At 37.4% G+C, this 130,153-nt stretch overlaps 5 protein-coding genes and 2 long non-coding RNA genes across 12 annotated transcripts; 4 read left to right on the top strand and 3 right to left on the bottom strand.

Annotated features, from left to right (window-relative positions):
• Window positions 1–12,131: 12,131 nt before the first annotated feature.
• LOC575044 (P protein) lies at window positions 12,132–51,733 on the top strand. Of its 4 annotated transcripts, none has more exons than XM_030980593.1 (20): window positions 12,137–12,558; window positions 24,708–24,900; window positions 28,394–28,528; window positions 31,484–31,541; window positions 32,729–32,801; window positions 33,359–33,605; window positions 34,486–34,645; window positions 35,415–35,552; window positions 36,241–36,422; window positions 36,976–37,114; window positions 38,957–38,980; window positions 42,134–42,266; window positions 42,948–43,092; window positions 43,529–43,586; window positions 45,456–45,564; window positions 46,783–46,910; window positions 47,506–47,565; window positions 48,466–48,570; window positions 49,326–49,513; window positions 50,175–51,733. In XM_030980593.1, exons 2-20 carry the CDS (start codon window positions 24,737–24,739, stop codon window positions 50,257–50,259), a joined length of 2,331 nt encoding a protein of 776 aa, XP_030836453.1. In that variant the 5' UTR covers window positions 12,137–12,558; window positions 24,708–24,736; the 3' UTR covers window positions 50,260–51,733. The 4 variants fall into 4 exon arrangements, with proteins under 4 accessions (XP_030836455.1, XP_030836456.1, XP_030836453.1 ...); XM_030980594.1 differs by having other exon boundaries at window positions 24,705–24,900; XM_030980595.1 differs by lacking the exon at window positions 38,957–38,980 and having other exon boundaries at window positions 12,132–12,558.
• A 4,440-nt stretch (window positions 51,734–56,173) lies between these two features.
• On the top strand, window positions 56,174–57,925 carry LOC115922208. Its single transcript, XR_004063360.1, has 2 exons — window positions 56,174–57,218; window positions 57,863–57,925. It is a non-coding gene; the product is annotated as an uncharacterized LOC115922208 (long non-coding RNA).
• Window positions 57,926–60,765: 2,840 nt separating this feature from the next.
• Window positions 60,766–65,320, bottom strand: LOC115922207 (solute carrier family 52, riboflavin transporter, member 3-like). Of its 2 annotated transcripts, none has more exons than XM_030980592.1 (3): window positions 65,020–65,320; window positions 61,817–63,442; window positions 60,766–61,122 (listed from the first exon to the last, which is right to left on the bottom strand). In XM_030980592.1, the coding sequence occupies exons 2-3, from the start codon at window positions 63,200–63,202 to the stop codon at window positions 60,865–60,867; spliced, it is 1,644 nt and encodes a 547-aa protein (XP_030836452.1). In that variant the 5' UTR covers window positions 63,203–63,442; window positions 65,020–65,320; the 3' UTR covers window positions 60,766–60,864. The 2 variants fall into 2 exon arrangements, with proteins under 2 accessions (XP_030836452.1, XP_030836451.1); XM_030980591.1 differs by having other exon boundaries at window positions 65,024–65,320.
• A 9,522-nt stretch (window positions 65,321–74,842) lies between these two features.
• Window positions 74,843–92,836, top strand: LOC585351 (tudor domain-containing protein 3). The gene is made up of 13 exons (XM_030980590.1): window positions 74,843–74,908; window positions 75,707–75,791; window positions 76,349–76,414; window positions 76,858–77,018; window positions 78,446–78,587; window positions 78,827–78,950; window positions 79,639–79,811; window positions 80,430–80,558; window positions 81,544–81,820; window positions 82,426–82,551; window positions 88,655–89,700; window positions 90,503–90,628; window positions 91,114–92,836. Exons 1-13 carry the CDS (start codon window positions 74,877–74,879, stop codon window positions 91,453–91,455), a joined length of 2,829 nt encoding a protein of 942 aa, XP_030836450.1. The 5' UTR covers window positions 74,843–74,876; the 3' UTR covers window positions 91,456–92,836.
• Window positions 92,837–97,225: 4,389 nt separating this feature from the next.
• LOC585301 (glucosamine-6-phosphate isomerase 2) lies at window positions 97,226–103,226 on the bottom strand. 2 transcript variants are annotated; one of them, XM_785134.5, is made up of 6 exons: window positions 102,990–103,226; window positions 101,629–101,804; window positions 100,453–100,554; window positions 99,538–99,720; window positions 98,749–98,933; window positions 97,226–98,216 (listed from the first exon to the last, which is right to left on the bottom strand). In XM_785134.5, the coding sequence occupies exons 2-6, from the start codon at window positions 101,750–101,752 to the stop codon at window positions 97,965–97,967; spliced, it is 846 nt and encodes a 281-aa protein (XP_790227.2). In that variant the 5' UTR covers window positions 101,753–101,804; window positions 102,990–103,226; the 3' UTR covers window positions 97,226–97,964. The 2 variants fall into 2 exon arrangements, with proteins under 2 accessions (XP_790227.2, XP_011684112.1); XM_011685810.2 differs by having other exon boundaries at window positions 103,113–103,226.
• Window positions 103,227–103,480: 254 nt separating this feature from the next.
• Window positions 103,481–124,793, top strand: LOC105447583 (ribosomal RNA-processing protein 8-like). The gene is made up of 7 exons (XM_030980588.1): window positions 103,481–103,660; window positions 112,399–113,348; window positions 114,016–114,145; window positions 119,848–119,954; window positions 121,037–121,133; window positions 123,511–123,685; window positions 124,273–124,793. Exons 1-6 carry the CDS (start codon window positions 103,562–103,564, stop codon window positions 123,622–123,624), a joined length of 1,497 nt encoding a protein of 498 aa, XP_030836448.1. The 5' UTR covers window positions 103,481–103,561; the 3' UTR covers window positions 123,625–123,685; window positions 124,273–124,793.
• LOC115922206 lies at window positions 115,286–118,742 on the bottom strand. Its single transcript, XR_004063359.1, has 3 exons — window positions 118,149–118,742; window positions 117,342–117,583; window positions 115,286–116,657 (listed from the first exon to the last, which is right to left on the bottom strand). It is a non-coding gene; the product is annotated as an uncharacterized LOC115922206 (long non-coding RNA).
• Window positions 124,794–130,153: the final 5,360 nt, after the last annotated feature.

The raw sequence follows: 130,153 nt of genomic DNA, 5'->3' as shown, positions 1-130,153 counted from the left end.
AGAATATTGAACTTGATAGTATATTAGTCTAAAATTATCTTAGAAAGTGCAATTTGAAATGCTCCCTTACTGTATACATTTCTTATTGAATGATAAGAAATTTGACTTGGATACACCTGTACAATTTTTGAAAAAATTGTTTCAAATTTCAGGTGCATAAATCCTAAGCTTTTGGTGCAACATATGTCTTTAGTCATATATTAATGTTTCACTGTAATGTCAAAAGTTCATAATTATTATTTCATTTTTTTTCTTCAACTTAAACTAAGTCAATTTCTCTGAATGATTCCATCTCTGACATTCTTTAAATGTTTCACCTCCCCTTTAATCAAGATATTTGGGGTACAATATTTGCAAGGGTGACAATCGCTGCAGACTTTCTTAAGTCACAATCTAGGGTTTAATAGGATAAGTAGTGCAATTGGGTTACGGGTCAGGTTTGAGGTTAGAAATTTCCTATTATTAGGGTTAGCTATAGAGTGGTGAAGTGTGACGTCATAAAAAAATATTTTTTGGAATTTCTCAATTTTGTTTTCATTTTCCGAAAGAGCATAAAAAATAATGTCCATATGTCGAAAACCAATTGAATGGGTTAAGTATTGGCTGAGATATGACCATCTGAATAAATAGATTTCCTTTGGGAGCCCATGCAGTGTTATATTGCTCTGGTTTATAACATTACAGCCAGAGCAATATAACACTTGAGTTCCTGTAGGAAATCTATTTATTCAGATGGTTATATCTCAGCCAATACTTAACCTATTCAATTGGTTTTTTGACATTTGGACATTATTTTTGATGCTCTTTGGGGAAATGAAGAAAAATTGAGAAATTCCAAAAAATAGATTTTTATGATGTCACAGCTTTGGTACTCTATAGTGGTTGGACCAGGGTTGAAGTTAGGAGCTTGGTAAGTGTGGGCAACTACTCTTGAGCATAAGACCAAGAACAGTTGTTAAAAATACAACTTTTTAATAACTGACATTAACAACTGCCCATACATTTATTATATTTTTTGTATTCGGGGTGAATCATTTTGTGACACAATATCTGATCTACTTAACTGTGCAATATTTGTCGAACCAATTGATAATGCATGTTCGATCGCTGGACAAAGCATGGTCAATCATGCTCTCTCTATTCACATGTTTTGTTCAATGAGCCATGGACATTCAACATGCTTTCCTCCGTACACTGTCCATTTGTCACTTGTGTAAACTGTTTTTAGACAGCCTCAAAGTGTGTAATGTCATGCATAACCAGACAATTTTAAGTGTACAAAATTTTCTTGCACTTTAGCGGGTCGTCAGGATTTTGCAAAAGTTGTGTACTGGGAAATAACTACATCAGAACGATACATATACTACAACACAAAAAATTAGAAATTTAAAAAAATTGCCATCATGAATAGTTGGCAACAATTTTTAATATTACAGTACAGTGTTTACCTGCCAGTAGGTCTGATGATGTATGATTAAAGTTACTAGAGACTGTAAAGGAAGACAAAAATAGGTTTATTAGAAGAGATTTGGTGGAAAGTTCATGATAATGCAATAATTCTTACATGACATGTACTGCTTTTGTATTAATTAGCCACCTTGATTTACCCCTGCCTTATTATTAAAGTCCATCTAAACTTGCTGTTTGATTAATGTGACAGCTAGCTGCCATCCAATTATTTGGTTTTTGTATATGTAGTGTATAGCCTGTTGTAGAGGATAACTCTGATAATATACAGGTATATTAATTAGTCTTGTTATTGAATATACAGAAAATGTTACCAAATTACTGCCCTTGTCTCAACCACTTCTGCTTGTAAATGCTTGCAAAACTTGTGATATTTCCTTATTCGTGTAGTGTGAAATGATCGAGTTTGATGGTTTGTTTTACCTGACTGCTGGGAATGCATATGTATGCTTCTATGACTCGACTTGGTAATGTGGATTATGCTTTACCAAAAGACACTAGCGCTTTGACTCGGTTTTGAACCTTCCGGTTCCAAGACCACTGCTCTACCACTGAGCCATCATGCCTCATCAAAGAAATGCTGCCTGTATGGTAGATTTGAATACATACTCCCAAACACTTTTCTAACTCTATTATAGTAAACTCTAAGGAAAGAAGAAAACAAAAAGTGATGTTTGATGGAGTGAAGAATATACTGCAAAAGTTAAAGACGTTTTTTTTTCCTACTTTCCAGAGAATATAACATTTACACTTGATCAGATTTATCAAAGTGGTTACATTTCTCGGAAAATTACAAATAGTTGAGTGTATCTCGTATTATTTGTACAATGCAAATATTTTTGTTATAGCACATTCCAGAATAGTTGCACATGATATCTTCAGTGTATCTCATAGTAAAAGATATGCAGTTACAATATAGCTTTAATTTATTCAGTATGATATGGTTCCTAATACACATCTAAATTTATATAGATCTTGCTTACACAAATTGCAGCAGCAGTATCTAAAGGAGTTGATGTGTAATTGCATTTAAGAATTATGATTAGTTGAGAGCTGAATCTAGTGATGGTAAATATTTATTGCATTTTATAAGAAAGGGATATTTTTCATTTCATCATTCATTGAAAGGTGCCGTGGTCGAGTGGTTAAGTCGCTGGACTGTCGATCACAAGGTCCGTGGTTCGAGACTTGCTGCGGCACTAATGTCCTTTGACAAGACACTGATCTACATTTGCCACACTAAACCCAGGTGATGTAAATGGGTACTAGCTGGCAGGAATTAATTCTTTAAAATGCTAGAGCGCCGCAATGGCAGCACAGCTAAAGCCGGGGTAAAAATCTCCAAGTTTGGAAGCGCTTTGTGATTCTAATAAGCGCTATGATAAAAACCGAGTATTATTATTATTATTATGGCAATCATGTAAGTGTTACTTTTTCGATAGTGATTTTGCAATTTTTTGTCAAATACTTTTACAATTGGTGTACATGTTTGTGCTTTTAGTTTCATTTGAACTTCATTTTTGTAAGGCTTCAGGATTTAAAGGATTTTTCTTTCATTTAAAAAAAATGAATCATGAGAAAACCAAAACCATTTTTTAATTTTTTCCAAGAATAAAAAATGCAACTATTCCATCTCTGTAACACTTTCCTTTAGTTTGAATCTCTCTTTTTATACAAATTTGTTTTACTTTTAAAATTAAGGAGAATAACATTTACTTTCTCAATTATTGACACCTTAGTGACCTTACATATGTTTTTTATTTTGGACATGGGGATAGTACAAATAGTGCAGATTTGTTTACAATTTTCTAACATTTTTTTTTTTTTTTTTTTTTTTAAGATTTCTTTCAATATCTCGCCAGCCTGCTTCTCTTTTTTCGCTTTCTTTTAGAGTAGTTTGCTATTAGGTTTGGATTTCCCTTTTGAGCACAAGGGCTTATTCGGCACATGGAGAGGCTATGGTCCTCAAAAGAGCTATAGAAGAACAATACGATTATTGTTATTTGGTGTAAAAAAATACATGGTATCATTTTTTTAAGAAAACGTTTTAAAGAGAAAAACATACGCATTTTTGTTGCTGGTTCTGTTAATCAGTTATTTTGAAGACTGGTTTTAAATTTAGATTTTGTTATATGACTGTCAAGAGCCCCGGTAAACAAACAACTTAATTGACTAGAGAAAAAGAAAGAAAAACAAAAACAAAAAACTGATGATCAACATCAATGAGGAATTTGAATAGAAAGTGATTTCTCTGTAAAATATAGGTGTTGATTTATGTGCAGACTTTGTTTTATAAGTGCAGTATATAGAAACATATCCTTCATGAATTGATTAATTTGTGCTTTAAAAAAACCCATATAGTATTTTTTACAAAACTTTGAACGAAGGTCCTTGTCTTTATTGTCAACTGGTTATGATTCATCAGAGATTGAAGAGGGAGGAAGTTAAGAGCATGGACCTAACATAGAGGGAGGAAGAGAGAGGTGGGAGAGGGGGGCGGGAATTTCGTAAAGGAGAGGAGAGCTAGGTGAGATAGGGGAGTGTAGATAAGAGAGAGGGGGGGAGGGGAGAATGAGAGGAGAGAGAAAGGGGATAAGAGGAGAGATAGCGAAGTATAGATGAGAAAGGGAAGGAGAGAGAAAGGGGAATGTAGATGAAAGATATATAGAGAGGAGGGGGATCGAGAGTCGAGGAGAGCTAGGTAAAGGCCGGAGGAGAATTATATGGAGAGAAAAGGGAGGAGAGGAGAGATATATTATAGGAGATATAGATACTATCTATTAGATAGAGAGGGGGGAGGGGGCGGAGAGGAGAGAGAAAGGATAATATAGTCGAGTGAATTCAAATGAATTGAACCAGCCCCAAAAATTGTTTACAATTGAAACTTCTCTCTAACATTCAACATCAACAAATATACTAATTCCTAGATCCTAGTTACCATTCTCGCCACCTTAGTGACCTATACATGTTTTTTACTATGGACATCGGGAAAGTACAAATAGTGCTGATTTGTTTGACATTAATATGGATGTTATAAATTTATTAAAGGGGAAGAACACCTGGTATTAAGCTGTTTATATATATATATATGATTTGATGCAACTCATATGATGCATATTTCCCGCATGAGTGATTAAAAACAATTTGAAGAAAGGGTACCAAAAAGTCATTTGGTGTCATCACCGTCTTTCAAAGCTTATAATTGCAAACTATCCTATTATATTGAAAATATCAAGAGCTTGGATGTTGCCAAATTGGAGCTGGATTAATTTCCCTATGCTGCAATCTGTTATGTAAGCTAGCTCTCAGAATCGATGGGTCTATGTAAAAAAATAAAAATATATAATCCTCATCGAATAAATGATCAAATTTGTGATACATTCATTTTAATACAGTGTGTAAAGTAAGATGGCTAAAAAGTGTTCTGTTATAAGGAAATCCAATCTTTGTATCAATTTCATTTGTATGAAAGCGGAAAAATAAGAGAAACAGGATGGCGAAAGTTTGAATAAATCGGACCAATGGTAAGAAAGTTTTGAGTGTTTGAAATCTGCATTTTGGTTACTGGATTGTGACTTAGTCGCAGATAACTCTCCCACCTGCCGTGCACCTAAATATCTTACATTTCTGTTTTTCTCTTAAGCACCTTCTCCTTGGGGCACCACTCAAAATAAATTGTGGATAGCATAATATTATTATTAAAAGTTTTCTAAAATAGAAAAGACACTCCTGAGTCTTAGATGTAAAAAAAAAAATACAGATTCAGCCTATTTGAAGTGCCAACACATTGAGTGATTACGATTTTCTAAAACTCATAATTTTCTTATTTTTATCTGATTACTTTCAATATCTTGCCAGTCTGCTTCTCTAATTTTTCTGCTTTCTTTTTTAGAGTAGTTTGCTATTAGGTTTGGATTTCCCTTTTGAGCACAAGGGCTTATTTGGCACATTGAGAGGCTATGATCCTATAAAGAGCTATAGAAGAACAATTAGAACAATTATTGCTATTTGGTGTTTAAAAAATACATGGTATCATTTTTTTAAAGAAAACGTTTTAAAGAGCAAAACATACGCATTTGTGTTGCTGGTTCTGTTCATTGGTTCATTTTGAAGACTGGTTTTAAATTCAGATAGCTGATTTATTAATGTAATTGGAGAAAAATCCCAATATTTTTCACCCAATTTTGTTATTTATGACTGTCAAGAGACCTGTCTTTTTGCCCCGATAAGCAAACAACTAAATTGGCTAGAGATCTACTTTTCAAAGAGAGAAAGAAAGAAGATTTTTTTTTTAAAAAACCCTGATGATCAACATCAATGAGGATTTTCTGTAAAATATAGGTGTTTTATAAGTTCAGTAAATAGAAACATAAATCCTTCATGAATTGATTAATTTGTGCTTTAAAAAAAGACAATATAGTATTTTTGACAAAACTTTGAACAAAGGTCCTTGTCTTTATTGTCAACTGGTAATGATTCATCAGAGATTGAAGAGGGAGGAAGTTAAGAGCATGGACCTAACATAGAGGGAGGAAGGGAGAGAGGGGAGAGGGGGCGGGAATTTCGTAAAGGAGAGGAGAGCTAGGTGAGATAGGGGAGTGTAGATACAGGCGCGGATCCAGGATTTTCCAATAGAGGGGGCCGGAAATTCGAAATTCGCGCAGACCGTTATTTAAACTTACCAATAATGACAAGGTCATTATTAGAAGCACTGTACTTTAATAGTGTACTGGTACCTACAAACGGGCACAATTTTTTTGGAAAGGGGACATGCTCACGTCACATCTCTTGTCCGATATCAACATTCCCCGTTTTCAAGTTATGCTCGCGCGCAATTTTTTTGACATTTCCATCAGTGGGGGCTGAAGCCTCTTTCCCCAATATCTATTTCCTGGTTTAATAGTTTGGCGAGCGAGCGAAGGGAGTGAGCGGAAATTTGAGCTTATGTATGTTGTGAAAGTGTTTATTGTCACCAAAATATACGAGATAAGATATAACAAATGCATATTGGTAATTTTTAAATTTTCGGGGAAAGAGAGGCTGCAACCCCATCCCGCATTAACTGCAGGTGTTTTGAAATCAAAACAGACTCCCCAAAAAATTATTAACCAAAATGCACGAATCCAGTTTCAAAAATCAAAAAAATGTCAGCTTCAGAGGGGGGCACATCACCCCTCAGACTCCCTCTAAAAGTATTAACCGAATCGCACGAATCCAGTTGTAAAAAATTCAGCTTCAGAGCTAGAGAGGACACCCCCCCACACACACACACACACCCTGTGCGCGCAAGCGCGAAATTAACGCTGGCGCTAATGCATAAGCAGGGGCGGCGGAGCTATTTCCAAAGTGGAAAGCACCAACAAAAAAGGGCGCCTACAAAGCGAAATCTCAAAGCGAAAATATACATTTTTTTAGACATTGGTATATACCCTTTCATTGTGATTCCATTATCAGGGACGATTTCAATATTTGTTTTTCTTTATATATTATACAAGATATTGCTTAAGCATCACACTTTCGGCTGGGTGTGATTGTCTGAATATTCATTTGCGAGCGAGCAAAGCGAGCGAGAAAAAATGTAAGATCTGTGAGGTCGCAGAGTGAAAAATTAGCGAGCGAGCGAGCTTTAGGGAAAGTACTCTTAGTCGCTTTAAATAAGGTGCAAGACTAATGATGAGCAGGTACCCCCCGTGGCTACGTGCCTGATGATGAGAGGTTAAGGGGGCACTTATCGAAGTGGATAAAGACACTTATTAGAAAAGAAAAGGAGCATGTGTCAAGGTACAAAGAGTAATTATCAAAGGTTCAAACGGGGCACTTCTTACACCTGAAAGGAGGCACTCACCAGAAATGAGATAGGGCACTTATGAGTATGGGAAATGGGCATTTGTCGACTGAAAAGGGGCATCCATCAGAAATTGGTTTATCAGAGGTGAAAAGGGGCATTTATGAAAAGGGGATAGGTCCCTTATTGGAAAGGAAAAGGGGCACGATTAAAAATAAAAGGGCAGTTAGCAAAGGTGAAAATAGGCACCTATCATAGATGAAAAGAGTACTTATCAGGAGGGAAAGGGGTACTTTTCAAAGTAAAACGAGCATCTCTCAGATTTGAATAGGGGCAATTATCGGAGATGAAGAGCGCACTGAAGTGAAAAGAATTAACTTCTCATATATGAAAATGGTCATTTATCAGAGATGAAAGGGACACTTTTTATTTATGAAGGGCCTCATTTTTCTAAATAGCCCTTATCAGATAGGAAAGGGGGCACATGTATTGTGTTGATGAAATGTGCGCTTATCCGAGTTAAAAAGGGGAAGGGGCACTTCTTTACAGAGTAAAAGTGGCCCTTTGGGGGTACTTGAAAAAGTGGGGAACTTTGCCCCCTACCCCTGCCACCCGCCCCATCATCTGAAAATCCAAAATGATGTTGTAGGGGCCGGGCGCGGCTTTATCATGAGTGCTTTTATGTGAACCTCTTTTTTATAAATATATTATGCTGGATTCCGACCCAGATTGCACACTCTAAAATGATAGTATGATCATCCCCAATACGCTTGCAGTTCACGTATGCACCCCTTCCTCCTAATCCATCGTTGCCGTCACTGCGTATTTTTTATTTACACGCTAGCGAGGGAAATTTCTCGATTAATTCCAATGAAACCGCTTAAAATTCCAATGAAACCGCTCGCGAAGTGTCTAGCCTGGTTCGGAGAGCTCGCTAGTGCTATACGCTAGTGTGAATTTACATCCAGGAGAAAGTTTGCTTAACTTTTTCTTGAAAGACTTGAACGGTTATGGAAACTGTTTGTGTTTCCTATCTCCAAATATCAATATTATTCTGCATCAAATAGAAAACATTGATTTCTCAGCTGTGATATGTAAAGGCACGAACTTACGTTAATACATACACATATTTTTTTGTAACCAAGAAGGTGCACCATGGTAATACATTTTAACAAACACATCAACATGTTACCTAGACAACTCATCACCATAGCCATTGTAAAACCGTATATTAATGATACATGTAAAATATAGATTGAAGCAATTCTCGTCGATTGGCTGTTCTGCATCAAATAGAAAACATTGATTTCTACTGTGATATGTAAAGGCACGAAGTTACGTTAATACATACACATATTTTTTGTAACCAAGAAGGTGCACCATGGTAATGCATTTTAACAAACACATCAACTTGTTACCTAGACAACTCATCACCATAGCCATTGTAAAACCATATATTAATGATACATGTAAAGTATAGATTGAAGCAATTCTCGTCAATTGGCTGGATCCTGAGTGTGATTTATATAATGGATTTTGAGTAACATTTGCATATACCTGTAGTTGAAGAATAGTTACAGTGTATAACATCAATTAAGTTGGAACAATTGGAAGGAAGTAACGAGGAATATTAAAGCAAGGGAGACTGGGAGATGAGAAAAGCAGGAAGTTAGAAATTGAGAGATTACTCGCGAGATAGCCTTGCATTAATAAATCCTTTATATAATGTTGTCTTGAGAGAAAGTAGACGATTTTTTTTTTAAATTGGAGATTAGTGCAAGTATTAGATATATTGGAAATGGAATTAATGAGAAAGTTATTTTTTTTTATCAAGATCAATACATGGGGGGGGGGGGGCACCATCAAAATAGGGCACTTTCTGGAATATAAGGTGCACCTACAAAGGGAAACATCAAAATGTAAATCTACCATATTAAGACATGGACGTACGCGTAACGCATGTCACACACAGAAAAATGAGAAGAAAAGAAAGAATAATGTTTTAAAAAAAGAAGAAGATAGAGGAACCTTAACTTTCCGACTTAGTTGGCTCGACATGAAGATTGTGCTTAAGTAGTCTGCGGACGAAAGTACAACAATACGAAAAACGTTATATAAAATTGTCTTTAAGAGAGAAAGAGAGGTTATTTCTAAAATGAAATGAAAGGGGCTATGTGACACTCAAGGAAGAAATTACAATTTCTATCGCTCATGACGACTATTTGGAATTTCCTTAAAAAAATTAAAGTTCAAGAACTTCCTAGGGCTCCGCCCCATGCAAGACTCTCGGCAACAGCAAATTATTTACACAATTTCTTGCTGTCTGCTGCCTCGAGATCACTGGAGCGAAGAAAGGTAACATATAGCAAGAATCCCTATATATTAAGTGAAGGATTTATCCCTTTTATTATTAAAGACTCCCGGCAAAGGCTCTCCCCCTGCAAAATTGGAGAGAGTTTCATGTAGTTTAAGCTTCTAACAACCACTCCCGTGGACCATTTATTATTTACACAAAGGTAAAAGTGTGTAGCAAGAATCCCTATTCAGTGAAGGATTCATCCTTTTTATGCAGATGCTTCTTCTACCGTTCTTGACCAGAAGTGCGTTTCAAACTCAATGAAGTGGGCATCATCCCATTGAATGTTGTGTCCAGTGTTACGGGTTTGTTTTGCTACTTGCTGCCTAATCTGAGGGCTCTGTTGTGCTCTTTAAAAAGAGGACACAATAGGGGCAGCGCAATTTAAATATCAAGGGATGTATTAGAATTTATTTCTAAAATGAAATGAAAGGGCTATTTGACTTTCAAGAGCGATAAAAACTCTAATCCATCCCTTGAAATTTAAATTGCACTGCCCCCATTCAGTGTGCTATTTTCAAAGAGCACAAAAAGGCTTCAGATTGAAGATTCCATCTCATAAAATTGTCTATAAGAGAGAAAGAGATCCTTATTTCTGAAATGAAAGGGCTATTTGACTTCAAGAGCGATAAAAACTCTAATCCATCCCTTGAAATTTAAATTGCACTGCCCCCATTCAGTGTGCCATTTTCAAAGACCACAAAAAGGCTTCAGATTGAAGATTCCATCTTATAAAATTGTCTATAAGAGAGAAAGAGAGTTTATTTCGAGAGAAAAAATGAAATGAAAGGGCTATTTGACAAGAACCCTTTCATTTCATTTTAGAAATAACCTCTCTTCTTCTCTTATAGACAATTTTCTCTCTTGAAAGTCAAATAGCCCTTTCATTTCATTTTAGAAATAACCTCTTTTTCTCTCCTAAAGACAATTTCTCTCTTGAAAAGGCTCTGCCAGGCCCCTCAAGCTCTGCCATGTTGTATGGATCCATTATAAAGCAAAATAAGCCCACTCAATAATTAATATATATTAAAACGTCATGTGCAGCGATTCATCCAAATAAGAAATCCACGTAAGAGGCATTTTGAAAGTTTTAAGAAAATTCCTTCAAATTCCAGGATATTGGGTGTTATTTTTCAGGAAACTCTATTTAAACGAGTGGAAGCACTGGCGGTTCTGTTTTTTTTTAACTGTAACAATTCTCCTTGGATCAGATATAGACTAAAAACAAGCCTCATTATCTTAAGTATACAAGAGTCATTTCGGACCTTACAGCTTTCATAGAAATCGCTTCTGGACCGTCAAAGAAAAAGTTTGAGAACCCCTGGTCTACGCATTATACACATCAGGACCAACTTGACAACTAGACAAAAATTTGAGGGGGGGGTTCGACCCCCCCCCCCCCCCCCCCCTGCGTACGCGCCTGCATGTGCATCCCTTCCTCGTTATTCCCTTATCCATCGTTACCGTCACAACCATTTGAGTAGGGCCGGCCCCCTCTTCAATAACGGCTCCCAAGCCATCAAGAATGACCCCAGAATTTATAGATTACCATTCTGCCGTTCTTTGGAGGGGCCGGGCGCGGCCTTTTCAGAAGTGTTTCTACACCAACCTTTTCATGCACTACGGCTTAACATAAACAAGCATGCTAAGGTTTTTTTGAAAAGAAGCATAATTCCGACTCAGTTTCGCATAACCTAAAAATAAGAATACGACCAGTCATCCCTCCCCCCTCCCCTCAATGTATCCGCCTTCACGCACCCCCCCCCTTCCCCTTGTCTTTCCCTTATTCGTCGTTAATGTCACTAATTTTTAGTGCCATTTCGTTGTCTTTCTTTCTCCCCGGCTCCTCTCTTCTTTTTCTTTCCTTTTTTTTTTTAAAACTCTCTCTCTTTTCTTTTTTTTTTTTTTTTCTTCCTCTTTTTTCGTTCTCAATTTTTTGCGCCGCCAATAGGGGGGCCGCGGCCGTAGATAAGAGAGAGAGAGGGGAGGGGAGAATAAGGGAGAGGAGAGAGAGAGTGGGAATATTAAACAGGAGAGATAGGGGAGTATAGAAGATGAGAGAGGGGAGGAGAGATAAAGGGAAATGTAGGTGAAAGGGAGAGATAGGGGAGAGGCCGGCCGGAGGAGAACTGGAGAGAAAAGGGAGGAAGGAGAGATACATGGGAGTGTAGATAGAGAGAGAGGAGAGAGAAAGGATAGTATAGTGGATAATATAATAATCTTGATAGCAATAATCTTGATGGAAGATGAGAGGGGGTGGGGCCGGAAAAGATTTTTGTTTTTTGTTGTTTTTTGTTTTTAGTTGCCATTGTTGGAAATAAAGGCTACTAAAAAGTACTATACTCGTTATGAGCTAGGATTGTAATATCAGTCTTTTTGACGAAAATGAATTCTAGTGAATTGAGCGAGCCCCAAAATTATTTCCAATTGAAACTTCTCTCGAACATTCAACAGCAACAAAATCTATCATTCCTAGATCCTAGTTACCATTCTCGCCCTGTAAGTGGTACTACCATTCACCCCACAGGCACAGCCTTAATTCGGGCTGTCCTATTTAAAATCTCTCCTCTCCCGTTTCGTTCTCAGAACAGGTGATGCATGGACGCAATAATCTTGTGAATTATTTCCATTTCATATACATATATTTTTATTCCAAAATGATTGTGGATAATCAGATTACAAAGGGTAACCTGCTTAATCTGGAAAAGATATACTGTTCATGTGTATAAACAGACACTCTTTTAAACAGACTACCATACATATGTAAACAAATAATGACGTGCACTCAAGATCCGGCATAGTAGTCGAAGTAATGCGTGCAGTTTTACATGTAGGATCGAATCCAGGAAATCTAATTGAGGTCGAGCCAGTCAGCTGAGCTGAGTAATATGTTGGATATAGATAACGTCTATCGGTGAACAGCTACCAGAATCTACATTGTTGCATTTTCGTAAGTTTTTGATTGTTATTTTTTGCTTGAAATTGCTTGTCATTGTTTGTATAAGCTGTACGCTGTGTACTGGTTTTCCAAGACAGCCAATTCGTCGTGGTGGTAGTACGGTCGATGGAGCTCACAAGCTGTGCAGCTGTGCCATGGACCTCGGCGGTGCAGTGCGGTGCCTTGAGCTGGCTTGATTGCGCAAGATATTATGAACCATCTCTAGGGGTCTATATGTGGAGCGTTTTTTAGAGTGAGGGGGGATTAGCATGCAAACAAAAAATATAGTATTTGTCATTATATATCTGATTTTATCCTCTATTACCAGAAAAGATAAATGAGGCTAGATTAAAAATTTACTAAAAAAACAAATTGTTTGAAAAGTAAAAATCTAAAAGAGTGGTAGACCAAAAATTCCTGTCTCTTTCGTTTTTGCCTCTGATATGGGTAGGGTCGGGCAGGTCGGCTCCTAAAGAGAGGAGCCGACCCGAGAGGAGCCGACCTTACCCAAATCAGAGGCTAACGAACGAAAGAGACAGGAATTTTCGGTCTACCACTCTTTTAGATTTTTACTTTTCAATTTTGTTTTCGGAGTGAAATTTTTAATTTAGCCTAATTTATGATACAAACAACCAATTGCATGAGAACATGTGTTACTAATGACATCTAAGAATATTTACAAAATTGGTGAAACTCGAGGTTGTTTTGGCGATGATTGAATCAAAATTTGCAAGTAAGAGAAATTAGGCGGATCCGGGCTAACTTGGACCAGGGGACAACTCGGCCCAGCTGGCGTTATCACAGTTTTTCCTTCATAATCATTTTTGCCTTCGGCGTAGACTAGAAGGGATGAGATTGACGGCAGCGAGAGTTTAACACGGCTTGCAAGATTTTCAACATGGATGTCGATTTTGACCCATAATTTCCTTAAAAGGGACCATTAAACGGATTATTTCAATCAAGTTAGTAAGTGGAACCGATGTATTATAGCCTAGGCCTAATGTAAAATTGGATATGCACGAGGTAAAATGACATTTTGGGGGATTTTGTGGGCATAACAATACGGCCGTGGCAAGTTTGTTCATGTTTGTGGGAAGGGCCTAACGGCTAAAATCTAGCCGTGATATCTTCAACATAGGCTGGCATAGGCGATCGTTCAGTCTCTATAACCGGAGGTCTAGTGGAGCCAGACGTAGTCTCAGTGGAACAACCGACGGTATAGAGACTGAAGCTTTCGGTCTACGATTAACCACACTTTGCTTATTGAAATAACCAAAAATTATGATACTGTATTACATATCCAATACCATGACCATGACATTTCTTTTCTATGTCATTTTAACACAACGTGTTACACACGCCCACTATCGGTAACAAATCTACAATGTGACACGTCATTCATGCGCACTCTCATACGTGTTAACTCACATGAATCTATACCGTTCAATTAACCATGTTACTAATGTAAATTAAATTGGCTAAATTTCATCTTATATTTATACTTTGAGCAAACTCACTTCTTTTGCAGGAACTCTGGTTTAACAGGAAAACATTCCTCGTAACAGGCATGTTGCATCTTAAGCCAATGTCTGATGGCAAAGAGAAATACATAAGGGTTGTACACTGACAACTGTACCCGTACGTTGTTATTCTGACACACACTAAATACACGCTAACATTAATGGTGGTGTCCTCAAAAATACAAAGAAAACATTAAGTATGGTATCTTACAAGTACATCTCAATGAAGCGAACTTATATTAAACATGGTACTTGTAAGTGATGATAATGCATGAAAAAAGTATAGTTTATGTTCATTCAATGAAACACTAACCCTAACCCTAAACCTAACCCTAAACCTAAACATGCAAAAAATGACCGTTTTTGTACCTGGGCCGAGTTGTCCCCTGGTCCGAGTTAGCCCGACATTTAGGCATACATGTAACTCTTGTCAAATTGAAAGAAGACCTCGATTTTAATTTTACTTTTTAGGGGATAGTTGAGTTTTGCTGCAGAGGGCACTACACAAAATAATTTTGTTGTGAGATGATGAAAAATGGAGTGTCAAATTCAAGAGATTTCTAGCTGGTAAGCTCTTCCTAAAACAGTTTAGGAAGATCAGAGACATCTCTGTAGTTGCCGGATAAAGTTATGACTGTCTTGTCATTGGTTTAACAGGTCCCGGCTTACTAGAGTGCACCGAACAGATGTGTCGAATACGAGTTAATACATATTACTTAGCCAATTAAAATACCGACTTAAGTCTCTCAAAATTTGATGGCAAAATTTCACTTAAAATAAATTGTATCATAATGCGAAAGAGAATGTCACATTTCTGCAACGATTTTCAAAACAAATGTGTTTGAAGTCAATTATTGATGAAAGAATACAAAATGTAGGTTTTCTGCGTACAACAGAATACCCAAATTATTATTTTTTTTTTGGGGGGGGGCATCTTTGCAGAAGTGTGTCTTAGATAACATTATCTTCTTGCACATTATGCTACAATTTTAAGTGAAATTTTGCCATCAAACCTTTGGCAAATTTGGGACTATCAGCAGTTTTAAGCTGTGCACTGAATCAAATACAGCCCCTGATCAAACTTCCCCCTTTCATTTCTTTTTCATCAAGTAAACAGAAACCATAATTAGTTTCCACTAGAAGTGTGTAATGAGGTTTATTATCTACAATGTTACAACCGAAACTACCTACTCTCAAGAACATGTGCATGATTTCTTTGTAAAATCAGGAAGTCATTTATATTAAATGGACTAGCTTATCAAATCTGTAGTGATCTCTATGGCCCTGTTCATATCTGCCACTTAACCTTAATACTTAAAAGATAGCTGCAACTTTTGCTGCTACTCTATTCAGTTTGGTTACCAATAGTGGTAGATGTACCACTATTGGTACTATTGTGTTTGCATCCTGCAAGATTATGTGCGGTATCTGCAGAGTATTCTGTGTTTTATAATGGCTTTTGCAGTCAAGCGTAACTTTTGAGTCTGAGGGCCTGACCACTATACTTGATGACCATCATTTCTGGGGATACTTGCTGATTGATACAAATACTAATGATTGCTTATAAGTACGAGAACAGGGGCGTACAGCGGAACACCACAATATTGCAACTTTTTGCAAGTTATTATCGTGATATAGCCACCCTCATATGAACGACGAACGATGACCAAGAAAATCCTTCCCTATAAATGCATCACCGGGTTTAACAGGGTTTAATGAGTTCTGCTAAACGTTTGTGTAGATTGTAACTCTAGTAATTATAACACACAAAGATCAGGCTCTGTACGAGGTCAAGTGTTTAAAGCTGTTGCTTATTAACTTGTATGTTATCTGATTACGAAACTTATGTACACAAACTGATGTGACTATATAGGCATATCATCATCAGATCGAGTTTGCCAAACAATAACCCGCTATTTTAACTATTCCGATCACAAATTAACCAGTTAATTTGTGTCTTCATCAGCCCGCTGATGCAAGTTGCAGGATATTTGGTCGAGAAAATATCCTGAGAAATCTTGGTCTTGTTTTCAAAATATCCCACTATTTAGGAAGTAGCAAACTACATGTAATTCAGGCGCGGATCCAGGATTTTCCAATAGGGGGGGCCGAAAATTCGAAATTCGCGCAGACCGTTATTTAAACTTACCAATACTGACAAGGTCATATTAGAAGCACTGTACTTTAATAGTGTACTGGTACCTACAAGCAGGCACAATTATTTTGGAAAGGGGACATGCTCACGTCACATCTCTTGTCCGATATCAACATTCCCCGTTTTCAAGTTGTGCTCGCGCGCAATTTTTTTGACATTTCCATCAGTGGGGGCTGAAGCCTCTTGCCCCAATATTTATTTCCTGTTTTAATAATTTGGCGAGTGAGCGGAAATTTGAGCTTATGTATGTTGTGAAAAGTGTTAATTGTCACCAAAATATACGAGATAAGATATAACAAATGCATATTGGTAATTTTTAAATTTTTGGGGAAAGAGAGGCTGCAACCCCATCCCGCATTAACTGCAGGTGTTTTGAAATCAAATCAGACTCCCCAAAAAAGTATTAACCAAAACGCATGAATCCTGTTTCAAAAATTCAAAAAATGTCAGCTTCAGAGGGGGGCACATCACCCCTCAGACTCCCTCTAAAAGTATTAACCGAATCGCACGAATCCAGGTAAAAAAAAAAAAAATCAGCTTCAGAGCTAGAGAGGAACCCCCCCCCCCACACACACACACACAGACAGACACCCCCTGTGCGCGCAAGCGTGAAATTAACGCTGGCGCTAATGCGTAAGCAGGGGCGGCGGAGCTATTTCCAAAGTGGAAAGCACCAACAAAAAAGGGCACCTACAAAGCGAAATCTCAAAGCAAAAATATACATTTTTTTAGACATTGGTATACCCTTTCATTGTGATTCCATTATCAGGGACGATTTTAATATTTGTTTTTCTTTATATATTATACAAGATATTGCTTAAGCATCACACTTTCGGCTGGGTGTGATTGTCTGAATATTCATTTGCGAGCGAGAAAAAATGTAAGATCTGTGAGGTTGCAGAGTGAAAAATTACATCTTATAAAGAGGAAAAAACCAAATCATGATGGGGTTATAAGCATCACGGAAGACTGAAAAAACATTTGTTTTAAAGTGACATATCATTTATAAATGCGAGCGAGCGAGCGACCTTTAGGGGAAATTACTCTTAGTCGCTTTAAATTAGGTGCAAGACTAATGATGAGCAGGTTAGGGGCACATGCCCCCCCCCCATACCTACGTGCGAAAGGGATAAAGACACTTATTAGAAAAGAAAAGGAGCATGTGTCAAGGTACAAAGAGTAATTATCAAAGATTCAAACGGGGCACTTCTTACACCTAAAAGAAGGCACTCACCAGAAATGAGATAGGGCACTTATGGGTATGGGAAATGGGCATTTGTTGACGGAAAAGGGGCATCCATCAGAAATTGATTTATCAGAGGTGAAAAGGGGCATTTATGAAAAGGGGATAGGTCCCTTATTAGAAAGGAAAAGGGGCACGATTCAAAATAAAAGGGCAGTTAGCAAAGGTGAAAATGGGCACCCATCATAGATGAAAAGAGTACATGTACTTATCAGGAGGGGAAGGGGTACTTTTCAAAGTAAAACGAGCATCTCTCAGATTTGAATAGGGGCAATTATCGGAGGTGAAGAGCGCACTGAAGTGAAAAGAATTAACTTCTCATATATGAAAATGGTCATTTACCAGAGATGAAAAGGGACACTTTTTATTTATTAAGGGCCTCATTTTTCTAAATAGCCCTTATCAGATAGGAAAGGGGGCACATGTGTTGATGAAATGTGCGCTTATCCGAGTTAAAAAGGGGAAGGGGCACTTCTTTACAAAGTAAAAGTGGCCCTTTGGTGGGGGGGGGGGGTACTTGAAGAGTGGGGCGAACTTTGCCCCTACCCCTGCCACCCGGCCCATCATCTGAAAATACAAAATGATGTTGTAGGGACCGGGCGCGGCTTTATCATGAGTGCTTTTATGTGAACTTCTTTTTTATAAATATATTATGCTGGATTCCGACCCAGATTGCACACTCTAAAATGATAGTATGATCATCCCAATACGCTTGTAGTTCACGTATGCACCCCTTCCTCCTAATCCGTCGTTACCGTCACTGCCATTTACGTATGGCCGGCTGGCGTATTTTTTATTTATACGCTAGCGAAGGGAATTTCTCGATTAATTCCAATGAAACTACTTAAAATTCCAATGAAACCGCTCGCAAAGAGTCTAGCCTAGATCGGAGAGCTCGCTAGTGCTATACGCTAGTGTGAAATTACATCCAGGAGAAAGTTTGCTTAACTTTTGCTTGAAACACTTGAACGGTTATGGAAACTGTTTGTGTTTCTAATCTCCAAATATTAATATTATTCTGCATCAAATATAAAACATTGATTTCTACTGTGATATGTAAAGACACGAACTTACGTTAATACATACACATACTTTGTTTTGTAACCAAGAAGGTGCACCATGGTAATACATTTTAACAAACACATCAACATGTTACCTAGACAACTCATCACCATAGCCATTGTAAAACCATATATTAATGATACATGTAAAATATAGATTGAAGCAATTCTCGTCAGTTGGCTGTATCCTGAGTGTGATTTATATAGGTAATGGATTTTGAGTAACATTTGCATCTACCTGTAGTTGAAGAATAGATACAACATCAATTAAGTTGGAGTTCAATTGGAAGGAAGTAACGAGGAATCTTGAAGCAAGGGAGACTGGGAGATGAGGAATGCAGACAGTTAGAAATTGAGAGATTACTCGCGAGATAGCCTTGCATTAATGAATTCTTTATATAATGTTGTCTTGAGAGAAAGTAGACGATTTTTTTTTTTAATTGGAGATTAGTGCAAGTATTAGATATATTGGAAATAGAATTAATGAGAAAGTTGTTTTTTCAAGATCAATACATGGGGGGGGGGGGGGGGGCACCATCAAAATAGGGCACTTTCTGGAATATGAGGTGCACCTACAAAGGGAAACATCAAAATGTAAATCTACCATATTGAGACATTGATAGACGTACACGTAACGCATGTCACACACAAAATAAATGAGAAGAAAAGAAAGAATAATGTTTTTAAAAAAGAAGATAAAGGAAAAGGAGAGAGACAGAGAGAGGGAGAGAAAGAAAGAAAGAAAGAAAAAAGGAAGAAAAAAGGAAGAACATGAACACTTAGGCCTACATATTACATTTCCGACTGAGTTGGCTCGACATGTGCTTAAGTAGTCTGCGGACGAAAGTACAACAATACGAAAACAGAAGTTATATGAAATTGTCTTTAAGAGAGAAAGAGAGGTTAAATTCTAAAATGAAATGAAAGGGGTTATGTGACTCTCAAGGAGGACGACTATTTGGAATTTCCTAAAAAATTTTAAAGTTCAAGAACTTCCTGGGGCTCTGCCCCATGCAAGACTCCCGGCAACAGCAAATTATTTACACAATTTCTTGCTGTCTGCTGCCTCGAGATCACTGGAGCGAAGAAAGGTAACATAGCAAGAATCCCTATTCAGTGAAGGATTCATCCTTTTTATGCAGATGCTTCTTCTACCATTCTTGACCAGAAGTGCGTTTCAACTTCAAATGATATGGGCATCATCCCATTGAATGTTATGTCCAGTGTTACGGGTTTGTTTTGCTACTTGCTGCCTAATCTGAGGGCTCTGTTGTGCTCTTTAAAAAGAGGACACAATAGGGGCAGCACAATTTAAATATCAAGGAATGTATTAGAGTTTATTTCTAAAATTCAATGAAAGGGCTATTTGACTTTCAAGAGCAATAAAAACTCTAATCCATCCCTTGGAATTTAAATTGCACTGCCCCATTCAGTGTGCCATTTTCAAAGAGCACAAAAAGGCTTCAGATTGAAGATTCCATCTCATAAAATTGTCTTTAAGAGAGAAAGAGAGTTTATTTCGAGAGAAAAAATGAAATGAAAGGGCTATTTGACAAGAAGCCTTTCATTTCATTTTAGAAATAACCTCTCTTTCTCTCTTATAGACAATTTTCTCTCTTGAAAGTCAATAACCCTTTCCTTTCATTTTAGAAATAACCTCTTTTTTTTCTCCTAAAGACAATTTTTCTCTTGAAAAGGCTCTGCCAGGCCCCTCAAGCTCTGCCATGTTGTATGGATCCATTAGAAAGCAAAATAAGCCCACTCAATAATTAATATATATTAAAACGTCATAGCGATTCATCCAAATAAGAAATCCATGTAAGAGGCATTTTGAAAGTTTTAAGAAAATTTCTTCTAATTCCAGGATATTGGATGTTATTTTTCAGGAAACTCTATTTAAACGAGTGGAAGCACTGGCGGTTCTGTTTTTTTTAAACTGTAACAATTCTCCTTGGATCAGATATAGACTAAAACAGCAAATTATTTACACAATTTCTTGCTGTCTGCTGCCTCGAGATCACTGGAGCGAAGAAAGGTAACATAGCAAGAATCCCTATTCAGTGAAGGATTCATCCTTTTTATGCAGATGCTTCTTCTACCATTCTTGACCAGAAGTGCGTTTCAACTTCAAATGATATGGGCATCATCCCATTGAATGTTATGTCCAGTGTTACGGGTTTGTTTTGCTACTTGCTGCCTAATCTGAGGGCTCTGTTGTGCTCTTTAAAAAGAGGACACAATAGGGGCAGCACAATTTAAATATCAAGGAATGTATTAGAGTTTATTTCTAAAATGAAATGAAAGGGCTATTTGACTTTCAAGAGCGATTAAGATTAAGAAAATTTCTTCTAATTCCAGGATATTGGATGTTATTTTTCAGGAAACTCTATTTAAACGAGTGGAAGCACTGGCGGTTCTGTTTTTTTTAAACTGTAACAATTCTCCTTGGATCAGATATAGACTAAAAACAAGCCTCATTATCTTCAGTATACAAGTGTCATTTCGGACCTTACAGCTTTCATAGAAATCGCTTCTGGACCGTCAAAGAAAAAGTTTGAGAACCCCTGGTCTACCCATTATACACATTAGGACCAACTTGACAACTTGACAAAAATTTGAGGGGGGTTCGACCCCCCCCCCCCTGCGTACGCGCCTGCATGTGCATCCCTTCCTCCTTATTCCCTTATCCATCGTTACCGTCACTACCATTTTAGTAGGGCCGGCCCCCTCCTTTTAACGACTCCCAAGCCATCAAGAATGACCCCATAATTTATAGATTACCATTCTGCCGTTCTTTGGAGGGGCCGGGCGCGGCCTTTTTGGAAGTGTTTCTACACTAACCTTTTCATGCACTACGGCTTAACATAAACAAGCATGCTAAGATTTTTTTGAAAAGAAGCATAATTTCGACTCAGTCTCGCATAACCTAAAAATAAGAATACGGCCAGTCACCCCTCCCCCCTCCCCTCAATGCATCCGCCTTTACGCACCCCCCCCTTCCCCTTGTCTTTCCCTTATTCGTCGTTACTGTCACTAATTTTTAGTACCATTTCGTTGTCTTTCTTCCTCCCCGGCTCCTCTCTTCTTTTTCTTTCCTCTTTTTTGAACTCTCTCTCTTTTCTTTACTTTTTTGTTCTCTTTTCTTTTATCTTCCCCTTTTTTCCCCCCTTTTTTTTTTTTTTTTTTTTTTTTTTTCTTCCTCTTTTTTCCTTTTCAATTTTTTGCGCCGCCAATAGGGGGGGCCGCGGCCGTTTCGGCCCACCCCTGGATCCGCCACTGTAATTTGCACCCGTCCAAGCTAGTTTGTGATGAGCGCATCGATCTTGTGAGGATGCAATTTTGAGCTTCGGGATAATATCTGAAAATAGTCTGAAAATAGCAAGTTATTTGGCAAACTCGAGCTGATGAAACCAGGTCTTTAGACATCTACATGTACATGTAGTTAACAATAGTTAACAGGCACATACATGTACCCTTGTCAGTGTAGGTCTGTAACATAGTGTTTGAACTACAGGTGTAGTGTGAAAAAGACTTTTCTGTTTTGGGGAGCCCCTTTGGATTTGGTGTTGTATGAGTAGGATTTTTTTCTTCTTCTTCACAATGATACCTACAGGTGTATATCATTGTTTTTGACCAAAGCTCTTTTTCTATTTACCAGAGTACCTTTTTTTATATATTTTTTTTTAATTGGGTACTCAAGGATAACATAAATACAATCATGTACAGGAATGTGAAATGACATCAAAAAACATCATGTAGTCCCCTACAACCAGAGCACCTTTGGACCTTTCAATAGCTTCAATATCGCTCATTGCCTTTCATGTGTATTTTTTTCATTTGTTGGTCTTAACATGAAGAACATGCATATACTGTACATGCAAGTAGACTGCATTGTCGAATGTCAACTACATAGGCCATATACTCTTACTTGATGCCTTTAGTTCCTGGCAAATTGATTCTAAAGGCTTTATAGCATTGTGGGCAAGCTGATACAGTCTGTGCCTGCAGGCTAAATAAACTGCAATATAATGATATAAAAAAAGAAATAAACTTTGTCCTGCTTACAGCAGATTAATGATCTCTTATATTTCTGGATGATATTGATATTTAGAGATAAATTTTGCTTTACTTTTTGATAAGAGGTGAACTATTGATATGTGTGTTTACTTTATTTTGTATTTCTTCTTAGTAGCAGGTTTGTTTGTTTTTGATTTTGAGTTTTGAGTTATGATTTCATGTATCTGATTAACTAGACGGATTCATTATTGAACTACGGGTATACAGTATGTTATGAGGATAAGGATTTGTTTACAACATGCGTTCATTTTCATGACATGAACAAAGTTAAAAGATAAAGATCGTGCCAATCAGTGAATCCTACTTGTACTACTAACCTTTGAAGAAACTCAGCACACTGGAATACTTCATGGAGGGAGGTCAACCTTTGAACATTCTTTGAAGTAGGTTACATTCTCTGCATGGAATTTTTTGCTTGATGTCTTAATTTTCAAGTATACATGTACATGTATATATTTTGCATCAATGGATACATTCATTGCAGTAGATTTTGAGTTTTACTTTTGGAAACATTTGAGTATCTGATTTTGGAAGGAAAGAGCTTGTCCTATGACTAGCTGTGATTTTTGACTTGACAACTAAAACTGGGGATTTGAAGTTGCACAGAAGAGCGCAAGAGTTGCAAACTTGAAATGAACACTTAATCTTAATGACCCACTTGTTTCTTTTGTCCAGAATTAACTAGGGATATAATCATAATATTTACAGCTATTGCATTAGTATAAGGAATACATTTATATACAGCACATTACTGGAGTACTTATTCGCATTACAATTTTAATTTTATTGGTACCCCTATCGATTGGATTTCAAGCCTGCTCACAAATGTGCACCATCTCCACTCCATTAGGAGTATTCCTAGTCCTACCATTTTACACCCGGATATGTACTGCAAACATGTATGCGCAAGGTTACAATCCTTGTAATATCAATAACGGTAATATTTGGGTAGAGGTGTTGTGGTATAGTAGATAAGTCATCAGACTGAATATCACAAGGTTTGGGGTTCAAGTCCCTGCCATGATGGGTACGTGTAGGTGGCAGAAATTAATTCCATAAAGTGCTAGAGCATCATACATGTAATAGCAACCAATCTAAAGCCAGGGAAATAAAAATGGACAGCCAGGAGTGTCCAGTGTGACAGACATGAGTGCTATTCACAAACCCAATATTACTATCATTATGATTATTCTACTTGTTTATATTCCACATACTAAGAATCTTGCTCTACGATTGGTCAAAAGTAAATCACGTGATGAAAGATAGATCGCCCATTATTGATGACTTGACCTTTGAGCTACTGACCTCTTGAAGCACTTTGTGCTGAAACTGAATTTGGTGAAATTCCAAAATTAATCTTGTGTGCAGCAAAAATAGAAACTTGGAAAGGATTGTATTTGGATTGACTTGCACTTCTTTTCTGTCAAAACATTAGAGAGCTTTCACTTTAAGAGGACCATTCATGATAAATTGCACGAGGGGGAGTGGGTGGGTGCTGGCCTGGGAAGTATTTTAGGGTTGTAACCAATCACGTGAGACCGGTCAGATGTAGTGAATCATGTTCTGTGGTATACATAAAACATCTGTTTTTTGTGAATACAAGATCACACACTTTCTTTCACGGATTCAAACCGTTCGACTAATAACCTAGCTCTGATACTCTCTGAATTTGGCTATTACTCTAACCTGTTTTGATCATTCTTTTGTAATTACTAGTAAGTACTAAATAATCTCAATCTGTATTTGCATCTATTAGAACTTCATATTGACTAGTTGTATAACTTTAAGGAGTATTTAATAATTCATTGTATTTGTTGTTTCATTTTGAAATTTTATATTTCAGAGTGTACATGTATAATTAATGCATTTTCAATGATTGCTTCATAACCTACAGTATTTCAATATTTATGTTTTTTATTTTTATTCATGTTTTTTTTTATTATTTACATGTACTTGTATATTGGAAATAATCCAATTTAGTAGATTATTTTCAATCCAAATTGAAAATTGAAAAATAATCTGAAATTGTGGATTACTTTCAATAAATGAATTTAAATTTGACTTTGAATTTATACTCTAACCGACTTCTTCTGCTTCATCAGCAGAACTCTGTCACGAGAGATACACAAGCACAATGGAAGATGTTAGTGAAGAGAAGGGACTGTTAGAAGGGGAGGAGAGCAAGCGTAACCATGGCACCTTACCTGCGAATGGACACTCCATACATCACAACCATACGATGTACCAAGAAATGGATACCGCAATAGATAACGATGATAACAACGATACATGTAACAGGTAAGCAACCATCTTGAGGCTTGGTAAATTGATTTGCAGCCATTCAAAGGGCAAGTTTCTCAAACCATCAATACCGTAATTAACGGTGTATTAACCGCACCTTTTTGCCGCCGAAAAAAATTCATAGTCGGGGGTGCAGTTTATACACGGTACACAAAAAAAAAAAAAAAATTAAGTTTCGATTTACCACCTGGCGCTATGCATGGCAATGTATCCCAGCTCAGTAATCGGTGTGTTGACTCACCACTCGGAAACTAGAACAACACTCATATTTGTCTGTCATCTTGGTTTGAAAGTAATCTTTCTGATAGATTTCAATATGTAGTTGATAAAAATAATTCCTCCAATTTTTCTTCTATTATACGGCGTACCACAAGGTTCTATCCTAGGTCCTCTACTGTTAAGTCGACAAAAAAAAAGTCGGCAAAAAAAAAAGAGGGGTGCGGTTAATACACGAGGGCGGTTTATACAACGTTAATTACGGTAGACTGAATTTCCTGGACATCCCTTTTATTGAAATGGATATTACTGCAGAGTCTCACATTTTTCTATGGGATGTCCAAGAACTTAACCTTTTGATTGTTTCAAAAGATTGGACCCAGATCTCGGATAAGGTGGGGTACAGGGGCCCTAATAATGTGCTCCAGAGCACCTTGAAAAAGTCGTTTGGAGCCCCGAATATATGTACATTTAATGATGATAGATCTAGATGTCTTTGTGTATAAAATGCGATGAATTGTATTAAATAACATAATATAATAATAATAATAATAATTGTAACTTTATAATGCGCAGTTTCTATATGTATATACTCAACTGCGCATGACATAAAACTTGGATATTATTACCCCGGCTTTAGCTGTGCTGCCATTATAGCGCTCTAGCATTTCAAGGAATAAATTCCTACCGGGTACCCATTTACTTCACCTGGGTGGAGTGTGGCAAATGTAGATCAATATCTTGCCAAAGGACATTAGTGCGGCGGCGGGACTCGAACCGCGGACCTTGTGATCGACAGTCCGGCGACGTATCCACTCGACCACAACACCTCTACACATATAAGCCTTCTTGTTGCACATAATATGTGGTTGTATTTGTTTTTTTAAAGTTTGTGATATCCTTAATTAACATAATGATAATTTCATGGATTTCCATAAAGTTGGTTTTGTAACATACTGAACATTGGATGACATTGACTAGCTCTCAATGTACCGGTACTTTTCAAAAATAGATCGTTATCTTTCCACCTTTAGGAACTGAAAAATAAAAACAATTTACAACCTTGTTAAATCCTTGAACTGGTTAGATAAAGTGATAAAGCATGTGTCTATTGTGATTGGGAACAAAGAGGCAACAAACTGTATCAATTTGACCTCAACACACAGTAGCTGCACTTAGAATTTTGCAAGCAAAAATCATTACTTTTTCTCACATTCCAGTATTTTGTTGGAATTTGCTATTAAAGCAACTACCAGCAGACATGACGAAAAACCGAAACCAAAAAACCCACCTCTTGGGGTGTGGTGTTTTAAATGCCAGCAGAAATTTCACAGATTTTTGCAGTGTACTCTCAAAAAATAGGTGAATGATGATGATTTTTGGCATGTGACTCTCTTCACTACCATGTGATCTCATTCAGAACAATAAAGTCACGCATGTGCACTTGATGGGCTGATAGTGGCCCCCGCTGTTTTTAATATGTACCGGTATTCCTAAATTGTTGTAAATGTTTATAATTGATTTTTAATGTTTTGTTGGAAACATGATTAAAGTGAAATTGAAAACTGATATGTTGAAGTTTATGTAAAAGGAAAAGTTTATTAACCTCAATACAGCGACTGCATGACAATCTGCACGACAGCAGCTGTTTTTAATAAGTATTCCTAATTTGTTGTAAATGTTTATAATTGATTTTTAATGTTTTGTTGGAAACATGATTAAAGTGAAATTGAAAACTGATATGTTGAAGTGTATGTAAAAGGAAAAGTTTATTAACCTCAATACAGCCACTGCATGACAATCTGCACGTCAGCAGCTGTTTTTAATAAGTATTCCTAATTTGTTGTAAATGTTTATAATTAATTTTTAATGTTTTGTTGGAAACATGATTAAAGTGAAATTGAAAACTGATATGTTGAAGTGTATGTAAAAGGAAAAGGTTATTAACCTCAATACAGCGACTGCATGATAATCTGCACGTCAGCAGCCTTTTTTTTTTTGCAATAATTTGAAGACAAGGCAGGCTACATGTACACTATACGATAGTAATAAAAATGTATGTAGGTGGGTTTCCAATATTTTTAGGGTATAATTGAGAATTTGAGATACATTTAGTTTGTCCCTCGAACATGTACATGTACATTGTATGAAACAATAATGATGAAGTATAATAGAAATGGAAGTTTTCACCATGTAAATTAGACTTACAAGTGTACATGTAGGTTGGTAAGAGATTCTTCTTCTTCAAAACTTTGCTGCCCTTATGTAAATGCTATCAGAGCATAGATTTTATATATCAATAGTATTTATATTTGGAATTTCTGGGGGGGGGGATTTCTGTCTCTTTAATTTTGTTATTTTATATGCAAAATACTACATATTCTCTACAAAATGTAAAAATGTTAGATTATCTTTTGAATTATCCAAGAAACAGTTGAAATATCATTATGACCTTGAAAGAATTAATTTATTCAAAACAAGACAAATTTGTTTTATTACTTGATAAATGGAGAGATGTACAATTGAATTGAAACATGTTATAACACTCACTATGAACATGGCAGACAAAGAAAGCGGACAAAATATACAGTTCCTCAGGTAGACAAAGGAACATCCCTTCACTGCTATTATGTAAAAATGTGTAGAACAGGTGAATATGCCTGTGACACCTGTTCCACACATTTTTACATAATAGCAGTGAAGGGATGTTCCTTTGTGTACCTGAGGAACTGTATATTTTGTCCGCTTTCATTGTCCGTCATGTTCATAGTGACCATTATGTTAGGTAATATTTGTATTACTGTGTCATACATATTGCCATTACATCACTTTTTTTTATTGTGTACTTTAGATATTTTGCTTAGAGATTTCTGAATTTTTATTTGAAGAAAAATAAATAAATACATAATCCCCTTTTTAAAGAATTGCCATAATGACATAATGAACTTGATACATGACCATTGTTAAGTTGGGTATAAAACGTACACAAAGGGATTGAATTTCACAATGAGGCTATGGTCCGTTTCTGTTAAGGTTTCTGTAAAAATCCATTTTCAATTAAAATTGTGCACATGCCTGTGTACATATACCGTAAAACACATTATCGTTCTTTTTCTCATTGCAAGTGCATTTACATCCAATGTTACAAAAAAACTTTTACAATAATATTATTTGTGGGGGCTCATTCATCGTGTACTATTGATGATTGCTGTATTAGTAATTACAGTAATAAATGAATTATTCAATAACAAATAGGTATTTGGAATATTTCTAGATTTGAGACATCACAAAGAACATCCTTCTCCTGGGATAAGATGCTTCTGGATGACTTAGCGTACGGAGATGGACAGACGCCGCCTGGTAAATTCAAAAGAGCGTTTGCAAGATGCAAGCCTTCTGATCAAACAAAGTTAGTATCTGTGGTTGTGATCTATTCTGTGAAAGTCATATCATGATAATCAATAACATTAAGTAATAATGATGGTGATGATGATAGTGATAGTTATAATAATAATGATGATGATAATGATGAATAGATAATCAATAACATTACTTAATAATGATGGTGATGATGATAGTGATAGTTATAATGATAATGATGATGATAATGATGAAAAGATAATCAATAACATTAAGTAATAATGATGGTGATGATGATAGTGATAGTTATAATAATAATTACAATTTTGTTTATATCACATACTTTATTTATTGAAAATAACAACTGAAATCATGTAAAAAAAGTAACATTCAAGCGTAGACTACTGCCTGAATACATGGGACAGTACAGAAGAAGAAAAGAAGGAGGAGGAGGAGAAGAAGAAGAAGGAGGAGGAGGAGGAGGAGGAGAAGGAGAAGAAGAAGACGACTTTTTTGACTTTTGAAAGTAAAACTTTATTTACAATACATATAATAATTAAAACAGATAAAAAAAATAACAGTGATGCACTTAATATAATAAGTGTTTGTGAATCATATACCAATAATCAACAACAAGTAGTACGTAATACATGAGAAAGTAACCATTAAACAATTCATAAAAAAACAATAATTTCGACGGTAGAAATTGAGAAAAAACATAAATTGTACTAAACACTGATTACAAATGATTACACATCCATAGAGTGTTTCAAAACGATTAAATTATGGGATTTCATAACTTCCAACTATGAGCTTCTTCTCAAGACAAACTTATCACAAACAACAATTAAATCAACCATGTGAGATCAATATCATCTGAAAGAAAGAGTACATTATTGTACGACCATATCTTATGAAATAACACCAAATTGTTTTGTAATTTGTGAAATTCATAATCAAGAATGACTCTGTTCTTGATTCTAAGTTTCCAAAAAGGAAGTGGATCAAGAAAACTACTACATTTATTAAGTCATGAACTATTTTTATTCCAATTACATAAACTATAATTTGTGAAAACATAGCATACTCACGTCCATATAAGCCAAGGGGTCCTTATTTTGGTCTTAATGCATTTACTTGCTAAAATAATGGGTTTTAGATTACTTCAAGAGTTCAAAGTTTAAAAATCACAGGGTCATAAAATAGTCATAAATCATGTACAAGATATCTTGGTTATACTGAAAGAACTTTAGAACCATTGAACAGATTTTTATTTATCAAACTGGGCTCATTTAGTTGTACAAAATGTAAAACTCTTATAGCCTTTGACTTGATGGATATTATGATGCTGAGGAATAATATAAGCACAATCACATTCATCTCAATTTTTTCAAAATTCACAAACTCTCATTTACTTTTGTTGTGTTGACCTTAATAACAAATGATGGTAGATAATATTCAACGTGCAATGCCCTGAGATGTCATGTGAGGGAGTTCCTGTTTTGTTTGGCCCACTCTCAATATATCGACAAAACATTGAGTGATATCACATTTTTTTATAGAAAACAGATACATGTACTCACAAGGTGTGAGGTGTGAGGGAGTTCCTGTTTTGTTTGGCCCACTCTCAATATATCGACAAAACATTGAGTGATATGACATTTTTTTATAGAAAACAGATACTCACAAGGTGTTTGTTGACCTTATCACATGAGGTTTCGGTAGCTTAACTACATTGGAATTACTTCCTGTCAGGTTTATTTTCTTTCAGCTGTCATTATTTCCTTTGAACTTTGAAAACAAAAATGAAAGATAAAGTTAGAGAGAAAGCGGATTATACAGTCTTGTGGTGATTTGGGTACCAGCCATACACTTGCACCGTCAAGTGAGCATTTCCTGTCACACGTGTACTGAATGAATTTTTGATTTACATGCACCTGCCAAAATTGGCAAGCAAGACAACTTCTCCTTTTGACAAAGAAAAACTATGTCAAAATACAAGGAGCTCTTATTTTCTTGTGTCCACGTAAAACATGACAACAATGGCCTTACATTACACTTTTACAATTGTGGCAAATATCATGGGAGGAAAGAGATTATATATGATTATCTGTTTCAGCTATTATGATGGACTATGAAGTATGAAATCAATTCTAGGAATGTTGATAATTTCATACCAGACGATTCAGAAGCAAAAGTCACATTGTCATAACAAGAAATAATATATGGGTATGAATATTGGGTCAATTTTAGAGTTTTCCAGTGTTAATGCAATTCAGATCAAAGAAAAAAAACAAAACAAATACCGGAAAATGACCATTTAGTTTATACTGTGGAAACAGCATACTTATCTTACTACTGAAGAGAAGGTGTCTTATCAGTGGAATGCTTCCTAGTCTTGTGTTTGCTGTGGTGTTGTATTTGATGTTTAGTAGATATATACTGATACTTAAGAAAAACAATTGTTTGTGCCACAAGATTTATAAGAATCCTTTTATTTCCCAAGTAGACTTCTATTGGCTCAGACCCTTCTATGCGAATTCAAGATTTCAATTCATACTTTGCTTTCCACAAATGTAAATCGTAAAATATGTTTGGGTGTCAAGTAATTGGTTATAATATTCATATGACTATTAACCTTGACTAGATTAAAGTTCCTTTTAACAAAATATGTATACAAAACATGGTGTATATCTATTTGTTATCTCTATGTAAAATGAATTTCGTTTTTTTTTTAAATATATCATATCAAATCTTTCTGTTTGCATTGACATTACATGTACCGGTAGGTTGGTTGTGGAACCTTGTTATAACATCATTAGGTCCTACTAATAATGTGTGCCATGAACATTGGGTTTCAAGGGGATCTGGCACCTTACAAATGTTGTCCTATTATTGTTGTTGTTATTTATTTTTATTTTTATTATTATCGTTATTATTATTATTATTTTTTCCTCCATATTATTAATATTCTTTTTTTTTCTTTCTTATTTTATCTTTACAGGCTCTATCTAAGATATACCAAAATTGCAGTTGTATTTCTGGCAATGTTTGTCTGCACAGTAAGTTCTGCAAGTTATTTTATTTCATTAATTTAAGATATTGTACACTATATAGCTTTGGTTAAAATATATCCCTGAAAAATAAAGACTTGCTGACATGATTTGAATGGTTTCTTGGAGTAGTGTAGTACTTTGTCCACCATAGATTATGGCCATCCAAGAGTATAACAAAAGATTATTTAATGTCTTACATGAAGAGGCAAGAGATTGTTCAATGTCTTATGTGAAGAGGCAAGACATTGTTCAATGTTTGATGTGAAGAGACGAGAGACTATTTGATGTCTAATGGGAGAGATTGTTCAATGTTTTTATGTGAAGAATCAAGCTCAGATAGATTATTCAATGTCTTATGAGAAGAGACAAGCGGTTATTCAATGTATTATGAGAAGAGGCGAGAGATTATTCAAATACTTATGAGAGGGGACAATTCAATGTTTTATGTGAAGAGGCAAGAGGTTATTCAATGTCTTATGTGAAGAGGCAAGAGATTATTCAATGTCTTATGTGAAGAGATTATTCAATGTCTTATGTGAAGAGGCAAGAGATTATTCAATGTCTTATGTGAAGAGGCAAATGCGTGGCCATCCCTGAACTAAAGCGGGAATATCTTGCCTATTATTAAGCATACTTGATGCCCCCCCCCCCTGATAATAGTGGCTAACAATGAGGGCACCCTTCCATGTTCAGCTCTCTGAATCGGTGTAAGACAATGATCAGTGCAGTATAGGGCTAAATTTTTGTCCATGTACACCAGATGGTAAAATAGTATCTGATATTGTTAGGAATGGCAATGTATAAGGTTTTTTTTGGGGGGGGGGGCACTGGGGCTCCCCCCCCCCTTTTCCTGTAAAAAAAATAGGAGGAAAGGAGGACAAAAGGACAAATCATGGGCCGATGAAATCCTGGATCTGTTTGAGATTTTTGAAAGGATTTAAACTCAATTTATTTTATTGAGACTTTTTAAAAAACAGAAGCCATACATGTAACTGTAAACTTCTTGAAATTTTTAAACTCTTCATGTACTTACACATTTCCATTATTAGTTTAGCTTGAAGGAAATCCCCACTTGTATTATGTAAAATGATGTCTGAAAAAAGATACCTGAAAAATCTTTCAGAAACTGCTCATTACGATAATAATTAGTTGAATTTCATGATTATTTTATTTTTCTTCTCATTTTGTTTCAGGTATTCTTCACTCTAAAAGATGAAGTGAATCCTTCGCCTGAAATCTTCTCTATCACACAGGACAATCCTTATTGTATCCTTCCTCATATTCTTTAATCCTATTCAAATAGGGTATTTTTTATTGAAAATTATTCAAATTTCTAGTAATTGTATTTTTATATATTTTATAAAAGTCATATTATATCTTATAAAAGTCATATCTGAAATATATGGACAAAAATCTGTTCAAGATTTAAAATTTTTCAATTATAACAACAGTGTATTTCGTTACCGTACATTGAATTACATGTAGATCATACTCTTGACACTTGCTGGGAATGACACTGCCGTTTGCATATAATATATATTATAAATCTTCTGTTAAGAGCCAAAAAGGTGTTAAATCTACATTGTTATAAAAAAGTTAATGCCCTTCTGGCTCACAACAGACAATTATTCATTGAGTGCTAAACATTGTGACATACATGTAAATGTCAATGTAGTAATGGCAAAAGCCATCTTGAATCCAAACAACTTCTGGTACCAGTTTTTTTAACAAAATGTACTGAAAACTCCCATTGTCTGTAAAATCGCCTCACAAGAAATTCTATTCAGTGCTTTTTTTTTCCTTAATCCTAACCGCTGTACCAGTATCAGAAATTAGAGATCTTGGCAGTAACGACATTATTATAGTCACCTTCAAGGGCCCTATCGTTGAGTTGGGCAGCCTCAACTCAACAGAGAATATCACCGTCAGACTGGTTGGCAGGGACCTTTCTCTAGAGGGCGTCATCTGCTATGAGTATTCAGAAGTTTATAACATCATTCGAGAATATCCCCTATCGAAAAGCATCTTCTGGGAAGAAATGGAGAAGAAATTTACTGATGTCAAAGAAGGGTAATTAAGCTGATATACTAGGAATACATAAAACCTTATTTACAATAGCGTTGTATATTTCCTCTCTCCTTCATCCCTCTTCAACTACACGTACAGAGGGGTGTTTCACAAAACTTGTCATCAGTGAAATCCTTGCTTCTGATTGGTTATCAGCAGATTCGTCACTGATTTATGTCATTTGTCATCGAAAAAAGGCTTTGTGAAACAAAACCCTGGTCTCCATTCCTCCATTTCCACAAGGCTTAAAGCACCCAGAACAAAAATGAGCTGGGATTACAGAGCATTCACTGCTGCTGCACCCTGACTTTGGAACTCCATTCCCCACTCAATCCAAATCTCTCTCTCTCTCTCTCTCTTGATTGTCTATCCTGTAAACTCTGCACTGTTTTGTGAGCATCATGGATGAGTTGATGTATAAAACACTTTATTTTATTCAGTACTTCCACTGAAATGTTCATAATATTCATGACAATCTCACTCCAGACAAAACTGTGCACGGTCCTCTCACATCATCATCCCTCAAGACGATCTAATCTACCACTCGAGATGAGATCCAATCACTGCTGCACTGACTTCCAGTTAAAGACACATAGAAGTCAGCTCTCATGGGGAATTCCACACAGTTCGGGTGTTTACCCAATAACGGGTGTTGTCACTCACCAGGGTTAGCCTTCAGTTTTATGACCATTAGACCTTATGTAGTGCTTTGCTTTTCTCTCACTCAAAGACTTTCCAAGGGACTAAGGGGTAATTCTTGATTGGCCTACGGGTTTGTAACTGTACAGTTTGGCGCCTAACAATTAAGTCTCATGTTATTATTTTTACTGCATCATATATTATTTAATTGACAACTGTTGTTTTATCAATTTTCATCTCTTAGATGTGATGATAATACCAGTTATGAGGTGAGTTTTGAGAGCAACATTGATGAGTTGGTGACCCTCGAGACCGAACATACCATCTTACCCTCGTCATCAAAGAATGAGGTCATTTGGGCAGCTATTATCTTAGTGGCTGTTTATATCCTGATCGGTTTTGAGGTATGTGCTAGTATACAAAACATTTCATGTTTGTGAGAGCTTCAGTGAATATGTAATATTAAATTTAATATCAAATAAAGTAATTACATGGAACTTTTGCAGAGTAAGAAAGATGAAAGGCAAATACTGATAAGTGGGCATTGAACAAAAAATGTATTTTTTAGATGTTTTATGCTGGTGTCTAGTGATCCTGCATTCTTTAACAAAATGTAATCAATTGTTTTATTCTCTGGAGTAGTTAGCTACAAATGCCTGCTTACTAGCAATGGCCTATGTCTTTGGAATATGAATTATTGTTGTGGTGTTGGATCTTAGTTCAAAATTGGAGTGTTTAAAGACATATTGTTGACAGTTTCCATGTGCAGTATGTCATAAATCACTTACACTGGCCTTGGTTGAAATACCATTAAAATGGGTGCTGAAGACTCCCACACTATGAAGTTGGATGGTACACAAAGAAATAGTCCCCAGTCTCTTGGAACTCTTCAGATGAGGGAAATTTACGATGATGAGCCTTTCTTATAGGGCAGTTGGTGGAGGATGCAGTACATGACATTAGACTTGTCGGTTATGAGGGTGAAGGTAAATCCTGGTAATTGATAACCTCTGTTACCGGGTGAATCCCGAATGGTGTCAAATTCACCATGATAATCCATGTTTATGTGTCTATTGCACGAATAAGACATGTAAGGTATGGGGGAGAAAGATTGTTTAGAGACTAGGAAAGTGTAGCAGTCTGGTTTAATATTCTTTGTTGTTTTGTTGACAGTTAATACACAGGACCACTGCTGCCATGTTAGGATCTTTTGCCACGCTAGCCGTGTTGACCAGCTACAACCAACGTCCACCTCTAGAGGAAGTGATGGCCTGGTTGGACTATGATGTTCTTGCTCTACTCTGGGGAATGGTGAGTAGGGGATGCTCCCATGTTTGCTCCGTTGACAATTGCTTCTGGGGGGAGTTTCACAAAGATGCTAAGTTAAACTTAACACTAAGTTGGACTTATAAAATTATGGAAAGCTGTTAGTATCTTTAAAATATTTTGTAAAATTTATATTAAAACGCATAAAATGTTGATTCAAATCATTCATATTTTCTATTATCAAGGAGATTTCATGTTCTTGATGTGGAATTTATGAAAAGTCTAAAATACTTGAATTTCTGCTTTTGAATAAATTTCATTTTAAAGCTACAAATGGCTCTCCATAATTTGTAAGTCCAACTTAGAGTTAAGTTCTACTTAGGATCTTTGTGAAACACCCCCCTGGTCTTATTTCATCGATGATATGTGGTTACGGTTGTAAGGGGTGTTAGGTTAGGTGAAGGGTTCTGGCTTCTTTATTGCAACTTTGTATAAACAGGGTTGAAGCCTTAACAAAACCCTCAGATCAATGAATTTAAAAGATTTCTCTCTGGATATTGATAGAAGTAGTAGTACTATATTATTATTATTATTATTATTGTTGCTGTTTTTGTTATTATTATTATTATAATTATTATTATTATTATTATTATTATTATTATTATTATTATTATTATTATTATTATTATTGTTGTTTTTGTTATTATTAGTATTATTCATTTGCTCTTTGCAGATGACCATAGTAGCCATCTTTTCTGAGACGGGCTTCTTTGACTATTGTGCTCTGCTCTCCTACAAGTGGGCTAAAGGCAAGATCTGGACACTGGTCACCATTCTTTGTCTCTTCTCTGGGATCGTATCTGCCTTCCTGGACAACGTCACAACCATTCTACTCATGACTCCTGTCACTATCAGGTATTTGATTGGTCTGTTGCATATCACCTGGGGTTGTTTCACAAAGATCCTAAGTCAAACTTAAAAGTTGGACTTGAACATTATGGAGAGCCATTTGTAGACTTAAAATAAAATATATTCAAAAGCAAAAATTCAAGTATTTAGACTTTTCATAAATTTCACATCAAGAACATAAAATATCCTTGATAATAGAAAATATGAATGATTTGAATCAACATTTTATGCCTTTTGAAATAACTTTTACAAAATATTTTTCATAATTGTTAAGTCAAACTTAGAGTTAAGTTCGACTGAGGATCTTTGTGAAACACCCCCCCCCCCCCGATCTACACTTATATTCATTTATATTTTCTTCTCTAGCTGTGAAATTTTTGTGGGTTCTGGTGACAATTGCTCTAGTCAACATCTTCCTACTACTGCTACCTCAACCTCGGCCTGTGGCCTTGATGAAATATTGCGTTAGTCGGGAAATTCTGAATTTGAAGGTTGATATATTTTGTTATATTGAACTCAGGAGCATTCATTATTTGTTCTCTTTTTGTTTTTCTTCCAGCCTTTGTGAGGTACTCAACATTGATCCTAGACACGTATTGATAGCCGAGGTAATTTTCTCGAACATCGGAGGGACGGCCACGGCCATCGGAGATCCTCCGAATGTCATCATTGTTGCCAACTCTGACATCGAAGCAGCAGTGAGTATTGTCTCTAAATGCCACCAATTGGCATCCTATTACAAACTTTTTTTTGTTTTCTTCATTTGCAAGACATTTTCAAAATAAATACCATTCTGTTTCTGCATTTTGAACTCAATAAGACCTTTAAATTGCAAAAGAATACATTAAAGCTAATCTTCAGTGCTGGTATGGGCATTGAATGTCAAGAGAACATGACTATAATTTATTCTGGATTGCTAATCCTGCAGTAGATTGATTGTTTGTACCTGTAAATTAAAAACGACCTAACAAAATCTTGCTGGAAATCATCTTCAATTTTAAAAAAATAAAAAAATCCCCTCATTTACACATACTTACCTTGATTTCCTTATCTTTCTATGCTCATTACTCGGCCCCTATACATTTTCTACCAAAATTGTTTGGCACATGTCATTTATTTGTAATCTTGAACATTCAATTTTGATGGATTCTGTGAGAATTTATTCTCTATCATTACCAGAACTCAAGCTTATCTTTAATATAGGCTTATCAACCTCACTTATTATAATATTATTAACCATGAAAACTTTGAACATTGTAAGATTGTTATATTGCAGGATGTCAAGAAAACATAAAATATGGGATTTTTTTTTCTTCATCTTTTTATTCATATTCAGTTAGAGATTTTACAACAATTTTTTTCTTCAATCCTTTATGTAAACATGTAATAAATTCTAACACTCTTCATGAAAAATATTATCATTATTTCATGATTGTCTTCCTTCATGTTTATCTAGCTTTTTGTTGCTTTTTGTGTATCATCTTCAAGTGTAACATTCTGTTCAATTTGTTGAGTAGAATTCTTTGGAATGATATTACAATAGAACCTGTTTTGATGAACACTATGATGGCAAAGTCCTGTTTTAGCAAGGGCATTTTCAGGTTCCATTTCCTTGTACACTATTGTTTTAAAGCCCTGGGCCCCATCGCACAAAACTTAACATTGATGGTAACTTTGCCATCAATGGTAACTACCATGCAAAGCTTGATTTTGATTGGCTGTTGAGCCCTGTTACCATGGCAGATACCATTGATGGCAAAGTTACCATCAATGGTAAGTGTTATGCAATGGGCCCAGGTATACCAAGGTTTCATTATTAGGTCATTTTTGTTTGTCTAAAGGAGTGTGGTAAGACACGGCTCCCCTTTATTACATTAAAGTTATGAACTCTCACCTTATGTTATCATTTTGTGCATGTTGAGCTCAACAGTTGAAAATTACTCATTCATATTTTATCATGACATTTTTGTCTGTGTGCATCATTGATTCGATTCAAAATTCAATTCAATTAAAATGGTTTAATTCATTTAAAAACTTTCGCGGCCAGAGAGCCAAATTGCAATTTCTTTTTACAATTTATATACATCAGTGACAAAGTAAAATTACATGTAATACATATGCGTAATAACATTATGGTATTAAAATTCCAATTTGTTTTGTATACCGGCATATAATATATATAATATATAATTGTGCTTCTACAACACCTGCTCCTGCTAGTATTGCTCAGCGATTCAGTACATTAATCAAACTCCTAATCCCAACCCCGGACAAGAAACCTACTCCGCACCCAACCTCAACACTAAGCAAATTCAACCCCACATCCCAGATAAAAAAAAAGCCTTGAGCAACATGGTAATTAATACCAAGGTCCCTTTCATAACAATATCAATTTGATGAAGTTTCACCTTGTGGTATAATATATGTTGCATGTTAAGCACGACATAATGCAATGACAGTTTTAGAAATAGTTTTACTCATCCATATTTATTCATTCATGACATCTTTGTGTACATCACTGAATTAATTCAATTTGACAGGAAAAGAGGTATCCTTATATATTGGTGAGTATATGATGAACATTTTTATTTCCCCAAGTGAATGCTCTACTAGCGTTGGTTGTTTCCTTTTTGTGCTATAGATTGGTGTTGCTTTGTTCTTAATTAATTGTGTTTATCCACTAATCTAGTATTGCATGTTGGTGATATGGTGATAACGGTGTAACCTCGGTGCTAATGGTCTAACCTTGGCGCTAACAGTCTAACCTTGGCGCTAACGGTCTAACCTTGGCGCTAACGGTCTAAACTTGGCGTTAACGGTCTAACCTAGTTGTTAATGGTCTAACCTTGGTGTTAACAGTCTATTACCTTGTTGTGAACGGTGTAACCTTGGTGTTAACGGTCTAACCTTGGTGTTAACGGTCTATTAGCTTGGTGTGAACGGTACAACCTTGGTGTTAACGGTCTAACCTTGGTGTTAACGGTCTATTACCTTGGTGTGAACGGTGTATCCTTGGTGTGAACGGTACAACCTTGGTGTTAACGGTCTAACCTTGGTGTTAATGGTTGAGACTTCTGGGTATACATACTTTTATTCCTGCTATTGGTACTGACAGAGGATTACATTAAAATTACATAAAAATATGATTTAGATACATCAGGAGATATATAAAATCCCCCCTCCCCCCCCCCCCCACAAAAAAAAATGAAATAAATAAAATAAAAGATCACAATCACAACAAAGGTGGGAGACTTTAATAGTTAAGGGTTTCTCCCTTAGCAAAAGCCGCATGGCAGTTAACTAAAAGTCATCTTTTGTGTGTGTTCTACTCTACTCACAAGCTGATTTTTCTAGTGTAATTACGTTCTGTAGACTTGTGATACCTCTTAACAAGAGTGGTACTTCAATGCCATATTTTACTGCTGTATATTAAACAGCATGGGACCTTTAAGATACAGAAACGGAAGATATTTTCTTTGATTGCTTCCTGTAAATGTTTCCTCTCTCTTAGTGCTGGATTAATGTTAAGCCATGTGCTAGTCAGTTATCCACCATAACAGTGCTCTTAGCATTTTAAACCACCAAAAAATGTAACTGAATAATTTTTATTTTACTATGAAAAAAAGTGTATATGATAAGAGCTCACGATCAATTGGGCAAAAAGAATTTCCATTTTCGGTTTAACTTAATAAAATTTGGAGTGGACTTTAAAGAATTATTATTATTATTATTATAAATTTTGAAGTAAGATATTATTAAAAAGTATTTGTATCAAGATAAAAGATATTAATAAAAACATGTTTTGTGAAATCTTAGTCGTGAAACTTGTTTGTAAATGTTGGTGGCACTGTAATGGTCAAGGTATATGGTAACAGGAAGAGGTGTAATTTTAGTTTTATTCTTGTTGTCTACCTATCTGTCTGTCTATATTATTAATATTATTGTCATTTTTCTCGTTTGCATGAAAATCCCTCCATATCTAGCCTTCATGTTTTACATGCTTTACATCCATTTATTCCCTTTTTCCATTCATTTGCCCCTTTGAAAGCTGCCAGTGACCAGCTCTTAAAATGCTGCATGGAGAACATGGAACATCGTGCGTTGACTGGAAACTGAGATTGATGTGTTTTTCTAGGAAAACTAATACCTTCAAGTGTACCTATTACCTTAAAAATACTTGGTGTATAGCAAGAGTGTTTAACATCAGCCTCAAGAAAACTTTACCCACCATTCTATATGCCATAAAAGGATAGTAAGGGGTTTGAAGAAAATAGAGAATAGCTTAAAACTTGGCGCACACGGAACCCGAGTCAGGTTTTGTTTCTGCACGGGACTTAATCTATCTAAGTGTGTGCAGATGCGTTGAGTAGTCTACGTATCAAAAGTCACTGTTTTGTTTACTGCATGAGTGTGTCTTTTAACCCCAAATCAACTTATTACAAGGCTTGGATTGCTCTTTAATTGTTTTCAGATTTATTATATTTTATCAGAGCAATGAATGTAGCATGAAAAGAAAATTGTTATTGTTGCCAATTTGAAAAGCAGCATGTGAGCAGTTTAGCCCGGCCTTAAAAAAATCCTGTCCTGATCTGGTGAAAGGTATGGGCATAAGGCCTAAAATAAAATCTTGTTGTATTGCCCTTTGGGAACCAAAACATGGGTCGGTCGGCCAGAATTTTTAATTTTTTTAAAACTTTTTTTTTGTTGCCCTCTTTTGGCTGATATTTCTCAGTTTTTAATGCTTTAATACATGTGTTTCAACGTCATCATTCCATCGATATCTTTTCGATCACCTCATAATTATCCATGGTTTGCACGAGTGAGAATTTTTTAATAGATTGATTTTATTCATTTATATCCCATTCAAACAAACAAAATACCTTTTTTTTTAAAATTCATTAATAAAAATAAAAAATAAAAAAAGGTTAAAAAAAATAATAACTATTTCAAAATACCGACCATAGATTTTCAGATTTTTGGGTTGGTTGCAAAGGGCAATACAACAAGTTTTTATTTTAGGCCTAATGTAGGCCCTGTATTGGTGAAGTCTACACTCAATGATTAACCCAAGATTATGTGACATGAAATGTAATGCTTTTTGCATTGTTAGAATGAGTTCAATACTCAGAAGTTTTGTTCAAGTGCCTCATGCTTGCACTTTTGCCTTTGGCATTAACTGGACTGGGATTTGAACTTAGAACCTACGTGTTTGGTGTCAGGGCATGATTAAGAAACACCCTCTAGACTACCATAAGTTTCTTACCTCATGTTCTCTTTTTGTGTTTTATGTATATTGTATAATGTTAAGTAACAAATATATTTCATATTTGTTATTATAAAAGAAGGGTCAACCTTTATATAAGGATTATGTTTCCTTTCAGGTTGCAACCTATTCAGTTTATTTTATGTCCTTGTCCAATATGTTCTTAATGTGTATTTTATGTTATAAAGCTGATTGTTATGTGAAATGTTGTCTTTTTAAAGACCGTCTGTCCTAGTGTGGACAGGAGGGATGAGACCTCCCAGGGTGGTGACTGACAGGTGGTTATCTCATCAAATCAGCTGTCAATTGACATAAGAAAAAGAGGATCATGGGATACCAACAGGCACCGATTAGGCATTGTGTTCTATATAGAGGGAGCAAGTAGTACAGTGGGCCTTTAAGTGAATGAAATGAAATTGAATTTAATTTAAATTTCTGTGTATTTCCTCCGCAGGGCATAGGCTTTGCAAATTTTACACTTCATATGTGTTTGGGGATAGTCTTCTGTATGATCGCAGGGTATGGAGCCCTAAGGCTGCTCTATAGAGGCATCAATCTCCATTCTATGGAGCCGAAAGCTATCAGAGGTAAGCAGGTTTAAAGAGAAGGTTGAGTTCTGGGAAAACGTGAAAAATACTTTGTGAGCGTTTTTATTGTTATTATGCAAGTGTAGAAGAACATCAGATTAAAAATGTTCCCTGGAAAGCATGGCTCTTCAAATGCTTTCACATTCTAAATATGGCACGTAACAACATAAAAATCGGGACAGATTTTTATGCCACATGTTTGTGTAGCCTCATATACATCTTTCTGTGTACAGTGCTTGTAACTTAATTACCGAGACTGGGCAAATTTCTTATCATCATTTTGATGATTCCGGAACCTTGCAGTGTACACACCAATGTGCTAGATGATCAACTTTTTCTGATCAATTCCACAACATTTCTTTTTCAATGCAATTGCATGACCAGAACTCAACTTTATCTTTAACGTGAAATTGCTCCTGAATTTTGTGCATATATCCATTGTCTAGCCTTGTATGGTTGAAGGCATTCATCTTCTCTTCATTTTTTTAAATACAAACACTTGTTGCTGTGCACCCAATATTCTAAATATTGGGCCTACCCCCAGGGGCTGAATATCTGTCAGGTTTCAACACACTTTTAATGTGGGTCAAAATCTGTAGGAAATCTCAAATAAACTGATTTGACTGTAAGGTGTAGGGCTACCTGTACACATTTGTTTAATTTCCCATCTTTTCTGAATAGAATTGAAGCATGAGATTGAGATATGGCGTCGGGCAGCAGTACGGATCATGGTAGCGTCCAAGGAAGAGAATACAGTCAAAGCTTTACTGCTCCAGAAAGTCTCCCAACTTGAAACACAACTCAGAAACCAAATTTATGAACAGAGGTAAGGACGAAACGGATTAATGATAATAGAAAGAAGGAAAAAAATACTATTCCTTTCTTGTATAGCACATATCACATATTACAATGATATAATGTCTCTATGTACTTCTTAAGGACTGTGGATATTATTATCCCAGCTTTAGCTCTGTCTTTAGCGCATTTCATTGCGTCTAAATTTTTGCATGCCCCAGAGAAACACATGTTTTGATTTTTTTTTAAATTTGCACAGGGAAAAGAAAAAATTGTGCACGGTCACGTGGTGTCATTTTACCAATTACCTACATTCTAAAACCTATTTTATTACATCAGATGATTAAACACCAATGTCACCTTTGTCTCATCTCGGCCAGAAATTAGAATTACCTTTAATTAACTGGTTTCTGTTGAACTATTGTATTTGTTAAAGTCTTTTCCATCTTTGGTTTCAAATTTTACAGACATACTGCTAATGAAGATGTCAACTGGAGGGAAAAACTGCAAGATTTAGAACAAAGGGTAAATAAAATTTCAACTCTTATGCATTGGTAATAATAGTAATAAATGTTTCTTATACAGTGCTTAACCATTTACAACCCGTTCAACCAAAGCATTTACAGTATTATCATTACCTTGATTCAAGTACTATTCCACACGTTCCAGTGCACATTCTCCACTCCCAGGGAATATTCTAACTAGTCACATTTTTATGGGCATGCAATTAGTGCTAATCCTTTCGCATTGTTCTTTTCAGGTCTGCCAATAGATAAACTAATTTACCAAATATATCAATTAGTAGGTGGTTTCCCGGCAAAATTTTTATCATCATGTATTAGTCAAAACATATTCTTTCACATGATTGGTAAATGGTAATAAGAGCTTCCATTTAATTTTTTGAAATTGGGGTGTTTCTCAAAAAATGTAAATTCTGTAGATTTGTGACCACGATTTGTACCTCCATTGGGAAACCAATGTCAGTAAGTGATGAGAAAAAATAGTGGCATGAACGGCCTGCCATAGTTAAGTTCAACTTAAAGATGAAATTCAAAGAAAATCACAAATATGTCAACTAATGTATTACTAGAAACTGCCATCGCACAGGTTTTAGGTCAACTACATATCGGGTGATTTATAAAAATTTAAATGCAACCACCTCCATAGCAGCGGGGATATACGAGAGATTCGCCAGGAAAATACAGATGTTTTAATGACGTCACTATATGGACCAATACTGCCCAAGCAGAGGACATCCCATAAAGAATGAACATAATTGCAATGCTATTATTTGTCAAATTATAATGAGTTGAGTGTATATAAATGTCATGGCATGTCAAACCTTTCAAAAGGGGATATGACCCGATTCTGATACCTAAAATCTTTTGCTTGTAAATAAACAGGATAGGGATTAATTCACAATCAAAGAAACCAGACTTTTAAATTGAAAAACCACCGGAATGATATTAAGGACGGCATTCGTTCCCTCTTTAAACACCGAACATACCGCGGTGTGTGCAGCTGAATATACAATGGCGACAGATTCCTTTATTTTTGTATCGCTGCATTTGTCATCAAAATAAAACCATGCGTGTGGTTTAGAGTGAGGCAATAGATTATACATTTAGCCTGACGGTAGTGAAGTAAGAGAAAGAACTCGAGAGAAGATGAAAACACAGGCACTGAAAATGTGTGAGATGTCATGGGACATCGTCTGCTTGTGCAAATCATGTCCATACTGTGATCTCACACATCTCAGTAGCGTTCGGAGAGCTCTGTAGATGCTATGCCGGGGCTGTATTCAAGCATTTTGTAATTTATAATAATCATTACTTCGAATGTTTCCAGGCATTAAATTTTGATAACCTTGTCAAATCAAAGTTTCAACTTTGCAATAATGAAATAAAAGTTAGTTTTTAATATCAATGAATATCTACTTTAAAGTCGATTTTAATCTTTGTGAAACACTCCCCTTGGTGTTCAAACCCACATTTGCATTCCCAGTGAGGTGAATAAACAACTCAACTATGACACCTCTTAGGGGATTAACCTACATCGTATGTAGGATAGGAATGGAATAATTAGCTGCCCTTCTTCAAAATGGCATCACTGGTATCCTACGCCTATTTCTGCATATTACTGAAAGTCATGTATTTGGGGAAAAGATATGTATACAGAAACTTTATCGGAAAGTTTAATTGTTACCAATTTGAATGCATTTACAATTATTGTAGTACTATGTACGCTGTAATACACTGTATTTACCGGTACTTTACTTATTTTTTTATAGTTTGCTTGTAAAGTACCTTATAGAGAAGCCTATGAATACTATTCACTTTATAAACACTGCATGATTGTTATTATTTCAACTTATTAACTTCTTTTTGTCCGCAGTACCGCATCACAGATCATGTCTTATTGGCGAAATGCAGCTTCGTATTGCTAGTCACAATACTCTTATTCTTCATTCATTCAGTAGTAGACACCATTTACTTAGATCTTGGTAAGTTTATTTGATCATTATAGTTATGAGGATATGATTTTTACTGAGCAAATTATAATTCATGTTATTACAGTGACAACTTGGAGAGCATTGAAGCTATTCAAACCAAATTTAGATGAATATGTATGAGCATGCAAGGATGAAGCGATTAGATTTGGGGTGGAAGAGGTCAAAGGTTAAATACAAGGGTCAAGATAGAAATACCAGAAATTAACTTGTTACTGTGATAACTTGAAAAGCATTTATTTAAAGCAATCCAAACCAGACACAAATGAAGTATATTTATGAGCATGCAAGGATGAAGTGATTAGATTTAGAGTGGAAAAGGTCAAATTTCAAAGGTCACAGGGTCATAAGAGTGTCCAAATAATACAAGAAAATACAACCTTATGCAATAACTTGAAATAAATGAATCAATTCAAACCAAGCTTTAATATATGAAGTATATATGAGGATGCAGGAATGAACTAATTAGATTTTGGGTGAAATAGGTCAAAGATCACAGGTCATAACCCCCAGAAAATCCCAGATAATATGTTATTACTGTGATAATGGAACAAAAAAATTAACTCAATGTCAATCAAACTGGGCTCAATTATTTAAAACCACTAAAGAAATTAAATGACAAGAATGTAGGTCCGTAAGGTCAGATTTTAAAAGTCACAGGATAATTGATCAATGAATTTACATTTTGGCGAAGGCGTATTAAAGACGCAACCTTAGTCATCAATAATGTGGCTTCTGACTTATGATATTGCCATTTTTTAGGGCTTGTGTGTTTGTTTATAATATTGACTTTCTGTATTTCACTGCACGCAATTTAGTTAAACCCAATGCCAGGACTAAAGTTATTTTAAACAAACAAAAGATTTAGTCCTCATTTACTCCGCAACTTGGGATGGAGCTTAAATCCAGTGTTTTGTTTCAACTTTAGTTGAAAATGGACCATTTTATTTTCAAAAGGGTTTTATAAGTGTTAGTGTTAATACACCTGTAAATCCTCTGTATTTACTCTCGTGTTTATTAATTCAGTCAGTTTCAAAACAAGATGCAGTAAATCATGAAGGTCATTAGATATTGATAGTATAAAAAGCTATGATTGTAATATTATTATTATTAGTATGATATTATGATATATGATATGATATATATCCAGATGTTATGAAGAGAATTGTAAAGTACATTTTCTTATTTGTCAAAAACTTTTTTTTTCTTCAGGTTGGATATCTGTTATTGGAGCAGTAGCTATCCTTCTTTTAGCGGATGTGCATGATATTGAGAATGTTATGCATCGTGTGGAATGGGCTACCTTGCTCTTTTTTGCAGCTCTTTTTGTTCTCATGGAGGTGGGTGTTAATATTTTTAATGGGGGAGAGGAGGATGAGGGGAAGAGGAAGGGGACAAAAAGGAAGGGGGAGGGGGAGGAAGATGTTGTTGATATTGAGAATGTCATGCATCGTGTGGAATGGGCTACCTTGCTCTTTTTGTTCTCATGGAGGTGGCTCTTAAAGTTTGTTAATGGGGGGGGGGGGGGGCAAAAAGGAAGGGAGGGAGGAGGGTGTGGGAGAGATGTGCTTGTTATTGAGAATGTTATGCATCATGTGGAATGGGCTTCCTTGCTCTTCTTTGAAGCTCTGTTTGTTTTGGTGGAAGTGGGTATCAAGAAATGTTGTAATGGAGGAGGAAGTGGAGGAGGAGGAGGAGGAGGAGGAGGAGGAGGAGGAGGAGGAGGAGGAGGAGGAGGAGGAGGAGGAGGGGGGGGGGATGGAGGGGGCAAGGAGGAGGATGTGCATGATATTGAGAATGTTTTGCAACTCTCTTTGTTTTGGTAGAGCTAGGTCTTCATTTTGATGAAGGTGGGTTCCAACAATTGTTTTTAAAAGGAGGAAAAATTTACTAGTATCATCATCATTATTATGTCACGTTGTTTTGATTATACAGGGTTTAACAGAGCTTGGTCTGATTGAGTACATTGGTAACTTTGTGGCTGGTATCATAGAGGTAAGTGTGTCCTGCTTTCCCTGCATATAAAGGCATCATTTAACAATGTTAAATCTGAGATGCATGGCCCTACGTGTTATCAGTGTCTGTGATATGGTGTAATATTAAGGCCTTAAAAAAATTGCGCTTCAAAATGACCGAGAAGTGCCTCAAAAAGTAAAAATCTTTGATTGACTGGTTTTTCCATACTCGTTTTCCCCAACTGTAGTGTTATGAAAATCGTTAGAAAACAGTCAGAACAACGCAAAACTTGGTTTTGATTTCCAATCATAAATATCTTGATAATCAGACAGGGGTTCCTGACTGACCTAAAGGTTTATAATTATCATTGCAGCATGAGCTAAATCCAGGGATTTGTTTCAGAATCTGAGACAAAGCTACCATATCAATGTCAATGTTTTAAAAAATCCTTTTTTTAAACTTTTTTTTTAAAAGAGTGAACAAATCCAAACAAAGGGGTCACGTTTTCACTATTTTTGCAAACCTGGGAATACGGTGTACAAATTTTTGCAAAAGTAAGGTACTTTTTGTCATTGTGTACTCAATAAGACTAAATACGGTTATTTTGTACCTGTTTTGAGCCAGAAATGGGTCATACTTTGTGGAAATGTTCTTGAAAGTATGCAAATAAGGGGGACATTTTTTACTCTGCTACGTTTCAAAGTCAAAATGGTTTGTTTGTTTTTTCCTGACTGCTAATAAAGCATGTGTATGCTTGTAAGTAAGTAACCAGATGGCTTTAAGTCCTCTTGTAATGAGATTTAATGGCTTATCAAAGGGGCACTAGTGCATGGACTTGGTATTTAACCTGGGACCTTCCAGTTACAGGACCACTGCTCTACCACTGGGCCATAGCGTCTCTCAGAGAAAACCAAAATTCTTGTTTGTTTTTAACCCTAGGATGTGCCTCCAGAAGCGAGACTGGCTGTAGCTCTTATTCTCATACTATGGGTGTCAGCCTTAGCTTCATCTTTCATCGACAACATCCCATTTACAACGGCCATGGTGAGTAGATACCTCCTCCTCACTTGTGTCTCTTCTTTACTGCAGCAATCGTTTTTAAAGTGTAAATGACTGGTAAAGGCTGATATGACTTGGTAAATCACAGCAAAAACATTTGCGATGTATTAAATTTATTTGACCGATATGAGAAAATTTGCACTGCATGCTCATCATAAATGCATGAGACAGGACTTGTCCTCCAACAATACCATTGCCATATTGAAATTCAGAAGAATGAATTTGGGATGATTTATAGTCTTAGTTATAATCTTTTATTATTCAAATGGGATTTACTGTAATGAAAATTATTCTTCATACTTTTACAGTTCTGAGTAAAAGCTTTGAACACTTCTGAAGCTACATGTAGATTTTCTAGAACTTTGAGATCATTGTGCTTTTGACAGTCAAAAGAACTGATTACAACCAACTGATTTTATTCATTAAGGCAAGAAGTCAAGAATGCAAAGGGCTGTTCTGGTACCTTTGCATTGTTTTATGAAATATGTTGTTTAGAAATGAAATGTGATGTTATTTTGAACTTGATTGTACACTGTCATGTAATTCAGCTGAGGCTGCGAAATGATAATAATAAAACAAACTAAACTGATCAAAAAAAGAGGGGGCCAGTTTTCACAAATCCCTTGTAACAACACATGCTTCAATGGTACCAGATTCAGGACGGGTCAAGAAACTGGCTCTTGAAACTAAAAATCCTTTTGGAAGATTTTAACATCTTTTTATATTTCCATATTTATCAGATCCCTATTATCCTTGACCTTGCGGAGCGAGAGGAGTTAGGGCTCCCTCTACAGCCCTTAGTGTGGGCGTTGGCCTTTGGGGCATGCCTAGGAGGCAACGGAACGCTCATCGGTGCCTCAGCTAATGTAGTGTGTGCTGGGATAGCCGATCAGCATGGTTATGGCTTTACTTTCTATGACTTCTTTAAGTGAGTTTCATTATAAATAACATCTTTTACCATTGTCAGCTTTTTATATGCCTCCGCTACAAAGTAGCAGGAGGCATTATTTATAAAGTACAGTCCATACCAGAGAGATAGCATTACCTGGAGGGGCAAATAAGTATATTTTTACGCTTCAACATCAAAGTAAACATCAAAGTAAACATCAAAGTAAACATCAAAGTAAAGTAAGTAAACGTATACATTCAAGACTAAGATTGTTTTTAGAATACTACCCCAAAACTTCTGACATGACTGATGATGATAGATCACTGCTCATATAATCTACTTCAAGTTCATGAGATGTTTCAGCTTTAATTTTGTTTTATCTCTTCATGAACCAATAATCAGTCTTTTGTAATTTTATTTGTTATGACAATTACCATCGTTTACCATCGTTTACCATCGTTTACTATCTTTAAAGAAATATGTATAATATTTGCGTATCTTAAATCAAAGTTCCCCACTACTGTCCTCCCATTTGGAATTTTTTGCACTAATTAATTTGATATTTATAATAATCGGTAATTCATTTATATTTGTGGTAATTCTACTTATGTAAATTGTAGATCTTTTTTTTTTCTGTAAAACATCACAATCCGGCTGTGAACATACATGTTTCAATAAATCTTGAATCTTTCTTTTCTAGGGTCGGATTTCCCATGATGCTTTGCACCACCTTTGTTGCCATGATCTACCTCTTGATCTGCCATGTGGCGTTTGAGTGGCACTAGCCTTCCTTCGATCAACACACCTGTAGATGGTATGCTTTGGCCTGATGCTGCAGTTCATTTTTACACGACTACCAAGGAAGCATGTACAGTGAAACCTGTGGGTAAAGACCACTCAAAGGAGACAAATAAATGTCTTTACAGGCAGATGGACTTTATGTACAGGTTCCTTTATTATAAGTTTCAATGAGAACAGATTTTAAGAGAAACTAGGAATGTGGTCTGTATATAGATTAGACACTAGCGCTCTGACTTTGTTTCGAACACCTGACATCCTGATCATGAAACCACTGCTCTTCGACTGCCTTCTGGGATATTAATGTATCTACTTATTTTTTTTGTGTTTAAAGGTACCCTTCATTATTGTAAGCATTGAGTGTTTCATCAAGGAGACCCAGTGGTGTTGCTTCATATTCAAAGGTGTAGCACACGATCGTTAAGCTTAGTTGAAAATGACTGGAAGTCCAGAAAGTTTTAATTAGACAATGACTCATTGAAAGAGACATCTTTCCGTTATAGAAATTATCAGAAACTCAAGACAGAAAGAATATTGTGGATTCTTTAAAAACTTTTCTGTAAATGGAATTCTCTGTTAGAAAAATTACAAAATAAAAAGTCAAATGCATTTTCTGTTCTTCTTTTCTTATTTTTGTACTCGTATAGTCTAGATGTGTTAGGAATAAATGGTATTTGGATTTATCACTTTTGTATTGTTATGTATTATGTTTATAGCCATTTTGCATTTAAGCAATGAAAGAATTATTTGTCAAAAGCAAGAGCTACAAATTAAATGAAATATTTGCAAATAAGATTTATATATTCATACTTATAAACTGATATGTTGTGTTGTGCAAGTACTTGACCTAAAGCAAGACAATGCTATTTTGTGTGCTTAAGGCTTTGATTTTCTATTATACAATATAGTGCCTTAAATCAAAGGGAAAATATTGATGAATTTGTCTGTTTGTTTGAAGTAAATGTTGTGTCATCAGCTGTTAATCTCGGTCACAGAGTTATTATGATTATTATTAGATAAAGACAGTCATGCTGATGTATATGTAGCTTTCCATGACACTCTTGATTACTGACATATGAAAACAGAAATCATGTGCTCTGTTTGTGTATCTTTTTTTTCTTCATTTGAATATGATTGTTTCATGGCATGTAGATCTATTTTTGCCTACATTTGTAGTTGAATGTTTATAGATATTCTGAAATGGTATTACTAGTGGAGTGCATACAATTTACATCGCCTGGTAAAACATGTTCCCCAATGGAAATTTCTTTAGATTAAAGAGGGGCATGTGTGTGTGATTGTGGGTGATTTTTTTTCTCTGTTGGTGTGTGCATGTGTGTGTGTATATATCATATGTTTAATTAGGTTTTCATAGACTTGGATCAATAAGACTATATTATTTACATCTGAGGACTGTCCTCTAATGTCACTATTAAATCAATGTGAGTTATTGCCAATTCAGTACTGAAATTTGCAACTCTTTGATGCTGCGTACATGTGCATTCAATTTAGCAAGTTTTACTGCCATAATAATAATAATGATAATAATAATGAAAATGGTGATGATGATTATAGTTATACTAATGATATCAATAATACTTATATAATGAAACCTGTCTATAAAGACCACCCAAGAGAGACAAGAAAGGTGGTCTTAATAGGCAGGTGGTTTTTATGTACAGGTTCCTTTAATACATGTTTCAATGAGAAACCATTCTCTAGGGAAACAGAAAAAGAGGTCTTTGTAGACAGGTGGTCACTAAAGCAGGTTTGACTGTACTACTTCTACTAATGATAGTAACGACAATAATGATAATAGTAATATTTATAATACTACAATAATAGTTTCATGTAAATAATGCTTTCTATGTAGAGCTATATTCTATTTTAAATAAAACAAACTTGAACACAATCATGTTATAGATACAAATGTATGCATTTAAACTATTTTGGATCATCATAAAGGGAAAATATATCATATGTATTGCTGCCAATTAGAGGTATACATAATGTGATTTATGCTCATGAATTTTTTTTTCTTACAGATGCCTTTTTGTCTTTTGTTCTTCACGTATGTACAGTGTATTTTTATGATTTTTAAAGTCTATGTACAGAACTATCACACAGCGTTGAGAATTTCCAATAATTGCAATAATATTGAAAGAATTCCAAAAATCCCATTGAAATTGATCAGCTGATATTACTTTTATATTATATTAAGATATACATGTATATTCTGATGCTTTATATTTTGCTAATTGAAAAAGAATATTTCTGTATGTTTTTCATTATATATTTTGTATATTGGAAATAATTTTGTGTAAGTAATGATGAAATGGCATAAAAATATGTGCATTTAAATTCGATTCTGATTTATTCAATGTATTCTGAATATGATATAGATGTAATGTCAAACCAATGAAGAATATAACAAAGGAATGAATACAAAACTTATGATTGGATCTGTTTGAAACTGTTCCTCTTTGTTTTATGAATTACAGATAGATTAATATTGTACAGTTGGACATTAGTTTCAGAGGTAGAGTTGAGTTTAGGTCATGTGATTGCATTGTGAAAGCCTGTGTGAAAGAAGCTCTAAAAGCGATTGGAAAAGGGTGATTATGTAGCACATGCAGTATAGGTGTATATTGGTCTGTAATCCTGTGACCTTCCGAAACCATCAAAATGATAAGAAAGTGACTCGGCCTTGATAAAAGTGCACTGTACACAGAAATACAAGGAATTGAGACTACATAGACATGTAGAGTGAAAGTGCAGTCCATACATTTCAGACGTGTCTTATATTTCAAACATGACAAGAAGAGCCAATTAATATTTGAAGAGCAATCCCGCTTCAGATCAACCGACAAAGTTGATCTGTTCTTCCTCGGGGTCCCAAAATAACTACAATAAATTGATTAATTAATTAATCAATGTACATAATTGACTAACATCATAACAACAACTATATATTCCCAGAAAACTACACCACCCACCCTTCCTATCCCCTGGCTTAATTCAATTTCAGCTGTATTGAAGGGTCTATTATCAGAAATTAAAATATACTTATAGTTCATAGCTCTTTTTATTTCTTCTTTCACAAACATTTGTACATAGGATTTAAAGAAAAAATGTAACAGAAACAGTAGAGTATCAATATAACAAACATAATTTGAAGTGCAATATTACTATTCAACATACAACTCTTGTCATTAACAAAAGAAATTCTATTACTTATATGTTAGCTCATGTTCTGTACATGAAAGAAAGAGGAGACCTTGAAACTGGGCTTGTCAGAGCAAGGTCCCCAAAAGGAATATAATACCTGAATCTTTTATGTAGATGACGTTGACTTGCTCAGAAATTTGTCGCCCTCTAGTGGCAGCTGATTTTTGGTTCGATGGAGCAAGCTGAGTTTGTTTGTTACCGAATGTTTTGATTTGTCAAAAGTCGTATTCTGAGGGATATTCAGTTCACAAAAGGGCACAGAGGTCAGTATATTTATATATATGATGTTTGCTTGCAATTAAGTGCTGTTATGTAAAGGATTATGAAGATTAATTTGGATATAAAGCCAAGTCTGGCTGTATGTAGCGATACGTTCATGTACACGTGTAATGTGTGACTGTGTAGGAATTTACGTAGAACGGTAAAACCATTTATGAAATATTGCATAAGGTGAAGAGAAATGACTGATATATTATGACTGTATGAGACAGGTTTCATTTATCATAGTTATGAAAGTACTTGTATTAGGGTAATTTAGGACAAAGATAAATGAAGTTTACAAGGAAGGGTCTGGAAGGATCTACACTTTCTACTTACATAGAAAGGCATATGTGGGGCAATGAAAGGTCATTGTTCTTTTGTTATTGGAGTTGATTCAATTTAGTTAGGCTGTCAAGTTACAAGGAGCCATAGAAGCCTTATGAATTGTATGACATAATGATTATAACGATTGGCAAGGGTTTATAGCCAAGATTATTTTGCGTAGATGATTCTGTGATCGATCGAAACTGTAATCGATATAAATGCTCATTTCCTTATTTGGTAACGTATTGAAGCATTGCAGTTGTGGTTAGATTCATTTGCATATTTACTTATTATGCTTGCAATTTTTGTCTTTGTCATACAGTTTTCACGGAGTTACATGGATGGATACGGAGACGTAAAATAAAGATTGACAACTCCCGTAAAAGCTTGTGTCTGACTGAATTTATTGGGTTTTCGTGATCGACAACAGTTACAGTGAAAACTCTTCCACAGTGAATCCCTACCAGAAGATTCCTTGTTTCTGCCGAGACTGGGAAGCTACAGAGACACCTGTTAATCATGACTGAAGAACAACCTGCTCCGCAGAAGCGACAGTCAGTCCCCACAGAAAGGAGCATCGAATACCAGCTCGATCTGAAGACTAAGAACTTCAGAAGCAGTGTGACCTCCTGGCGACGTAAGGCCAACAAGCTAAGAGCTGCACTAATAGATGATGTTGGTTTTTCTGATGTCAAGGCTCTTCGAGATGGGTTACAAGTACTGATGGACACTGTCATCAATGGGCAGGAGAACCTCGCAGAGTTACGATTGTCCTCCGAGATAGCTGATGATAGTGAGGACAAATTAGAGGAAGTTGAGAAAGAACACAGTTCAATCATGAAAAGCACTCTTGACAGGATGATTGTTCTAAAGGAAGATGAAAAGAGCGATGATGCATCTTTGAGGCAAGCAGTCACTTTCGATGAACCATCACCTGTTGATCCACCATCACCTGTTGATCCACCATCACCTGTTGATCCACCTGTTCATGAGACTTCACCCATTGACCCTTTGAGTCTCTTTGCAGAACAGTTGAGAGCCTCACGATTGCCTCTACCTGAACCGACTTCATTTGATGGCAATCCCCTCTTGTATCCAGGTTGGAAACACGCCTTCGACGTTTTAATTGATCGCAGTGGCATCACGCCTACGGACAGGTTCTTCTACCTTGAAAAGTACCTGAAGGGTCAACCCCTAGAGCTAGTAAAGGGATATGCTCTGATCGACAACGAAACAGCATATCATGATGCCAGAAAGGCTTTGGAAGAACGGTACGGAAATTCCTTTGTCATAGCTAAAGCCTTTCGAGACAAGATGGAGAGATGGCCTCGAATAGCCACAAAGGATGCACCTGGTTTGAGGAAGTTCTCTGATTTCCTACGGCAGTGTGTTACAGCAATGGACAAAATTCAGAACCTTCATCATCTGAATGACGACTGTGAAATTCGTAAGATCCTGACCAAGTTACCTGAATGGTTAGTTGTACGCTGGTCCAGGAAGGCCTATCACTGGGCAGACAGCTATGGCGGCTTTCCCCCTTTCAAGCTCTTTGCTGGTTTCATCGAGGAGGAGTCAAAGATTGCTTGTTGTCCCATCACCTCTGTTTATGGATTGAGGGAATCAAGATACGAGAGAGGAAAGGCAGCAGTATCAGAAGTCAGAACATTAGCAACTGATGCTACTAGCAGTAGGAATCAGAAAGGAATGGGTGATAGAAAGACTGTATCCTGCTTGGTCTGCAAGAAGCCACACTCCTTGGAAGAGTGCCATACCTTTTCAGCATGGGAGATGGCAGAGAAGAAGAAATTTATCGTTGAAAAGGGCTTGTGCTATGGGTGTCTAAAGGTTGGTCATCGATCAAACGAGTGCAAGAAGAGAAGCACTTGTAAGGAGTGTAAAAGGAGACACCCAACAGCACTCCATGTTAAAGACTGGGTGAGGGTTAACGCTCAACCTTCAAATCAAGATACAACCCAAGATGAAGTGAGGTCATCAAGCTCACACATTGCAAGGAAAAGTAATGGACAAGAAACACTCAAAAGCTCGATGATTGTTCCTGTATGGTTGTCACATAAGGACAGTGTAGGAAAGACTAAGACTAATTTATGCATGATATTGTTTTTTGTCTGGTTTGAATTACGGTAACTGGAAATTTTTTATTTCAGTTTAGGCTTGACAAGAAGTCTGAAAGTAAAGACTAGAAATGTATTGCTTTGAAGAAAACCTAAGTATGATTCTGATTTCAGAATCAATTTGTAAGCAAGGTTGGGCAATTCAACCATTAATTATTTGTCATGGTTTAGAGTTGTAAATTCTTCTGCGCACTGAAGGAGTAGAATTTCTGGATAGTTTGCATTCAGTAAGTTTGTCATACCCGTTCAAGTCAACGGCAAATTATTTATGCAGGTTGATGCTCATTTTGAGTATTTCAATTTGATTTGAAAGGAGTACCGGTATAGTGTCCAGAAATCAGAAGAATTCCAGTTTTTTTTTTTTTGGCCTATGAAATTGACAATTGGTCAATAAGTTGTTTTTGTCATTTTCAATTTTCACTTGTGTGTATAAGGAAGTCATAGTTTTTTCATGACAACAGGGCAATCAGTGAATTTACACCAGTTCGGATTTCTAAGAATTTTTAAACGTGCTTGTGCTCATTTAAAACGGTTTGATAGGAATGTAATACTTACATGTACATGTTATTTCTTGATAATTGGTAACATAGATTACATTCCATCTGATATTTCAGACCAGTGGTCAGAACCTTGTTATTTTTACTAAAATGTGAAAAATTACTTGTTGAATGATATTCCACGTATTAATTTGCATACTTAAGCTTGATGTAATATCATGCATGTATATAATGTGAAGTACGTACTGTACAACTTTTTGATCTCTGTGGAGTTATCGGTTAATAACTGGCAAAGAAATACCTATAGAGGGTAAATTAGTTTCAGTTTTTCAACTGATTTAAAGGAGCCATGTAGATGACGTTGACTTGCTCAGAAATTTGTCGCCCTCTAGTGGCAGCTGATTTTTGGTTCGATGGAGCAAGCTGAGTTTGTTTGTTACCGAATGTTTTGATTTGTCAAAAGTCGTATTCTGAGGGATATTCAGTTCACAAAAGGGCACAGAGGTCAGTATATTTATATATATGATGTTTGCTTGCAATTAAGTGCTGTTATGTAAAGGATTATGAAGATTAATTTGGATATAAAGCCAAGTCTGGCTGTATGTAGCGATACGTTCATGTACACGTGTAATGTGTGACTGTGTAGGAATTTACGTAGAACGGTAAAACCATTTATGAAATATTGCATAAGGTGAAGAGAAATGACTGATATATTATGACTGTATGAGACAGGTTTCATTTATCATAGTTATGAAAGTACTTGTATTAGGGTAATTTAGGACAAAGATAAATGAAGTTTACAAGGAAGGGTCTGGAAGGATCTACACTTTCTACTTACATAGAAAGGCATATGTGGGGCAATGAAAGGTCATTGTTCTTTTGTTATTGGAGTTGATTCAATTTAGTTAGGCTGTCAAGTTACAAGGAGCCATAGAAGCCTTATGAATTGTATGACATAATGATTATAACGATTGGCAAGGGTTTATAGCCAAGATTATTTTGCGTAGATGATTCTGTGATCGATCGAAACTGTAATCGATATAAATGCTCATTTCCTTATTTGGTAACGTATTGAAGCATTGCAGTTGTGGTTAGATTCATTTGCATATTTACTTATTATGCTTGCAATTTTTGTCTTTGTCATACAGTTTTCACGGAGTTACATGGATGGATACGGAGACGTAAAATAAAGATTGACAACTCCCGTAAAAGCTTGTGTCTGACTGAATTTATTGGGTTTTCGTGATCGACAACAGTTACATTTTAATTACTTTGAAGAAAAGAGAAGAAAAAACGAAACTAGCTTATAAGACTAGAAATAATTACACATGGGAAATATTTACAAAAGAGATAGATTGATATATATATATGAAAATGGGGAGATATATACAAAAGGATGGAGAGCGATAGCGCAAAACGGAATATAAAAACAACAACAAAGAAAAGGTTGTGAAAGAAGAAAGTTATATTTAGGGGAAGAAATAGAAGAGAGAGAGAGAGAAAAGAAGAAAAAAAAAGCACAATAGAGCAAAATAGAGCAAAATAGAACAAAGCGAGTTTGTTATAGATGAAGAAATGTTGGCAAGGTAAGCCAGCCTGGAAAAGAGGGGGGGGGGGGGGGGGGGGAGGAGACAATGAAGCAAGACAATGAAGTCATTACATACTATCATATGCGATGACATAGTTTTTAAATTAAATATTTTCAGCATATTTACTCAATGTAATTTCAGTTTGTGTTTAAAGACAGAGACACTAACAGAACGAGTTACATCAATAGGAAGTGAGTTCCATAATACACATTACAGTTACACTTTTAGGCTACATAGGTGAACATAGATTTTGTCTGGTGGCGTAGGAGAGAATTTCAATATCTTTTTTTTACAAACATTGGAATGAAAGCCTTTTTTTCTCCTGCATTTTTTTCTTCTTCTTAATGAATTCCTCCTTTTGGCGCAAAACTGTGCGAGTGCACAAAATTACTGGGAAACAGTAACACTGTCAGAGATAGTCTTTAGATAAGAGACACGAAAGATGAAATATGGAAATAAAGTGTAAATAGATCGTGTGGTTTAAGTGCAGATTGGCTCGGCCAATGTCAGAATCAGGGATAACAGTTGTCTTCCCTAGAATTATGAAATAAGTGCAGCAGACAATGAATTAGGTGTCACGGTGAGGAGCCTCTCCTGGAAGGGACTTCGCGGTGAAGTAGAGATCGAGGGCATTCTCTAATCATGTGCGTTACTGGACTGTCTCTTGCGAGTATCCACAGAAGCAACTTTTTAAAAAGGCGGTTGTTTGCAGGCGCGGATGCAGGGCGGTCGAGCCCCCCCCCCCCCCCCCCCCCAAAAAAAAAAAAAAAAATTGTGACCAGAAATTTACCTTTTACAAAAAGGGGCTCACTACCCCCCCCCCCCCCCCCCCCAACCACCACTAAGCGAAATATCTACCGGCACGATTTTCAAATTTCAACACACTAAGTTTCAGATTCAGATTCAGATTAATTGTATTGGTCCATTGATTTGGAAATTCAGTTGTTGGCATTACATAAAGCACATGAACAATATACAATAGAAAATAATATACACAAATAGATATTACACGCGGTAGCAAATGTACAATGACATATTCATATGGAAACACGGATATAAATCGTTTTTACATAGTGGAATAATATAAGAAAATAGAATAAATAAATGGACTTACAACACTATTGAAAATGTACGATTGCGTAGAATTCGAAAATAGTATTGTTATTATATTGTAGTATTATTATTACGTTATTATCATCATTATTATTATTGTTACTATTATTATTATTATCATCATCATTATCAACAGTATATATTACATGTATCATTCTTTGTCACGGTTATATAGCTGAATTCTTTCTTTTTTTTCCTTCATAAATTAAACAGTATATAAGTAAACTTGGAATAACATATGATATCATAGGGTATTATTTATTTCTTTGCTCGTGATACTGGTACATTTGCTTGAAAAGGAAAGAAAAGGGTACAATGCAATTGATGATTAGTGAAGTGGCAAGATACAGGCTTATTCAAATTGACTGGAGTTGTTCATTGTATTTACGAATTGATTTCAAATTTGGACCTCCCCCCTAAGAAATCCTGGATCCGCGCCCCGCCCCCCCCCCCCCCGACCCCACTCCGAGGTCGGAATGACCGCATGCGTGTTACCAAAAGGTCCGGTAAAGGGGTACTTTTCACGCACCAAAGTCTGGCTCGTACATACACAAAATTGACTTTACACACCGGACTTAGAGGGTGTTTTCAAGAGGAGGGAACACGCATATGCGTACCCTAAATAACACTGAGTGGAGTGGGGGGGGGGCGGGATCCGCGCCTGGTTGTTTGTTGGATATATACGCCGGGGTAGATGCCACATAAAAAGTTGGGGATCGAGAGTGATTGCATGTCGTTGGAGGGGTAAGTGGGCAATTGATGGTAAGATGGGCACAGGTTGCATACATATATATTAGTTGATATATAAATATCCCAATGTAAATGTATCAATCTGTTTTTTTTTAATGCATTATTTCTTTAAGCTGCTTACAGAAATCGTAAATCTTTCGCTTATCAGTGAAAATCGATCATAATCATATATGGTACATGTATATCATAAACAATTGTAGCAACTTTGATGTACATTTTAATTTAAAAAATGAGTTGTTTACTACAATTAAAATTCGGAAGATCGTCATGATGGCATTTGCAGATTTAGCGGTTACGTAACCCGTCCACACATTCGCCTCTTTCTTAAAATATAAGGTTCAACCTTATTTGGTTTTTGTGCCCCCTTTTTAAAGTGATTCGGTAACATTGTTGGAGGTTCATGAAAAAACTGCGTAATATTTTTGTATGAAATCCCATAGGAAAGTGAAAAGTATGCCGCAGACCTGCCGCAGACCTGCCGCAGACTTTTAGTCTGCGGCAAAGAGTATGCCGAAGTATGCGGCAGGATGAAACTTTGCTGCAGACTTGCCGCATACTAGTATGCCACAGGAACAGTCTGCGGCAGATCTGCGGCAGGATGAAACTTTGCTCCAGACTTGGAGTGCCCCAACCTTTCTTTAAACAAATCCTGGAACCGCCCCTGATCCTAGCTGACGTCGGCTAGCTGTCTGATCATTTTAATACGATGGGTCTGTTATATTTAGTTCAACACATGTGACTTGATTGGCACATGCCTGGCTTGGATCGAAGCTCTTAAAGATGTCGAGTACGTTTACGAGCGGGAACATGACCGCGGCGCCGACCATGGTGCCGATGGTTGTACAGCCTCCGAAGCACATCATGGACATGCGGGACCCACTGTCGGAGCGGAGAATCAAGCCGATGGTCGCCCGGCAATAGGAGAAGAAGAGCCCCTGGCCGATCCACGCTAGAACCTGTGTGATAATCAGAATAACAATGTTATATTGTAATATTAAGAATAATACTTCAAGATGATCGCTAAGTCTTTCGAGAAATCAACTTAAGTGCAATTTCCTCCCATAGAATTATTTAGCTTGAAATACATGTTCGCACGATCGCACATTCAAAATATGACGAAAAGGGCTATTGAAATCTTTGATTGATAATGCCTTTATTGAATTTTCGAAAGACTTTGCGCGATTGGGTGATAAAAAATGATAAAAAATAACAAACTGAGAAAGCTAGAAATATAATAGGAATGATAAAGAGATAGTAAGAGTAGTAATAGTTGGACAGAAGGCAAAGTGGATGGTTATATGAAAATTAATCTCTCCATATACAATGTGGGACGTATCTGCTGGGTCTGTTGGAGCATTTTATTCATTTGGGTCTAGGTTTGGGAATAATAAGTACACATTTGGGAATAATAAGTACACATTTGGCAGTAATTGAGGGAAGATAATGAGACGATGTATATTATATATATTGTATAGCTCTTATTGAACATTGAACAGAAATTAATTGCTACAAACTTAAAAACCCACCTTTTTGGAGAGTAATTTTTTTCAGAAAGCTTTTTGGCACATTCGGGCGGCTACCGGAAAAAAAAGTCAGAAAAAAGTTTCAGGACCTCTATCTATACCCCTGATGTAGTCAAATGCAACTTACAATTAAGGTTTGCCCGAAGGTCTGTTCTTGCAGCGGAGGGGTTGGGCTGAGGGATGCTGTCACGATACAATAGCCGCCGGCAGTTACACCACAGAGCGATGTCAGGAGGACAACTGGGTAGCTCGTTGTTGGACGAATCATCACAAGGAAAAACCCAATAGGGACACTGATTTCCGCAAAGGTCGTAGCAAGAAGATAGATGTGTGACCCGTATGCTGCTGACGAGTAGCCCTGGATAGACGGTAGGACACCATAGGTGAGGGCGCTGATCAGGGTCAGAGTCGTGAAGAGAAATGCATGTCCTGCTGAGAAACTGCTTTTGGATGGACGAGAGTTGCCCTTCACGTCTTCTTTCTCAATAGAAATGTCGCTAGCTACAATGTTTGCCATTTTACTGTTATCATTTTGATCTTTTTCAGTTCCCATACATGTTTCCTCATTAAATTTTAAGTTGTCTTCGCAGTTTGAATGTACCGTTGCTTTTCGTTTATCTTGAGTTTTGTTTTCTTCAAAAGTGTTGTAACTTGATAACAAAGGTGTTATCTCGTCGTTATCTCGACGACGCGTGCAACAGTTACAGCAACTACACCACGATTCATACACATTACCTGGCGTTTCATCCGAATTTTCGTATTGCTCAGCTTCGTCATATTGGCCCCGAAAAAATGGAATACTTCGCAGGAGGCAAAATGATGTTGTACTGAGCGTCAACACAACAAATATAAAGATAAAATAACTCTGTGGAGGGAAAAGGGCATCTCCATTCCTCTCAATGGCCCATACGGTGCAGTTTTGACAAATTGTGACGTTGGTGTTTGGGTCCTTGGTGATGTTGATGAATGTATGATTTGCAACGCATTCATCTTCGCCACCAGTGCCTTGAATGAGCACCACAAAACTTGGAATCACGGAGCTAAGTCCTTCCCCTATGAAATACCAGTTCAGGTACTTTGATTTGAGACTGGAGATGAAAGGCATAAATGTCAGGTTGGACGTGCTGTCGACGAGAGCCATGAAAAACGCTAGAATAAGGAACGCGATGCTATGCTCATCCCCGGACCAGAAAGAAAAAGAGTCCCAGAAGAATATCAAGAGGAAACTAGCTGTGGCACCCACGGCTAGAGTCGCGTAGATAGTCGGGATTTCTAGATGATAGTTCTTTGGAGCGAGGCACTGGCATGTGACGAAAATAAGTGGTCCGATTGCAGCTGCCTGCGTGGCGATGATAAGGTAAGAGCCGATTCTGTATCCTTCGGGGATGCCTAAGTTGGTAAGAAGTGGCAGTTCTACCCAGAGCCCACCAAGTGAGACCCATGTGCTGGTCCCAAAGGTAACTACCAGCAGGGCCGTCAAAGCATCACAGAGGACAGACTTGGAGCAAAACATCTTCTTGTACTGTTTTACAAAGTTGCGTATTTGAAGGAAATGATTTTAATGTAGTTGAACTTTCCCAATCAGCATAATCAAAAACTGATCCGTAGCTTTCGATCTAACATGAAGTTATGCCTCTCCGAAACTATTAGTACAAACAGCCACATAAAGTACGGGATTTATCCGTTGTCCTCTTCATGATTATGACATATAACTGGCATCATTAAGTTCTCAGATTATATCATCACCAAGAATCTATGTGCAAGAAGGAGAGAGAGTGGGAGAAACAATTTAAAACAGAATCGGTTTCTATATTGATGATTTTCTGCTATACAATGTCATGTACTAGATGCTTGAATGTCTGATGTCTTACTTTCGATTACACAAACACAAGTGTTGTAGTCAGTGGCGTGCTAGTACAAGTGATTGAGGGAGTGTTTGGCTTCATGTTGAGACGGGGTGTCACCTGTCTCATCCGGTGACATGTGAATTTACAGGTCCAGCGATTAGAGATAGGGGGCATGATCAGTGATCGTTATATGTTAATGTCTTCTCGTCTTTTTTCCATCTAAATTTCATTTACATTTCATTTTCTCGATTCATTCTTTCACTCCATCCCAACTTATACATGCTGTAGGCATTACTTTGGCGCAAGTCGATTTTTGCACTCTCGCAAACAATGCCTCCTGTTCATCCAAGCGTGAACACAAACCACACGAAAAAGATACCAAATGATCTGGGATAAAACACTCTTTCATAAGATGTATAATAATTTACTGTTTATAGATGATTTTTAAAATAATTCACAATTTTCTAGGTGCAAACTTTTTTTTTGACTCACACGGTATAGCTACGCCACTGTTACTGTTAGTAATGAGCTCATTAATGGGGATTCTGCATCAATTAATATTCTTTATATAGATATCGAAACCGAGAGTTTGGCTTCTTTTATGATAAGCCCTCAGGCAGATTACACATAATTTGATTCGTTATCGGTTAATGATATGTTTATGTTAAAACTCAAGGGCCCATATTCTACTTAACTCTAAACCCAATACTATAGATTCAGGCTGTTGTTCAGAATTGGGTTTTGATAAAGGAAGTATAGTCTGATGTAAGTTTTCCGTTTGATAGAATAAAGGGATAATCCTTGGGAGCATTGGGAACCTCAAGGAACATTTATAACACATTCGGGTAATGCCGTTTAATGATACAATCAAACGAGCAAAAGAACAAACACAGTGTGTCAACCCTCGTTGAAAGTAGAGAAGTCTATACATGTACATGTACAATTGTATACTACCAACATATCACAACCATGAGCATTCTTGAGAATAAATATATAGTATAAAATCGCGAGCCTTTCAATCAGGGACTGTACATAACAAATTTGAGACTATAGCATGTTCTAATAGAGAGAGGTGCTCCTAAAATGCACCTTATATAGGCCTAGGTATGCGGTTGCTTAACGAAATGGTGTAGCACATATAGCACGAGGAAGTGATGCGTCTATAGAACGCAAAACGCATAATTTTTAAAAAATTCATGGTTAATGTCATTAAAGTAGAACCATGTTATTACGACATAGATCTAATAACCATATATTCAATCTTGTGTAGACTTACTACACACACAAACATGATTGTCATCAAGATCACCAATGTCATCAATGATCACCAAAACTATAAAGCCTGTTGCGTTCCAGATGCGTCTTTTTGTGACACGACATTATAGCTAAGTAGGCCTAAACCACAAAAGTAATCGAAAAAAAAACCAACATCATAGAGTATAAAATAAGATTTATATGGGAAATAAATATGAGAATCACATACATACCGTTTTTTGCTCCAGATGTTTCTCAAATGACATAAAACACTACAGCAGTTTATGTGTGGGCGTGTGCGTGTGTATCTCTCTCTCTCTCTCTCTCTCTCTCTCTCTCTCTGTCTCTATCGTGTCCTATTTCTCCCACGCACAACGTGTATATGCAAAACTGACGACAGCACCGACATACACTATGAATATTACGGTCAAAGAAAGCGGGCAAAATATACAGTTCCTCAGGTAGACAAAGGAACATTCCTTCACTGCTATTATGTAAACAGGTGAATATGCATGTGGCACCTGCTCTACACATTTTTACACAATAGCAGTGAAGGGATGTTTCTCAGTTGTCCACCTGAGGAACTGTATATTTTGTCCGCTTTCTTTGTCAGTCATGTTTGTTGTCCTCGTCTTCTATAGAACTTCTTCAAAATTAAAACTAAAGTGCATGAAGCCGGTGTATAGATCGCCGAGATGAGGTTATTCGGATAACACGTTTGCTCTAACGTTCATCACTAGACCCTCATTACGTAAGAGATCTATATTGCGCCTTTGTCGTCAAAGAAGAAAGTCAAACAAACATAAATACTCGTGAACAGGAGTGTTGTGAACGGGCCGCTCTGTTTTGTTCAAAGTCGGCCATATTTTTCATGTTCAATGGTCTGAGACTGAGGACCGGTGAATCGGGCATATTTAATGAGAGAGTAAAACAAACTATTTGAAAAGCTAGCTGTGCCGAGGAGGATGAACATAAGACATCCCCTAAGCAAACTGGGTAAGAGGACACTTTTTTTTTTTTTTGTCTCGAAATTTGAAAATTTGACATTTTTCTCCGTTAAGGGGGGGGGGGGGGTAAGGTCAGCTTTTTTAGGTCAGCCATGGGATTTTTTTAATAAAAAATAATTTAAAAAAAATAAAAAAAATAAAAAAGGGGGGGGGGGGGGAAATGTAGGGGGGGGGGGGGTTACACACTAAAAAATACCAAAAGGGGGAGGTTTAACCCCCCAAACACCCCCCCCCCCCTGTGTACGCGCCTGCCGGAAACCAGTTGTCTTCAATTTAACAGCCAGTGGCAACTGTGGAGGGGGACGTACCGGTATAGCTTTGGGAGTACCAGTCATATATAGCGAATAAAATACGAACTGACAGCAAGGCCGTCTATTGGGGGAGGGGATATATAAGAGGAGTCCTATCATCTTCTTTTTGTGCAATCCTGACCCCCGAGTCCTTTTCTCATTCCTTTTCTCTCCCTCCTCATTATTCCTGTAGCTACACCATTGCTCACAACTTGACCAAACGGTATCTCATTAATATTGCAACCAAAATAAAAACATACAAACAAATATCAAACAACATGTTCAACAATCACAATTTAGATCAATTACTTGATCAACCAGTGAGCCAAATCAACTAAAAGGGCAGTATCCATGCGCAATCATAGTAATTTATTCAATATACAATTGTCTCGAAATTTGAAAATTTGACATTTTGCTCCGTTAAGGGGGGGGGGGGGGGGTAAGGTTTTATTTTTTTTTGTCTCGAAATTTGAAAATTTGACATTTTGCTCCGTTAAGGGGGGGGGTAAGGTCAGCTTTTTTAGGTCAGCCATGGGATTTTTTTTTTTTTTTTTTAATAAAAAAATTTAATTTTTTTTTTTTTAAATCCAAAAGGGGGGGGGGGGGGTTTAGGGAAATTTAGGGGGGGGGGGTTTACACACTAAAAATTACCAAGGGGGGGGGTTTAACCCCCCAAACACCCCCCTGTGTACGCGCCTGCCGGAAACCAATTGTCTTCAATTTAACAGCCAGTGGCAACTGTGGAGGGGGGACGTACCGGTATAGCTTTGGGAGCACCAGTCATATTATATAGCGAATGAACTGACAGCAAGGCCGTCTATTGGGGGAGGGGATATAAGAGGAGTCCTATCATCTTCTTTTTGTGCAATCCTGGCCCCGAGTCCTTTTCCCATTCCTTTTCTCTCCCTCCTCATTATTCCTGTAGCTACACCATTGCTCACAACTTGACCAAACGGTATCTCATCAATATTGCAACCAAAATAAAAACATACAAACAAATATCAAACAACATGTTCAACAATCACAATTTAGATCAAGTACTTGATCAACCAGTGAGCCAAATCAACTAAAAGGGCAGTATCCATGCGCAATCATAGTAATTTATTCAATATACAATTGTGTCCATATGGCTATGTATTAAAAAAAAAAGCAAATAACGTAGAGGATTGATCATAAGAAAACAGAAACCACTTCCTCAGATGATTCCTTAATTATTTGCACCTTTTTTTTGTAGTATGACATATACAATTCTCTGTTTACTTTTTACCAAAGCTAAAAGCATTTCAAATTCCAAATTGGTCCTTGAAATCTGCATTTTGTAGATATATAAAACTTTAAACAGAGGAATAAAACAGTTTTGCATAAAAATGCAATTCAAATTCAACATATTGAATGAGGAAAAGGTGGACCATACGGTTACTAATCGTCAAAGTGAATTGGTGGTTGGATCTACATATCACAACTACCCGGCATTTTCATCAAAAGTGAAACTTGAAATTAATAAGAACCACAATGTATACGCTTCACACATTCAGTGGCGTACGCAGGATTTTTTCAAGGGGGGGGGGGGGGGGGGGGTAAAATCGGGTCCAAAATTTCGCAACGACTCAGGAAAATTTGAAAATCGCGCCGGCCAAAAAGTCGCTCAGTGGGGGGGGGGGGGGGGGGGGGGGGGGGGTAAGCGGATTTTTTTTTTTTTTTGGTCTCGAAATTTGAAAATTTGACATTTTGCTCCGTTGGGGGGGTAAGGTCACCTTTCTTAGGTCAGCCATGGAGGTATTTTTTTTTTTTATTATTTTTTTTTTTAATAATTAAAAAAAAAAAAAAAAAAAAAAAAAAATCCAAAGGGGGGGGGGGGGGGGGGGGGGGGGGGGTTAGGGATTTTTTAGGGGGGGTTTACACACATAAAAATACCAAAGGGGGGGGTTTAATCCCCAAACACCCCCCCCCCCCCTGCGTACGCGCCTGCAACACATTGTATATCACTTGTATATCATCAGGAAAAAAAAACACATTTATATGATTTCCAGTGATGCACATTACATCGATGATATTCCCAAAACGTGCAGCTAACATCGAAGAATGGGTGTTTTTTTTAATCCAGAATTGTTTGTAACAACACATTTTAAGATTCAAATTATGATTTTTATGTGATTTAATGCACTGAAATTTATGGTAACGTTATCTTATTATTATCTCAATTGGTTTAGCATCAACACCGGGCGAAAAAAGGTAAAGGCCTGAGGTTGGCACAAATGGATTCCGACATCGCCACATAATTTTCCCGGTACAATCAAGTGAAGAGTTGTTCAACCAAAATGGTACAAAATTAACGGGAGGAGCGATTCTATAATAATATGTGTGTGAAGTTATTCCATATCTATAGCTCCATCTTCAGTTTTAGTTACAGTTTTTATATTCATTTCCAACAGAACAATTAATATAAACAATCAATGAAAAAAAGCAATGCCTTAACGTTTATGTAATGCATTTTGCAAAGAAAAAAAAAATCAAATAACAAAAGAAAACATCTACATTTGCGGTAAATTATTAAAGAAAAATGTATGAAAATGGATGGATCCACTGAAAAGAAGAGCTTGTAGACTGTGAATCCCTCAAAATTGAGTCATAGGTGTATGTGGTAATAGCTATAAATTTAAAATATTTTTTAAAAAGGGCAATAAATTAAGCAATCCAAAAATCCTTATATTTTTTCTGACTCATGATGTAGACGGGATTAAATTTCGTCTCTCTCTCTCTCTGTCTGTCTCTCTGTGTGTCTGTCTGTCTGTCTCTCTCTCTCTCTCGCTCTCTTTCTCGAACTCTGTCTGCCTGCCTGCCTCTCTCTCTCTCTCTCCCTGCCCCTTCTGTAGACTGTTGTCTGTAGACTGTAATATGTTTTTCAATTATTGTAGCCGATATATATTTCAAATAGACCGTCTTCATTCAGTTGCAAATCAAAAAAAAAAAAAAAGTCAAAAACTAACAGTTTGTAACATGGAAATTACAGTATGTACCATCACCCCATCCTGACTCCCATGAACACACCACTGAGTCTACCAGGAGAAGTTACAATGCTACGATAACAAATGCAATTCCTGTTCACTCATGCATACAAGTTTGGTTTAATAAACCATGAAATTCACTCAGCAAATCATGAATGTATCATATCACCCTCAATTTTGTAAGCTCCAAAGGATTTACCTCTCACAAATTGGAAGGCTAATTCCTGCGCAACCTAATTTTCATACCCTTTACAAAAGTGAGCAGTGCTCACCCAAGCATGAATTATTTTCGGACTTTTTGGTGTCATATGAAAGTTGAGTTTATGAGCTTTCCATACATATAAAACTTCTCCCCCCAGAATCTATATTTTTTTATTCGGCAGCCATTTCAAAAGTGTATGGTTTTTACAAACCCTCTACAATATGCCATGATCCAAGTGACAATGCAAGTTCCTCTATCGTATGTGTCTATACCGGTTTTGTTATTTGTGATTTGTCTATTGTTGATGAGGGTGACCCAGACGGAATTTTTTTTCTTCATATCATTTGATGCGCTTTTGTGCTCATATCATCGTTCCGAAAAAAAATATGTATATAGCTCAGTATTCTCGAAGAATTTCAATCATTATCTATTTCGGTTCGAAAAGCTTATCTTATGGATTCTCTGATGGTAAACACTCGATATTCTTTTTTAAATTTTGGTAACATATTTCATTGAATTTTTCCCCCCATTCAGATTGTACAGCTCCTTGCCATAGTAGAAGTAGCATCTTTCGTGGTATAACTTTTAAGCGTCGTTTTGGTGACCGGTTACCAATTCATCACTATCCGAGTGGACTCTTTCGGCGCCCTCAATATCATAACGACACCGCGCTTGATTGCGACCTGCGTAGTGACGTGGGCGTTATCGCTCTCCGTTTCTTCAATCATCGTCGAAGCCCGCGAGAACCTATTCTATATCTTTCTTATGTGTATAGCACTGACTACCACCATCATCACCGGTCTCTGTTATGTATTCATCTACCGCTCGGTTGCCATGGTACCTTGCGACGGCAACATCACCCAGGAACGGAAGGAGGAAAATCAGAGAGTGCTCCGTACGTTCGGTCTTGTCTTCGGGATACTGTCCTTTGCTGGATCTGTCCGTGGGTGAACTGGGCCTTTCTTAGTTTTGGCGTTGACAACGGGTGTCTTTTTAATGCTGGGGATATAATGATTTGCGTTAACTGGATTGCAAACTCTATCATCTACTGGTGGCGACTCAAGGAGTTTCGAGCGATGTTCGCGTTCTGTATGAGGAGTAGACGCACTGAGGATGTCCAGATGAATCGCGGGAACTGATATCAAATAGAGCGAGGACTGATCTTGATTGATATCCAAGGGGTGTACGGTCAGCGGCGTAGCTACAGATTGGGAGGGGCACGGGACACCTGTCCTGGATCCGCCACTGGAAATGATTATGCAATGGGTGTTTTGAAATACCCAGGGGGATCGCCCCGTTTACGTGATAGTCATTGCAGGAATAATACACTCAGCCAGTGGCGTACGCAGGATTTTTTTCGAGAAGGGTGTTTGACCGTTTCTGAAATCGCGCCGACCGATATTTCGCTCAGTTGGGGGGGGGGGGGGGGGGGGGGGTATTGAGTAACAATTTTGTTTCTTTTTGCCCCCGAAATTTGAAAATTGCGCCCACCGATATTTCGTTCAGTGGGGATGGGGGGGGGGGGGGGAGTATGTTTTTTCTTTTCAAAAAAAAAAATTGAGTGGGGATTTAACCCCCAAAACACCCCCCTGCGTACGCGCCTACACTCATTACAGGATACATTGTTAAAGCGTTTATTAATAACATCGAGGGCGCTGCGAGCAAATCTGCTCTTGCCCGGTAAACTTGAACGAAGACCCTGTCTATATTATCATTCAAACAAAATGACGGTTTCAAACATGGTCACCTTGCATTTAAATGTCTTCAGTAACGATAATCATGATTATATTGAATAAACTTAGAATCTTGAAGTGAACGGAAATAAAACATTTCAATTAACAAACAATCACTTTTCTCTCTAGATCGTTATTCCTATTAATAACCAGTCATTATATCGGGTATGAAACGTGCGAGTGTAAGACGGTAACAAACCCTCCTGCATTTATAAGATATGACAAAAAGATTGGAAACAAGAATATTTTTCATATTCAAATTATTTATGGTTTGTAGATGTTCAGGGATTCTCACTAAGGGGATCAATCAATTATGGACCCTCCCCCTTCTTCTCTCCGGTGATTTCTTGATTTATCGTAAGATACAAGATACAAGATACAAAATATTTTATTTGGTCTTTGCAAACAAGTTTCATAGAAAATTGTTTTCCACTGGTGTTACAGTCATATTCAACAAAATACATAATTGCAAGAAATAAATACATCACGTTTATAGAATGAAATAGATGAAATAAGGAACAAATACATGCGAAAGATAATGAAGCGACAAAAATGGTCATTGGTACATGTACTTCAAATCATGAGTTTCAGAATTAAGCCTTGGTCATTGGTATTTCAAATCATACAATTAATTTCCGACGCAGAAGTTTAACGTTTAACCTGTGAGTTAAATTTATGAACAGAGTCGGGTACAAATGAATATCTGAATCGTGAAAGCTGGGTTAGGGTGGGGCGAAGTCGGATACCAGAACGATTAAATGAATAAAATAAATGAAGTGGATGGGTATTGTCTTTCATGATTGCACAGAGCCTATGAACAATTTGCTCAGTACAATGAGACTCGACAAAAGCTAATTCTACCCCAATTATGCGTTGTGCTATTTTACGTGGCCTTTCCAATTTCTTCTTGTCCCGTTTTGTCTTCTCTCATTATCTATTCATGCACCCTCCCATCCCTCCCCGCCTCCCCCTCCCCGCCTCCCCCTCCCCGCCTCCCCCTCCCCCCCCTCTCTCTCTCTCTCTCTCTCTCTCTCTCTCTTTCTCGTTCTCTCTCAGTCTCGACCTCTCCCCTATGTATGTGTATGTGTGGGTGTGTGTTTGTGCGCGCGCGTTTTATGTTAAGATTTATTCCATTCTAATTTGTTTCCATTGTAATTCATGAATCGTACGTGTATCACGTTAAGTGAATCATGTTATACTAAAAATGAAAAGAATTGTATTTTGAAGAATTAAATTGTATCGTTTTGATATTTATATATTTATTTATTTATTTGACAATTCAGTCTTCATTAAAACACAGGGCAGTCCCTTCACTGGCCTTCAGAGCCGCAAGGCCTGCTTTTCAAGGGAGCATTGTAGGCAAGCGACAAAGTACATGGTAAACCATGGTAAACGACTCAGCCAGCCGCTGAATAAGTGGGGGGGGGGGGGGAGGGGGTAAGAGCAGTGGCGTATCCAGGGGGCCGAAACGGCCGCGGCCCCCCCCCCTATTGGCGGCGCAATAAAAAAGAAGAAAAAAGAGGAAGAACAGAAGAGAAAAAAAGAAAGGAGAAGAGGAGAAGAAAAAAAGGAGAAGAGAAAAGAAAAGGGAAGAGAAGAGAAAAGAGAAAAGAAAAGAAAAGATAAAGAAGAAAGCCCAACCCCCCCCCCCCTCCCTCCCACTCCGGGGTCGGAGGGACCGAATTTATATTCCAAAAATTTCCGATAAAGAGTTACTTTTCACGCAACAAAGTCCGGCCCGTACTGACTTACCGTGCCGGAGATAGAGGGGTGCTTTCAAAGAGAGGGAACATATACATGTGCGTACCCTATACTGAGTGCATGGGTGGGGGGGGCGAGAAAAGTCGGTGAGAAAGGGGGAAGACAATGAAATGGCGCTAAGTGACAGTAACGACGAATAAGGGAAAACTGTAATCGGGAGATTTGGGGTCATTCCAGAAGGCTTGGCAAACGTTATTGAATAAAGGGGGCCGGGCCGGCCGCAAAAAATCTCGAGCCGCGGATTCAAAGTTTAAAAAAAAAACAGCCCCTGCGCAACAAAGGTCATCACTCTTTAGTGAGAAATTTGAAAAGGGCACAATATTTTGGATGTCTTTTAAATAGAAGCTATATACTCAACAGTCAAATTTAAAATCAACGGTAGGGCCGCTTCATAACTCTTATTTTGCCCTTCATTTGGATTCAGCTCATACCAACTCGCTTGTGCTTGTATTTGAACTCATGTTGGTAGTAATCATGGACAGGAGCGGCAGTCCTGGGCCCGATAGGGTGACACGTCCCCCAGGAAATTTAGAAATATAGCTAGAAAGAAATATAGCGGAATTTTCTAGAATGCATAATTTCAACATTGCAAAATCTCGCTTGGTCGCTACGCCCCGACCCTCGCCCGATAACACAAAACTATGATATGACGCTCCCGGCCGTGATTTATCCATGGTTGGTGTAATAGATCTTTTTTCCATTTCATTTCTACTAACCTAATTGTGTGCCATCACAATCATGATTGTTTCATTTTCTCTTTAAAGCAGGCGCGTAGCCAGGGGCGGTAGGGGCAGTAAGAGGACATAGGACGAAAAAGGAGCAGACAAAAAAAAAAAAAAATTGAAAATTCTGACAAGTCGAGAACGTACAACGAATCGTCTTCTTTCTCTAATAATTTAATGAAATGTCAAAGCTTCCGCGCTTCGCTCAGGAGGGGGCAACTGAAATCAGACAAGGAATAGTAAAACGAATCGTCAACTAATAAGAGTCGAGAATGGTACAACAAATCTTCTTCTTTATCTAATAATTAATGAAACGTCAAAGCTTCCGCGCTTCGCGCGGGCGGGAGGAAACCCAATTCAGACAAGGATTAAGAGTCGAGAATGGTATAACAAATCTTTTTCTTTCTCTAACAATTAAAGAAAGGTCAAAGCTTCCGCGCGTAATAGGGGGGGGGGGCAGGGGACAGCGAGCTGCCCGAATATGAGTTTTTGATATCTTTTCTCGTTTATTTTGGTGATAAATAACACTTTCACAAAATACATATTATGCTCAAATTGTTGCTCGCTCGCTTCGCTCGATCACTATTTCGAATTGTGAAACCAAAAAATTACTTTTCGGGCAAGAGGCTATATATATAGCCCCCCCCCCCCCCCCCCCGATGAAAATGTCAAAAATTGTACCGGTATGGTATGTTGAGCTGAAAAAACGATCTGCGCAATTTTCAAATTTCCGCCCCCCCCCCCCCCCCCCCCCCCCCCCCTGTTGGAATATCTTGGATCCGCGCCTGTAAGAGGACACGGATATAATAATGACCAGTCTAAATGAATCAATAAATAAGAAAGGAAATAATGTTTATAAAAACATATTAAAAAACAGCGGCGGTACGTGGTATTTAGACCATGATAGTGTGTTTTGTTTTGTTTGTGATAATGATGATGTTATTAATTTCGTCGATTGTGGATGTGACGTGTCGTGGTGACGTCTCGTCTGGGGTGACAATTACTATATATCTCAATTAATTTATACGTGATCATAGTTTTACGAATTGCCCAAAATTGTTCTGTACTTATTATTTATTTATTTTTGTATTGTTTTGTTTGTTTGTTTGTTTGCTTTGATGATAACCCTTCTTTTGTCAAAAATTCCAAAATTTCAATAGGTTAATCTAAATTTCAATTTTATATACAATTTGTGCAGAATATAATTGGGGGAGGCATCTCAAGTCATAGTTTTCCACATCATTGTGCCTACCCAATATGATCTTTCAACCAATTAAGTTGCTCAATGCAAACGATGCGAGTCATGATTTCTCACAATGCTCCAATCAAAAAGCTCGTTCGATATCTATTCTGAGACTGTGGCAAAATGGTTGAAGCTGAGCTTCTGACTCGTGGATGGTAAGATAATTTCTGTTTCTGTAGACATTGGACTCTCTTACATATCGCATTATCTACATTTATAATACTTTCTATTGAATTATATGGTGAATTGAGTGATTGTGCCCTGTGAGTAACATAAACGATGTTATGATGCTGAGTATCTCCCCACCCTTGCCTTGCACAATTTGTGTGGATGTCTATTCCTACGGTCCCACACGGGATGATTTGTGTATCGTTAGAGAACTATCAATTCTAGCAAAATTCTACATCAGAAAAAATGTTAACTATATTCGTAGAGTGGGAGGATGAGGAGGGGACAGGTATGATAAGATGTGTTGGACTCGAGACTGAGACTGAGAGGATCTACCATCAGGCTTACTAATCATGATCCTGATTCATGCCCATGGCCAGGGATGGTTCACGAAGAACTTTGCGCATTGAGCGCTGTACAGTAAGTTTATGCGCTCTCATTGGCCGATCCGCTCGAGTGGCTTCGAATTTAAGTGAGAGAGGGCCTACTTAACTTAATCCATGAAGTAATTTGCGAGTGGATGCACTTTAGCCTTCTTGGCAACTGCTAGCTAGTGATTAACATGCAAGAAGTCTGCAGAGAGCGTACTGATCATGATCAAATTGAGCCTTGTTGGCTTGGTTATTAATTAAATTATTGATGGTTGTTGTGTTAAGGCAATGTGAATGAGAGAATTGGTAGTCATTGCTTGCATTGTAAATGTTATTGCAGGAGTACAAGATGTTATTGCAAGATATTGGATAATCTTTCTTTTTTGCTATTTGTGTGCTTTGTCCGATTTTCAGGCACCTGTCTAAAGATGGGATCGAAAGATGCAAGGATGGAGTATCTGCTATGTCAGTGGATGCTCTCACAAAGAGGGCATTGGATGTAAGTACATGTAATGTAATCTACTTTTTTATCTTCTTAAAGGTATAAACTACTTTTGGAAATGCCCCCCCCCCTCTCAAAAAATGAAATGGAAGCTCTTATTACCAATCATGTGAAAGAATAGGTTTTGACTCATAGAGTACCGAAGCTGTGACTTCATAAAAATCTATTTAGGGAATTTCTATATTTTTTTTTCATTTTCTGAAAGAGCATACAAAATAATGTCTAAATGTTGAAAACCAACCGAATATGTTAAATATTGGCTGAGATATGACCATCTGAATAAACAGATTTCCTATAGGAATTTAGTGTTATATTGCTCTGGCTCGTTATGTTATGAACCAGAACAATATAGAGTGGTAAAGTGTGACGTCATCAAAAATCTATTTTTAGAATTTCTCTATTTTTTTTTCTTCATTTTCCAAAAGAGCATCAAAAATAATGTCTGAATGAACGAGAGCACTATAACAAGGTGATGTTCCCAGGTGCTGAGTTCACCAATTACTTGTCATCTTTACCAGAACCCAACCTTCTCTATAATCAATTTGTCTCCTTAGATTGACCTGAAGCAGATTGGATCCAATGCCCTTCCAGCAGACAGTGGCAAGGCAAAGTCTGACAAGGTAAATCATCCACTAATATTTTTGGACCACCAGTTATGACGTAGGCCATTTCATGGTCATTCAGCATCAAAGCTATGTAAAATTCAATAATTCATAATTTTTATGGAGGGCTGATGGCAAGGATGCCCTTTTTTCAGGATTTCGCTTGATTGCAGGCCCTGTCTTTTCTTTTTTTTAGTAAAATATGCCTGTATAATAATGAAAAGGGATTCAATATTTCTGAGTCATTTTCCAGGCTTTACAAGTAAATCATAGTGGCATCTCTATTGATAGCAAACCAAACTGCTGTGAAAGTACCACATGTTAGTATATATTGTGTCTCATATATTTATATGTTGTTATGGAAATGTTGAAAACGCTCTGTATGTGTAATCCCGTAATGCTTGAAATTGCCCTGTAGCAGAATTTCAACATTGTCATCCTGTTCATTTTGTATATGTCAGATCCAGGGGCCCTATGTGCTGCAGATTCAGAAAGTTCGTAACGTAGGGGCGCCCAAAGCCAATGAGGAATCTTCTATGGCCCCTACGCTTCTACGACTTCAACTCACTGACGGACATACCACATGCCTAGGAGTTGTCATGGAAACGATACCTCAAATAAGGTGAGGAAATCTGTTTTTTTAATCATATTACAAGACTTAACAATATGAATGATCTCTCACGATGCCAGCGACAATTGCTCTGTAATCAATTTCTAGCACTAATGAAAAGCCTACCGGTAAATTCAATTCTTGAACACCTTTCCTAACACAACACTATACCTGACCCTAAACATAGGTCCAATTACATCCCAAGCTATAGCCCACTACCTCAGAAACGTTGAAACCATGAGCAGCTGTCAGATTACTGTTGGTAAATCGTTCAAGTGAAAAAGTTGTGATTTTTACCCCAAAAAATTACTGATATGTATTTAATATTGTTTATGCAAATGATAACTGTTGGTGTTAAATTTAGAGATCAATTGTGTGTAATGAATGGATAGTTTTAAAAGAAATCATCAGAAATGATGAACTGATGTTGTAGGTCATAGAAGATTTTAAAGGAGGTGGCTTTTTAAGGGAGTTGTATATATTTGTTTTCTTGCCCTAGTATTCTGCACCTTTGAATGTTTTATTAAACACTTTGAGCCTAATTACTACTTTGAAGGGCAGTGTTGACATGGGTAATTGGTTTCGGATAATAAGTAGTCATCTCCTGATAATTATCATATTTTTCTGAAATGTAAAGTCAATTTATGCAGTCATTGGCACTTAGCAGTAGTCTTGCTCGTCTAAATTCTATTTTCAGTCTGTACACGCCACCCGAGTGTTATTGAAAGGCAGTGTGTACATTTACATGACCAATTAGTTTCTCATGGTTATCCCCTGATAATCATTAAAGAGATTAGGTTGTCATTTTCCATGTGCACAAGGCCATATTTTGCTGACACCAGACTTGGTGGAAATACCATTACCGGTAATGTGTGTACAAGTCTGCACACATTGAACCCGTAGGCGTGTCAAAAAATACCCCCTAGTCTCTCAGAGAGCATCATTGTGTTACTGAGTAAACACCCAAATGGTGTTAAATTCTCCATGAGAGCCCACTCCTAAACGTCTTTAAGTTTTTTGTGTAAGGTCACTTAAATAAAAAATCATTGCTTGTCTAAATCCTATTCTCACCCTGAACACACCCCCTGGTAAAAAAAAGCTCAATAGTGGAGCGCAGGGTTCACATGACCGATGGTTCGTCATGTTAACATGAAATCCTGTGATAGTTTTTTTTTTCTGTAAAGTATTTTACATAGTCATTATTGTCATTCTGTAATCATCAATATTCTTGCTTGTCTAAATCCTTATCTCAGTCTTAACACACCCCCTGGTACCAAAGCGTTATTGAAGGGCAGTGTTCACATGACCGATGGTTGGTCCTGTTAACTAGATATCTTGTGATAGTTTTTATCTTCTGTAAAGTCATTCCACATACAGTGTGGTCATTACTGTCATTCTGTAATCATCAATATTCTTGCTTGTCTATATCCTTATCTCAGTCTTAACACACCCCCTGGTACCAAAGCATTATTGAAGGGCAGTGTGGACATGACCAATGGATTCCTCATGTTAACACCATCGACCCTCAAAGTCCTGGGTGGGAAAGTGGAGGAGATGGTGGAGAGATGGGAGTTGGCCAAGGTGAGTAATATATACCTACAATCCACAAAGAATTTTTTTTAAATCAATAAACTATTTTGAATGAATGAATGAATGAACAAATGAATGTGGTTGAGGAATGGTGTCATTTGTACGGCCATATCAATAGATCTTACAAACCATAAATTGTAGGTATGAAGTATGGGGAGATCTATGGATAGTACAATAAACAATACTTTATATGCTCGTAGCTTTTAACACTTTTCCTTTCCTCCCAAAAGCAACTGGCTCACCATACAAGATCAACGTTGGTTGGAGAAGGTGCACCGCCCCCATGGGTAGCATTTGGTCAACGTAATCGGATTAAAAACAACACTGACATCAAGCAGAAGATGGACGGACCAGGTAACATTGTACAAGCCATTTAATATCCTATCGTCTTCTAGTCTAAGAATGGTAGCAAGAACCAATATACTCGTAGTACCATTAACTTTAAAGTGTTCCAATCACCTACAAAATAAATTGTGTGCAGCAAGAATGTGTCAAGTCAACCTCTGAAAACCTTATTTTCCTATGGGATAAATTTCAAGAAGTATGAAGAAAATAAAGCATAAAATAAAACCTGTGAAATCCAAGTTGAATTTGAGTTCTGTACATATCTTTTTCTATACAAGCGCATACGGTTGCATCGAGTAGTATACTCACAAGTCGTTTCCTGTGGGCATCAACAGATAATTGTTGACAACATGTCACATCAGCAAGTTTATTAGAACATTACCATGCTTGTTGTACTTTGTACTTTATTTCACATCCATTATTCACCAAAACTAAATGTGTGTGCGTGTGCACGCTCTAAAGATGTTCATGCGTCGGTCTGTAGTCCTTCATGAAGTAGGCAACTTGGCTATCACTGTAAAACTGAGCCAACGGGTATTACATTCCAGTGCGTACATCCGTGTGCTGCCCTCTATATACCCATCAGCAACTTTAACATGAATATTTATAATGTTTGTAACACAGTAACAGCCTTCTTGTTAATAGCAGGCAGGCGTCAATAAGCTAATATTCATCTTGTTTTGGCTATCCACCATAGGCAAGAAGCGCACCCTGAACCTCGACAAGAACCGGGAGCAGACGGAACAGGATCGTGAGTTTGAGGAGCAGAGAAAAGCAGCCATCAAGGAACTGAGCCAGGTCAGGGGTCAAGGAGGAAAGAAGTTCGGGGGAGGTGGTACCAAGGCAGGGGGCCAAGATAACGAGTCAAAGGTGAGATGCGCAATAACACTTGCAGCTTTATATTCCTTATATTACAATTCAAACATACTTTAAGCGTACCAATCACCTGGAAAAAAATGATATGCGTACAGCTAGACTATATAAAATCAACCTCGGTGTGAAGAAAATGACGAATAACTTAAAACCTGAACGTAGAAGCCAAGTCGGACATGGGTACTGAAACGGCGTAAATGCTAGTGCGAACGGCACTTCTTATTGTGTACTCACAAGCCACCTTTGAGCGCTCAATTAAATCTGATATCTCTTCATACAAGTGACATATGAAGTACTATTTTGAATAGTATAGGGACATAGTACCCTTAACATATAGAACAAAATAAGTTTTTGATGACTGGTACACTTTCACTTTACAGTACAAGAAATACAAGACCATGTAATCAGAAATTGTGTAAAAACTAATAAAAATGATTACATTTTGGAATTAGAATCACACAAGAACCGGGACTATGGAAAAGCTTCTTTCTGGCTGATTGTTTGAAATTTCAGGACATAAGCAACATGGTGTTGGAACTAAACGTGCATTCAGACATTTTACCCCTTTTCTAAGAACCTGCACTCAGTGCTGTTTGAACATTTTTTTTTGTCCAGGAAAATCAAGGTGGAACAAGATCGAGCTACGATCGAGACAGGAGAGGACCTGGTACAGGTGGAACTGGTCCTAGTGAAAGCAACAGGAACAGCCAGCCCTTCGGAAACTATAGAGAACTGAATTATGAGGTGAGTTCTAACTCAGACATCCTCCTTCATGAGAACGATGAAGAAGAATGCTCTTCCAACCAGGGAGGGGGGCATTTCACAAAACTTGTCATCAGTGACAAATGACAATTTGTGTTATAAGCTACTGAAATCCTTGCTTCTGATTGGTTATCAGCAGATTTGTCACTGATTTTTGTTATTTGTCATTGAAAAAAGGCTTTGTGAAATGCCCCCCCAGTTCATTTCCCCTTGCACTTCACTTTTTTTTTCCGTCTTCATTGACCTAAGACCCAAGTCACACTACCGAAGCGACTCAAAACCAACTCCATACCAATCCGACTTTGGGCCATAAGAGCTATTGTAAAATCCCGGCTCGGTCTATTGGTGTGTAGTCGGTCAGAGTGGTTGTGGATGTGGACTGTGGCACTGGACTACCCACCATTTGTATTTCTAGTATTTCTAGTAAAAAGTTCCCTTGCACAATTGCATCATCGCTCGCTAACCCATACACTGCCACCGATTTTGCAAACTTGTGTCTCAGTGAAGATGTCATGAAACTAGTGTTTCATCATGTTCTATTTTGTTCGTCGTGAAAGCAGTGTTCTATTGCTCTTTTCAACCCTTCTATGAGCACCCATTATGTCGTGAGTGTGATGGGGTCTTAGATAAATGAACATGCATTTCTGCTGTAAAAGTCTTTTAAAGTGTTTGTTCTAATGTATCTGTTCATGTCCTGACATTGTAATGGGCCTCGAAAACAATTGTAAGATCATGAAAACGGAAATGCTAATTTGGGGTTTACACAGATTTCAAGATTTCAGATTTCAAAGGTTATCGGTCATTGCTTTGTTAGAAGCAAAGACATATTAGCTATTGAGTTGTGAGTTGTACTTGTCAATATCCCAATACGGTTTGTTTGTAAAGTACCATTACGATATTAATTCTGTATAAACTGTACCCGTTGCTCTAAGCCTCGTCTCTGTGATGACCTTCTTATTTTGTTCAGAAAAAGCCAGATGACAAGTCAGTATCACAGCTTGTCAGCATGGGATTTTCTAAGGAGGAGGCTTTAGCTGCACTCAAGAAGCACTCAGGAAACCTTGAAGCTGCTGTTGATTCTCTGGTTAGTGGGGCAAGCAGCCAACCAAGTGGCAGCAGTGGGATATCTAACACTAGGAGTACCTCAGACACTAGAGGTACCTCTGACACTAGGAGTACCTCTGACACTAGAGGTACCTCTGGACCACCACAGAGGGGCAGGGACAGGCCAGAGAGAGGATCAGGTATGTCAAGGGAATATTTTTTAATAAGGTATTTATGATAGTCCACATGGGAATTTGGATAGAAATTGATAATCCAGCCATTGATTCTCTGGCCAGTGGCAGTTGTGGGATATCTAACACCAGGGTCCCGTCTTACAAAGAGTTGATATTAATCGCAACTATGTACATAAGAGATAGGAGACTGCAAACTTGCGATTGATTATCAGACTTTCGCAAATCTTTGTAAGACGGGGCCCAGGAATAGATCTGGTCCACCACACAGGGCTAGGAACAGGTTTGTATTGTATTATCCTGTTACAGGCATATAGACAAAGTTAGATGGGCATTGGTAATCCAGCAATTGATTCTCTGATTAATGATGTAAGTATCCCAATGAGTGGCAGCAGTGGAATATCTAGCATCAGGATTACCTGAATACCACCCCATAGGGACATTTGTCTGTCATTGACAAACCTTTTAACTTTCAAGTATAATGCACAATTCTTGGTTCTCTTTGGTATTTTCAAAGGACACGATCTGCTAATTTTACATTTTTAATTCTTTAGTGAATTTGAGAGGGGGAAAAAAGGATGATATACATTCTAAATCTGCTTTTTCCCACACAGGGTTCAAAGGTCGGAGAGGAAGGCGTGGCGAAGACGACGAGGATGATGAATTCTCCTCCCAGCCTTCTGCTCCTACAACTCTCTTCGACTTCCTGGAATCCAAACTTGGTCCCAAAAAAGCAGAAGGTAATTCACACATGCCTATTCAAGAACAAGTTTTTATTTTGTTATTTTATACTTTTTAGAATTGGAAGATGCCTCGTACTTAAATCTATTAGAATAGTGTACCAATGGCTGAAATTATCTTAGGGATTGCACGTCACTATACTGTATTCAAATTAGTGCTGTAAGTCAGACGCTATGTTCGTGTTCGGTTCGGTTCGGCAGAGTTCGGCAATTTTTCACCCGAACTTGGTTCGGTTCGGGGTTCGGTAATATAATAGCAAGCAGCGTTATAGCCACGCCGGTCGGCACTGGGCTGGCCTGCCGGCCTGCCGGGCCCGACCAGCACGGATGACTTCTGCACACTGCTTCCGACCAGCACGAATTTCACATTAAAAAACTGCTCTAAACGTAATTATTTGTGAAGAAAAATACTACTTACATTCGTATTTCCGTCTTGAATCGTGTTTTATTTTCAATTTTAAAAGAATCATGTTTTCAATTTGTCAATAAATGATATTTTTTAAAGATTTTCCGAGACGGTTGTTGTCTAATGTTAGAGTCATGAAAGCTGCCATCTGGAATATATATGGAGCGCCAAAGGGGCCAATATCAACAGTCACAAAAACAAACAAAGATGCATACAAACAAACAAAGAAGCATACAAACAAACAAAGGACAGAGCAAAATAGACAAAGTACCCAGAAGAAAGGACCAATTAACAAAGAATAAATCAAAGGTCAGAGCAAAATAGACAAAGTACAGTTTTTGGTTTACGGTAAGCAAATAGACATCAAGCACGAAAACGAGAAAGGACAAACTCAAAAGGACATCAGCTCAGCTAGGAACTGACCCTCAAAGGACAACAGAGGGCGTTTTGGTTTACGGTAAGCAAATAGACATCAAGCACGAAAACGAGAAAGGACAAACTCAAAAGGACATCAGCTCAGCTAGGAACTGACCCTCAAAGGACAACAGAGGGCGTTTTGGTTTACGGTAAGCAAATAGACATCAAGCACGAAAACGAGAAAGGACAAACTCAAAAGGACATCAGCTCAGCTAGGAACTGACCCTCAAAGGACAACAGAGGGCGTCCTCGAGGTTTTTTTCTTTTTAATCTAGGGCCTACTCCAATATAATACGCTGTAGGTCAATACAACAAATATGGGCTTTCATCGAAAGGGTGCGGTGCGGTGCGGCGCGGTGTGGTGTGCTCAACGCACCCATTCGATAAAAGAGGGGGGCCTTTTCTCGAAAGGGTGCGTTGAGAGCGGAGTACCATTTTAACACACCCTTTCGATGAAAGCGGGGGGGGGGGGGGGGGGGGGCTTTTCTCGAAAGGGTGCGTCGACTAGTCTTTCGCATCAGTCGTTTAAAATGAGGATCTCGGACAGAAGGTAATAGTTGCCAATTTAAGTATATCGAAAATGTATTAAATGAAATGGAATGGTCTTGATTACAGAGTGGTCTCTTTGATGGGGGAGACAGAGAGAAGGAAAAAAGGGAAAGGGAAGATAAAAGGAAAGAAATAAGAGGAAGAAGAAGAAGAAAAGAGGGAAACGGGGGCGAAAGGCTCTTGCCTCCCCCCCCCCCCCGCCAAAAAATAAATAAGAGAGAAAGAGAGAAGGGAAAGGGAAAGGGAAAGAGAATAAAAAAGGAAAGGAAGAAGAATATGAAGAAAAGAGGGGCTCTTGCCTCCTCCTCCTCCCCCCGCCAAAAGATAAGTAAGAGAGAGAAGGGAAAGGGAAAGGGAAAGAGAAGATAAAAGGAAAGAAAGAAGAGGAAAAAGAAGGAAACGGAGGCGAAGGGCTCTTGCCTCCTAGCCCTTCTTCCCCTCCTCCCCCCCCCCCCGCCAAAAAAAATAAATAAGAGAGAGAGAGAAGGGAAAGGGAAAGAGAAGATAAAAGGAAAGAAAGAAGAGGAAGAAGAAGAAAAGAGGGTAACGGGGGCAAAGGGCTCTTGCCTCCTTTCTTTCCTATTCTCCCGCTTTTTCGTTTTTCTCTTTCTTTTCTTTCTTCTCTTTTCTTTCCTTTCTTTTCTTTTTTTCTTTTCTTTTTCTTTTTTTCTTTTCTTTCCCTTTTACTCTCTTTTTCCCCCTCCCCCTTTTCTCTTTTTCCCGACGGCAGCGCAATTTTACCGACAATATCCTGACAGGTGGGGGGGGGGGGGGTGTCACACCCCCACACCCCCTTTGGAGACGCCCCTGCCTTCGCCACTGTTGGCGACCACAAGGCTATCAATACAAATTAAGACATATTAATGAAGATTCTTTTTTAATGTTGCAGAGAGATAAGTATTTTCTCTATGAACTTGTTTAATGGAAAATAAATAATATTAAAAACATGAATACTATAGCGGTATAATGATGAGAGAGATGATTTAAGTCATACTTTTTTTCAATGTGATTGGAGTGGACTTGAGGGTGGGGGGGGGGGGGGGGTCCTCCTAAGATCTCGGCCGTTTCACAGCCGATCGCCGCGAAAATGCATATTTATGGTAATTTATGCAAACAAGGTCAGAGAATTCACATTTTTACCCATAAATCATATATAATTCATATTCGAGCGTTCTTTTTCACTTCATATATTCGTTAGAATAATAATACGACAACAAAGTTGGAAGAGCCAGTTTATCCCTATGTTATCTCTTGTTTTGATTATTTGTATTTATGTATTATATTATTTTGTTATTTCATTTCATTTCTAACCACAATTCAACTATTTTTACCCAAAATCAAACAAATTTACTTGAAACAAGACCAAATAACCAATGTTTTCTCTTTTTTTAAAAGAATAAATGGTATTTCCATATGTTTGGTACATAAATCACAAAAATGAGCGATTTAAGATTTTTTTGACATGCAAAAACAAAAGGTCACGTGACTCCGCAATTATACGTCCGATTTTCAACAAAAAAATGTTTCAAAAGATGCGTAAGACTCGAAAGAAAAAAGTCATGAAAGAAAAACTGCCGCGGTTCCGGAGTAGTCGCGAAATTACTAGAGAGCACTAATCTTTTTTGGGGCCCTCAAAAATTTGAAAAATCGTACCCCCCCCCTTGAAGGCCAGGGGGGGGGGTATCTCCCAAAAACGGTAAAAATTAACGTGTTTTTTTTACACGTTTTTTTCACAGGGCGGAGCCCTCAGAAGCTCAGGGGTATTAAACATCAAAATTAACGTCGGATGAGCATAATTTTATACCTTATTTGTGACAGTGGCAGGACACAATTTGGTGTTGGGTCCAGGGGGCGGAGCCCCCAGAAGCTCAGGAGTTTTGTCCATTAAATAATTATTATTTTATACCTTATTTGTGACACAGGGGTCACGAATTGGCGTGGGGTCCAGGGGGTGGAGCACCCAGAAGCTCAGGGGTTTTGGGCAATAAATAACGGTCAGATGAGCATATTTTTATATCTATTTGTGACACTGGAAGGACACAAATTGGTGTTGGATCCAAGGGGCGGGCCCCAAGAAGGTGAGGGGTTTTATACATCAAATTATCGTCAGATGAGCATATTTATATATCTATTTGTGACACTGGCAGAACACAAATTCTTCTTCCTCTTCCTCTTCTTTCTTTCCTTTTATCTTCTCTTTCCCTCTCCTTCTCCAACATAAGATGCAAGACGGATATATATCGACTCACCTTCTTTCCAAGAACCATACGGGCCTGGAATTTACTCCCCCCCCCCAGCATCTTTGCCTGCGACGCAGTCGAAACCTTCAAAGCCGGACTCTTATGGGAAGCCATCCAAGGGGGTAATATAATCATAGTCCCTCCCCACAACTGCAATGTGATGGGACTTAATTCTAAAATGTTCTAGAAGCAACAAACACTCTCTCTCGAACGATAACGTTCTTATTGGTCATCTTTATATCCCTCTTGAGGATCAGGACCAGGATCAGAACAGATTCTCTCTCTCTCTCTTATTTATTTTTTGGCGGGGGGGGGGGGGGGGAGGGAGGAGGCAAGAGCACTTCGCCCCTGTTTCCCTCTTTTCTTATTCTTTTTCCTCTTCTTTCTTTCCTTTTATCTTCCCTTTCCCTTTTTTCCTTCTCTCTGTCTCCCCCATCAAAGAGACCACTCTGTAATCAAGACCATTCCATTTCATTTAATACATTTTCGATATACTTAAATTGGCAACTATTACCTTCTGTCCGAGATCCTCATTTTAAACGACTGATGCGAAAGACTAGTCGACGCACCCTTTCGAGAAAAGCCCCCCCCCCCCGCTTTCATCGAAAGGGTGTGTTAAAATGGTACTCCGCTCTCAACGCACCCTTTCGAGAAAAGGCCCCCCTCTTTTATCGAATGGGTGCGTTGAGCACACCACACCGCGCCGCACCGCACCGCACCCTTTCGATGAAAGCCCATATTTGTTGTATTGACCTACAGCGTATTATATTGGAGTAGGCCCTAGATTAAAAAGAAAAAAACCTCGAGGACGCCCTCTGTTGTCCTTTGAGGGTCAGTTCCTAGCTGAGCTGATGTCCTTTTGAGTTTGTCCTTTCTCGTTTTCGTGCTTGATGTCTATTTGCTTACCGTAAACCAAAACGCCCTCTGTTGTCCTTTGAGGGTCAGTTCCTAGCTGAGCTGATGTCCTTTTGAGTTTGTCCTTTCTCGTTTTCGTGCTTGATGTCTATTTGCTTACCGTAAACCAAAACGCCCTCTGTTGTCCTTTGAGGGTCAGTTCCTAGCTGAGTTGATGTCCTTTTGAGTTTGTCCTTTCTCGTTTTCGTGCCTGATGTCTATTTGCTTACCGTAAACCAAAACGCCCTCTGTTTCTTCTGACCTGTACTTTGTCTATTTTGCTCTGACCTTTGATTTATTCTTTGTTAATTGGTCCTTTCTTCTGGGTACTTTGTCTATTTTGCTCTGTCCTTTGTTTGTTTGTATGCTTCTTTGTTTGTTTGTATGCATCTTTGTTTGTTTTTGTGACTGTTGATATTGGCCCCTTTGGCGCTCCATAAATATACAGACTCAGGCTCGTCAATAACTGTTTTTTATAAGTTTTTATTTTCAATAGGAAAAATATAAAATCCCTATTTTTCCTAAATAAATAAATACGATACTATAATATATATTTATTTCATTATTTATATTGTAAAATTTGTCCGATATCATTACCATTAAAATATTAATTTTTTTGTTAAATGGGTTTTGGCTGAATTTGTTTTGATCACGCACATGTATTCTTGTTTATGGCTTGAGATCGCGACGTAGCGTGGTCAGGATTTGGGATTTAAATGGCGCCAGTGAAGTCGCGCCCACCACTGGATAGGCATAAATCACAAAGGCGCAAAATGGGAAAAAAGTAAATATAAAATGAGCAATCATGACATGAAAATTAGGTACAAAATGACAAGTTTATTAGCTTGCAAAAAACTTTTATATTTTTCTGCCGAACATCCGAACCAGGCCTTTGCGTTCGGTTCGGTTCGGTTCGGTTCGGTTTGGTTCGGTTCGGTTCGGAAGTGCCATGTTCGGCGAACTCGCGTTCGGTTCGGCGGTTCGGCTACAGCACTAATTGTATAATGAGATGTTGCAAGATGATTTAATACACTATCAATCAATATTAAAACATCTTGTGAGACTAGTCATTGCACCAGTGTGTGCTTACTTATTGTATGGCATGCAACCACCAGCTGGCCTGCACAAACATGGAAACCGGGAATCGTTTCTTAAATCATCCTTTGCAATGAATATCCATTAAATTCATGAATTGTATAAAAACACTAGATGTGGGAAAGTCACCTTCATCACATGATTGGCAGGGCCACAAAAAGTATATATTTACAGTGTCTTGTTGCAAAATTACATGCTTTTGTTTGTTGTGTATGAAGACTTCTTTTCAATTTTGGATGCTGTAAAGTGGCATTACATTGCCTCATGGCCCTGTCTTATCAAGAGTTGCAATTGATCTGGATTGATTCAATCAAATCATCCAATCAATCTAAAACTTTCAAACTCATATCTCTTTAATACAGAGTTGCGATTGATATCAAGTTGTGATCAAGTTGAACCAGTTTCAACTGTAAATTTATATCTATGACCAATTGCAGCTGTTAATGCATGCTGGGGCTCATATATATGATGATATCTATTTATTTTTGTTTTCTTTATCCAGCTTTTAAACCCAAAGAAAAGGAGAGCAAAGACAATGTGGAGAAAAATGAGCGCTCAAGCCGCTATGATAGGGATCAGTCTAAACCAGGCAGGGACGCAAGTGGGAACAATTACAACCATAATGTCCGAGAGACCCCACCCCGCTTCCAGAAGCTGCAAGCCCAGAAACAAGCCCAGAGGCAGATGGGTGACACTCAGCAGGGAAGCAAAGACAATCGAGGGGGGAGGCGAGGGGATAGACCTGAGAGATTCGATGATCGGAGAAGAGATGGGAAGAAGAGTAACGAATGGACAAATGATAAAGAGGATGCGTCTCAAGGGTTTAAGAACGAGTCAAGGTTCAAGAATGAGAGACGAGACGGAGGATACCAGGATAGGAACGAGAGAAGGTTTGATGGACAGTCTCGGAGTGGTGTGGCGGATGATCAGAATGATAGGGGATATCAGGGGAGGGATAGGAACAACAGATCAGACAAGTTTCAATCTGAACGGGGACGGAGCTCCCAGAATGATGGATACCAGAATGACAATGGCTATCAGGGTCGTAGTAATCGCAGATTTGATGGCCAGGGGAAATCTGGCGATACAAGCAGGTACAACAGCAACAAGAATGATAATAACACTGAAAAGACCTATCGACTGATGGAGAGAAAGAAAGACAATGGACCGGCACAAGAAGAAAATCAGTCTACAAAGAGGAGCAATGGGAGAGAGGCGCCTCAGCAGGATGGAATCGGGAATTGGAAGGGGCCTGGTCAAGAAGAGAATGCCAAGGTGAAAAATCAAGTGAATATTCGACCGGATTTCAAGATGTTGAGCCAGCAGTCACAGCCATTTATACCTCAGCAGCAGCAGCAGCAGATGGTGAGTGACGGAGGGAGGAGGGTGACTGATGCCGGTGCCAACCAGGCTTTGAACCAGGGATCTGTGGTGAGGACGAAAGTGATGACCAACGGACCAGAAATGATTCCTCAGTCCCAAAGCATACCCATGCTACCATTCAAGGTCGACGATCACTGCCTCTCAAAGTACTGGGAAGATCACAAGGTAGGATAGTTTTTTTCCTTTTTTCCTTTCTTCAAGTAAAGTATTGTTACTTCATTCCAAGAAAAACCGAGTAAAAGTCATTCTGAATGTGATAAAAGGGTAGTTTAGAACAGTATTAAATATGAAGGATAACATGGGACCAAAATTGGCTGGAAATGGGATTCTTTCACTTAAAAATGACAGACACATGAAAGTTATCCAGGTTTCCTTATTATCCTCTGCCCGTTTTACCTATGCTCTCTCAAATTCATTTGGCAAATCAAATCTATTAAGTTAAAAACCTCTAAATCGCAAAATTTGTAATGAATTCTATGTAGGACTCCCCCTTCATTGCTACCGGGGCTAGACTTCATAAGCTTCGCTTTTCCTAGCCCGTATACATTATTTACTTTTTTATGTTTGAATGTTTGATGTTTGTCATGTAGATTTTCTTTGTTCTTTTATGTTTTATGTATCTGTTTTTCATTTGCTTTATGTGTCAAACGTGTACAATGTATTTTTCTTACCTTGTATATTTTTCTGGTTTTGAATGTGGTAAAATAATATGAGAGCTCAACTGTTTGCACAGGTCTAATGCATTTGCTGAACAAAACATACCTTGAAAAGATAATTGGCACTACATACATGTAGACAAAGAATAGCTTGAAACAAAGACATACTTGAGCTTTTCATCTTGGACTCATCAGAGTATTAAAAAATACTTGTTAAATAGTGATTACAAGTGTTGTGTAATTCTCATAAATGTACTGAAAATTTGTTAATATATTCTCATTCTTTTGTTTTTGAATGTTGTTTTCTGCAGTTTTACAAAGCACAAATTACAGCCATTCACCCATCAGGGAAGACTTGCATGGTGAAGTTTGTAGAATATGGCAACTTTGAGGAGGTGTTGATCACTGATATCATGCCGTGTGCTGATCATCCCTGGGTAAGTCTAGTGACATGAATATGATCATGTGGGACTCTGGCTGGGATAGAATTGAAAATACCCAGAAACAGTGATGAATTCAGCTTATAATTGTCTTTTTTTCCTACAGTACATTAAAAATAGCTCGCTTGAATAAAAAGCTACAATAGATGGCAAAAGTCAGTTCCTGTCAAAATTGAACAACAATTCCATGATATTAATAAACCTTGCTGGGAATAAGCCCTCGCTCTTCATAATCATTGAAAATTTGATATTTTTGAGGTATACATTCTAATGAGAATGAAATTCATTTAAAGTCGATTTTATACGTTCTTGCTATACCTAAATTATTTTTTCTAGGTGATTGGTACACTGTAATCTTGAAAACCAAAGGGGTTAAATTTGTTATGTAGAATATTTGCAGAAGTCTTTCTTCTTGCACAGGATAATGGGTTAAATTATTATGTAGTTAAGCCTTCGATCTTTTTGTTATTTTACACTGACAGACTGCGCCTCCGCCGTCAATAGCTCCAGTTCATCATCAACAGCAGCAGCAGCCTCCCCAGCAGCAACCGCCCCAGCAGCAACAGTTCATGCCTGCAGCCCCGCCCTTCCCCCAACACTACCAACAACCCCCACCTATACCCCAGCTCGTCGCCGGCCAGACGCCCCTGGTGCAGGATTATGGCAACTACGACGGGTCGATGAACCTGACCCTAGAGTTCCGGAAGGGAGGGGAGGGGCCTTTCATCCAAAAGCAGGGCCAGGACCCGGGAGGGTTCAGGGGCGTCGACAGGCGAAGCCAGAGACCGGCTCAAGCTTTCTACCAACCTCCACCTAGGAGGTGATGGAATGGATCTTAACATGAACTTAAAGGAGTCGCAAGATAGTGGCAGGGAAGAGGATTGCGTCACTACTCGTTTGGGGGAATAAACAAAGTTGACATCACTTTAGGTAACTGCTGCTTTGCCTGGTATTTAAACAAACAGCTGTATCTGCAGCAAGTCTTTTGAACAATAAAATAAACTTAACATAAGTCCCTCATGAATATATAATGCAGGCATATATCAATTTGTCTTCTTCTTGAGGATAGACTCTTTTGCCGAAGCATAGACAAAGTGGTGTTGGAATCGTCACTCTGGCAGAAAGGTCCTCACTAATCTTGTTCTGGGTCCTCACAAGTATTGGTCTGTGGAGCCCAGGCTGGAGAATACAGGGACAGTATAGGAGAGTTTCTGAGCTCATTATATGTCACTAATTGTATACTGAATGTAATAATATTATAACAATTTTTTCAATCTTACTGTCTAATACAAACCTACAATTATGCATCATGTCATTTATTATTCATTGGTTACCATTATAAATGGAAAGATTATTCATTATATGCTCAATTTTGATTTTGTTCTCATGTGTTATTTCACTTCAATGGTAGATGGTTGAATATTTTTGACTTCCTGAAAATCCTGTCCTCTCTATTGTATTAGTGTTTACCGATTGTCATGTGCCTTGCAGAATGGCATCTTTTCTCCAATGTCTAAAGTGTTTAGTTGAGATTAAGTTATTACATGCAGTTACATGTACAGACTACCACAGTAGAAAGCTATAGCTGTCTTTTAACAGTGCACAGACTGAAATGTTTTGTGTCTTTTCATGCTCTTCTGCCAGTCACATGAGATGCACATGATTAACATAATGGATTATCTCTTGCCCCCCCCCCTCTTGCGTACATTTTCTTACAATTCAGTTTGAGATGTTTTGTTGTTAATCAGTTATCTAGTTGTCAGATGCTCCCTACTGCAGGTAGTGATTCATTTCCCTCTCCACCATTACATTATCAAAATGCAGTAGATTTTGTGCATGGTATTCATTCATGGTATTATGATGGTATGTGATAGCTACAGCTCTGTCCCAGCACTAAGATCCTTTGGCAAGACATTAATCAATATTTGCCACACTCTACCCAGGTGAGGTAAATGGTTACATGGCAGGACTTGATTCCTTAAAATGCTTATTACTTCAGAATAATGACTTCAAGTGTTGCTTAAGTAAAGTTCATACACAGTTTTCTGCTTTAGTCATGGCATGGCACGGTGCAACTTGTCTTTTGAAAATGTTGAAAAATCAGTCGTTGAGGTTGATGGGAGCATGGTATTGTAAAACTGTGACTGTGATAAGGAATTCCTATGAAATCTCTTCTCTCGAGTTCTGATATTTATTATTGGCATTGGATATGAAACACTGATCCTTTTACTTAAACATTTCAGGGATTTTTATGCCTCCGTTACAAAGTAGCCGGAGGCATTATGTTTTCGGGTTGTCTGTCCGTCCGTACGTCTGTACGGTACGTACCGTTCTCGTGATCGCGTTATCTGAAGAACCGACTGATGGATTCCTGCCAAACTTTGGTCATGTATGTATCTTGCAGAGCCAATAAACTGATTAGATTTTGGGGTCATGAGGTCAGAGGTCAAAGGTCACATGGCTCATTATGTATGCAAAAACAGCTCGTGATCGCGTTATCTCAAGAACCGATTGATGGATTCCTGCCAAACTTAGATCATGTATGTTACTTGTTGAGCCATTGAACTGATTAGATATTGGGGTCACAAGGTCAAAGGTCACATGGCTCATTATGTATGCAAAAACAGCTCGTGATCGCGTTATCTGAAGAACCGATTGATGGATTCCTGCCAAACTTTGGTCATGTATGTTACTTGTAGAGCCCATGAACTGATTAGATTTTGGGGTCATGAGGTCAAGGTCAAAGGTCATGCGGCTCATTATGTATGCAAAAATAGCTTGTGATCGCATTATCATAAGAACAGATTGATGGATTCCTGCCAAACTTAGATCATGTATGTATCTTGCAGAGCCTATGAATTGAGTAGATTCTTGGGTCAAGAGGTCAAAGGTCATGGGCTCATTATGTATGCAAAAATAGCTTGTGAACGCATTCTCATTAGAACTGACAGATGGATTACTATTTAACTCGGGACATCTTGCAGAGCCAATGAACTGAGTAGATTTTAGGATCATGAGGTCAAAGATCAAAGGGTCATATATGTATATGAGAAATTGCTTGTAATCAGGATATTCGGAGAACCTGTTAATGGATTACAATTGAACTTGAATTTGAAAAATTTCTTCTGTTTTGGTTTGTAAAATTGCTCTATGACGGAGGCATCATTTTCGACTGCGCGCAGTCGAAGTTCCATCTAGTTTGTTTTGTTTCCTACACACTAAGCCAAAGGAATTTCAACTACTTTTAGGACCATTTTGAAATAGTAATTTGAATCTTGAAAATAAGTGGTAGCCTATATGTAATTTAAAAAACCCAAATATAAAAGTTTGTATCTTGCATGTACTTTAAAAAGCAGATACCTCTGTCATTTTTTGCCAAAAGTTGAAAATTGCAATTAATTTGTTTCTGTAATTTTTAATGTGGAAGTAGGTTTCAAGCCAAATGTTGAAATTTCTATAAAAATGCAGCTGAATATTCACCACGGACCTGGCCATCAGGTGTCTAAATGCCATGTTCAATGAAGGCTTAAGCTGAACTTTATAATGCTAATCTTGAGCTCTGGTATGGAAATTTTGAAGAAAAATTTGCTATGATTTATTCTGGATTGTTTATGTTTCCTGCAGTAGATTGATTGTTTGAACCAGTGAAATAAAAAGTAACGCACAAATAATGACTACCGGTAGGCATCATCTTCGAAAAAAACCACAACTCCCATTTGCACAGAGTGACCTGTGTTAAGCACATGGTGTCGGGCCTTCTTACTCAGCCCCTATACATTTTCTACCAAAATATTTTGGCACATGTCATTCATTTGTAATCTTGAAAATTCAGTGTAACTTTTGTTGGATTCTGTGAGAATTTATTTTCTATCAGTACCAGAACTCAAGCTTATCTTTTACTCTTGTCATTCTCTAACTGTGTAAAATATGGCATATGGGATGCAGAAGACTGCAGTCTATACCTAGTCTCACAGGTACAGACCTTTTGCTTTGCACCAAGGACTGACAGGGCTTTGTGCTTGCAAATTACTCTCATCGTAACGTATAAATTAATTACTTTCACTGTATGACTCGACTCTGTCACAGAATATGGCGTAATCTTATCGAGACCACAGCAGCATGTGAGGGCGCTACATAATTACAGAAGGATCAAGACAAATCCAACAACTCTTTACAAGTCCAATTATGCAAACATGGAGTGAGGGATTTTTGTTGTAATTACGGTATTCAAAAAATAATCTTTAAGTGTATACCGATACATACCCAGATTGACCAAGTTATTGTGTACGTTATATTTGTTTGCATTGTCCATGAATACTTTCTCATTGGTGGAGGAGATCAGAAGAGCAAGTTCACTTTCAACTTAACCTCTTGCCTACTGGAGCCGAGTAGTCCCTGTATTAAGCCTATGGAATTTAGAGAAGTCAGTAGTCAACGGGTTAAGGGATTAATTGACGAGATCTGGGGCCTGTTTCACAAAGCCATTTTTCAATGACAAGTGACAAAAATCAGTGACAAATCTGTTGATAACCAATCAGAAGCAAGGATTTCACTAGCTTATAAGAAAAACTGTCATTTGTCATTGATAACAAGTTTTGTGAAATGGGGCCCTGTTTTAGTGTGTGCTCAGGCCCACACCACGAGACATGGAATCATGAATGAGTGATTTTTATCAATTGTTATGACTGTCTTCCAGTACAAAATAAAAGACAATTTTGAGCATTTATACCGAATTCCATGTTGTGTTCCTGTGTTATTACATACTCTCGTGTTTATGTCATTCCTTACTGGGTCACTGTACATATAGTTGATGTTAAAAAAGAAAACAGTTTACTATTTTGATTATTGATAACTCAAACTCACGTCAGATTAAGGTTTTTCACATGCAAGTAAGCTTGTACACATAGAAGTGGGGGAATTATAGGATTCAATATCCTGCTGGAAAAAATATGGTATTTCTAAAGATGGTATTTTCATCACTTTGGGAGGATGGTGATTTCTTAGAAAATGCAAAGATAATTGCATGCTCATTTTAAAATGTAATCAAGCCAAACTCAGAGCATCAAATAAACATAATACTAGCATTCACAGTAGATTGTTATTTATTTTGTTTCTGACAAATGATTCATCTTCTGAACAATAACAAAACGTCAATCCAACTCGGTAAATACAAGTACATACTTGTTTTTACAGGTATTATTTTTCTGCAAAATCTTTCAAAATATGTGCTCCCTCCAGACATTTGAACTGCAGATATTTATACATATAGATTACAATAAAGGTAACAAAGAGGGTAAGAAAAATATGGCAATATATATGGTCAGATCTACCTTTTCTCAACACTGGCATGATAGTAACTATCTAAGCGTAATGCTCTCACATTTTTATGCATAAATTTGAGATAAAGATTTTAACTCCTTTGGAGCAATACATGATAATGGTAAGAATTTTTTTCTTATTCATAGAGTACTATTTATCAATTTTGTTCATGTTTTCAAAAAAAGCACCTAATTTTTTCTTTAATTCATTGGATCAAAGCATACAAGGGATTTTATATTTTCAAAAAGTGTGAAAAAATCTAACTACTACATAACATAACAATTACATGTATAACAACAAATATTTTCATTATTTTCAAGTTTTAAACTAAAAGATAAGTAAAAACCTGTCACTGTTTACAACCTAATAGATATGTCCAACCGACACATGTTTTGAAGAGGTCAAAGAAAGACAGATATCATAATAACTAGAGGAGTAATTACATAGGAATTCCCTATCATTATCTCAATTCTTTCTCGACCCATTCTTCCCTTTCCATCACCTTTTATGCCTGATATACATGCATCCACATTTATTTTCACATTTATACAACATAAATCACAAGAAAGTGCTAGATAATGTAAACACAATAGATTAATAGAACATAATTTCTACATGGTTTTTTTTACTGTTGGAGCAGCCCCAGATGTTGACTTTTCTCATGGAAAAAGACAACAAAAATTTAATACAGCATGCTATCAAATTTGGCAAACATACAAACAAATAAGCCGTATTCAATAACAAAAATGACGATATAACAAATGATATCATAATCTTTTTTAATCATAATCTTTATCGAATCATGATCTTAAATGAATAATAAAGGCAAGCATTAATGAAGGGCTGTATTTTCAACTCAGTTTCTGGTTGCTAAAAAGCTGTTAAAAACGATTCATAACATTTTCAGGATCTTGAATACATGAAGTTTGTAACCACATAGCATCAGATATACTACCCCCCCCCCAAACCAGGCAAGATATTGATTACATAATGCATATAGAACAGTGGCAACTGGCAAGCAAATACTTTGTCTATTGACACAAGACCTGTTTGTTATAAGGAATGTTATTGAAAGTATGAAGCAATAGTTGTATGAGACGATCAACTAGCATTCTAAATATTTCTTTAAAGTACTGATAGGATCTAGTTCAGCGATAATTCTTTGGTATGAATTCTATAGACTTTTACACAAAGAGTTGCTCTAAATACAACTCATATTTCAACCTATCAGAATCATAGATGTAGGATTTGTGGTCATTATTTTTTGTTGTTCAGTGTGAATTCGATTCTCAATGCAAATTTCATGCAAGGATCCCCAAGTAACCATGGCTTATAGTTACAATGATGAAAAGCAAAGAGTCGGACATGATCACTTGACAATGAAAACAAAACAAGTGGAAGATGTCAGCCAAGACTATTTAAACAGAAAATGGATAATAGCTATGAACTTCATGGAATGATTAGGACAACAGGTATGCCAGAACCACCATGAAATACAAACGCATGTATGAAGTCCAATATATGCAAATAAGTATTAGCAATCATCATCAACCCCATAATATACAAGGTTCATACCGGTACTCTCTACATGATCAATGACTCAGAGAGTCACTTTTAAGTTGGCGATAAGATACATATTGCCAATTTTAGTGGTCAATTATAGTGTGATGCGGTGCCATTTTTGCTTTAGAAGTAAGCACACACATATACATTCATGGCACTGACTTGACGCAGAGGCTAAATAAGTAAATTTAAACATTGATATAAATGATCATGGAGTTGGGTTAACATCATAAGTAAGTAAGATTTAACAAAGATACAACATGAAACAAAGTTGACATACAGACTAAATAACAAATTTTAATAGGTACATGTATAAAGGGACATGGCCATATACAAACAAATTTTAGAGTCCCCTAAATATGCAAGAAAAATATATACTTTTTTTAAAACAAAAATATGTACTTTTCTTCAAACAAATACCGGTATATAGAAAAATTCAGAGTCATAAAAGCTACTTTTTCTTCTGTCGCTTAACCTCTGGAAGCTCTTTGGAATCCTCTACAAGTTTGTCATGAACATACATCAAGCTCTTGAAGTATTTGACCGTCTTGACGCGGAGTTCAAGGGTCGCGTCCTCGTCGACAACAAAGATGGTGCGTGGGTGCTGCTGGAAGGCAGAGACCGTCCACATGTGACTGACGCCTTCCTCTATGGCCTTGTAGAGAGCGTAAGACTTGTGAGCTCCGGTGATGATGATCATTACCTGCAGTAAAAGAGTGAGTAGAATACAATTTCAGAAATACATGTCTGAAATCAATTGAGTCTGTTGTAATAGTAGTAGTAATGGTGGTGGTGGTGGTGGTAGTAGTGGTATTGGAAGTAATAGTAGTGTCAAAAGAAGTAGTTGTGATATAGTGGTGGTAGAAGTAGTTGTAGTCGTCGTCATGGTAGTAGGAATACCGTAGTAGTAGGAGTGGTAGTCATCGTCGTCGTTGTAATAGTAGTAGTATCATTAGTGAAATATTGAATGTGGGGTAACTCTTGAAGGGGCATGTGTCATGAAACCTTGTCTTCCGCCTCATCATTAAAAAAAAAATTAGTATCATTATTGTTATAGCTATTATTGAATTAACTTTTTAATAGGTCCCTCATATTCTACTTAATCTATTATATGAATTGTGAATCATTGACATGTGCCCATTTATACTACAATTGTATTATATAATTTTTTATTTTATATGTATGTCTATATTTTCTGTATACAATAAAATCTTGAAACTTGAAACTACACATACCTCATTAGCTTCCATAACTGTTCCTACACCAACTGTTAATGCCATGGTGGGTACTTTGCTAATGTCATTGTCAAAGAAACGAGCATTGGCAATGATGGTGTCATGGGCTAGTGTTTTCACTCTGGTTCTTGACACCAAACTAGAGCCTGGCTCGTTGAAGGCTATGTGGCCATCAGGTCCGATGCCTGTAAGAAGCAGAGGGTGAAAGAACCAAATGTAATGGGTGATCTAAACTTTTTGAAAAGTTCATTTAAGTGAAAGCAGGAAAAATACAGAACAAAATATCAGACAAATAATACTAAGAAAGTTGTGAATTTAAATGTTAAGCTTCCTGGGAGAAGTTTCAACTTGTGTTAAGAAATTAATAACAAAATTTGTAAATCAATGATATAATATATCAACTACTTTCACAACAGTTTCGTTTCCTGTCGACCATTCATCAAATTAATGAAATGTGGAATCTTATATACTTTGTTACAGAATGACATAGAAGATCAATTTTCTATCATTCTGTGATAGGTAAAGACCAGTTCAGGTCATGCGATTGCATTGTAAAAGAAACGTTGTGGAATCGATCAGAAAAGGTTGATCATCTAGCATAAGCATTGGTGTGTACTGCAAGGTTCTGGAATCATCAAAATGATAAGAAATTTGGCCCAGTCTTTTATTAAAATGTCTCTAATATTCTTTTCTCATAGTTGAAAATTCTCTGAAAATTTCATTCCATAAGACTTAGAATTGAACGTAAATGAGAAACACATTCTTCATATACTTATTATTGATACTCACCTCCAATGAAGAGTTCAATGCCTCCAGCCTTCTTGATCTCTTGCTCGTATTTGCGGCACTCTTCGTCGAGGTCCTCTGCATTGCCGTCAGGAATGTGGACATTCTCCGGTACGATGTCGATGTGCTTGAAGAATTTTTCCCACATGAAGGAATGGTAGCTCTCTGGATGGTCTCTCTCCAAACCTAGAAGAACAAAAAAAAAACATTAAAGAATAGTAGTGAAAAAGGACATACCAAAGTTGTAAGAACGATGAGAATAATGACCATTGTGTCTGATAGGACAAAACTATAATAATTCCAGGATATAACTTCACATTACAAGAACAAAAACATATTGAGTTCATTCTTAGCTACATGTATGGTGAAGCCATGAAAAGTTTGATTAAACTACTCTATACTTTGTAGTCTGTATGGATGGTTTTGTGAATTTTTGAGGTGACATTTTGTGATTTCAATGAACAAAAACAAGACTGTGCAATTGTGCGAGTGACTTCCCAATGCTATAACAAAAGTTTTGGAACAAAAATCGGAAGTACTGAATCTTTACCCTAAAAAAATACTTTGAAATATGAGATTGTGTACACTATGAAATGCTTAAAGAAATTGTTTACTGTCAAGCACATCAATATCCTTAAAAGATAAATAAAACTTATCTCTCATTATTTAAAGAAAATGTTTAAGGGAAAATTAGTATAAAATTTCAAGAATAATAAGGATTCTATTTGTACCATGTTACAAAAAAACCTGAAGATATCCCAAAAAAATCCTTGCCAATCTGACCAATCATATGATCTTGCTTCGTATCACCTTTTATGCATAATTCAACACACTTGTTCTCAGAATTTGAAAAGAAACTTTAACAGTGAATAAAAAAGTAAGTAAATATTAATTAATGAACATTTCCTGAATCCTTACCAACATACTCATCCATGTTGAAAGTCTTGACATATTTGAAGGAGAGAACACCAGCCTTATGAAACTCAATCAGCTTCTTGTACATCCCAATGGGTGTGCTACCTAGAGTTGAGACAAAGGTAAAACAACAGGTTGACTATTTACATGAGCTGATCTACTATTAATCACAAACAGAAAACTACCTGCTTATACATCTATTAATGGATAGCAGGAGCCCGGCCCCCCACTCCGAGAACGGACGGACCCCATGCGTGTTGCCAAAATGTCCTTTTCGTAACAAAAGAAAAAGGTCGACCCGTATCGACTTTACACACCGGACTTTTGCTGAAAAGGGGGGGGGGGGTGCTGGAAAAGGCTCGTATACAAAAGAAAAAGGTCGAGCCGTATTGACTTTACACACCAGACTTTTGCTGAAAGGGGGGGGGGGGGCCGGGAGCAGGAGCCATCATTATTATGCTATACATGGCTATCCTCTTGTAGTATCCAGAACATTGCTTTGGATATAACTTGCAAGGGTTTCTGTTTTTCATTCCTATGCAACACTATCGACAAATTTTAATTCTCATGTCTGTATTACTATGACATCATGGAAAAAGAAAACAAATTATTCATCACCTCTCATCTCATATGTCCCTTCCAGTAGCATATTAAATATGCCCCCCCCCCCCACCAAATCAAATTTATCTGCTACAATATTAATTTTAGTACACAAGTATCAACATATACGTCTGCATCGATCTCCTCCCCTCTTCTACAAACATATTACATAATCTATTTTTGATCATCAGCAACAATTTGTAGTTTTGTTGTTGACATATAATGCCAACCCCCCCCCCCCTAAATTATCCTGAATCCACCAGTGACTTCAAAATGTTGAACAACAAAATAACAAATAAGAAAACGTACAGAATAGATCTGTTTACTGATACTGACATATTACAATTTCATGCATGCTCTTTAAACAAAGGTTGGTGTTGACAACCTGAAAGCTTGCCTGACATAACACCAAGTAATGTATGCAGACTGGATTCCAAGAATTGTAGTTCATGCATTAATGACAGGTTTATTGAATAATTTGTCACTAAATCCCCAGGAAAGAAACATCCATAAATTTGAATAGGTAATATTTAGTAAACCAGTCTATTGGGGAAAGTAGTTAAGCTTCAAACACTGTACCTGTTGGAAGACCAAGTACAAAGTACTTGTCTTTGGTAGGACTAAATTCCAAGATCCTGTTCCTGACATATTTGGCAGCCCATTCACTTGCTTTGGAGTAATCATCTAGAATGACTAGCCGCATGGTGGTATCCGGAACACGGTAGGTCAGCTGCAGGATCGATCAAAACTAATTCCTGTGAAGATAGAGAGTGGGCAGGCAGAGAGAGAAGAGAGAAAGAAAGAGGGGGAGGGGGACTTTGAGAGGCAGAGAGAGAGAGAGAAAGAGAGAGAAATTAAGAGAGAGAGAGGGGGAGGGGGAGAAGGGAGAGGAGGCAGAGATAGAGAAAATTGAAGGAAAAGGGGAAAAGGGGAGAAGAGGAGGAAGAGGAGGGAGAGAAACAGGAAAGGACAAATTGAAAGGAAGAGGAGTGTGAAAGAGAAAAGTTACATTAGAGAAGGGGAGAGATTAAGAGGACACGAGAGAGAGAAAAAGAAGATGGAAAAGTGAGGATATATAAGAGATAAGAAGTGAAGAAGGGAGCAACAAGAAATGTAATTGGTGAATAGATGAACATATGGAGAGAAGGTGAAGACGAGGGATTTGTCAAGAGAGGAAGAAGAGGAAACATGGAAGAGGAGATGAGGAATAATTGGGATAGGAAAAAAATATTAAAAATTATAAAAAAAAGGAAAAGGAAGATAGGAAGAGCATGTTAATTCAGGAGAAAACAAAGACGTCGAGGGGTGGATTAGTATGAGATGGGATATAGATGGGATATAGATGGAAATCAGAAAATGAAGAATCAAGGGGGAGGGAAAGAATTAACAAAGAAATAGTAATATCAAAGAGGTAAATGGGAAGAAATTAGAGGGCGTGCAAGAGGAAAATATCCAGTGACAAAAAGGAAAAAAAAAATAGAACTAAGATCGCACATCAAAAGGAATTTATTTAATAATTATAAACATAATGAAAAAGAATGTAAAATCTAAAAAAGATAAATTTTACTGTTCAAGGCTTTGAGAATTTAAACTTACATTCTGAAAACCTTCTCTTCTTGAGGGGGGGGGGGGGGGGGGACATTTCATCTTTGGTCAGGACTAAAGTCATCACACTTTAAAGTTAACCTGTCTGAGGCTAGGCATTAGGCCTAAATTTAGCTTATCAGTCATTCCACTATTTTGTTTTAATATTCATGATATTGATTGAATTTAATTTACGGTTAGGTGACAATATAGACTAATTGCATGACATGACATTTGCTGAAATTGCCTAAAATGAAATAAACTAAATTGTCCCTTGCTAACCTTCTTCAAGTCACTTCAACTTCCAACTTTCCAACTCCAAGTTCAACAAGCAGACACGGCCTGAAAATATTTACCAATTAGCAGATTAGGCTTCCAAGTCCAAACCAAGTTCAAGTCTAATTAGCCTCGAACTTTCCTAACAGAAACAGTAACAGGGACAACGAATACAACAATTAGAATTTCAAGATGTTATGTACGTTGTAGACTCGTTGTCGACCAATCGTGCCAATCCAAAACATCGACGTCTTCAGAAGATAGCGGTCGTCTCTAGACTGGGCAGGTGCAGTTTGTGTACAATAACTGTACGATACAATAGTACACCGGATGAAAACACCCACTAACTGACTGCGCTTGCACAACAAGAGAGCACGTGTATTTCCCGTATTTTGTTGACGTGAGATTGTCGCTGCCAAGCTAGTACGATAGTTGATTAATGATATCACTTTTAAATATGTTCCATTTAAAACCAGTTGAATTACTTTAAAAAATATTTTAAGTATAAAATAAAATTATTTTAGTTTATCAAAAGTTCAAAATGATTCTTTATGAGGTAAATGATTTATCATTTTGTAGGCTACTGAATGAAAAAGCCAGCTGATAATTCATCTGAAAACGTGACTGTCTCGCGCAATCTCTAGCTTTTAAAATGGATTTTTGGAGAACAGATGATTCTTCGACTTGGCAGGAAGAATCTTGGTCTCAGAATCTACATGAATCACTATTCAAATCATGTGAATCTAAAAAGGTATGCGTTCGAAAAGCGTCTGATAAATGTGGGAGAGAGAATTTTTACATCGGTCCCATTCATTTCATTTGATGTTAGTGCTATTGAAAGCCATATGATTATGAAGCACATGCACAGGCCCAAGGCTCCAAACAAAAATAAAGTAAACTTAACTTTAACTTTAAAACACGATGTTGTAGGTCTAAGCCTGTTCATCGATCCAGGATTCTTCCGTGATTACTGCTATTTTGTGGAGGGAGGAGGTTGTGTAATAACATGAGACAATAGACAACACCTAGACCGGCTCATACAGAAGGCTTACTGGTACACTCTTTGACCAGTGACTATCAAGTCTATTCTTAAAAGAGTTTACCGACCCAGCTGCCACAACGTTTTCTGGGAGACCGTTCCACAGTTCCACGACTCTATTGCTAAAAAAGTATTTTCTTATATCTAGCCTTGAATATTTCTTTTCAAGTTTTCTAGAGTGACCTCGAGTTCGATCTTCTGTACTCATCTTAAAGGGCATCTCTTGCACAGTGTACAAGCCATTCACGTACTTATACACATCGATCATGTCCCCCCTTTTACGCCTGTGAACAAGAGTTGGTAGTTTGAGTTTGGTCAAGCGCTCCTGGTATGTTAAATTTCTAAGGCCAGGAATAATCTTTGTTGCACGTCTTTGTACGCTCTCCAACATTCTCTGTTCTCCTAATCTGTATGGGGACCATGCGGCTTGTCCATATTCTAAAATGGGCCTAACGAGGCCTTTAAACAAAAACGGCATAGTATCAGTATTGAGGTACATAAATGTCCTACGGATAACTCCAAGTACTCGATTCGCTTTGAGAACTGTTTGGGAAATGTGATCTTTAAATGATAGTTGTGAATCTACTAGGACACCTAGGTCCTTTTCTACTTTTGTAACAGATAGTGTTACAGAGTCTGTCCCCTTTTTCATACAATAGTCTGTAGAGGCTTCTGCCGGTAACTTCCCAAGCCTTAAAACAGTACACTTATCAGGATGAAAGCAAAGCTGCCATTTCTCAGCCCATTCTTCCATACGTGACAGATCCTCTTGAAGTTGCTTTCTTAAATCTGCAGTATCAGCACGGACATACAACTTTGTGTCGTCTGCAAACATCGAAATATTTGAGTTGACAACTTTTGGAAGGTCATTGACAAATAGCAAAAATAAACATGGACCCAACACACTGCCCTGCGGCACTCCACTCAGGACTTTGCCCCACTTAGACTGCTTGCCTCTGACCACTACTCTTTGCTGCCGTCCACTCAGAAAAGACTCTAACCATGCAAGTACATTCCCACGAACTCCATACGATTCTAATTTGAGAATCAGTCGGTGGTGAGGCACCGTATCGAACGCCTTCATGAAGTCCAAATATATGGCATCTACTGTGCCTCCATCATCCAAAATCTGTGTCCACTGGTCCAACACTTCTAAAAGATTGGTGATGCAAGACCGACCAACTACAAACCCATGCTGGTGAACTGAAATCAAATCATTCGTCATAAGATGGTCAAGCAATTGCTTACGCACAAGATTCTCCATCATTTTACAAATAATGCTTGTTAGACTAACTGGCCTATAATTTTTACTATCACTTTTGTTACCTTTCTTGAAAATCGGGGTAACATTTGCAGATTTCCAGTCCTGGGGTAACTGTTTACTTTCAAGACTCTTTTGGAACAGCAAAGAAATCGGTAGAGCTAACACATCTGCTAGTTCTTTTAGTAGACGGGGATGTATTTTGTCAGGCCCCGGAGATTTATTAGGCTTAAGTCTACGCAGTAATTCAAACACATCTCCTGACGTAATCTGTATGTCGTCTAGTGGAGTGTCAAATTCAACATCTAAAGGGAGAGGAATATCTTGTAAATCTTCCTGGGTGAAAACTGAAGAGAAGAAATCTTGCAAAACCTCAGCCTTCTCCTGATCCGTTTCTGTTTTACTCCCATCAGGTTTGGTTAAATTACAGACACTTTCCCGAGTTGTTATTTTTGAGTTTACATATGACCAGAAGGCTCTTGCATTCTTCTTAACTCCTGAGGCTATATATTTCTCATATGAACTCACCGCCTTCCTACACTGCCACCTTGCTTGGTTGCTGGATCTACTATAACAACGTCTTTGCTGTTCAATTTCTGCACTAGAATACTTTTCCCGATTTTTTTCGCTTTTCATCTCTTGCCACTTTCTGAAATGTCTATGTTTTTCTCTAACCACTTCCAGAGTCTCTCTGTTCATCCAATGTTTTTTCCTCTGACTTACGTTTAGTGTTTTCTTTGGTGTATAACGATTAAAGATGTCTAACAGTGTAGTTTTGAAGAAAGACCATGATTTTTCCATGGACATCTCCCAAAATTCATTATTCCAATCAATTTCCATAATCTTATCATACATTGCATCATAGTCTGCTTTATCATAAATGTATCTTGTTTCTCCAGTTTTGGCGCCTTGGCCTCTTATTTTCATGTCAAAAATCAATGTATAATGATCACTTCTGCCAAGACTGGCAGAGGTTGTAATATCTGCAATAGCATGTTCATTAGCTGTAAAAACCAAGTCTAAGACATTGGAACATTGGCCACTACGGTGCCGTGTAGGCTGAACTTGGTGCTGTACTAGGAAAGCATCTTTAGTGCTCTCAATAAATTTATGAGCTGGATGCTCTACACCCTTTGTACAAGATTCTAATCCCCAGTCTATGTCTGGAAAATTAAAATCCCCAATTAACAAAACATCCTGAAAGGTACTCTGACCCACTTCTTGGAAAAGTGCACACAACCCATCATTTACACGGTTATCTGCGTTTGGACTTCTATAAAAAAGACCTACAAGGAGTTTACCACCTTCCTGAAAATCAACTGTGGCAAAAACTGCTTCTTTGAAGCTACTAACAGAAAAACTTGTATAGGCCTCTGCTTTGAGGCTCTTACATATATACAAACAAATCCCACGGCCATTTTCGTAGAGATTATGAAAAATATCGAAACTATCTAGCTTCACTTCAGCTACTTCAACATTGTAACGTAAATTCTTTGGCTTAACTTCTGTAATGCCAATTATTTGTGGTTTATACAAAGTAATGATTGATTTAAATTCATCTCTTTTATTCAATAATGAATCTACATTTGCATAAATGCACTTGAGTTTATTAAGTTTACAACCTACTGGTTGATTTCTGGGAAGTCTTCGCGGCTCTCCAGGTCTTTTACTTGTTCTACGGGTGTTTTGTTTGTCTTTCTTCTCACATTTGTTTCCATTCTCTTTGCTTGTGCTGCTTCTATATATGTCCCGATGTTGGTCACCCTTCCCCTCCTTCTCACCCACTGTGCATTCATATCCCCTTGACGGGCTGACTCTCCCTTTTTTTCCTGCAATTCCATGTATAAGTTTTTTTCTTCCTCTCTTTGGATCGGGGTTAAGTCTCTACGAATAACAACTCTCTTTGTGTTAACAAATTGTTTTAGTCGCGGAGCTGATTTTATGATCGAGTCCCTTTCTTTGACTGTTTCGGTGCTAACTCTAAGGGGGCGTGGTTTGCCAGCGGCCGTTTCCCTGCTGTATTTCCCCAAACGTCTAACGTCTATGATCTTAGTGGGTGGAGCATCAATCTGTGTGAGTATTGCCTGAAACAAGTTAGTATCTTCCTCTTTCCTAATCTTATCATCTATGCTATCACTCTCCTGAACGTTGAAAACCACAGCATTTAGTTTTCTTACCTCTCTCTCTTCCATTTCACTCACACAGAGTCCAACATCTTTGTTTGCATTTGTTTGTCGGTCCACTTTCAGCGAGTCCAAATCAGATTTGACTGCAGTGAGTTGTGTCTGGATGGAAACAACCTCAGACCTATCAGCCTTTTGGTCAATTTTGCCTATCAGGAGTTGAAAACCAATAAGCAACTGAACTATAGTAACTGAACGTACAGGGCAGGCACGTTTTTTGCAGTGGGATAACTCGATTTCCAAATTTTCCATGCCAAATTTTTGTTAGATTCTTTATTTAATTTCAACGTCTGCCATCGAGTTCATTCGGAGAGTAGAGTAAAGGACAACCAAAAAATTACTTTTTTTTTTACGAGGGCTCTTTTCAGATTTTCCCTTAAAAGAATAGCCCCCCTTAATTATTTTGCGGTGGCTATTTTGGAGCTCAGGGGGGCTTTTTTTTTTAAAGGTTGTATTTTTTTAAACACGGTTTTACCTAATTAAATTCCAAGCAAAGGCAAATATAGATACAATTGTAGTCATGTAGAGTATTGCAGACATTCAGATACCCATGATTTATTCACTTTGTGTTAAACGTGTGGCTTTATGATTTACATATACATGTACCGGTAACTAAAACTTGTCAAAAGGAGTGTTTTGTTTAACTGTTCGTTTTTCATATCCTAAGAAAATATTATCACTGACACGCGGGCTAGGAATCAATTTTTTTATGGGGGCTACTTTTCCCCATTGCCTAAAAAAAACCAAGGGGCTACTTCCTTAAAGCCATATTGCAAGCTGTAACAATAAGTTGTGTTTTTCCTTAGCCATCATACTACTAGCAACCAAATTGGTAGGTAATATGTTATTTAGTCTTTTTTTCTGTCCCAAATTTAATTGTTATCATGGACAATGCAATCCCATTAAAAAAAAATGTAGACCAACTCCCTTTAAAATTGTGTTATTTAGACCATTTATAACCATTAAATGTGAGTAAATATTTTTACTGTTGTCCCACATACCGATGTAGGGTCTATTTGTTATGCCGAAACATGCAAAATCATGGCCTTATTTTTTTTTTTATAGACTCTAATTCTAAAGGCCAAGCCAAAGCTAGTTTCATTTCGTAGACAGAAATTGATGTCATCATCACTCATGACAATTGGCCTGGCATCGATCGTATATAAATAATTTTATTTAATTAAACAGTTGTAAGAAAAATTCTGAGGAGTAGGAACATCCTTTATATATTTATTTACGTTTTTTTTTATAACAAAATTCAATTTCTGTGTACGAAACTTGCTTTATACCGATTTTACAGGGAAAAATCCGGCATTGATTTTGCACGTTTCGTTATTAAAAATATATCAGTATGTGGGACAACAGTAAAAATATACTCGCATTTAATGGTTTTAACTTATAAATAACACAATTTTAGACGAAATAACACAATTTTAGACGGAATAACATTTTTTCAAATGGGATTGCATTGTCCATGATAAAAATTAGGGCCAGAAAAAAGACTAAATAAACATATTACGTACCAATTTGGTCGCTAGCAGTTCAGCTCTCGTCACTCGCAAATACTTATTTGCTTCATACTAGGAGCGTTCGGGCGCGCGCTGGAGCTGAGCTAGTACGTTTCTGTGTATTGTGAAAGTGTGCGAACTGCGTATGCATTGATCATGCTGTGCACGAAACTACATCGGAGCCGGTGGCCTGTCCGGCCGCCGGGAGCTTAGGCGCAGGCAGGCGGATACCGCTGTAGATCTAGCTACAGTAGGTACGACCGCCGATCCGCTGCAACTCACAAAACTTTTAAAATGTTGATGGAAGTTTCTAGTTTTGGAGTTGGTAGTTGGAACGGAGATTTCACTCAGACACATCAATAAATTGGTTTATTAATTCATAGGGAATATTAATTTATGGCGGGGGCGATTTTTCAAGATATATTGATTTTTTTTCGCCCTCGTCTTGATTTTTACCGTGGCGATTTCAGAGGTTTAGGGGGCGAATCGCCCGTCGCCACCGTGTATTTTTTTCGTTGGTAAAGGAGCCCGTTTTCGGCCACTTAAGACAAAATCCTATTTTTAGGACTCTTTACTTCCTATTTATTATCATTTCTTGTTCAAATCATGAAGCAAATATTATTATTATTTAAACAAAAAAAGAATCCCAGAAAAAAATCACGAATTGCCATGACAATATTCATTTCAATTTTCACTGTTTTGGAGCCCGTTATCGGCCGAGCGTTTCAGTTTACGGCCGCATGTACAAAGTCAATAGGAAGCGCTCGCGCGCGCCGTGCGTTTTCGCGCTGATGTACAGCACAAGCGGGCGGAACAGGTATCCCACGCCGGAGCTCCCTGGTGCTCGCCTGGCCGAAGACAGGCACAGCGGTGATCGGAAGTTGGAATCTGAATTAGACAGACATATCGTGTGTGCGTCGCGGTGTGCGGCTGCATTGATTTAATACATGCGATGAGATACTTTTGTGCTTGCGACTAGCACAAAATCAGGCTTTAAATCTGAAAAATACTTGAAATAAAGCTCATTTTATGGTACCCATATTTCTTACAGACACGCGTAAGATACTCGATTTTTCAGATTTGGGTAGCGGGACCGGCGATTACATCGCTAAAATGTGATATTTTAGGATATATTTTCCATTGCAAATGTGGTTCTTCAGTGACACTGGCATGGTATGGTATGTGTGGGATATGTGTTATGCTATTATGCGATGTATTTTAGAGTGATTTTACCTTGCATCCAACCAATCGGCCGAAAACTGGAGCTGGCCGATTACGGGCTCCTTTACTCTAGATAGATTTAGGACGAGTCGGATTCAGACATAGAAGCATACTTGTTATGAGTAAATTATTACTGTCGTGCACAATGGCTGAGTAATGCTGACTTTAATAACGTCTTTAATTTTTAACTTTGGGACTCCACACACGTAGAACTGTTGAGCTTAGGCCATGTAAAAAAAATATACATGTTTAGCGTCCCCGCCGCTTCCTGGGGCCGCCTCCTCTTTTTTTTTTTTAAAGAAAAAAAACTTGAAAAACACTGCTAAAATGGATCTTTTTCTGATTTAAAAAAAAAAAAAAAAGTCGGCTACCATCGATCTTGAAAAATAGCCCGAATGTCAGGGAAAATGTACCGAGCGGCCATTTTGAAAGAAAAAAAAAAAAAGGGCCTCCTTCCTATTTTTTGAAAAAACAGGATGCTAAAGATGTTTTTTTATGCCTCCGCCACTGAAGGTGGTGCCGGAGGCATCATGTTTTCGGGTTGTCCGTCCGTACGTCCGTACGTCAATCCTGTTTGACCGTTATCACAATATCTCAAGAACCATTTAAGATTTAAACTTAAGACTCGGGAATAGTATTTATCACCATAGGAAGACGATCTGATTAGATTTTGGAGTACGTAGGTCAAAGGTCACAGGTCACAGAGGTCAACTTATGAAATTCCTTGTATTGAGTTTGTTAGCGCGATATCTCAAGAACCATTTGAGATTTAAACTTCAAACTTAAGGATAGTATGTATCACCATAGGAATACGATCTGATTAGATTTTGGAGCACGTATGTCAAAGGTCAAGGGTCACAGAGGTCAACTTATGAAATTCCATACATTGAGATTGTTATCATGATATCTCAAGAACCACTGGAGATTTAAACTTCAAACTTAGTGATAGTGTGTATCACCATAGGAAGACGATCTGATTAGATTTTGGAGCACGTAGGTCAAAGGTCAAGGGTCACAGAGGTCAACTTATGAAATTCCATACATTGAGATTGTTATCATAATATCTCAAGAACCACTGGAGATTTAAACTTCAAACTTAATGATAGTGTGTATCACCATAGGAAGACAATCTGAGTAGATTTTGGAGCACGTAGGTCAAAGGTCAAGGGTCACAGAGGTCAACTTATGAAATTCCATACATTGAGATCGTTATCGCGATATCTCAGAACCACTGGAGAATTTTCACTTCAAACTTAATGATAGTATGTATCACCATATCATAATATCTCAAGAACCACTGGAGATTTAAACTTCAAACTTAATGATAGTGTGTATCACCATAGGAAGACAATCTGATTAGATTTTGGAGCACGTAGGTCAAAGGTCAAGGGTCACAGAGGTCAACTTATGAAATTCCATACATTGAGATTGTTATCATGATATCTCAAGAAGGACTGGAGATTTAAACTCCAAACTTGTTTAAATTGCTCTATGGTGGAGGCATCATTTTCGACTGCGCGCAGTCAAAATTCCATCTAGTTTTTATTTGGCCTTACATTTATATTTAGCGCATGCGCATAACGTTCAGCCGGCAGCCGTCTCATTTTCCTATATTGGCGCTGCATGCAGCTGTGTGATCGGCGTAGCAGCCGACAAAGACTCGCTATCGTATGATATCGTTATGTTATCAAGTTCTACTTCTTTTACCCTGAAAGCCCGTCCCACAATGCAGTTCAGAAATGACATCCATGTTGTTATTTATCTCATATTCTCCATATGTTGATCGTTAGAGCATCTTTTACGAAAGCCTATCATTTTTCCAGACAATTTTAGCAGCTGTAGCGTATAAAACAGTAAATTTGACTGATTTTGTAAAAGTTGTGAAATATTTGTATGGATTCTTGACATGTTTATCTATCAGTTGATGTTAGTTTTTCCAAATGCGAGTGTGTTTAAATAATAATAATAATAATAATAATAATAATATTTATAAAGCGCATCATATCCATCTCTAGAGATGCTCAAGGCGGATACAAATAATTTAAAGTATGTTCGAGAAGAGATTTGTGCACATGTGATAAAAGTTGCTCTTTTCCTGATATTACAGTTTAATTTTATTTTGTGTTTTGTCAGCCAATCTATGAGCCTTGTCTAATAGTGGTGCCATACTGATTATTTCATCAGTCACATGTGTAAATAATCACTTATTTGTGCATACGTGTAGATTCAGAGAAAATTAAATTTTGTACTTTATTTTATTTTCATTCTGTAATGCAGCAAACAACAAAGAAGAGCAAGAAACGCGACTCAGAAGTTCCATCGATCAAGGAGAAGAGGATACAGTCTGCAGAAGGAGAAAGTATTTGTGAAGAAGAAGCAGTACCAAGGAAAAAGAAAAAGAAAGGGAATGCCAAACTTCAAAATGGAGGTAGCGATGATGTTCAGAACCCCGAGATGCCTGCAAGGAAAGAAAAGTTCAGACCTAAGATTCCAGCCATTTCTTCAGAGACAGCCTTGCACGATCTTAATGAGCCTGTTACACAAAACAGTGATGTTTCCTCTACAGAAATAAATGAAGTTGAGAATGCTGTTGTTCAGTCGAAGGATAAGACAAAGAAGAACAGAAAGAGAAAGCCGAAAAATAATAAATTTAAAGACAAAACCACAGCTGGAGAAGGTGAAAATGGTACAGACTGTGGTCATGATGTTCAGAGTCAGATAACTGATGTGAAAGAAAGTTCTGTTGAATCATCTGAAGCAAACCTTTCAGGGAAAGAAAGGAGAAAGCTGAGGAGAAAACTTGCTAAGCAGCAGTTGAGAACTGAGAAACAAGAACAAGCAGAGATTATGGACAAGAAAATGAGTGATGAGTCCAAGATTGATTTACCTAGTACAGATGACAGCGAATCGAAAGGCACAGATGAAGATGATATTCCGGATACCAGTAACCATGGTGATACAAAATCCAATCTCATCCTGGCAAACACCAGGAGAAAGACACAGATGAAACCTGATGTCAGTCTCAAGATTCAGATGGAATCACAGCTCAAGTCCTCTCAGTTTCGCTTCCTGAATGAACAACTATACAAGGTGACGGGGGACAAGGCCAAAGATATGTTTGCTGCTGATGCATCAGCTTTCTTGACTTACCATGAAGGGTTCACCCAGCAAGTCAAGCAGTGGCCTTCCAATCCTGTGGACATCTTTATTGAGGTATTGAAGAAAAGGTTAGTAAAGTCTGAGAGGCACTATTGACCAAGGTGATATTGAAACTGTACCATGCCCAAAGACAAAGTCAAGGGGCATAGTACCACAGTTTTAACCATGAACATCGACCCCCCCCCCCCCTCTCCTGAAAGAAAGAAAGAAGAAGAAGTAGAAATCAGTTACTATTTGTTTTATTCACTGCATCTGTGTGAATTCTCAAAAAGGGATGGAGTAACAAAAATATGCATGTCCTTTCTTTGTCAGTAAGAAAGAACATCATAGCAGAAATGCCTCTGAAATTTTTAAAAGGATCGCTGTTTAAATGCCCTTATATTAAAAATATGACGAGAATTAGCTGAACAGTTAGTAAGACCAGAATTTCATGCCACATTTCTGTGTAGTCCCATATACCAAGTTTGTGTGCAGTGCATGTAATTTTCAGCAAGATGTATTTAATTTTTTTTTAGTTTTCATTTTGATCGTTCAGAAACCTCACAGTATACACACTTATTTTCTTCCAGTTCGCTTTCTTTCATTATGAAATCACATGACTGATACTCAACTATATCTTCAACAAGTAATTTTATCATACAAAGTTGATAACTTACAGTTTGATTCCATTTTGATTCCTTTTCTCTCAATTTGCTCTCTCATATTTGATTTTTCTTACTATTTGAATGTTTTTAGACCAGCTTCCTTGGTGGTTGGAGACTTTGGATGTGGGGATGCTAAGATAGCCCGCTCGGTCAAACAGAAAGTTCATTCCTTTGACCTCTATCCCATGAATAAACATGTGACTGTCTGTGATACGAAGAAGGTAAGTTCAGTTTAAAGGTCCTCTGCAATACAAATATTCATGCTTCACATCGTGTAGAAAATACCAATATAATCAATCTCTCGTTTTTTGGAATTTTTAGAATGAACGGTTAATGAGTTACAGTGTTTTTCCTTCATAAATTACATGATTTCCCACGCTCCTAAGCCCCGCCTCCCAAAATTGCCCCAAACTCAGCGATCTCGCAAGTCACGTGACACTACGTCATCGGGAGAATCTTCTGACCTTCTGCTGCATTGCGCGAAAGTTTTTCTCCATTGTGTTTACGTGCTTTAGCGTTGCAACTTTTTTTTTTTAACGAAAAAGTTTGATTCCTCCGGCAATTTTCTTGATATTTGCCTTTGAATTTCACAATGCCGTTGAGGTGTATCGTGGATGGCTGCTGTAATACGAATCAGGACGGCGTAAGCCTACATCTTTCCCCCCAAAGACCCGAATTTGATTTTGACAGCTAAAGTGAAGTTGACTCGGGCAAGTTGGAGCGGCCCCACGCACAGGCTCCTGTGTAGTGTACAGTGCAGATTTCGACGATTGTGATTTTGATGATGGGGTGCATGCCATCTTCAGCATTCAACATTCAATTCAATTAATTTATTGTTCCTCTTTCAATTTTTAGAAGTACTGATGGTAGGCCTACAGTTTTTATTTTCCATCAACCACTTGGAGAAAAAAATAAAACTCCCTTCAGCGGTCCAAAAAATATTATTACCCCCTGCCAGTCAGTGCCTTGGCTTGGTTTGAAAATGTAGGGGGAATTTCACTTTTTTTTTTTTTTTCCTCTGGAAATGACTCTGTCCCGATCTCTTGCAATATTTTTTCCTAGCTTTATCTCTTGTATTTGCAATCTCTCTATCTCTCTCTCTCACACACACACACACAATATCTCTTTGCATCTCGTTCTATACCTCTCTGCTCTTCCATCCTGAATTCAATGCACTCCTTATTGTTTACTAATCATGTGAAAAGTGAAGTAAGCAAGATTGCAAGAGGACCAATCACTTGAATGAAATAGTATGTGTTATGTTTACTTTGAATAAAATAAACTGCAACAACTATGAAGCATTGTTAGGGTTAACATTTTAGGAGTATGAAGAAAGTAACAGATAAAAAGAAAGCACAATATATATTTGGGGGATTGGTCAACTTTAATTTATCACATTAACTGAAGCTAAGAGTGAGTGTATGTAAGATGTTGCTTTGCGTGAAAGACATGGAAGAAAAATACACAAAAAATATATAAACCATTTGGAAGGTCGATTTGTCCTATAATAGCTACATCATGAAATGGTGCATGTACTTAACATTTCTAATTCCCATATTAGCTAATAAAGTTTCAAATTGCCATTTAGTTTCTCTGTCTTGTCTTGACCCTAAACAGCATAAAACGATGGGGTAATCACAGACTTAATAAATACAATATCAATTTGAATATGTCGGACATGTATCTATTTACTTTCTAGTATTTACTTACGATTTTCAAAAGAACTGATTTAATTATACTGAATTTACCGATGCATTTTAAGGTATAAAACACATGCTGAAATATTTATCCCACAGTGCATCAGAAAACAAGAGGCACGGAAGTAATGATTGCCTTGCAGTTTCATCCATTATTCCTCTAAAAATGACAACTATTGAAAATGTTCACCTATGTAGTACCTTTAACACCTGGTGGGAAATTGTTCTACAAGAAAGACTGCTGAACTGTACACTATGCAGGTTAGGACAAGTGTGGTCTACCTCCTTCATAGTACAATAATAATCAACTCATAGATTGTGGGCATCAACTGAGAGACGAGGCAAATGAGATATTCTTTAGTACAATATGTAGCTGTAATATATCATACAAAAATAAGTAGTTATTATAAGAGAACACATTTACTTTCCCGTATTTTATAGCTCTAAACAGAAAACATTGGCTGACAGCAAATAACTGCTCTAGGATGAATTAACCCTTTTGAGAGTTCATATGTTAATCTACTTTAAACCTACAGACAGTAGATCACAAGTTTAATTTGAAAGAATCCCCCCCCCCCCTGAGGAAATATAATAATAATAATAAATAAATAAATACATAACCTTGAGGAGATAAGAAGCATTTACAAATGAAGATAACCTATAGCTCTAGAAGGTATTTATATCATGTGGAAATTCAAAAACTTACGGGTATCCCTTTTTAGTAAGCTTTGTAACGCATTAAACTAAGGTAAATTATTTTAGCCACAATGTTAGAAAAGTAAGTAACATATCAATGTCACCTTCAAAATAAATTTAAAAAATGAAAAGCAAACATCCATGTCTTGAATGAATCACACTACACCCCCATGCCCAACAAATATCTGTATATTCCTCTTCAAATCCTCTGTATTCTGAGGAAAGTAAAGTTGTCCGGATCTGAGGTACAGCGCAGGACAGCAGTGAAACTTGCACTGATCTTCCCAGGTATCCCCAGCACCATCTAGCTAGCTGACGATAGGCAGCGTGTCTGTTTTTCCTGCAATGAAAAAACAAAAACAAAACACACAAACCATTAGGGATAGTAAGTCTACCTCCTATCTATAACAGTTGTGACAAGACAAATATATACATGTACAGAAATAAAAGGGAAAGTGCACATTTCCCATTTATCTCCACTCAATATCATTCAACTTTAATTTTCCTTTAAAATTGCATCTACTATTAGGAACGTCACTACAATTTGACGCATAAGCAGTGATGGCATGTGACCATGGAATGCAACAACCGCCACTTCTATCAATCATATCCATTTTAATCCTTTGCACCATTTTTATTTTACAATATATACATGAGTAATGAAGTGTGTGAGGCAGCGATGGGGGAGGGACAAGAACAGTGGGGTTCGAACTTTGTAACAGAGAATCACCAATATTGTTTAATGTCTCATCTAGAAAATCTTGATGACATAGTAATGATACATATTGAATTCAATAATTTGGCACCCCCCCCCCCCCCTCCCGAAAAATTGTGCCTGTACAGTGAACCTTAATGAGATATATCTAACAAACTATTGTTAATTTTCTGGTCCAACTTCTTTGTATTCTATTGTGTTTTAGCCCTGATGATATAACATGGTTTCGATAAAACAGGTAGTTTTTCTGGTCCAAGGAGTTTGTTATAACGAAATCCCACCGTGGAACTAAAATGTATGTACACTCACTCATTTTCAGTGACATCTTGTCATGCTTGTTGGCCGTATATGCTGGCGGTACTGGTAGAAGGCGGTCTCAAGTACCCCCCTGCACTCTAGACAAACACTCCTGAAACCAGGACGGTCTGTGATGCAGTATAACTCCTCCGGCCCATAACATTGTCTGCGTGAACTGGGAACTTCTTTGAAGCAGATGGTCTCCACGACCTTCAGCATTGCAAAGCAGCCTCCATGATCGACTGCATGAACACCTGAATGAATGTATAAACAAAAAGTTGTTTATTTTGTATATCTAATCTTGTCTGCGCTAAAATCGTGTGAAAAAATAGGACATGTACATGATGTATCCAGTTAATGTTTGACTCAAGATGTTATTAGTTTCAGAATTAACATTTCATTGCAGACTAGATAGACCTAGATCTAGGATCTAGTCCCCTAGACTCTGTGTGTTTTTTTTTCTGAAATTTTTTTTTCTTCAATAATCTAGATCGAAAGTAAATAGAACTTAGAAGCCAATCATACAATACAAAGGCTCGAGTATTGTTTTGATTGGTGTCGCAAATCCTGGCTCGGAGCTCGGTCAGCTCAGCTCAGTCAGTGACAGTTTCATTACGTAAGCCATGCCACGCACTCCGGCCCGGCCTCCAGTACCTCCCCGCAGCTGGGCGGTGTAGGCCTACGGCTAGCGGCTGCAGCATCACCGGGTACATCGCATCGCATGTGAATAGTGCCCGGAATAGTGCCGATTGTCTCAACCCAAATACTAATTTAATAACTATAAATGCTCCTATATATAGCTATTTACATCATTCTCACCAATGATTGTGGCCAAGTCTTTCTTCGATGTCTTCCTGATTATCACGAACGCCGACAAAATTAATTGTTTCAACTTCTCTCAGTCGAGTCTCACTGGATCTGGAAAGGCAGGCTGAAACTGTAGTGTAGGCAATGAATATACCAGGCGCAGCTCAGTAGCAGCAGAAACTTCACCTTTTCCCTCAAGTTCCTCTTCAAACTCAGGCAGATTTTCTTCTCTGTCAGACAAAGAATCCATCCTCGTTGTCACCTTCACACAAGTGATCCATTTTCCCAGAAAAAAAATAACTTCCAAAGCAGCAATGTTCAGTCCGTAGTTTTACAAATCAACACACAATGCCAATACAATCACGCATTTTACTCTCACTCAAGCCCGCTTTGTGTTCTCCCGCTGACGTCACAGGGGATTACGTAATCGCAACCCAGCGTCAACAATTTCAGGGGGCGTTCCCAAGCATATTTCTTTTTCTCATTTTGCAGCTGAGTGATTGAAAATGACTGGAAATTGTTTTCATCATCAGATTCACGATGAAAATTTACCGTACAACAATTAAAATTTGAATTTGAGGGGGTTTGATGTCATAGTACCTTTAATAGGAAAGAAATCAAATAGGCCATTTTCGTAATGTGAAGTGCCTCAATGCAAATTATTTCAATCGCCCATTACAAATACTGGTATGTCAATAATCAGAATGACAGACATTAGTTGTAGCTAGGTAGGACAAACAGTATGACTTGCCCTACCTAACAACCCGTAATATATGCAGTCTGCATTCTGCGAATTGAAATATCTTTATTTGGAACATTTGTATCAAGCCACAAAACATGTACCGTATTTGCCGGCGTAAAGGCAAACAAAAAAAACAAAAAAACGAAAGTCAAAACCAGCATGAATTTGCACATATGGGACTGGAAACGGTAAAATAACTATACCACTATGGTACAGGACATTTCTACACATCTTACCGACAATTTTATCTTGCATTGTTGACATGAAGACGAAAAAAAATGTCCTAACACAACATTAGCCGATGGATCTTGATCTAAGTTTGTGCCAATGCATTGCAAAAGTAAAGGAAGGGACCGTTTAACGGAGCTGACGCGAACATCCATCCGAAGTCGCCATTTTGTTTTCCATTTCATGCAGTTTCGCATTACACCGTACATTGTGGTAGGGGTATAAATCGGACACCAAATCTGCCTGCGATCACTTTTTTGCTAAACTTCCGGTAAATTATAAGAATATTGATGAATTTGGTATCAGTTTGTAAAAAAAATAGTGTTTTCGAGAAAATTATGATTATTTTGTTTTGTCTGTTTGTTTGTTTTTTTGTTTTTCTCCTTTTTTTTCCTTCCCCTCTTTGAAATGTCAAAGTTGGGGTGCGGCCTATGCGGCGGTGCGGCCTTATCGCCGGCAAATACGGTAGTTGTTTTTACAGGTTCTCAGGGAGGTAAAATCCTGCTATCACCCGAGGCGTGCCAAGGGATGGTAGCAGGGTTGAGATGGTTTTGATCACGAAAGATAAAATCATTCAGACCACCAATGTTCATCTAATCTTGCTTTGAAAATATAAATGAATTTTGAGTCAATTAGGTCTCAAGTCTCTTGACTGTATCAGTTGGACTCCACTCTATTATTTGCACTGTATTGGTATTGTGTAAGATGTATGTTTCACTATGTTTGTGTTTATTTTGACAGGTACCCTTGAAGGACGGTGTGTTAGATGTCGCAGTGTTTTGTCTTGCTCTGATGGGTACTAATTGGATGGATTATGTGAAGGAAGCCAACAGAGTTCTCAAAACAGGGTAAGTGTCTGTGTTGGGGTCTTGAAAGGCAATGAAAGAATCATAAATAGTAATTGATTTGATATTATTATCATGATGCATATCACATTAGCACTTGTGGCACTTCCTTATGCCTCTTTTAGTTACCGTGTTTGCCGGCGATAAGGCCGCAGCGCCGTATAGGCCGCACCCCCGATTTTGACATTTAAAAAAAAAAAAAAAAAAAAAAAATCTTTTGCCAAAGTCGGGATTCGATCTCTTGCGTACAAATGTTGATGTGACTGAAAATGGCGACTTCGCATGCTGGATGCTTTGCGGCGGCTCCGTTAAACGGGCCCTTCTTTTACTTTTGCAATGCATTGGCACGAACTTAGATCAAAATCTATCGGCAGATGTTGTTTTTGGAAGTTTATTTTCGTCTTCATGTCAACAATGCAAGATAAAATTGTCGGTAAGATGTGTGGAAATGTATAGTTATTGTACCGTTCGTAGATCTAGTCCCATATGTACAAATTCGTGCTGGTTTTGACTTTTTTTTTTTTTTTCCTGTTTCGCCGTAAAGGCAGCACCCCAAATTTTTGATATTTTCTCTTCCAAAAATACTGCGGCCTTTACGCCGGCAAATACGGTATGTCATAAACTGCAGCTTTTAAAAGCAAAATGACACTTCAAATTTCGGTATCTTCTAACACGGAGCTCAGTGTATACACATAGGGCCTTTGTTGTGTGCAGAATACACGTTTTATAAAACCCTGCTGTGGTTAACTGCTTCTTATCTGAACAAGCCTTATTTGAAATTGTAGAATCTCGCAATACACCTTGGTTGAGAGTGGCAAATATAGCTTTAAAGGTTGCTAAAGGACATTACTTCAAACCATGAACTGTCGCATGCATAAGATGTTTATGAATTTCACAAGTTGTACAGATTTGTGATGGCCTCATGCTATGAAATGAATGAATGATGATTCATGATTGTTTGATCGATTAATAAATCAGTTAGTGTAGGAAATTGACCGCCGAGCTATAGTCACTGGAGCATGCATACGCGTATGTGTCGTACATCTGACTCACTGGTTTCTTACTCTTTCCCATCCTTCTTGTAGGGGTCTGTTGAAAGTTGCCGAGGTTGCAAGCCGCTTCACCTCTCCTGCCTCCTTCCTGTCTGTTATGAAGTCTTTAGGGTTTCAGCTCAAAACCAAGGTGAGGAAATTTTCCACTGATTATTTCTTCTTGAGAATATGTAGTTATTTGATGTCCCATACATTCCCTGGCTGGAAATAATTCCTTAAAATGCTTGAGTGCAGTAATGGCAGCTGCCCTAAAGCTGGGGTAATAACAATAGAGTACCAGGAGTGACAATGTGCAGGACATGAGTGCTGTACAAGACTCCACTAAGTGACTATTATTATAGAGCAATCCAACCCTTGTTATAAGTTGATTTGTATGACAGCAGAAAAAGAATAGCAAGTTTGAAATGATTCGGACCAATAGTAAGAAAGTAATAAATATTTGGTCAGTGGATTGTGACGTAGGACGCAAATACTCTCCCATTTACTGCAGTGTGGTGTGTGCCATGTCCAAAATGTGTGTAGGCCTCAATCCAGGTGCAAAATATATATATACAGTGATGTGCTGTTAAAAATGTGGACAGCAATGTGCTGCCATCAGTTATAGGTGCTCTAAAAAGAATAGGCCATGAATTTTGGGGGGGAAAAATTATTCAAACAGATGGGAAAGTAGTTTGGCACTACATCACACTGACATTATCGCTCTAGCCAATTTGAAGTGCCCAAACCTATAGTAATTACAACTTTTAAAAATTCATAACTTTCTTATATTTAGTCAGATTTGATTGAAAATTTCATCAGTTCGCTTCTCTTATTTTTCTGCTTTCTTTTAGAGTGGTTGTCTATTTGGGTTGGATTTCCCTTTAATATTATTATTATTACCAAAAATTGTGTAGCTAAGGTAATAAGTCGATGTGAAATGTATCATTTTGTCTGACCAAAGCCCTAGTAGGGCTATTAGCGCAACTCCATGCAATGTGTCCTATATGACATACAATAATGAAAACCTCTTACTACAACCATTGACTATGGTTCTTTCTGATATCACTAACATTGTTCATATCAAGATATGTTTGATTTTTATGCCTCCGTTACGAAGTAGCCGGAGGCATTATGTTTTCTGGTTGTCCGTCCGTCCGTCCGTACGTCCGTTCGTACGTCCCGTTCTCGTGATCGCGTTATCTGAAGTACCGATTGATGGATTCCTGCCAAACTTTGGTCATGTATGTATCTTGCAGAGCCGATGAACTGATTAGATTTTGGGGTCACGAGGTCAAAGGTCAAAGGTCACAGGGCTCATTATGTATGCAAAAACAGCTCGTGATCGCGTTATCCAAAGAACCGATTGATGGATTCCTGCCAAACTTTGGTCATGTATGAATCTTGCAGAGCCAATGAACTGATTAGATTTTGGGGTCACGAGGTCAAAGGTCAAAGGTCACAGGGCTCATTATGTATGCAAAAACAGCTCGTGATCGCGTTATCCGAAGAACCGATTGATGGATTCTTGCCAAACTTTGGTCATGTATGTATCTTGCAGAGCCGATAAACTGAATAGATTTTGGGGTCACGAGGTCAAAGGTCAAAGGTCACAGTGCTCATTATGTATGCAAAAACTGCTCGTGATCGCGTTATCTCAAGAACCGATTGAAGGATTCCTGCCAAACTTAGGTCATGTATGTATCTTGCAGAGCCGATGAACTGAATAGATTTTGGGGTCACGAGGTCAAAGGTCACAGGTCACAGCGCTCATTATGTATGCAAAAACTGCTCGTGATCGCGTTATCTCAAGAACCGATTGAAGGATTCCTGCCAAACTTAAATCATGTATGCATCTTGCAGAGCCAATGAACTGAGTAGAATCTTTGGTCATGAGGTCAAAGGTCAAAGGTCATGGGCTCATTATGTATGCAAAAATAGCTTGTGAACGCATTCTCATTAGAACTGACAGATGGATTACTATTTAACTCGGGACATCTTGCAGAGCCAATGAACTGAGTAGATGTTAGGGTCATGAGGTCAAAGATCAAAGGGTCATATATGTATATGAGAAATTGCTTGTAATCACAATATTCTGAGAACCTGTTAATGGATTACAATTGAACTTGAATATCAAAAATTTCTTCTGTTTTGGTTTGTAAATTGCTCTATGACGGAGGCATCATTTCGACTGCGCGCAGTCGAAGTTCCATCTAGTTTTATATAGCGCTCATATCCATCATGCTGAGATGCTTATGTTGCTTAGACATTAATACCCTGGTTATAAACAAGCCGCCAAAAGTAACTAACGCTCAAGCATACCAGGTACCCATTTACACCTGGGAGGAGAGTGGCAAATGCAGATTAATGTCTTGCCAAAGGAGGTTAGTGCATGGCTAGGATTTGAACCCTGTACCTTGTGATCCACAAGTCCGGTGATTCATCCACTAGACCACAACACCTTTATTGTGTGAAATGTCACCATTATCATCATTAAGAAGGATTTTCATTTTCTTTTCTTTCACTCACAGGATGTGTCAAACAAGATGTTCTATCTCTTTGACTTCAAGAAGAAGCAGGTAGTGACTGCTGTGCCGGCTGTGAAAGGACCCATTCTGAAACCTTGCTTGTACAAGAAGAGATAGCAGAACCGTTCCTCTTCCAGAGTTTCCTCATTGGGCGGATTGATTGACACTCGTTCTTTATGTAAGTCAGTTATGAGTTGGTTTGAATTGTCACAACGTTTAGTTGCTAGCATTAGGTAAAAAAGGATCTATAGTCACCCAAATACCCCAATCAAAAGTGTGTGTAAAGAATTTAAATATCTCGTTCAGAAATAACATTTGAAGGATTGGTACACTTTATCAACTAAAAATCAAATGTTTGAAAATCAATGGGAAATTTATATCATTATGGTAATACAAAGAAAGCAATTGATTAGTTGTGAGGGGCTGACGTCACAAGCAGAGTTGCCAATTTGTCTTGTGTTTTCATACTTTTACATTATTTGATTATGTTATTAAAAATTCATAACCTTCTTAATTTCATCAATGTCTTTCCAATTTTACATCAATTTTTGTTAGGATCACTTTTTCTTTATTTTCTGCTTCTATCAAAAGCAAGTTGTTAGTCTTGGACCAGATTTTCCCTTTGAAGTAAATATTAAGTACCAAAAAAAAAATACAAATTATTATTATCGTACCATTATTACTTGGTTTTCAAATAATCAGCTGAAATATCATTATCGTCGTCATCATTTAGAGGGTTTTTTATTTTCTTTCCTTTCACTTCAGGACGTGCCTCACAAGATGTGACTTTAAGAAGAAGCAGATAGTGACTCCTGTACCTGCTGTGAAAGGACCCATCCTGAAGAGGAGATGACAGAACTGTTCTACCTTCCTTGACCCTACAGAGGACCAGAAGCTTCGAAGAACAGATCGGATGATAGTAAAGGCCACCGCACATTATACAATCTTACTGTGATCCAATTTTTGAAGAAATAGCAATTAAATTGGATGCAGAAATGTAAACAAAATTGAGATTTTTAATGAAAATATGCATACTCGTAATAAAGATTACAGTACATTGAAGCCTTTTTAGTTGAAATCAAAGCCAAATCAGCTTGAAATCGTATATAATCATACAACAGGTCTGACGTCACTACGATTCTGAGCCAATTTGGTAATGATATTGCAGATTCTTCATAAATTGGATCGGAGGCAGATCGTAAAGTGTGCGGTGGTCTTTAGGTGGTTTATGAGTCAAATACAAGTTGGCTTGAAAGGTCACAAAGTTTAGTTTCTAACAGTAGGAAGAAAAAAAAAATCAAGTCTTTAGCTACCCTGACACTTGCATGTATTTACAATTTAGGCCATGATAGCGTGCAATTTGGCTTGCCATAGCAGGACAATGAGGGGTGTTGTCATGAGGTGTTCGTTGGGTAGCCCGGCAGATGAAAAAGTGCGTGGTAGTACTTTTCAAATTTCTGAAATTTGTCTTGATAAATTCCGAAAAGATGCATACGTGTCAATGCGTGCCATGGGGCCCCCATGATTGTTATTCAATTCTTAGACTAACTTGTAGCACAGCATGCTGCAGAATTGTAGTGTTGACCGTGCTCTTTACTATTAAATGGCACGACTTAGCATGCACAATGCTGCAAAGTATGGGACCAAAATGTTTGCAATTGTCAGGGTGGCTTGAGGAACACTATTTCTAAGACTCTATCATAAAAAGAGTAATAAATGCTCAAGATCTATTTTATTTGATTAGTGTGCATCAAAAAGTACTTGTAAATGTGCTTCCGTTGACCATAAGTGACAGTAGTATACAGAGCTTATATATTTTTGATTGATTGTGCCCATTTTCAAGGGAGCTATCGTTATGGAATTTCAGATCTTGTCAAAAATAATTCTTAAAACCGAATAATGTGATACAGTCTCAGAAAGATTGTTTTCTTGTGCGTTTTTTTCCTTCCAAATATTTTTTTTCTTCAGAATAATTTTCCTTTTATTATCTTGTTGCAATGTAAATGTTAATTATTGGTAATGAATATTTATAGTGCACCAAAATAATTGTCTTAATTAGACAAAAATGTGAAGTGCAGTATGATATATACTGTACGCTAAAAGAATGGGAGTAAGCTGACACAGTTGAGTTTACCATGGCATATTTTAATAATAATAATAATTAACCGTTCTTGTATAGCGCATAACACATAGTATTAAAACATGTCCCTAAGCATGTATTTTGACGTCATATTTTTGGCATCATTTAACTACACTGTTTAACAGTCCGTAAATTTGGCATAATTTTTCTTCTTACCCTTTTTTCATGAAATGATTATGAAAATTTGGTTAATTCTTAATAGATAAAGTTTATATTTTTCAGAAATTTATTTATCAATCCACTCTTTAGATTTAATAATCAATCAGGTTATTTACAAGCTTGAATTTTATGCTGCAACAAAATCATGAAATTTAATGAAGTGTCTCCCATGGAAGATGACATTTTAAGGTGACTTCTTTTTACAATGAAGCCTTTTTTAAATCAAAATCAGCATTGTAAAGGGAAGGTTGAGTTCTGTGAAAGGTGAAGGGTAAGGCGTGAGATTTTCAGTCTTTTATGGTAGTTTGGGAGAATATCATAGAAAAACGCCCCAGAAAATAATCGCTCTTCAAATTCCTTTGGTTTAAAAAATTATTAGAAATAGCTGAAATGTCTGGATGGAACTCGTATACGTTACACATTTCTGTGTGCAGTGAAGACTGAAGTCAGGCGTTCTCATGCATCATTTTACTGACTCCAAAACCTCGCAGTGTACACTAATTCTGTGCTCCATGATCAACCTTTTTAAATTGCTTCCAGATAGTATCTTTTGCAATGTAGTCGCTTGACCAGGGCCCCATTTCACACAAAAAATTGCCATCAGTGACAAATGACAGTTTTTGTTTTAAGCTAGTGAAATCCTTGCTGCTGATTAGTTATCAGCATATTTGTCACTGATTTTTGTCATTTGTCATTGAAAAAAGGTTCTGTGAAACGGGTCCCAGAACTCAACTTCATCTTTAAAGAGTTAAGTTAGAAGGTAACTGTTTTGATATTCACCTTCCTGTAATGCATCTTAGTTTACATTATATATTTTATCAAAAGTGATGTTAGCGAAATGTCATTCCATGTCAAATCACCCAGACTTTTGTAGAATTTAAACCCTACCCCTTCAAATTGGCCTCAATTTGGTATGTGGGGTAATTGAGGCTTTTAAAGCTGAAATGTGAAGTTTTAGCTCTGTCGACCAAAAGGTTTTCACTCTATGGCACACCATCCACATGCAAGTTTTCAAACAACCATATTTCTACAGGTTACACTGGGTCAGTTTGTCTGTATTGACACATGAAGGCCAATTACATTAGCTATCGAAAATCTGTGATTATTTTCCATGTGCAAATTTCAAGTTCAATGACCTCTTGACCTTTGCTTTAACCATGAATTTTACCGTGAAGCTCGTGGAATCTGTCCTGAGATGAAATTTGAGGACTGTAATTATCCTTTTAAATATGTCGGTATTAACGAATTTGACTGAGTAGATACAGAGATGCAGTTATTTGAAAATGCTTTTTTTTTATGAGAGGTCAGGTAACGTTGCATCATATCAGTTGAAATTAGCAACACTTTTTTTATTTGTATAGCTATTTCAGGAAAAACTCGGAAATATGTCCATCTCGTGACAAATTTTCTGATTTCAGGGTTTCAGTAACTCCAGTAAAGACTTGAAGCATAAAAGATGAAAAAAGTCTACAAGTTGCAAAAAGTTGGTAAGTCTATATTTTACACCTCACGCACAATTATTGTTCTCCGAGTCTCCATAGTCTCAATTCCAAAATCATGTAAGTGTAGATTGGAGGACAATTAGCTCTTGGAAGGTTGCCCCCTCGTGCAGTTAGCCCTAGGTAGCCCTAGGACAGCATTCCTGTCGTATGAAGGACAGAGCCCGCGGTACCAGGGGATGGGGGCTCGGTGCCCCCATCATTTTCAAATATGGTATCCCCAGAGTGCTTTAGTCTTCTCATAAATAGCCTGTTTTATTTCTGGTATGTACCTTTTATTTCATTTTAAAATATTTTTATTGCTTTTCCTTCTTCTGATATATGGCGTTTCCACCTCTACATGGAAGATATGACAAGTGCTACTCTTTACCCCCCCCCCCCCCCCCCCCCCCGGGCAATTACCCTTGACAAAGAGTACCCCTCCCTGATAATTACCCCTGAGGACAAGTACCCCCCTGCCAAGTAACCTTGAGGATAAGGCCATGTAAAATTGATTTCTTTATTGATTTCTTTATTGGTTTCTCAGCTGAATTTTTCAAAAAAATTAAGTTCGGCTGAGGGATTCTATGGTACCGTATTTGATAGTTAATACATTTTCAGTAGAAATGCTATTGGGTTTTGAGAAAAAAAATCATTTGTAAATCCACTACATACATGTATGCTGAAAAATAGTTAAATTGCAACCAAAAAAAAGATTTTTGTTGATCCCATTGTCTAGATGTCCTCTGATTGTTGTTTATTTGATTTCAAAACTAAAATATTAAATGACAATAAAATTAGGGATGGCTATAAAATAGAAAGGTATGAGAAAAAAATTCTTTTTATGTGGCCTAGGTACCTCTTGACAATTACCCCAAAGGACAACTACCCCCTGACAACCCCCCCCCCCCCCCCCCAGACAATTTACCCTAAGGACCAGTATAACCTGAGAAAAATTACCCCTTGGGACAAACCCCCCTCAACTAGTTGTGTCACTTTTTATTCAAATATAACGCATGATCGTTTGTGGAGTAAAATATTACCCCCTATTTACAGACTTTCAAGAACTTTTTTCAAAAATTATGGCCCTTATACATACCCCTGTTTTCAGCTAAAAATTGATTACAAATGCACAAAAATTAAAACTTTTCATTTGTGAATCCACTACAAAGGCTGAAATATAGTGAAATTGCATTAACTTAATGATTTGTCAATCCCATTGTCTAGATGTCCTCTGATATTTATATGATTTCAAAACTAAAATATCAAAAGACAATAAAATTGAGGAGGGCTGTAAAAGGGAAGGAGAAAGGGATGAAAAAAAAGGATTTCTTTTTATATAGCCTAGGTACCTCTCGACAATTACCCCCCGATGATAACTACTTCATGACACCCCCCCCCCCAACAATTTACCCTAAGGACCAGTATAACCTGAGGAAAGTTGCCCCTTGGGACAAATCCCCCCACCCACTAGTTGTGTCACTTCATATTCAAATATAACGCATGATCGTTAGTGGAGTAAAATATTACCCCCCCCCCCCCTATTTACAGACTTTCAAGAATTTTCCCCAAAATTATGGCCCTTTTTGCCCAAAATGGCCATTTTCAGCTAAAAATTGATTACAAATTTACAAAAATTACCTTATTTTTGTGTTATTTGTGTGTTATACAAGTCACAGGTCCCCCTTTGAAATATGTATACCGGTATGTGTAAAAGACCCTTTTATATCAAAACCTTTTTTTTTTTTCTTCCAATCTGCTTACATTAAATGTTTGCACACAAAATTTCTAATTATCATGCGTACACCCCGTCAATATGAAGTGACACCACTGGATATATCCTCCCCTCCCCCTTCCCCATAATTTTTCCCCCTATCACAATTAACCTCGGGTAGCCCCAGGATAGCACTCGCCCCCATCTTTTGAAGGGCAGATATGGAGCTACCAGGCAGGGGAAGAGAGCTCAATGCCCCCACTAAATACCCCCCAAAGTTTTTTTTTCCTCTTCTACCTGTCAAGTGTCCCTTTCCAATTCAGATAAATGCCCCTTCACACCTCGGACGATTTCCCCTTTGCCTTTTTCATCTCTCAGTTGTCCTGTGTCATATCTAATAAGTGCACCATTTTTCTCTTCTGCTGAGAGCTCATTTTTACCCATGTTGACCACTTTCACTGACACTTACAAAATGTGTGCTTCAGCTAGGGCACTTATTTATGAGAAGTAAAAGTAGCACTTGTCAAATTTGAGAAGGGGCACTTCTTTGATTTTAAAGGGCACTTTAGTTGTGGAAAGCCATATATCGGAAGGGGAAAAGCTGTACAAAAAGGGGGTACATATCGGAAATAGAAAGTTCATATTAACAGAAGAAAATGAACATTTGGGGGTACTTTAAAATGTGAGGGGCACTGAGCCCCCATCCCCAGGAAACTGAGACCTCTGACCTTCACAAGATGAGAATGCTGTCTTTGGGCTACTTAGAGCTAACTGTGCGAGGGGCAACGTTCCAAGGGGCAATCGTCTGACATGATTTTGTAATCGAGACTGGAGACCCGGAGAACAATAATTGTGTGCAAGGTGTAAAATATAGACTTACAGTTTTTTTGCAACTTGTAGACTTCATTCTTTCATTTTGTATGTCTCAAATCTTTACTTGAGCTACTGAAACCCTGATATCAGAAAATTCATCCCGAGATGGACACATTTCCAAGTTTTCTCCTGAATTAACCATACAAAATACAAAAAAAGTGTGGCTAATTTCAGCTGGTATGATGCAAAGTTACCTGACCTCTCATTAATCAGCCTTTTCAAACAACTGCATCTCTGTATCTACTCGGTCAAACTCGTTGATACTTACATTTTTAAAGGATA

Source organism: Strongylocentrotus purpuratus, unplaced genomic scaffold, assembly GCF_000002235.5.
Source record: "Strongylocentrotus purpuratus isolate Spur 01 unplaced genomic scaffold, Spur_5.0 spur5_scaffold_11, whole genome shotgun sequence".
Classification (NCBI taxonomy): Eukaryota; Metazoa; Echinodermata; class Echinoidea; order Camarodonta; family Strongylocentrotidae; genus Strongylocentrotus; species Strongylocentrotus purpuratus.
The sequence above is the reverse complement of the archived record's forward strand: the minus strand, read 5'-3'. Positions and strand labels throughout refer to the sequence as shown.

Bases quoted from the DNA above. Each gene is read 5' to 3' on its own strand.
- LOC585301 (XM_785134.5), bottom strand. From the start codon at position 101,752: ATGCGGCTAGTCATTCTAGATGATTACTCCAAAGCAAGTGAATGGGCT. The intron at 100,555-101,628 runs GTACAGTGTTTG...TCTCAACTCTAG, and splicing joins TGTACTTGGTCTTCCAACAG to GTAGCACACCCATTGGGATG. The intron at 99,721-100,452 runs GTAAGGATTCAG...TTGTTCTTCTAG, and splicing joins CAACATGGATGAGTATGTTG to GTTTGGAGAGAGACCATCCA.
- LOC575044 (XM_030980593.1), top strand. From the start codon at position 24,737: ATGGAAGATGTTAGTGAAGAGAAGGGACTGTTAGAAGGGGAGGAGAGC. The intron at 32,802-33,358 runs GTATCCTTCCTC...CCGCTGTACCAG, and splicing joins CACACAGGACAATCCTTATT to TATCAGAAATTAGAGATCTT. The intron at 34,646-35,414 runs GTATGTGCTAGT...TTTTGTTGACAG, and splicing joins ATATCCTGATCGGTTTTGAG to TTAATACACAGGACCACTGC.
- LOC105447583 (XM_030980588.1), top strand. From the start codon at position 103,562: ATGGATTTTTGGAGAACAGATGATTCTTCGACTTGGCAGGAAGAATCT. The intron at 103,661-112,398 runs GTATGCGTTCGA...TCTGTAATGCAG, and splicing joins AATCATGTGAATCTAAAAAG to CAAACAACAAAGAAGAGCAA. The intron at 113,349-114,015 runs GTTAGTAAAGTC...GAATGTTTTTAG, and splicing joins ATTGAGGTATTGAAGAAAAG to ACCAGCTTCCTTGGTGGTTG.
- LOC115922207 (XM_030980592.1), bottom strand. From the start codon at position 63,202: ATGTTTTGCTCCAAGTCTGTCCTCTGTGATGCTTTGACGGCCCTGCTG. The intron at 61,123-61,816 runs GTAAGTTGCATT...ATTATCACACAG, and splicing joins CCTTCGGGCAAACCTTAATT to GTTCTAGCGTGGATCGGCCA.
- LOC585351 (XM_030980590.1), top strand. From the start codon at position 74,877: ATGGTTGAAGCTGAGCTTCTGACTCGTGGATG. The intron at 75,792-76,348 runs GTAAGTACATGT...TTGTCTCCTTAG, and splicing joins TCACAAAGAGGGCATTGGAT to ATTGACCTGAAGCAGATTGG. The intron at 80,559-81,543 runs GTGAGTTCTAAC...TATTTTGTTCAG, and splicing joins ATAGAGAACTGAATTATGAG to AAAAAGCCAGATGACAAGTC.